Below are 112,678 nucleotides of genomic sequence, written 5' to 3'. Positions count from 1 at the left end.
TTTTTATTAGTATTTCTGATATAAATTACGAAAGCCTAGAAGGGTCAAATAAGAAAATTTAAAAAAAATTTAAAAAGTCGTAATAACGAGATAAAAAGTCGTTATTACGAGATAAAAAGTCGTAATTATGACTTAAGAAAGACGTAATAACGAGATAAAAAGTCGTTATTACGAGATAAAAAGTCGTAATAACGAGATAAAAAGTCGTTATTACGACTTAAGAAAGTCATAATAACGAGATAAAAAGTCGTAATAACGAGACAAAAAGTCGTAATTACGACTTAAGAAAGTCGTAATAACGAGATAAAAAGTCGTTATTACGACTTTCTTAAGTCGTAATAACGACTTTTTATCTCGTAATAACGACTTTTTATCTCGTAATTACGACTTTTTAATTTTTTTTTAATTTTCTTATTTGACTCTTCTAGGCTTTCGTAATAAATGCATATACCAACAAAATATTACCCAAGATCCTACAAAAAGTTTGCCCCCCTTTTTTTCTGACGTATATATAAGCCTTTAATATCCCCCCCCCCCCCCGTCAAAAAATCTATTGAATTGTTTGTCTGCAAGGAAATGTGGGAATTAGATGTTTTGTATTTAAGAGGGAATACTCTTTCCTTCTATTTATTCCTTCCTTGCCTTCACTGATTAAAAATTAATTTTTTTTGTAATTAAGGTTCATAAACCCTCTCACTCATATAAAATGTTTCTTTAACTCTTATGATTTTCCAAAAGAAATGTATTTTTAAGTAAAATACAAACAAATATAGCATAGCTTGCGGGGCAAAATTGGACAAAAAAGACACTTCAACTTGACGAGATTATATATATCATTAAGAGTTGTCTCTCTTATCAGAGTATCGATGAAACTTAATATTATTGTTATCTATTATAGGGTTTATTCAATTAAGCATGCCTATTAAATATATATTAAAGATAACAAAACAGGCAATATCATCTATGAGCAGTGGCAGTTGGCAGTAAGCCGTGAGCAGTTGGCTGTCGTATATGGAATTCCATAATTCTGAACTTTAAAAATTTATTGAAATATTGAAGGTTTTAAAATAAATGGTTGTAGAAGGGGTGAAAAAATAAGGAATAAATAAAAACAAATAATCGTTTTCTGGAGGATATAAAAAAGTTTTGAATATGGCCATTTTAGTCGGTCTGTTGGGAGAGGGCAAACATGACCCCCGCCACCTCCCGGTCTGACAATTTTTTTTAATAATTTTTGAATTAATGTACTAAAAAAATATTTTGCCACAGTGAAAGATATTTGCTATTCTCAATGACATCCAAACGATAAAGACGCAAGACTCAAGATTTCTGGTATGTATCGATTATAGTAACTTAGCATATTATAATTAATATCGGGCTCGATGTGCACTTTTGACCTTGAAGCGAAAGTAGCATGTTTCGCTGTTTGGTTACTGTGCATAGGTGCATCAAAAACAACGAAATATTGAAGTCTTCTTTAAAATCCTGTGTCTTATTTGTAAAAGGAACTAATAACGCCTGCACACATTCGGCAAGAACGGCAAGTTTTCATCGTGCTGGACTAAAAGCATTTGTAAGGGAACCTGTGCACTGACAGAGTTGTCTTGGTGTCTGTAGTATATATATTCTGTTTTGCATATTTTGTAGCTATATCTGTGTTCTGTGCCTACTCAAAAATGTTAGAAAGTTGATTTTTAGGCCAAAATTTAAATCAGAGAATCTGATTAGGGTTGGGTATGGTCAGCTTGAGGATATAATAGCCTTTATGGGCATTTTTTAGAGGGAAAAAATGAGAAAAAAGTGAGCTAAAAGTATTGTAAAACTATTGATAAACAAATTATTCTGTATTCCTAATGTTTAGAACAACATTGATCCAACAGAAGTACAAAGTTGGGATCAATCCCTCAAAACATCTTTGCAAACCAAAGGTTTCCGACCCACTCCTCTTCTCTCCAACCCAATTCTTGAAGAGGAGTGGATTGGAAACATTGGCTTTTTAAGATGTTTCACATACTGTATGGTTTTGGAAAAATTTAGTTGCCAAAAGTTTTTTCATTCCATGCATATTCATGCAATTAACTTAGGAAATATAACTACACTGAGCACTGATCCCCTTTCAGGTACATGTAGTAAATCCCAGATGTGTGCTATTATATCCCATTTGGGCAATTGATCCCATGTTTTTGGTCCATTTGTCTGTCCTCCCATCACTGCAAGCTTAAATACATCATTTTGTCAAGTTCAAAAAAGCAGTTATATGTGATTGTTATGCCCCCGCCATGAATATGGTTTGGGCATATAGTGTTTGCCATGTCCATCCTCTGTCCTCCATCCTTCTGCCACATTTTGTGTTTAGCTCAGTTTCAAAGAAACTGACATGATGTTTTTATCAAACTTTATATGCTGATACATATTGGTGAGGGCTTTTCCATTTCATCAACATTTTTTACTCTGATCTTTCCTTTGATGTTGACCGAAACTTTTCGAAATTATGTGTTTAGTTCAGTATTCAAGATGTTTTTATCAAACCTTATATGCTGATACAAATTGGTAATTAAAGCTATTCAACTTTGTCAACATTTTTTGACCTTGACATTTCCTATGACCTTGACCTCACTTAAATTTTGTTTTTAGTTCATTTTAAAAGAAACAAAGCAAGATATTTTTATCAAACTTTATATGCTGATGCATTTTAGTGAGTGCTATTGAATTGCATTTTTCAGCAAACTTCATACACTAATAGAAATTTTCATGTTGTATTACTAATGAATCCTGGATGGGGCATTCATGTCCTTTGGACATATTCCTAGTTTAAAATTTGGGGGGGGGGGGGGGTCCTAAAATTGGTGTATTTAAAAGATTCCAAGATGTTTTTGAAACTTTGAATATATGTACTTTGTTGTTTTATTTTATAATGTATATTTTCTTATTTCAGACAAATCATCAACATGTTCACATGGTGTACTTAAGTTACAAGTCTCCAAATCCATTTGCGCAACCTGAAGGAACTGGGTCTGATCCCTGTGACAGAGATTACAAGGATGGCGTTGACAGGGAATTCCGCTTGGTTTATGCTCTGGGCAATATTGATAAGGGATACATGTTTATTGCAGGCATTGCATTAGGCTTTCCTCTGCTATTTCTGTTAAAGATCAGCTATTTCTTTTACAAAGAACATAAAGAATTGGAGTATGCATCCAATGACCTGTGGGAGATATTTAATAATTGTGTGGAAATTTACAACCATCTTCCTGTATCATTTGAGTGGCTATATGTGACATGTCATATCACTTTATTTGGAGGACTCGTATATTTTCTTTTTGCAAAGAACACCATTGGTAGACTGTATTACAGTGCCAAACAGGATCGCTATATAGCAATCGTGTATAAGTATGGATTTAAGAGGAAGATAGAATTCAGTAGAAAAGACATTGAAAGAAAACCTGTTTTTTATGAAAAATACATAGATAAATTACGAGTAGACATTGGAAAGAAAAAAAAATACTATGTTTATGAAAATTGTTTTAGAGACACAAGTGACCGTAACAGGTTTTTCTCTGATATAGCTTCTCATGACTATATTGATGAATTAAATAAGTAAACATGTATTAGAATTTTTGAAAAATGTTGTGAAAATAAAATAGATATAGTATAAAAGTTATATGTGTCATATTTATCTGTATTGATAAGGTTAACTTTAAAATTAAGTTTGTTTGCCCTCTCCCGACTCAGGATGGGTTGGTAGGTACAATGTAGGTAGGAAATATTTCTTTCCAGAAAATTTCAACATCAATGCTGTAGTTTCAAAATCTATTTTCCAGAATGATTAAAGAAAAAATAATTGTTTCCTGGAGGTAAAAAGAAAAGATTTGATTCGCGCCATTTTTAACCAGTCAGTCGCAAGAGGACAAACAAACAATTTTTTTTTTCAAAGATGGCCTTATGGACCTTTTTTAGCTAACCTGAGCTGAAAGCTCAAGTGAGCTTTTCTGATCACATTTTGTCCATCGTCCGTCTGTCCGTCTGTCTGTCTGTCCGTCCGTCTGTAAACTTTTCACATTTTCGACTTCTTCTCCAGAACCACTGGGCCAATTTCAACCAAACTTGCCACAAAGCATCTTTGTGTGAAGGGGATTCAAGTTTGTTCAAATGAAGGGCCACGCCCTCTTTCAAGGGGAGATAATTAAGAATTAGTGAAAATTTGGTGGTATCTTTTAAAAATCTTCTTCTCAAGAACCACTGGGCTGAAAAAGTTGAAACTTATGTGAAAACTTCATTACATAGTGTAGATTCAATTTTGTTCAAATCATGACCCCCGGGGGTAGGGTGGGGCCACAATGGGGGATCAAATTTTTACATAGGAATATATAGGAAAAATCTTTGAAAGTCTACTTCTCAAGAACAACAAAGCCATAATTAGTCATATTGACGTAGAATCATCCTCAGGTAGTGTAGATTCAAATTTGTTCAAATCATGACCCCCAGGGGTAGGGTGGGGCCACAATTGGGGATCAAAGTTTTACATAGGAATATATAGTATAAAATCTTTAAAATCTTCTTTTCAAGAACAACAAAGCCACAATTAGTCATATTGATGTGGAATCATCCTCAGGTAGTGTAGATTCAATTTTGTTCAAATCATACCCCCCGGGTGTAGGGTGGGGCCACAATGGGGGATCAAAATTTTAAATTTTACATAGGAATATATAGGAAAAATCTTTAAAAATCTTCTTCTCAAGAACAATAAAGCCACAATTAGTCATATTGATGTGGAATCATCCTCAGGTAGTATAGATTCAAGTTTGTACAAATCATGACCCCCCTGGGGTAGGGTGGGGCAACAATGGGGGGTCAAATTTTTACATAGAAATATATAGAATAAAATCTTTAAAAATCTTCTTCTCAAGAACAACAAAGCCACAATTAGTCATATTGATAAGGAATCATCCTCAGGTAGTGTAGATTCGAATTTGTTCGAATCATGACCCAAGGGGGTAGGGTGGGGCTACAATGGGGGATCAAAGTTCTGCATAGGAATATATAGGAAAATCTAAAAAGATCTTTTTCTCAAAAACAACAAAGCCACAATTAGTCATATTGATAATGAATCATCCTCAGGTATTGTAGATTCAAGTTTGTACAAATCATGACCCCGGGGGGGGGGGGGGGGGGGCACAATGGGGGATCAAAGTTTAATATAGGAATATATAGAAAAAAATCTTGAAAAAAATCTTCTTCTCAAGAACAACAAAGCCATGGTTAGTCAAATTAATATGGAAGCATCCTCAGGTAGTGTAGATTCAAGTTTGTTCAAATCATGACTCCTGGAGATAGGGAGGGGCTACAATGGGGATCAAAGTTTACATAGGAATATATAGAAAAAAATCTTGAAAAATCTTCTTCTCAAGAACAACAAAGCCACAATTAGTCATATTGAAATGGAATCATCCTCAGGTAGTGTAGATTCAAGTTTGTTCAAGGCATCCTCCAGTAGTAGGGTGGGGCCATAATGGGGGAACAAAGTTTTACAAAAGAACATATACATGTATAGGAAATATCTTTAAAAATCTTATTCTCAAGAACAACAATGCCATGATTAGTCATATTGATATGGAAGCATCCTCAGGTAATGTAGATTCAAATTTGTTCAAAACACGACACCCCCCACCCCCACCCCTGGCTGGGTAGGGTGGCAGACATCTTTATAATTCCGTTTTCAAGAATAGCAAACTCATGCATGATTAGTTATATGAATGTAGAAGCATCCTCAGAAAATTTAGATTCAGTTTCATTCAAAACATGGCACCTGGGGGTAGGGTATGCCTAGAACAGGCAATCAAAGCTTAACATATGAATATATAGGAGAAGAAATCTGCTGTCGAAGAACAGCAGGGCCATATTGACTCAGGTGAGCATTGTGGCCCATGGGCCTCTTGTTTAAATAACTTTTCACTTTTTTGCAAATGAATGAATTTGTTTTATTTTGCTTAACATGATTCAGATGAAAGTGTGTCTTTATCTGTTTGTAAACTTATAAAAATTTGAGATTTGGATGCATTATTTTTGGAAGGACTAGATCTCTAACCCCCAAATCCCCCAAAATTATAGTCATCAGTTGGCAAACAAGGTGTTAAGAAATGGGGACAGCAGAGGTGTATTTTTGTCCACTTCTAAAGTGCCAAATGGGATACAAAAATTCTTGTCAGCTTTTGTGAATGCACATTTTGGAGCTTTCAGATTTACTAATAACTGGTTTTTAAATGCACTTTTTGCAAGCAGGATAAGGATATTTTTTCTTGTTCTTTTTCATTTGGCAGATATTTTGTATTTTTTAATTCATAATTATCAGTGAGGGTGGTTTGAGACAAATTATACATTCATATTATACTGGGATCAAAAAGGGGTTTGCATATTCATGATATGCTTCAAGATAGTCATGACTTGTTGGTAGGTTGTCCTTTGTCAGCTGCTACTATTTTAAGGAGGTAAAAAAGGTCAAAACTAATGTCATTTAGAAAACCTATCATCCAGTAACCCCCCCCCCCTCTTTCCCCCAATATGGTCTTCTCAGCAAGCTCAGTATAGAGTTAAACTTCCCATCAGGTGATTAAATATGTAGAAAACATTTCCATATCAATTTACTCTATGTAAAATAATTCCCAGGGGGGGTATTCTCTTCATAGAAAACATTCCTTTGGTTTGGAAATCTCAATACTTCATGGAAGAGTTTGTTTTAATATATTTTTCTCACTAATCCTGATTATTCTTCCTTAGTGATTTGTCATAGTTTAAGAGAAAGTATTCCTGTTTCACCCTAATTTCCAATTTTGCCCGAGAAGACAGTGGCATAGCTAGGAACGAATAGTTCTAAGTGCATGCTTGCTCAAAATGACAGGCAGACTGAGTTTGCCCTAAGGCCCACAGTGGGTCCAGGGCAAAGTTCTGGTTGGGGCCCAGGGGTCAAAACCCCCATAAGAGTCAACTGAAGAAATCAAAAATTCAGATAGTGATATCTTTAATTGAATTATTTTGGTCTCTTTATAAGTATTGATGCACCCATTAATTCCTCAACAAAGTTAAAAGAATACAACAAAGTTTCAAGATATCCTAATTGGATTTAAGTGATCAACAGGTGTTCTCCTTGTGCTCAGCTGATATGCTTTTCTGTGAAGTCGATATACCTATGGATTCAGGTCCCTAGCAACGGTTTCAAAAGGGGGGCAACTTCCCAAAAAATCTGACAAGCAAAAAAAAAAACTGACCAAAAGTGGGGGGGGGGGGGGTAACTTCCAAAAATTATCTGACAAGCAAAAAAAAGGTAATTTACTGTCCGAATCCTGAAATTTGCCAGTGCTCGACCTTAAAACATTAAAAGAGGGGGGGGGCAGTATTTAAAGGAAAATTTACGATAGCAAAATAGTAATACTCAGAAAAAAGTAGCCCCCCCCCCCGCGTTCTACGGGCCTGGGATTTATGAATTGACCGAATCAAAGGGTTACATTTGTTATATTATTTTCAACGGGAAAGAAAGAGACAAACAAATTCATTATATAGGAATTTGTATGTTTTAAAGAGTTTATAAACACATCTTTGGATTTTCCCTAAGTTATTTTTATTAACTCAAGTCAATATCGTAAAATATAATTTTGCACGTGCAATTTGTTATTATTTCAGTAATTGAATATAAAAACCTTCTAAGTCAATTAATATAAATAAATACAACTGTAGTAATTTTTTATTTTTTTTATTTGTCAGCACTAAAACTAATTTAACATGCAAAAAAATTTAAAACTTAGCAAAGTACATGAAATGGTATACTAAATTGAACAAGCACTACATTTTAAAACGTGAACATTGAATGATGTCAATAAATGCACTAACACTAGATTTTTTAACGTTTGAAAAAAAAAAAACACATCAAAGTTCAAAGTAAAAATTTGAACTTTGATGTGTTTTTTTTTTTTTCTTAAAAAGTACAATCATTCACGGTCATATTTCACAAACACGTCACTTAAAAAAACTTGTCCAGCATATTGTCTGTGCATTCTTGGATCGCTTCATCACAAGCAAATTTTCAAGTTGTAGAATGAGTTCTCCAGTCGTGGGCTTAAACATGTTAAACGTTAATATTTAGCGCTCCATATGTATACATATATTTCGCGCAAGGTACTATTTCTTATAGAAAGAAAGGCGAAATGGAAATGTAAAAAACGAAGGTCTTTCCTGTCATTGTACGCAACTTAAACATTTTTGTTATATTTAATACATGTACTGGAACTTGATATCACCCAAACCCATTTCATTAATTTGGCCCTCCTTGATCTTAGGAAAAATTAATCCTAATGATAATCAGACAAGTTCATTACTCCCTGTATACCCCCATACACATAGGGGCTTGTCTTCCGGATTGTTAATTGTAAAATAAATTAATAAAATTTTGAATCTTAAATACACTTAAAAGTTGTTAAAATAAAAGATTCTGACACCGACCTTTAGTCAAGAAAAACCACTTTTAAAAAAGACGTACCATAACTATACACACATACTCGAAAAGTGTCAGAATCTTTTATTTTAACAACTTTTTAAGTGTATTTAAAGTAGATTCAAAATTTCAAAATTTTATTAACTTATTTTACACACTGCCCACACACTAAAATAATGATGAAAAAATCCAGCAGCTACCCAATATATCTATGTTTCGATGTTGCATGCGGAAATGTGTATTTGATTGATATTCAAACGAAAACCACTTCTGTTTCACTCATATCGGTTTTACGGAACTTCCTATCGGGTTTTCTCTAGAACTTATTTTTAAAATTAGGTCTTAGAAACGTTTAACAGATATACGGGAATACACAACTGTTTTCATTAACAATGAAAAGGATTTTCCCCTGTTTTATATTTTCTTATCGAGACGATCATTCATAATATGAAATCATCTTTATTTTTTACCGTTTGCTCAACATCTTTATATTTGTGAGGACATATCAATCAGTATACAACATGGCTGATACCGATAGTAACTCACAATACGACGAATTTATCATAGATTCGTCTAAATTGCAACTGGTTCTTGAAATCCAAAATAAGATTGAGCAAATGTTCAGTGTCAGTGTTTATGTCGACGAATCCACAGATGTCAAATGTGAAAAGAGCTGGTTGAAACTCGAGGGACAAAATTGTGACAGGAAAAATGCCAGGGTAATGATAATTCATGAAAAAAAATCCCAATCACTAGTTTGTAAAGCACAGTAAGAAAGGAAGGACGTAAACAATTTCTTGACACTTATAAATTTTGAATTACTTGGAGGTAAATTGAAAATTTACAATATGATAACTCTCTTGTTGTAAATTTTGCATTTACGTAAATGTACTTCTGGTAAATTTAAAATTAATAACATGATTACTTGATAGCCAAATGCCCAGATACACACCTGTGTTTAAAACATGTTTATCACCAAGAACAGCTTACATTTTTTCACATTTATTTCATACCTGTTTCTCAGAAGTGAGCTTAGCTCACAAGCTAAGCCTACATGTAATCCAGGTCTAGAGTAGTTTTAAATGTTGATTTAATGTTCTTCTAACACTGGAGGACTGGATAGATTTGACAAAGAGGCTGGATCTTACTGGAAAAAGAAGAAGGATGACCCAACATTACTTGTGACAGATTAGATTTATTTTTATGTTGATCTTCCACTTCTTTAAAAATGATGATCTACTTATAATGGACAAGCTGAAGTGTGTTACATCATTGCTTATTGCCATTCCCAGGTGAAGATGAAAAATGATTTTCGTTGCCTCAGATTTGAAACTGCACACTGTTTTGCATGTAATTGCAAGGTGATGTGTGGTGGGGGAGGGGAGTCCAAACCCCACTAGGACTTTTAATTTCATTACACTTAAATTAGTAAAGTTATCAAAGAATGCTTTTGAATCCCTTCTCAGGAAACATAGACACCCATCACACCCTTCCCACCCCTCCCTTAAGTTGATAAGATTAAGTCATACATATAAATGTAAACTGAAAGTGAGTAAATAGGCATGACTGCTTTTTTAGCTCACCTGAGCTGAAAGCTCAAGTGAGCTTTTCTGATCACATTTTGTCCGTAGTCCGTCTGTCCGTCCGTCCGTCTGTAAACTTTTCACATTTTCGACTTCTTCTCCAGAACCACTGGGCCATTTTCAACCAAACTTGCCACAAAGCATCCTTGGGTGAAGGGGGTTCAAGTTTGTTCAAATGAAGGGCCATGCCCTCTTCCAAGGGGAGATAATTAAGAATAAGTGAAAATTTGTTGTCTTTTTAGCTCACCTGAGCCAAAGGCTCAAGTGAGCTTTTCTGATCAAAATTTGTCCGTTGTCTGTCGTCGGCGTTGGCGTCGTCGGCGTCGTTGTTGTCGTAAACTTTTTACATTTTCATCTTCTTCTCCAGAACTACTGGGCCAATTTCAATCAAACTTGGCACAAAGTATCCTTGGGTTAAGGGGATTCAAGTTTGTTCAAATGAAGGGCCACTCCCTCCTCAAAGGGGAGATAATTACGAAATAGCAAAAAATTAATGGCATTATTGAAAAATCTTCTTCTCAAGAACCAATGGGCCAGGAAAGATGAAACTCATGTGGAATTATTGTCAGGTAGTGTAGATTCAAGTTTGTTCAAATCATGACCCCCGGGGGTAGGGTGGGGCCACAATGGACGATCAAAGTTTTACATAGGAATATATAGGAAAAATCTTCAAAAATCTTCTTCTCAAGAACAGCAAAGCTATGATTGGTCATATTTATATGGAAGCATCCTCATGTGGTGTAGATTCAAGTTTGTTCAAATCATGACCCCCGGGGGTAGGGTGGGGCCACAATGGACGATCAAAGTTTTACATTGGAATATATAGGAAAAAATCTTCAAAAATCTTCTTCTCAAGAACAGCAAAGCTATGATTGGTCATATTTATATGGAAGCATCCTCAGGTGGTGTAGATTCAAGTTTGTTCAAATCATAACCCCCGGGGGTAGGGTGGGGCCTCAATGGACGATCAAAGTTTTACATAGGAATATATAGGAAAAATCTTCTTCTCAAGAACAGCAAAACTATGTTTGGTCATATTTATATGGAAGCATCCTCAGGTGGTGTAGATTCAAATTTTTTCAAATCATGACCCCCGGGGGTAGGGTGGGGTCTCAATGGACGATCAAAGTTTTACATAGGAATACATGTATATAGGAAAAATCTTCAAAAATCTTCTTCTCAAGAATAGCAAAGCAATGATTGGTAATATTTATTTGGAAGCATCCTCAGGTGGTGTGGATTCAAGTTTGTTCAAATCATGAACATCAGGGAGTAGGTTGGGGCCACAATGGATGACAATTAAAGTTTAACATAGGAGAATATAGGAAAAATCTTCAAAAATCTTCTTCTCAAGAAGAGCAAAGCCATGATTGGTCAAATTTATATGGAAGCATCTGCAGGTGGTGTAGATTCAAATTTGTTCCAATTGTGACCCCTGGGGGTAGGGTGGGACCACAATGGACAATCAAAGTTTTCATGGAGTATATAGGAAAAATCTTCAAAAATCTTCTTCTCAAGAACAGCAAAGCTATGATTTGTCATATTTATTTGGAAGCATCCTGAGGTGGTATTGATTCAAGTTTATTCAAGTCATGACCCCCAGGGGTAGGGTGGGGCCACAATGGACGATAAAAAGTTTTACATAGGAATATATAGGAAAAATCTTCTTGTCAAGAACAGCAAAGCAATGATTGGTCATATTTATATTGGAAGCATCCTCAGGTGGTGTAGATTCAAGTTTGTTCAAATCATGACCCCAAGGGTAAGGGTGTTGCCACAATGGACGGTCAAAGTTTAGCATAGGTGTACATAGGAAAAATCTTCAAAAATCTTCTTCTCAAGAACAGCAAAGCTTTGATTGGATATATTTTTTTGAAAGCATCCTCAGGTAGTGTAGATTCAAGTTTGTTCAAATCATGACCCCTGGCGGTAGGGTGGGGCCACAATGAACGTTCAAAGTTTTACATAGGAATATATAAGAAAAACCTTTAAAAATCTCAAGAACAGCAAAGCCACGGTTTGTAATATTTATATGGAAGCATCCTCAGATAGTGTAGATTCAAATTTGTTCAAATCATGACCTCCAGGGGTAGGGTGGGGCCACAATGAAAGTTCAAACTTGTAGAGAAAAAAGTCACAGTTAGTCAAAAAATTATGTAAGCAGTGTAGATTTAATTTTGGTTGATTTAATTAAGTCATACCCCCCCCCCCCACTCCCTTTTAGGGGTAGGTTGGGACCATTTATGCATTTAAGCTTTTCAATACTAAACTGATTTTTCCTTTTTTCCTAACCACAGTGCTCAGGTGAGCGATGTGGCCCCTGGGCCTCTTGTTTTAAAAATCTTCTCAAGAACCATTGGGCCAGAGAAGTTGAAACTTATGGGAAACCTTCATTACATAGTGTAAATTCAAGTTTGTTCAAATCATGACCCCCAGGGGTCGGGTGGGGCCACAATGGGGGATCAAAGTTTTACATAGGAATATATAGGAAAATTCTTTAAAAATCTTCTTCTCAAGAACAACAAAGCCACAATGAGTCATATTGATACGAAATCATTCTCAGGTAGTGTAGATTTAAGTTTGTTCAAATCATGACCCCCGGGGGTAGGGTGGGGCCACAATAGGGGATCAAAGTTTTACATAGGAGTATATAGGAAAATTCTTTAAAAATCTTCTTCTCAAGAACAACAAAGCCACAATTAGTCATATTGATATGGAATCATCCTCAGGTAGTGTAGATTCAAGTTTGTCCAAATCATGATGCCCGGGGGTAGGGTGGGGCCACAATGGGGGATCAAAGTTTTACATAGGAATATATAGGAAAATTCTTTAAAAATTTTCTTCTCAAGAACAACAAAGCCACAATTAGTCATATTGATATGGAATCATCCTCAGGTAGTGTAGATTTAATTTTGTTCAAATCAAGACCCCCGGGGGTAGGGTGGGGCCACAATGCGGGATCAAAGTTTTACATAGGAATATATAGGAAAATTCTTTAAAAATCTTCTTCTCAAGAACAACAAAGCCACAATTAGTCATATTGATATGGAATCATCCTCAGGTAGTGTAGATTCAAGTTTGTTCAAATCATGACCCCCGGGGGTAGGTTGGGGCCACAATAGGGGATCAAAGTTTTACATAGGAATATATAGGAAAATTCTTTAAAAATTTTCTTCTCAAGAACAACAAAGCCACAATTAGTCATTTTGATATGGAATCATCCTCAGGTAATGTAGATTCAAGTTTGTTCAAATCATGACCCCCGGGGGTAGGGTGGGGCCACAATGAGGGATCAAAGTTTTACATAGGAATACATAGGAAAATTCTTTAAAAATCTTCTTCTCAAGAACAGCAAAGCCACAATTAGTCATATTGATATGAAATCATCCTCAGGTAGTGTAGATTTAAGTTTGTTCAAATCATGACCCCCGGGGGTAGGGTCGGGCCACAATAGGGGATCAAAGTTTTACATAGGAATATATTGGAAAATTCTTTAAAAATCTTCTTCTCAAGAACAACAAAGCCACAATTAGTCATTTTGATATGGAATCATCCTCAGGTAATGTAGACTCAAGTTTGTTCAAATCATGACCCCCGGGGGTAGGATGGAGCCACAATGGGGGATCAAAGTTTTACATAGGAATACATAGGAAAATTCTTTAAAAATCTCCTTCTCAAGAACAACAAAGCCACAATTAGTCATATTGATATGAAATCATCCTCAGGTAGTGTAGATTTAAGTTTGTTCAAATCATGACCCCCGGGGGTAGGGTGGGGCCACAATAGGGGATCAAAGTTTTACATAGGAATATATAGGAAAATTCTTTAAAAATTTTCTTCTCAAGAACAACAAAGCCACAATTAGTCATATTGATATGGAATCATCCTTAGGTAGTGTAGATTCAAATTTGTCGAAATCAAGATCCCCGGGGGTAGGGTGGGTCCACAATGGGGGATCAAAGTTTTACATAGGAATAAATAGGAAAAATCTTTTAAAATCTTTTCAAGAACAGGAAAGCTGTGATTAGTCATTTTGATATTGAAGCATCCCCAAGTATTGTAGATTCAAGTTTGTTCAAGGCATCCTCCAGTAGTAGTGGTGGGGCCATAATCGGGGATCAAAGTTTAACAAAAGAATATATATAAGAAATATCTTAAAAAATCTTCTTCTCAAGAACAACAAAGCCATAATTAGTCATATTGATATGGAAGCATCCTTAGGTAGTGTATATTCAAGTTTGTTCAAATCTTGAACCCCCCCTCCCTTCCTACCCCCCAGGGTAGGATGGCAAACATCTTTAAAATTCCGTTTCAAGAACAGCAAAACCATGATTAGTTATATGAATATAGAAGCATCCTCAGAAAGTTTAGATTCAATTTCATTCAAAACATGGCAACTGGGGATAGGTTATGCCTAGAACAGTTGATCAAAGCTTTACGTATGAATATATAGAAGAAGAAATCTGCTGACAAAGAACAGCAGGGCCATATTGACTCAGGTGAGTGTTGTGGCCCATGGACCTCTTGTTTTTATTTCATTGGAAAAAAATGAATTAGAAGATATTTATTTTTTGAGTGGTATGTGTCCATCCCAAAAAATAAGAAACATTCCTGAATCTACCCTTTCATTGTGTGTTTTTCTATATTAGAAAACTTAATTATGCAGTAAGAAGAGTAGATCTTTGTCATATTGAATGAAGATGATGGTAATGGTGAGCACATTGCACTTACTCAAATATGAGGATGTTCCTAGTAAGACATTTCTGTGATGGAATGAAAGTTTTTCTGCAAAGACTCAAGTCAGATTTAAAACCAGTTTACTTGACTCCGGTTTAATCAATAAACCTAGCTTACCTAATACATAGGTGTGAATATGGGCAATAGAGTAGACAACAGTAAAGGGCCACATATGTCATTGATTTTTAGCTCACAGCTAAAAGCTCAAGAAAGCTTTTCTGATCAAATTTTTCCGTTGTCTGTCAGCGCTAGCATCATAAACTTTTTAGCTCACCTGAGCTGAAAGCTCAAGTGAGCTTTTCTGATCACCCGTTGTCCGTCTGTCTGTCTGTCCGTCTGTCCGTCCGTCTGTAAACTTTTCATATTTTCGACTTCTTCTCAAGAACCACTGGGCCAATTTTAACCAAACTTGGTACAAAGCAACCTTGGGTGAAGGGGAGTTTAAATTGTTAAAATGAAGGGCCAAGTCCCCTTCAAAGGGGAGATAATGAAGAAAATACAAAAATTGGGTGGGGTCATTAAAAAATCTTCTTCTCAAGAACCACAGGGCCAGAAAAGCTGAAACTTATCTGGAAGCATCCTGGGGTAGTGTAGATTCTAAATTGTTCAAATCATGACCCCCGGGGGTAGGGCGGGGCCACAATAGGGAATCCAAGTTTTACATTGAAATATGTAGTAAAAATCTTTAAAAATCTTCTCCTCAAGAACCACTGGGCCAGAAAAGCTGAAACTTATCTGGAAGCATCCTGGGGTAGTGTAGATTCTAAATTGTTCAAATCATGACCCCCGGGGGTAGGGCGGGGCCACAATAGGGAATCCAAGTTTTACATTGAAATATGTAGTAAAAATCTTTAAAAATCTTCTTCTCAAGAACCACTGGGCCAGAAAAGCTGAAACTTACTTGGAAGCATGCTGGGGAAGTGTAGATTCTAAATTGTTCAAATCATGACCCCCGGGGGTAGGGCGGGGCCACAATAGGGAATCCAAGTTTTACATTGAAATATGTAGTAAAAATCTTTAAAAATCTTCTTCTCAAGAACCACTGGGCCAGAAAAGCTGAAACTTACTTGGAAGCATGCTGGGGAAATGTAGATTCTAAATTGTTCAAATCATGACCCCCGGGGGTAGAGCGGGGCCACAATAGGGAATCCAAGTTTTACATTCAAATGTATAGGAAAAATCTTTAAAAATCTTCTCCTCAAGAACCACTGGGCCAGAAAAGCTGAAACTTATCTGGAAGCATCCTGGGGTAGTGTAGATTCTAAATTGTTCAAATCATGACCCCCGGGGGTAGGGCGGGGCCACAATAGGGAATCCAAGTTTTACATTGAAATATGTAGTAAAAATCTTTAAAAATCTTCTCCTCAAGAACCACTGGGCCAGACTCAAGTCAGATTTAAAACCAGTTTACTTGACTCCGGTTTAATCAATAAACCTAGCTTACCTAATACATAGGTGTGAATATGGGCAATAGAGTAGACAACAGTAAAGGGCCACATATGTCATTGATTTTTAGCTCACAGCTAAAAGCTCAAGAAAGCTTTTCTGATCAAATTTTTCCGTTGTCTGTCAGCGCTAGCATCATAAACTTTTTAGCTCACCTGAGCTGAAAGCTCAAGTGAGCTTTTCTGATCACCCGTTGTCCGTCTGTCTGTCTGTCCGTCTGTCCGTCCGTCTGTAAACTTTTCATATTTTCGACTTCTTCTCAAGAACCACTGGGCCAATTTTAACCAAACTTGGTACAAAGCAACCTTGGGTGAAGGGGAGTTTAAATTGTTAAAATGAAGGGCCAAGTCCCCTTCAAAGGGGAGATAATGAAGAAAATACAAAAATTGGGTGGGGTCATTAAAAAATCTTCTTCTCAAGAACCACAGGGCCAGAAAAGCTGAAACTTATCTGGAAGCATCCTGGGGTAGTGTAGATTCTAAATTGTTCAAATCATGACCCCCGGGGGTAGGGCGGGGCCACAATAGGGAATCCAAGTTTTACATTCAAATGTATAGGAAAAATCTTTAAAAATCTTCTTCTCAAGAACCACTGGACCTGAAAAGCTGAAACTTATGTGGAAGCATGCTGGGGTAGTGTAGATTCTAAATTGTTCAAATCATGACCCCCGGGGGTAGAGCGGGGCCACAATAGGAAATCCAAGTTTTACATTGAAATATATAGGAAAAATCTTTAAAAATCTTCTCCTCAAGAACCACTGGGCCAGAAAAGCTACAATAAGTACTACGGGGGAGGGGGGGGGGGGAGAAATCAGGTGAAAAACAGCAAGGCCAAAGTTACTCAGGTGAGCGCTGTGGCCCATGGGCCTCTTGTTTCAATTTCTTCTCCAGACCCACTAGGCCAATTTCAAACAAACTTGGCACAGAGTATCCTTGGATGAAGGGGATGGAGTTTGTTCAAATGAATGGCCATGTCATCTTTTAAGGGGGGATATGGAATTTGAATTTTTATCAATTATTCTCGAACGTGTGCTATTTTTTCTTTTTTATGCCACGCTGCTAAATGTATGTGATAATATTTATATATAGACCATAATTGAGCACCATTTTAAAATTCAAAGCAATGTACAATAATTTACGAGTGTCATCAGTATTTATAAATACTTTGACGTATACACAGGTTGCACAATCGGACAGTCCAGTCTGACGTTGCAGGTTGCACTAGATTTATAACATCAGGAATAGTGATATCGTATTTTCATCAATTAACAGTAGTTTTTCCTCTTCTTGTAGTGTCTCTCAAATTGTACACACCTTTTAAAAATCATATATACCAATTTCAAATCAATGTCAGAGCTAAAATCTTCAAATTAAAATATATTCCAGTAAGTCCCAGTTGTTTGAATGATTAATTTGTCTCTGATGTTGTTTCAACTATACGAAAACATAATTTTATGATTGGACATTGTTCCATCCGGATGGCTGACATTGCTTTTTCTGTTGATTTTTGAAACATATTTCTTGCAGTTTTTCCTTAATATTTTCCCTATCTGTCCAAAAGTATCTAGTATTTATTTAGAATAAAATTACAAAAGCCAACCCTGTCCATTGTTAGACACTACTGTTTTAGCTCTTCCTCAGAAACAGAATTGCGAGTTTTAGTATGGGCACTAAACGGACATTAACAAAAGGCAGAAAATATAACCCATCAGTGACATGAAAAATGTCTATATGAAGTAATTTTATATTAAAATGACAAGAAAAATGTCTGTATTATGTAATTTTATTTTAAAAGCTCAGAAGATTTTTTGGTTTCTCTGTTCTAATTTCTTTTGTTTTGTTTTCCCTAGGAATACATTTTGGCAGTCTGTCACCCAGAGTCTAAGCAAAAACTTCAGATTAAGGAAGCCAACAGTGATTTGTTTGATAAAGAAGTTCTTGAAGATATAGAAATGCAGACTTGTGCATTAATAACACTCCAGGATAACACTATTGAGATCTGTGGCACAGAGCTTGCAGTGATTTTAGCAATGACTACTTTAGAAAGTAAAGGTGCAGTAGGTATAGAAGATATGGAAGCTGATGGAGAGACAGATGGAAAAACAGACGTGTCTCAAAAACCACCAGCAAAAAACAGGTGGTCTCGCAAAATGGATTCACAATTAGAGAAACTCTTGTGTGACCCCAAAAACCGTTCAGAAAGCATGTCTATTAATGACTTTTCCAAAACTTCACCATCTATTAAGATGACTATTTTGAAATGTATGCAAGAAATGGATGATATAAGTGACAGTGATTTATTTCCCAGCTGTAGAGATGATGCAGGAACAGTGCCTTCCTATAGATTGCCAATTTACATTGATGATGAAAGTGAGGAAGAAAAAGTAGAAAAGGATTCTTTGGATGGAAAGAGTGTGAAACAGTTGACAGAAAAATTGACAACAGCTCAGATATCTCCCACCTCATCTCCTCGACCAGCAGCTAAACAAAAAGTGAGTGGATTTCCTGAAGAAGAATATTTCAGATCCTTTGGGAAAAGTGTAGGATACTCTGAGGCAGATGTGGAAGTTGGATTACAATTATGTGATGAAAAAACAACACCAGCAGATTTTCTAGGCATATTGAATCAGGTGCAAGAAAATAAAAAAGTGGGAAAAGACACAACTGAAAAAGCAAAAGCAGATGTTCCTCAAAAGAATAACTTCCCACCTCCTCCTGATGTGCCCTCTCCATCTTCCACCCCAGTTAATGGAAGAAGAAGTCTCCCTCAGGAATACAAGAAAAAGCTAGTGAAAGACTTTTCAGAAGAAACAGCTGACCTTAGTGTTGAAGAGCTGAAGAGGAGAAATGAAGAGAGACAGAAAGTGTTGAAGTCAGCCTTTGAGCAGGGACTCAGTAATGTGTCTGATCCAAAATCACCACAGAAAAAGAAAAGGAAAAAGAAAAAACGAAAGAAAGGCAGTGGTCCCGTGAAGTTTATAGGTGAAGGATCAAAGGAAAATCCAGCCATTGTTAGTGGCTCTGACGATGACGAAGAGCAGACTAAGGTAATGACTATTTGGAATGAGAATCCTGATGAAGATTCAGATAGTGATGACTGTATGATTGTAGATGAAACATTCCCAACAACTGCCCCTTCTAAAAATACTAACTCAAATCAACCAAAGGCTGAGGTCCAAAAACAGCCACAGAAACCTTCAGGAATTGACCAACCATCCAATTCTGCTTCTAGTTCAGATGCTTTTCAGAGTACAGACTCTAATCAGTCCACAGGGGAGCCATGGACAGTGGTTCAAAATCAAAAAGCAGGGCAGCAACGGTCAAGATTTGACCAACCACCCCCTCCCCTTTTCCCCACTAATCCAGGTGATTTTCAGTTCAATAGAGGGACATCAAATAACAGAGGTCCTTCCCGATGGGATGTACCTCCTCCAAACTTGGGACAAAATAATTTTTATCATGTGAATCAAATTCCACCTCCTGGTGTTGTTACTGCCCCAGTGCTGGGTGCTGGAGGACACCCTATTAACCAGCAGAAAAATTTACGCTATATCGTGATTGATGGCAGCAATGTGGCTATGTGGTGAGAAAATATCTTGACCAATAAGAATATTGAAAATTGTATTTGAAAGTAAAGATGAATGAAATTTATTTGAATGTTGAAGGATGACTTTCAGTAATGTGGTACATATATGATATTTTGCAGTCATGGATGTCATAAAGTATTTTCCTGTCGGGGCATTAAGATTGTAATAGACTACTTCCTTCAGCGGGGACATACCCAGGTCACAGCTTTTGTTCCAGAGTGGAGGCGATATCGTGAAACAAGTGACATCAAACAACAACAACTACTAAATGAAATGCAGGAAGAGGGACATGTAGTTTTCACTCCATCAAGGAGAATTAACAATAGGCTAATAGCGTCTTATGATGATAGGTAATAAAGAGCAGAAAATCCTTAAATACTAGGGTATATCATAACTAATACTTGAAAATTACCTATATTTAGCAACAATCACATTTTGAAGAATAAATAGCATTTCAATTATTATTGCATGAATTTGTGTTGAATTATGTTGAGTGTCTTTTGAAAGTAAGATTTCATTATAAGGAAAAACACAAAAGAGAGCAAATTTACTGAAAGGATATTTTGACTTTAGAGGAGTCAGAATTATTTCACTTTTCTTTCAACAGATTTATTCTGGAGTTGGCAGAGAGAGAGGATGGTATAATTGTATCCAATGATCAGTACAGAGACCTCATGCAGGAGAAGTACAGCTGGAGGAAAATTATTGAAGACAGGTAAGGGCTTAGCTTGAAGACAGGTAATGGTTGTCATGTTGAGTTCCTTGAAGACAGGTAATGGTTGTGTTGTTCAGTTCAATGAAGACTGGTAATGGTGTCTTAATTGTTGAATTCCATGAAGCCAGGTAAGGGATGTCTTGTTGAGTTGCTTGAAGCCAAGTGAAGGTTGTTGAAAATGCATCAAATGGTGGCAACAGGGGGAAAAGAGTTAAAGCCAAGTAAGGGTTGTCTTGTTGCGTTCCTTGAAGCCAAGTAAGGGTTGTCTTGTTGAGTTGCTTGAAGCCAAGTGAACTGAAGGTTGTCTTGTTGAGTTGCTTGAAGCCAAGTAAGGGTTGTCTTGTTGAGTCCCTTGAAGCCAAGTAAGGGTTGTCTTGTTGAGTTGCTTGAAGCCAAGTAAGGGTTGTCTTGTTGAGTTGCTTGAAGCCAAGTGAAGGTTGTCTTTTTGAGTTCCTTGAAGCCAAGTAAGGGTTGTCTTGTTGAGTTGCTTGAAGCCAAGTGAAGGTTGTCTTTTTGAGTTCCTTGAAGCCAAGTAAGGGTTGTCTTGTCGAGTTCCTTTAAGTCAGGTAAGGGTTGTCTTGTTGAGTTCCTTTAAGTCACGTAAGGATTGTCTTGTTGAGTTCCTTTAAGTCAGGTAAGGGTTGTCTTGTTGAGTTCCTTGAAGGCAGGCAAGGGTTGTCTTGTTGAGTTCCTTGAAGGCAGGCAAGGGTTGTCTTGTTGAGTTCATTGAAGGCAGGCAAGGGTTGTCTTTCTTAAACTCGCTCAGGAAGTCTAGGAGGAGCTATTGTTAATACCATCTTCTTTAGTAATATCAATGTATAGGTCCAGTTCTAACTTTCTAAGACCTGCTATCACCAAACTTTGCTTATGATTCATTAAGTATACATAGTTATGATTTGGATGTACATATTTCTGACATAATTATTTCAAAATTTTATTTAAAAATGAGGTCCATTTTCAAATTAAAGTAAGTCCAACTTGAACTGCAAGCTTTTGTGACTGCATCCTGCATGATCCAGCCAAAGTTAGTTTAAGTTTTTGGTCAATCAATTTTCAGATCATAGTATATCTGCAGTATGCATCTGAGGATGCATAACCTGGTCAAAGAGAAATCAATGAAAGGTTTTCAGCCAGGTTTAATTTTTCTTCAGAAAGTGAAAAAACCAGTTCAAAGTTTTTGGAGTATAAGCATATTTAAGTTGGTCTTGGCCTTCATTACAAGTGTATCATTGTAGTACAGGATAAAGTTTTCTTAAAATTCAATCATTAGCAAAACCATTTTGGATTGAAAAACATGCTAATAACAACCAATTTTGTCCCTTTAGTCAATATGACTTAAAAAAGACTCTCCTATTGATTTTGAGGTCAATAGGTCAGAAATTTATACATTGCATACATAGTTTTCAGGTGATAACTAAGTTTTCTGTAAGCATTTGGAATGAAACTTAAGGTCATGAATTTTTTTAACCTTAAAAAGACACTTTTGACTTTAAGACCAAAAGCTTAAAGCTCAAGGTTGATCTTTGTTTCTTTCTCAATCTGCATATTATTTTTTTTTTTCATTTTGTCCACCCTCTTCTTTTTTCCTTAAGTGGGGGGCACAAAGTCTGTGAATTAGCTTGTTTAATATTAGATTATCTCTGAAAAATCTAAGAACAATCATTTATTCTGTGTAGAATTATTATGCAAACATACTCATAAGGGAAGATTCAAATACTATAAACGGGTTTGCTGGCATGATGAGAGGTCATGATAAATGACCCAAAAAAAATTATGCCATGATTTCCTTGCATAAACCAGGCAATTCAGGTCAGCATTGTTGGTCTCTTGTAAGATTCATACTTTGTTTTTCATGTTTACATGTACAATAATTGTTTATTGCAGACTTCTCCTATTCTCATTTGTTGGGGATAACTTCATGCCACCCTTTGATCCCCTTGGAAGGAATGGGCCAAACTTAGATGAATTTTTAAGTAAACCACAGGGCAGGAAAAGGTATATAAACCATTCAGAGCCTTTTTTAAACCCCATGAAAATATGTGATTTTACAGTATATTACAACAGGGTACAGAATGCTGCATAGATGTACAGTCAAATCTTATCTAAAACTCGATGGGACCGAGAAAAAACTTTGAGATATCCGAAGATTCGAGATATCGAGGGTAAAATGCGTTTAGAATAAGTGGTTTGGACCTCCAGATCACTTCGACACATTCATGGTATTCGAGATATCAGTGTTCAAGATACCGAAGTTCAACTGCATTTTTTAATTTTGATGAAAAAAGTTGCAGTGGTTAATACAAGTAGAATAATGCAAGGAATTCATTCATAGTTAATTTAAACCCTGAGCCAAGAGTTAAAAAGTCAGTACCTGTATCACAGGGTTTAGCAGTGTAGAATTTCAATCTGTGCTATACTTTTAAATATAAGAGTAGTAGATAGAAGTTATGATGCACAAGGGTTGTTCTGTTACGTGAATATTCATTGTAAATAATAATTTTTTACCACCATATGCTTGATGTGTGTTTTATGAACACTGAAACGATATTTTTAATTTTTATAGACATACTGTTCCATATTATCAAGAAAGAAACCCACAAATTAATGCATGGAATGCTGGGAAGAGGCAGCGTGAAAACTTCAACCCAAGACCTGTGGGTCAACCATATCCAGGGGCCCCTCCAACACGTGCCTGGGTCAGACCACAGCATGCACAGCAAAGACAAAATAATCAAATGCAGCAAGGTGGTCAAGGAAGAGGTGGAGGGGGAAGGGGAGGGGCCGTTAATCCTCAGAGTCCTCAAAAACCTGCAGGACCCCTGAGGAATAAAGCCAAAACTAAAGAGATAGAAGATCAACTCAAAGCTATTTTTCCAGAAAATGGAGGAAAAATCAGTGAAATTCTGCAGAATCATCCTTATGAAACGGATGTGGAGAAACTGACAAATTATTTAATGAATGCAGTTTTTTCTTCATGAACAGTTCTTGCAATGTGCACCTTCATTTAACACAGGATTGAAGCTTGGCACTGTTTTCCAGTTCTGACTAGTCTTTTGATCGTCTGATGTAATCAGGTTGTCTCTATATTAAGAACCAATGTTTGGTTGGAAGCCACTTGGTTTAAAATAGTGCTTTGTGAAAGTGCTGTTCTCTCATTTTCATTTGCAGAATAAAACTTTTTCCATGTAAAGTAACATGTTCAGTAGATAACCAATGTGATAGGAACTATTGAAGAATCAAGAAAATTACTTTGTTTTATTTGCAAGAACAAGTTTAAGTTTTGAAAAAAAAAAAACGAAAACAACAGCATTAATCATGAAGGATTTAATCAAAAATATTAATGGAAATATTTTGATGTTTGCACATATAAATAAGGCAGCATATTGATGAAATGAATCCATATAAATGTAAAGAACACCAGGTAAAAGGAGGCCTCATTATTTACGTTATATATAGATGCACTGTTTACTTTTTTGTGCAATAATTGCCATTATTAGACTTGCTCTTTGAGAGATGTCAATTTATTTAAGAAATTTGTTTCAAGTTTAGTTTATGAAGGTATTATCTGATACATTTCCACCAGGCACACATATTTCCTCATGAACTTTGAAATACACCATACATTACCAATGCATTTACATGTACATTCCAAATATTTAATTATTTCATTTGAACACAAAGATGGCGACAGACTGTCTGGGTTTATTTTCTCATTTTAGATTAGAGCTGTCTCACTGCAGCGTTATTCCTGGTTGGAATGTGTAAGAATTTCTTTCAAAGGAATCTTTTTAATAAAAAGAAATCAAATCTTGATTACCTTGCATGAAGTGATTTCACCTTTGGATGGACATTGTCAGCCATCTTAACCAGACTAGATCATTATTATTGAACTGTGCAGCTTATCTAGAATGACTGGGTTTTTACTGAATTTATATTCAATCTGACTAAAAGTCATACATGTTACTTTGTAATTTGTATATGGGGAAGTGTTCAACTTTTTCCCTATAACCCAAGTACTTGGTCCCTTTTCTTGTAAGTATTTAGGGGCTGGGACACAGATTTGAAGCTCATATTTTCCAAAATTTTCTAAATAATGTTGCTATAGTTTTTCACACTGAAATATATTAAAAGCATGTTTAGAAACTTCTAATAAAACTACGAATTTCGGGACATGTTTGATTGACACATATCCTTGCACTTTCACAAAGTAAACTTTATCCATATGAAAAGTAGAAATTTTGTTGTGTATGAATGAAAGATATGAAAACTACTATCCAGAAAATTCAGAGTAGAAATGGGAGAAAGCAAAACCAACTCCCCAGTACATGTATTGTCAGTCTGTGCTCAGTGATGTGTACAGACTAAACAAATTGAACATACCCGGTAAAACATAAACACTAACAATAACCAAGTCTGTGCCCTGTTTACAGACACAGGTGTTTGACGTGATGTTATGAAGAATATCGTTGTCATTGAATTCTTAGAATATTCATGTAAGTTGAAATTAAACTAAAGTTATTTTTGAAAACCAGAAGTCTCTGATGAGACTGTAGCTCTACTGGTCTGTTTGTATAACAAAAGAAAAGTAGCACTTGGATTTGAAACATTGCAACATGCAACAATAAATAGAATTATGTATCTTAATGTAGTCTACTTTTGTGACAAGTTATATTGAAATCAAATGAAAACTAGGAGTAGTAGCATTTTGAAAGTATTTCACAGAAATTTCTATTTTTAGTAACCATGACAACACCATTCACCCAAATAAAAAAAAACAGAAATACATACTATGTATCGTAGTGTATTCTAACTGTGTGCCAAATTAGATTGAAATCAGACCAAAATTGTAGGAGGAGTAACGTTTTAAAGGAATTTCACAGAAATTTCTATTTTAAGTAACCATGGCAACACTGTTCATCGAATTTAAAAACCAATGCAATAAATTATGTATCTTAGTATAGTCTTCTTGTATGCCTGATTATATTAGAAGCAGACTAAAACTGTAGCAGGAGTAGTGTTTTAAAGGAATTTCACAGAATTTCTATTTTAAGTAACCATGGCAACACCGTCCATTGAATTCAAAAACCGATGCAATAAATTATGCATCTTAGTGTAGTCTACTTGTGTGCCAAGTTATATTGAAATCGGACCAAAACTGTAGGAGGAGTAGCGTTTTAAAGAAATTTCACAGAAATTTCTATTTTTAGTAACCATGGCAACACCGTCCATCGAAATCAAAAACCCATGCACTAAATTATGTATCTTAGTGTAGTTTACTTGTGTGCCAAGTTATATTGAAATCGGACCAAAACTGTAGGAGGAGTAGCGTTTTAAAGGAATTTCACAGAAATTTCTATTTTTAGTAACCATGGCAACACCGTTCATAGAAATCAAAAACCGATGCACTAAATAATGTATCTTAGTGTAGTCTACTTGTGTGCCAAGATATTGAAATCGGACCAAAACTGTAGGAGGAGTAGCGTTTTAAAGGAATTTCACAGAAATTTCTATTTTTAGTAACCATGGCAACACCGTTCATAGAAATCAAAAACCCATGCACTAAATTATGTATCTTAGTGTAGTCTACTTGTGTGCCAAGATATTGAAATCGGACCAAAACTGTAGGAGGAGTAGCGTTTTAAAGGAATTTCACAGAAATTTCTATTTTTAGTAACCATGGCAACACCGTCCATCGAAATCAAAAACCCATGCACTAAATTATGTATCTTAGTGTAGTCTACTTGTGTGCCAAGTTATATTGAAATCGGACCAAAACTGTAGGAGGAGAAGCATTTAAAGGAATTTCACAGAAATTTCTATTTTTAGTAACCATGGCAACACCGTCCATCGAAATCAAAAACCCATGCACTAAATTATGTATCTTAATGTAGTCTACTTCTGTGCCAAGTTATATTGAAATCGGACCAAAACTGTAGGAGGACTAGCGTTTTAAAGGAATTTCACAGAAATTTCTGTTTTTAGTAACCATGGCAACATCGTCCATCGAAATCAAAAACCCATGCACTAAATTATGTATCTTAGAGTAGTCTACTTGTGTGCCAAGTTATATTGAAATCAGACCATAACTGTAGGAGGAGTAGCGTTTTAAAGGAATTTCACAGAAATTTCTATTTTTAGTAACCATGGCAACACCGTCCATCGAAATCAAAAACCCATGCACTAAATTATGTATCTTAGTGTAGTCTACTTGTGTGCCAAGTTATATTGAAATCGGACCAAAACTGTAGGAGGAGTAGCGTTTTGAAAAATTGTTTACAGACAGACGGACAGACAGACAGACAGACAGACAGACAGACGGACGGACGACGGACACCTTACTATCGCATAAGCTCTTCTGGTCTCTGACCAGTAGAGCTAAAAATTAGACATTTAAAATTGTAAACTTTGCAAACTGTGTCCAGGCCCCTTTAAAGAAACATACTATTTTGTTACATATGAAAAATTCATGATTGATATGGACCAAGACTTTTTACAAAGGCATACTTGCTAGTAATTCTGTTAATGTGGAAAAACTAACATTAATCACTGTGATATTTAAAATCCACATGTAGTATAAATTGAAGTTTGTTCATAGGCCCTGCCTCAAGATCTAGGTGCCCTAAAGTACTAGAAATCACCCGGTCCATCCAACACAATAACTTAACTTTTCACCCCCGAGACTTTATTTTGACCTCAAAGATGGTAAGATTCCTACAGCTTAATTTTGGGGTCAGATGTCTTTCTGGGTCAGATGTCAAAGGTCAGGTTCAAAGTACAATCACCATTGTACATTTATATGTACAATGTAATGCTAACACTACTCTTTTTTTATACTAAAGACTTTTTTCTTTAGAAAGAGAAATACTTATGGGGTCATTTGATTAGATGTCAAGGTCAAAGTTTGACATTGATGTTCGTCATGGGCATTGTGATGCAATAAATTGAAGATTCTTGTAACTTTCACACTTCACATTTACTGTATAGGTGCAAAATGCGTTTGAAACAAGATAATTAATACAAGTACCATGCATGGCCCCGTATGATTTTTTCAGTGTCTGTACTATTTACAGGAAAAGTATACACCTATAAGTTAAATGCAAATGTCTTCATTTCCATTCTGTTAATCTGTGACTCCATTTCTAAGCAAAGAAAGCACAGATCACAATAAAACCCACTAGTTCTGATCATTCCTTATTCCATTATGTTTCACATCAAGATCTGTGGGGGTTTTTTTTGTTGTAATACACATAAAGTACTAGCATTCACATTCCAAATTTGCACAAAATCCATCGTACATTGCAAAATAGTTGTAAAAGGAAGGAAGTCTATGTATTTATATCAAGAGGATGTAAATCTTTCTTCACAGACTGGATACTGTTTTCACATCAACAAAACTAATGCTTCAGTTTCTTAAATCTTTATTGAAACATGAAAACAACTGTTGGTCAACCGAGAGACATATCACATTTTTAATTTAAATTCATTCTGACAACATCAGGATATAAGCTATTCATAATCAACCATTAACAAAATGTAAGCAAGTGCCTTGATTTGCACAAGTGTAATATATACATTTGCAATTAAATTTAAAAGTATTCATAACTTTTTTCCTTTAAGTGACAAAATTGATGCAAAGTTTTTTAAATGGTGTAAAAGGTAGCACATTGTACATACAAATTCAAATACAAATATATGTGCTTCCTAAAATAATGTCCATATGGCGTTCTTCAGCAACTGGCATTCATGCAAATGAAGAATAATTTTTAAACTACATTATTTATTTTTTAATGTAAGAAGTGAAAACATAGATATGTGCCTCGTAAATAAGGCATCAATGCACTAGCTTCAGCAATTACATTTGCTAAACACTCACAATTACACCAAGCAAATAAAAAAAAAAAAGTCCATTCCCAGATTTCATTTATCTCTTAACAATTACATGCATATGGAAATGTTTTCAACCTGAATTCAGAAAATAGCAAGTGTAAAAGAAAAATTCTAATAAAAATAAATGTTTACACTGCTACATAGAATTAAAAAGACACTTAAGAACACATACTTTGGATATGAAAATGCCATAAACAAAAAAACATTTTTCTTCAAGTATTATATATAAAAATTTTCCAAGCAAAAATTACCTGGTAACTGAAGATTAAATTTTATGAGGGAGAATGGTTTACAGGTTACTGAAATATTTGTATGTATGAAAAAATAGAAAGACTAGACAATGTGTAACAGTAGCAGATATAACATAAATCTTATATGATTTAATATAAATCAATTAACTTTGTAAGATATGCAAGGCTGTAAAAAGTGCACAGTCTGTAAGTGAATACAGCTGAGGCGCTGACATGTATTGTTGTTCACCAATAGTAACTTCAGTAGTAGAAGGGAGTAAGTAACCATAAATGTACACACAGGCTTTTCTCTAACCATGAAGTGCAGACACCAGATTCTTGATCAAGTGTCTGAAAAAAAAAACCAGATGTGAATTTTACAGCAATTGTGCAAAAAATCTAATGAGTCTAAAGTTCAGATGAAATATGAAAGACAACTGTACAAATATAGGATTTAGGGTGACATCCACATAAATCAATGCACCTTTTTTGGTTACCCTAACAGCAAAGTGAGAAATAAATAACAACACTCTTAAGGATCAGTTCTGCACCAATTTAGAATACAATGCTCACAGGCACAATTTTTTTTTCAGAAAGACTTTCAACGTTGAGTTTTGAGGGTTACGGGTTTATACACAGGGGCCTTTGAGCGAGGTAGAGGTGGATTTCCAATGATGATATCCGCTGCTTTTTCAGCAATCATAATTGTAGGTCCATTTAAGTTGCCACTAACAACACTAGGCATTATGGAGGCATCAACAACCCTCAATCCCTCTACACCATACACTCGTGTACTGGGATCTACGACAGCCATGGGATCCGTCTCTGATCCCATCTTACATGTACATGAAGGATGATAGGCACTGTCTGCCATATTTCGATTATATTCATCAATCTGTTTGTCAGTCTGGACACTGTCCCCTGGAGCTAATTCTGGACCTCTGAAGGAATCAAACGCCTTCTGTTGGAAGATCTCTCTTGTTAGCTTTATGCTGTCTCTCATTTCCCGTATATCCAACTCTGTTGTAAGGTAATTTGCAACCAAACGGGGATGCTCTTTGGGATCAGCAGATTTCAACTTAAGGTATCCTCTACTCGTTGGGCGCATTGGTCCTACATGAGCTTGGTAAGCATGTCTATCTCCTGGTTTCCTTCCATGGTCATTGACGGTAGAGGGAAGGAAATGGTACTGAATGTTGGGATGTTCGACTCCTGGCTCACTCCGGATAAATCCTCCAGCTTCCAGATGAGCTGTTGCTCCATCCCCTGTCTGCCTGAGAAACCATTCAAGACCAATCTTAATCATCACATGAGGAAACTTCCATTGGGCCTTGTAAAGTGTGATAGGCTTTTTACACTCTTGTTGAACATAGACTTCCAGATGATCCTGGAGGTTTTCACCAACCCCTGGTAGATGCTGAACAACTGGAATATCCAATTTTCGTAGATCATCTGCATTTCCAATTCCAGACAGCATTAGTAGCTGAGGAGAATTGATTGCCCCACCACTGAGTATGATTTCTTCTCCATAGACTGTCTGGATATCAGAATGCCTTTCATATTCTATTCCTACTGCCCGCTTGCCATTAAATATGATGCGTCTTGAAAGAGCACTGTTCAGTGTAGTCAGGTTGGCTCTTTCTTTTAAAATAGGATGTAGATATGCTGCAGCAGAACTGCATCTCTTGCCTTTACCAATTGTCATGTCCATCCATCCAAATCCCTCTTGTTGGAAGCCATTCATATCATCTGTGTATGGGTACCCTGCTTGAATTCCAGCTTCTATAAAAGCATTGAAGAGAGGGTTGTTCGTCTTTCCTCGGGATACCTGGAGTGGACCATCACCCCCTCTATAATCATTTGCTCCTAATTCATGGCACTGAGATTTACGGAAGTATGGTAGGCAGTCAGCATAGGACCAGCCCTTTGCTCCTTCTTTCTCCCACCTATCATAGTCCAGAGCATGACCTCGGATGTAGACCATTGCATTGAGGGCTGAGGAGCCTCCCCAGACTCGCCCTCTGGGCCAATACATGACACGGTTGTTCATGCCTTTTTCTGGCTCGGTATGGTAATACCAGTTGTACTTGTCATCACATAAATTATACATTAAAGCAGCAGGCATGTAAATCTTCCAGGAATCCCAAGCCCACAGGTCACGAGGTCCTGCCTCCAGAAGGAGGACACTTTTAGCTCGGTCAGCAGTCAAGCGATTTGCTAAAGTGCACCCAGCAGAGCCAGCCCCAACAATAATGTAGTCATATTTGTTCTCCTTAGAGGATATATGATCCATTCGCTGACTAGATGTGCTAAAATATCTACGAGGCTGATGTAAATGAGAAGCTCTCGATGATGATGATGGAAAGCTTGAAGCAAATAATTTCCTACCTGCTCTCTGAGCTTGCTGTTTTGTGTTTTCAGTATAATTTTCATTTTGAAGAATAATATCAGAAATCCCTTCTATGCTAGGAATGATACTGTCTGCATACAGCTTCAACTGTTCCTCTGAACCCACGCCTGATAAAACTCCGATTTTCTGCTTGACAAAAGCAGATTGTCCCATCTGTAGATCTCCAACAGAATCTCCCACTACAATAGTTTTAGATGGACTAACATGTAGTTCATCACAAATCAACAAAGTGTTATGTCCTGAGGGACGAGGCTGAGAAATTGGATCATCCCCACATATTAGCATATCCACATATTTAGTTAAACCCAAGTTCATCAAGTCTGAAATCACAAATTCTCTTGGTTCACCAGTATTAATGGCAATTTTCATTCCATTTTGCCTCAGTTCTCGGAACAATCCCTCAATATTGGAACACAGTGGTGATGGTTCAGCTTTCAGAATGACATCTGCTTCTCTCCATATCTGGTTGACAATCATGATGGCTTCCTGGTAGAATATCCCCTCCCTCCTCAGAGCCTCTACCAGGGCCCCTCTGACCTCTGATGGAGTGCCCTCTGATAGGACCCCATGCATCACTCGAGTAGCCTCTTTATTTAATCCAAGTAACCTACTGACTTTTTCTGACATGTCCAATCCAGTCATTTGCTTCAATCTAGAAAAAAATTAGAAATATTTCTTTTAAAAATTTATACAGTTTTAATAATTTCCAAGGTCAAAAAATGACCAGATAACAATTAGCAAAAAAATTAAAATTATAACTGAGATGCAAAACTCCTGAGAAAAATGAATAAAATTACTTCAGTATCAGGAGGTAACTCTCTTAAAATTTGACTTCATTAACAATGTAACTTACTACTAAACAATTATTTTACCTAGAACACAAAAATTCCACAAATTTGGGATATTTCCTATGTATACAGATGAGAGTTCCATGAAAATCAAATATCACCAAGTCTGCTGGGGCTTTCTTTGTGTTGGGTATAGGGGTATCCTGCTCAGTGGGTTCCACCAAAAACCTCTCATATTGTGAATAGGCGTAGCAACTCTTCAGGTCCTCTGAAGGTAAAATCAGGGGTAAAATATCCTCAATGTCATTGACTACATGGTCAGCATGAGGCAGCAAATCTCCTGTCTGCCCCACCCCACTTAGGACTCCCACACTCCACCCCAGCTTTGCTGACTTTCCTAGAAGCATGTCTGTTTTAGTATCTCCCACCATTACTGCATCAGATGGATCAATTCCCAGTTTCTCGCAGATCTTCAATGCATTGTACGGAGCAGGTTTTGGTTCCGTATCGGGATCATCTCCACAAATGACATGCTCAAAGTACTTTGTTAAGCCTAGTTCCTGTAGCAAGGCATCTGTACCTTTGCGGTTGTCAGATGTAATGAGAGCTATTTTGACTTTGTTTTTCTGTAGGATTTTGAAGAGAGTCTCTAGATCTCCAAGCTTTTTCATTTCCTCTGGGTTTGTGACATTGCCCTCGGACCACACCGAGTCTAGAATTTCTCGTACTTGTGATTCTTCCATTCCCTCTCCAACCAACATCTTTGTCATTTCATCCTGAAGTATAAACAATCTTGTATATTTTCTGTAGTATTACCAATTTTTGTTTTGGAAGTTGATATATAAATGATTTATTTACAAAAATAACCTTATTTATGACAACAAGATGTGTTGGTGAAACACTATGTCTCAGACATCAACAGATTTCATCCATTTTACATTTGACCTTGAAAGGGGGGAGGAATAAGGGTCAAGAGATTGAGATACACTGTAACTGTCATACCTTGATCTCGCCAGATGTGGCTTCTGCCAGAAGTCCTGGCATCACCCTTTGTTTCTTGGTGCAAAAACCAAGGACATCATAAATCTTGTCCTGGATCCCTTTACGACCAGTCGCTTCTTCAATACTGGAACAGAAATAACAATTTATTCATACTGGTACACTACAGAGTACCATAGTTCAAACAGAAAAAGGAAATCATGTTATTCTTTCGCTTTCTCAAATGGGACTTTTCCATAGCGTTTTAGTGTGACATCTGATTTTTTTTTTTTCTTTTTCTATACAAATACTCTTAATATTGTAATCTGTTAACCTTTTGCATCTAAGTTTTCTGAATTATGAAAAAAAGGCTAGCATTCAGAGACACTTTAAATTTACAAAAAAAAAATATATATATATATACCTTGTGACTAATTTTTTTGCCCAAGGTGTCCACATTGAGTGAAAACATATTAGAGTGCCATCTTTGTCAAAAATGACAAGCGATGCTTTCTTAACTTTGTCTGTACGGCGTTTGACATTATTGACTGTAACACTGCCTTGGAAACTGGCTGCTGACCAAGACACATTCCTGGATTTCAAAGGCTTTCCCTGTTTATCTGTTTAAAGAAAGACATCAAAAGTACAGTTTTGATCAATTATGACTAATTGCAATCTTCTGGATGTTGTTAATTAAAGCTTACATGATTTTCTTGAGATGCTGCATCCTACTGCAGTTGTATGAAGAGAACTGGACTGCACAAACCGCTGGGCTTGATAAGATCTCGTCAGTACACGACGCAACAAATGTGTTCCTGACATCATGAAGTATCTGTTATCAGTTACTTTCCATCAGAAAACCTATGTAAAAAAAAAGAAATTAACAAAGATGTCAATCTGATGAATGAGAAACCAGTCATCTTGTGGCAACTTCCACTCCTCATAACATTGAATCCTGAGTCTTCTATTCATATGTACATTCTGAGGTCTTATATGCCCCAGAACTGAAGGATTCTCATAATTGAACGATTTTAATGCACAGACCAGTTAAGGTAATACATTGTTAATCATCAATAATTTTGTTGATGAAACTATTCAAGCGTAACAGGAAAGGAGAAAATGTATGGCTGGATAGAGAATCGAACACAGGACCCCTGCATCACTAGTCAGGTGCTCTACCGACTGAGTTACCCAGGTCGATATCCACGGCCGAAACCATTACATTCGTCCCTCCTTAAATTGTTTTCGAAGACACAACCCAAGTTCTTATTTTCCCCTGGCAGGACTTTGACCTGCAATTCCAGTGGTGGTCACCGGCACCAAATCAGTAACAGGAAAGGAGAAAATGTGTGGCTGGACCTCAAATCGAACCCGGGACCCCTGCATCACTACTGAGGTGCTATACCGACTGAGCTACCCAAGCTGATATGCATGGCTCAAACCATTACACAAGTGTAATAGAAGATAATTAAGGTATCAATTTGGGTAAAACAGAATTATTGTTGGTGTAATGGTCTGGACTGTGGATATCAATCTTTGTTGCTCTGTTGGTACAGCACCTGACTAGTGATGCAGGAGTCACAGGATTAATTCCTGGTCCCAGCCTTACATTTTCTCCTTTCCTCAGTTACAAACATTTGGTGCCATTGACCACCCTAGGACTTTCAGGTGAAATTAAGTCTGCCAGGGACAATTAAGAATATGGGTGGTGTCTTCGAGGGCAAAGACAATTTAAGGAGGGATCGAGGAATGTAATGGTTTGGGCCATGGAGATCAGTCGGTAAAGCACCTGACAAATGATATGCAGGTGCCCTGGGTTTGATTACTGGTCCAGCCATAAATTTTCTCCTTTCCTGTTACATTGGTGAAGAGCAACATAATACAGACGGTCCCAGGTTCGACCCCCCAGATGGGTAACTGCCTATAAAATTTAAATATTAAGAATATTACGTTTACAATTGTATTACAATGTCCATTTTATAGGCCTAATTACAACATCACTTACATGTTTACAATGCTTATGCTTCACATCCACCACGTACAGTCAGTTTAACGTTAAATTCTTACTGAATGACCATGTCTGTCTGACCTTTCCTTTATCTATTCATGGTCATCACACAGGGTTACCGAGTTCTTGGTCTACACCAGCATCACGTTAGTCTATCCCCCCCCCCCCTTTCCAATAACCGGTCTTTTCAATAATCGTCAGATCTAGAACATTTGGATCAATTAATCCACTATATTGTCAATCACTGAGACATCGTACATAATGTACTGATGTCATTTATTTAAGGCCTACCTGTAAATTTCTGTCAAACGAGTGCGCCGGTTCATTTGTTGATACTGTAAACCGACAAGGCCTTGGAAAAAACACGGTAGTTTTCCAACATCGTGTGCTTTTCACGCTTCATTGATAAGATTCTAAATACTTAGTAAAGGCGGGCCAATCAGAGCTCATTTTACATTACAAATCATGAATAAACATATCGGAAATGAGAAAATACACGCGTGTTGAAAACATGCGGTTCTTTAAGTTTTTTTTTTTTAAAGGGGGGGGGGGGTCTTCATTATGATATTTAAGTTAATCTTTACAGTTCTTGGGGAAAAATCAAATTAAATTCGTTTAAGGACAGATGATAGAATAGAATATTTATTCAACCAATTTGGGCCCACAGTGGAGCATAAAGATGAACAATTAATGTCCGAAGTCATATATAGTCATAAATAACAATTAACAGAACAAAACAAACAATTGTATATTGAACAGCGAGTTAGCTGTCAACTTTTAGAATGCATAAAATGTATACAAATAGTATATGTATAATGACTGTAATATGCCTATGTATTGTACTATGTTGTTTTCTCATTTTAAAATTTTCATTTAAATGTTGGCATAATCAATAAAACAACAAACTCAGAATCTTCATTTGACATAATCCATGTAAACAAGTCCACATTATTAAGCAGTATTAAATTTAGAAAAGTTTTAAAGATTTTGTTTAAAAACTCTCCTCTAGAATCACTATACAGTAGACATTCTAGCAAAAAATGTATTTCATCCTCAGATGGACTTGAAGTACAGTAACGACAGACTCTTTCACTCCTGGGAAGAATTTCATTTTTACCACATTTATTAAGTACCCTTTCATATCCACCCGTCCCTACCCTTACGCAATGATTACTAATTCTGAATTTTGTGAGAATTACCCAATTGTCCCGGTTTTTCATATTCAAGTATTTTTTTTAGCTCACCTGAGCCGAAGGCTCAAGTGAGCTTTTCTGATCACTTTTTGTCCGTCGTCCGTCTGTCCGTCCGTCCGTCTGTAAACTTTTCACATTTTCGACTTCTTCTCAAGAACCACTGGGCCAAATTCAACCAAACTTGCCACAAAGTATTCTTGGGTGAAGGGGATTCAAGTTTGTTCAAATGAAGGGCCACGCCATCTTTCAAGGGGAGATAATTAGGAATTAGTGAAAAAATAATGGCATCATTTAAAAATCTTCTTCTCAAGAACCACTGGGCCAGGAAAGATGAAACTTATGTGGAAACATCCTCAGGTAGTGTAGATTCAAGTTTGTTCAAATCATGACCCCCGGGGGTAGGGAGGGGCCACAATGGGGGATCAAAGTTTTACATAGAAATATTTAGGAAAATATCTTTAAAAATCTTCTTCTTAAGAACAGCAAAGCCATGATTGGTCATAGTTATATGGAAGCATCCTCAGGTAGTGTAGATTCAAGTTTGTTCAAATCATGACCCCCGGGGGTAGGGTGGGGCCACAATGGGGGATCAAAGTTTTACATAGAAATATATAGGAAAATATCTTTAAAAATCTTCTTCTTAAGAACAGCAAAGCCATGATTGATCATATTTATATGGAAGCATCCTCTGGTAGTGTAGATTCAAATTTGTTCAAATCATGACCCCCGGGGGTAGGGTGGGGCCACAATGGGGGATCAAACTTTTACATAGAAATATACAGTAAAAAAATCTTTTCCTCAAGAACAGAAAAGCCATGATTAGTAAAATTGATATGGAGGCATCCTTGGGTATTGTGGAATGAAATTTGTTCAAATGAGGGACCCCGGGGGTAGGGTGGGGCCAATGGGGGATCAAATTTTTACAAATGAATATATGGGAAAAAATCTTCTGCTCAAGAACAGCAATGCCATTTGTTATATTGATATGAAAGCATCATCAGGTAGTTTAAAATTCAACCCCCCCCCCGTTAACTTTTCAATACTTAACTGATTTTTGCTTTTTTTCCCCTAGCCAATGTGCTCAGGTGAGCGATGTGGCCCATGGGCCTCTTGTTTCAAAATTGAATGACCTTTTATACTTAATCATGGAGGAGATTGTGTTAACACAGCATTAAATAGTTTCAACAAGCAAGGATTGATAAAGTGTTGTGATGCTTTAAGCATTTTATTTGAAATATTGTCTAATCCAGGTGTTTTTTTTTTAACTTAAGTTTAGAAAATGTTTCTTGTAATTCTGTGTTTGTAAATTTTTTTTTATCTATCATGGAAAAACTGCAATTATTATGTTCCATTACTTTTAGCTTTTCCTCAAAAGTATCTTTTTTTTTTTTTTTTTTTTTTTTTTTGCATATCATCTGAAATAGAAGTAAGATCTGAAAAATATTGGACCGAGTATCACCCTTGATGCAGTTTTGATCACCTCTTTTTTCATTCCGCAACTGGTTCACTAGGGACAAGTACTCTTTAGGATTATTAAACTCTAATTCATCAAGCTGGTTTAAAATGCTTTGTTTAAATTCTCAATTTGCAATCCATACATATCTCAAAGAAAAATCATGTAATCTAGACTCATTATTGATACATTCATTATGATGCTAAAACTTAAAAGAGAGTTTACAGTGGCAATCAGAAAAATTTGCTTTAAAATCTGATACACCCATATAAAGATCATGAAATAAACTTGGTGAGACAAGCACATAATTAACTTCACTACATCCATTAGACTTAAGACAGGTAAAATTGCCCGAACTATCACCAAAGCACTTTTCAATCAAAATACGTATTTGGTTACTTATGCAAAATTCTAATAAATCTTTGCCTCTAAGATCAACAACATTATCTTGGATAACTCTCTGTTCAATCGCAACATCAATATTGTAGTTATTATTGTTAAATGGAATGTGATGGGTACTGTCTCCTGCTATATAGTCTGCATCTGATCCTGTTCTGGCATTAAAATCACCAGTTAGAATGATATCTCCTAAATTCTTATATTTCTCTAAAATGTTATTTTCCAGTAATTCTGATAAGTTAGTATTACTTTTTGGTGCATAATATACAATGCATAGATATATATATCTCTTAAAATTAAAGTAATCCCTACACAATTTTATCCACTGGTATTCTGAAGTGCCATCATTAAGGATCTTAACTCCCTTTATAATGCTTTTACGTAAAGAAGGGATGCCTGGATTGGTATATATTTTGGGCCTATTTTATTGTAAATCATCAGTGATGTAAATAATAAATTCCTAAAATATTAAGAAATTTTAAACCTTCTATATGATGTTCAAAATTCTACCTTTCTGCAACCATCCTTATTAATCTATACAAATTTTGTCACTTCAAATCCCATTGTTGTGAAACTTTGAATGAAATATTAAAAACTATGCGGTTAAACTTGTTCATTTTACTTATATAAACAGGACTCAAGTTATTTTCAATTTTTTTGATAAAAGTTTGTTTTTATCATCTGTCCTTAAACGATTTCTAAAATTGTTATAACGAATTAAAAATTTGTTAAAACGAATTCTTTAATGTAATAGCGAATTAAATTCTTGTAGACGAATTCGAAATTCGTTATATCGTAAATATTTTCTATAGGCCTTAAATGTCGAATTCCATTCAATGACTTTAATTCGTTATTAAAAAAAAAAGAAAATGAAGAAATTGTTTAAACGAATTTAATCTGTTATAACAATTTTAAAAAATCGTTTTCACGAACTCAACAAATCTTTTATAACAAATCAAGTTTAATTCGTGATAACGTATTCAGAAAAAATGCTATAGCAAATTAAATTCGTTTTTAAAAATTCGAGAATTCGTTATATCGATTTCACAAATATTTTTTGGTATTTCCTAAATGGGCTTCTGTATGCATGAAAAAACAAGTTATTATATTTTAAGACTTCAATAATAAAAAGTAGATTTGTTTGTCCAAGAAATTTTAAAGAAAAATTTACATTCTGAGGTGCTGGTTTCAGAAAGGTAAATACAGACCTGCATTTGCCTTTTTTTTCCAGGTAATCGAATATTTACGTTATTCTAATATATCCAATGTATCTCATACACATTATCAGATGGAATGTTTGTTCACCTTTTTTCTGTACATGAATTTCTTCAAGAGTTCAACATCATGACATCAGATTCTTACAACTGCCTGATCATATGAGGTTTGCCGAATTATTATTTTTTTTTATGAAGAAGAAGGGGTGTTGGAAAGGGGGGAGGGTGGTATTATTTTCATGTATACTAAACCTCAAAAAAGAAGACCCAACAAAATCTAGTTGTGAACAAAATAAACGAACAATTATATAAGCAGATACACTGAGGATAAAAATTAATGAAGGGTAACATTATGGCTTATTATATAACTACAAGGCCAAATATTGAAAACCGGTCAGTGGAGTATCACTGATGTGTACAAAAACTTGTACCCAAAATTACTCAATGGAGTAATGTCTAACATTGTGTAAGACCTTGCAAAGAATCCTCTTAATATTGTAGATGAACTAGAATTTTGTACAGTTTCAATAATAATCTTGAAACAGAGTTTATGGTGAAAATATGGATCACGTATAGTGCTGATTTTTCAACAACCAACTGATTTCCGATTTATGGATTTCGACAGAATTCACTACTGCAAAAGATTTATTCTTTTATCACTTTGGTGATAACAAATAAGTTTGTTCACTTTCCATGTTTACAGAGCGAGAAAGGTGGGTGGGGGTGTCATCTCAATACATATATTCATTGCTTATATTTTACGGTAATGATTAAGAAATACGAAGAATATAATATTATAGACATACTGTCAGTCTCTTCATCAGCCCTCTGCCTTTAACATTAGTCTGTTGTTTTTCTAGCCTAGACTAGGAATGGCAAAGCAAACTCTCAAAAGGATCACAGCAGGTACCTAGATGCATGTATTTTTATTGGTTTTAAGAGCCAATCTGCCTGAAAACTGCAAAAAACAAAAAAATGACTTTTTTTTCAATTACATATACATATTAGGTGGTCTTCCTACCCACCAAATTTCATCAAGATATGGTAACCTTTGACTTGGACAGTATTGCATGATGATCTGGCAGATTGGCTCTTAAATGAGCTTTAAGCAATTGTCCAAGAATATTCATCTGAAAAGAGTGTACGCACTACTCCTCAAACAATTTAAGTCATTGAAATAGATGATGACAAATAATATAAACATTTTATTTATACAATATGATAAATGTTAAAATGGAGTTTAAATGTCTTATTATTAATCATAATTTTATACCAATATTTTTTCTTCACCAAAAGAGAACATTTCTAATTACTTATACATGTAAGTATCTCAAAAACTTAAAGATGAATTGGCGTCAATAAAATGAGTAATACATTTTATAAAATTTACAATAAAAAGAAAAGAAATTTTAAAAACTCAATGTAATTCAACTGAACATAGGAAAACATACACATTAAATGTGAACAATTTTAATAACTGTACTGCTTTATTTCCAAATTGGAAAAAAAATGTTCTTTAAAATGAGCAAAAATTGTACCAATAAAAGATGACCATCATCATTGTTTTTAAAATAATTCCAACATTTTACTGTTGCTCTTAAATTATAAAAGAATTCATTGTTCAATAAATTTCTTGATAAGACAATCTAACATTTTCAACAAGAGGCCCATGGGCCACATCGCTCACCTGAGTAACTTTGGCCATGCTGTTCTTTACCAGATTTCCCCCTTTGTAATACCTATTGTGGCCTGGCCCTACCCCCGGGGGTCATGATTTGAACAATTTAAAATCTACACTACCCCAGGATGCTTCCACATAAATTTCAGCTTTTCTGGCCCAGTGGTTCTTGAGAAGATTTTAAAAGATTTTTCCTATATATTTCAATGACTTGGATTCCCTATTGTGGCTCTGCCCTACCCCCAGGGGTCATGATTTGAACAATTTAGAATCTACACTACTTGAGGATGATTCCACATACCGGTAAATTTCAGATTTTCTAGCCCAGTTGTTCTTGAGAAGAAGATTTTAAAAGATTTTTCTTACATATTTCAATGTAAGACTTGGATTCCCTATTGTGGCCCCGCCCTACCCCTGGGGGTCATGATTTGAACAATTTAAAATCTACACTACCCGAGGATGATTCCACATAAGTTTTAGCTTTTCTGGACTAGTGGTTCTTGAGAAGAAGATTTTTCCTATATATTTCAATATAAAACTTGGGATTCCCTATTGTGGCCCCGCCCTACCCCGGGGGTCATGATTTGAACAATTTAGAATCTTTACTACCCCAGGATGCTTCCATATCAGTTTCAGCTTTTCTGGTCCAGTGTTCTTGAGAAGAAAATTTTTTAAGATTTTTCCTATATATTTCAATGTAAAACTTGGATTCCCCATTGTGGCCCCGCCCTACCCCCGGGGGTCATGATTTTAATAATTTAGAATCTACACTATCCAAGGATGCTTTCACATAAGTTTCAGCTTTTTTGGCCAAATGGTTCTTGAGAAGAAGAATTTTTAATGACCCCACCCTATTTTTGTCTTTTCTTGATTATCTCCCCTTGTAAGGGGACTTGGTCCTTTATTTTAACAATTTAAACTCCCCTTCACCCAAGGATACTTTGAACCAAGTTTGGATAAAATTGGCCCAGTGGTTCTTGGGAAGAAGTTGAAAATGTGAAAAGTTTACAGACGGACGCATGGACAACGGGTGACCAGAAAAGCTCACTTGAGCTTTCAGCTCAAGTGAGCTAAAAATTACATACTGTAGATGTACATACAGTGTATGTAATTGCAGCATTTTTTAAAGACACTTTGATAAAAAAAATTATACTGTCAGACCATGTAAGATTGATAAATCATAAAACTGATCTAGGTAAATAAATAACTATTGCCCAATTGGCCTTAAACATCACTTGAATATCATTTAACAATTTCATCCTTGTAAATTAAAAAGAAAATTACAGACTGAAGTGATAAAGGATGTAACTTTAATTGAATATTAAACTAATTTGGAAATTTTTAAATAAATACCAGAAAATTGCATTCATTTAATTAATGATAGAAGATTAATGCCACAATTTAGATATCACTACATTTCAGGCACACAGCATTGTTTTTGAAGGGGTTGAGGGGGGGGGGGGGGCAGCCAGAAAAATATTTGACAATGGGTTCCCAACTTTTTCCACAAACAAAGGACAAGCTGAATTTGGCCCCTTATTTGACATAAAAATCAAACACCTTAAAATTGTGATAGTTTGCAGTCAAGAATTTTAAATGATGCTTGTTAAAAAATCAGCACTAAGTTTGATTCAAAGCATACAAGGAGGCCACAAGAGGGAGCCAAAGTAAGAGATTTTACCAAATTTCCACACTCCTGGTGGAATTTTGTCAAATTTGAAAATTAATACTTTTCACTCCTGGAAACATAGAGCACATGCTTACCTATCTGAGATTTTTATACACAAGATGCATGTGATACTTGTGCATGAAATATTTAAATTTGGCAGATAGGCAAGCTTGTGCTCTGTATTTTCTGAGCATAATCTGCTTAAAAATTGATGAAAATTTGCTTAAAAATGAAAAAAATTTGGAAATTGGCCTAATTTGTGACCTTCCTATAACCTTTGTGTATCCCATAACTTAAAATCAATATTCACTTTGAATCAGAGATGACTACAGGTTTTTAATGATAAACTATTGCATTGTCCTTAGTGAAACCCCAAGCCAGGGGGCAAAAAGGGGTCTTAGCCTATCTTGTCCTTTATTAATGCATTACCATGGGACAATTTGACTTTACTGCCAAAAAAAGTGGGGGCCAACCTCCCTCTCAATGAAAATTTTCAACAGTATAAGGTTATATTTGGAAAAAAGTCATTGACAGCCCCCCTCCCCCAAAACTACGTGCCTGAAAATTTAATTTAAGATTTATTGGTGTGTAGTTTGGCCTGTCTGGGGTTTCATATCAATTCAAAGTAGATGTGAATAATCAAGTAGGATATTTCAGTTCAAGACTGCAATTTACACTTCTTTTTTTTGAAAAGGCTAAAGTACCGGGGTGGGGTGGGGTGGGATTACTGTTTAAAGAAAACTGTGTCTTTAATCTTCCATATAAAAAGTTATTGCACATAAATAATGTCATATGATAAGCTTGTCACACAAGAGTGAAATGTTCCACAGATAATTCTGTCAGATGTCTCAGAATAGAAATCACATGCTCTTCTGAATAAATCTGAAAAATAGAAATATGAAAACAATAAACAACAATAGCACTAATGGAGCTTTTCTGAAATTACAATAAAAGCAAGGAAGTATGCCTATTTCAGCAATTACAAACTGAAGTGATCTGTAGATCACAGAGTATTTACTGTAAATCCCTTTTTATTCACAAGAACTTCATTTTCAAGAAATTATGTGAGACAGTCTGCTCACCAAAATTATATTCTCACGTATATTTGTATTCTTAAAGATTATTTAGGGCAAAAACAAAAATTTGTGAATTTTTTGTTTAGTTAATAAAGAGTAAATGACTATCTTGCTAAAATAAGGTGTCACAAAAAATTTGTTGATTTACAGTACAGACTTGTCGAAATTTTGAAATCACTGTCAGACATTTGGTCTGACAAAGTCAAATGTTCTGTCTGACCGGACGAAGTTTTGTCAGACCAGATACTTGTACCTTATTTTGACGCTGAGAAAGGAAAATAAATAACAGCACCAAAATGCCCTTTATTATTTTCAACAGCCTTCAATCTCACAATCTGTCTAAAAACTAACCTTTCAATTTACTGGCTTAATAATTACATGCTTAAAAGAAATCAATTTTAATTTTACTCTTTGTTCTTGGCCAGGATGGTAATTAAACATGATCCAAAGAAATACACAGTGTTTATAAATAAACAAAGTTACATACCTTAAGTAAACCCTCTCTACCAATGTAACATAAGGAAGTACCAACACATGACAACTGCATTGCCTACAATGACCGACTAATCTATTAACCATAAGCAATATGAACAATTGGTGTTTCTTTTTACAATTAAACTTAAAATACATTATTAAAATTATGTCAAAATCAAGAACTTCATATAAAGAAGAAATCAAAATTATCAATTGATTCTCAGCACACACAGAGGTACAGAGGATGAAAACTACAGATAACATATTTTAGTCAAAATGGGATGATGACATGAACTGTTAATTTCAAAGGTACACAACTTTGAATAAACTAGGTAAACTTCCCAGTCAAGTCTTTGTTAGTATTTTTTTTATACTTGTACTTTGTACCAATATTATTACTTTTGGAAACAAGTATCCTCTCTGTCACATATATGTGTATAAATCAAATTTCTTTCCTATTTGTAGTAGTACATCACTACATGTAGTAGTAGTAGTACTAATAGTACATGCAAAAACAAATGTACTTTTTTCATTTACCCGGTATGAAAAGTTCTTGTCTCATCTCACAAGGACATCATTTTTTTGAAACACATTACAACAAACATATTACATCATAAATGGCTATTAAAATAAGTATTGTTTTAAAAAAGAATATCATTTAAAAACTCACATTTAGCTTTATTCTAAAAAGCGAATAAAAATGTTCCTCTAGACACGAAAGGAAAGTTGTCATCTCCTCTTCTGTGAACATATCTGATCTGTGATCATGAATGCTGGAAAATGTTAAAAACATCATTAATTATTGTACTGGGGTAAAATTATAAACTTAACTAACACTGTAGTTATACTGAAATATTTCATAGATAATAATACAAATAGAAAACTGAATTCTTGTTGGAACAGAAATATCAGAATTTGTTTAAATAATCACAAACATAAATGAAATAAAAATAAATAAACAGTATTCCTTCCATGTAAAAAAAAAAAAAAAAAATCTATTTTGATGATCAACTGCAGATGACGTTATCGTTGATAATTCCAAGTTTACATCAGTTATTTAATCAAATCGAAAGATTCAGACTTGAATTATTCATACAACCCTTATTTCTCAGATACATTCAGTCAAATGATTCAAATCAGTACCCCTGACATTACAAATACCTGTTCCAAACTTTAAGACAATCTTCTGCTTCTATGGTGTATGTGACTTTCTTGATTCCCTCACATTCACTAGGCACCTGATAGACAAGTTCTACAGGCTTCTTCTTACGACCTGAAATAATGGAAAAAATTAAAACTGATGCTCAGTTACTTTAATTCAAGAAGGAATAGTTCTCAAAATATAGGAATAACCTGCCTTTAAAACTTAGTTCATAAAAAGGGGGGAAAAATCCAATTAAAATCAGATCCTTTGATCTATTACATAAATCACTACAAAAGGCTCAAGTTCTCAGATCAAAGGATCTGATTTTTATCAAAAGGATTAATTTTGAAGTTGCATGCTTTTCAAAAGAATTGTTACCAATACAATGCATAACATCATGAGCTATCAATAAAAATTGTCCTAATCAGGGAAAAATAAAATAAATAGCACAAGTGCTCACAACCTTTACCATATTTATGTCTCCAAAAGAAATTGTACCTGTATTTTCAAATGCTTACTTGTATTTGCCAGAGCTCCACTCCACATACCAATCATCCAGGCAAGATGTACAGGAGGAAAAACCATTGGGGTAACTTTGCAGTCAAAATGCATCTGGAAATGAAAAGAATACCTTCAAAACTTGTAACTACTGTAAACCAATTATTATTCGCGACAACTTTTATTTTTGATTTATCAGTTTGAAACCCATGCTCGAGGATTAATGATCGTGACTGGAAATATATTCTACATAGATACTCAATTAAATTAATAGTTAGCGGTGAGAAATATTCACGAATAAAAGGTCATAAAACTCATGGATATATCTTGAACATGAATAGAAATTGGTTAACAGTATTCCCTCTGAGCATCTTACATCCAACTTTTTCCGTAGTGGGAAAATTTCATGACCTTTGTTTATGGATTAAGAAGTGGATACCAAAACACCTAAACAAATATAAAGCAGATATGCTTTATCTCTTGCTTTGACTACTCCCGTTGAAGTCCCAACCTTGCATATCATATTTGTTTAATGTTTGCAGGTATGCATTTGTCTTTGATGAAATGGTACTCAATAATATAATAGAAAACATGCTTATAAATGATATTGCAGCTTGCTTAAATACTGTAAAATGGAAACGTTCACATGCAGTCAAAAAATAAAATAACAAATTTTAGAATCTAGTCAATTGATTTAACAATATGATAGATATTTCTAAACTTGATATTTCTGATTTTAACTACAAGCTCTGACAGTTTACTGTGTGTGAAAAGAATGTTCTACCTGGAGCCAGGTGATAAGGACATCAGTGAGGGCTACAGTAGATTTCACAAGGAGTACAGGGTAGTATGTAAAATGGTCCTTCACATCTGGACCCAGCTGTTCCCCCTCCATCTCCACCCCACAGAGTGTGGCTGTCAGCAGGACGGTGTCTGTAGTACCTTCAACAGTGACCACCACCAGAAGTGTGTCAATATTTACTTAATATACAATAACCAGACAACTCTTATTCAAGAGGTAAAAAACACATCATGCAAAACTTATCAATAGAATGTTTTTAAAAGTAAACATGATAAAATGAAGCATATTTATGAAGAATTGCTCAAAAGGACCAAGGTTACACTATCTTCATAATGCTCAGTGTTCCAAACTAAGATTCAGAAAATAATTTATGACATCAAAGGAAATGAGAAAGTTTAATTTATAGAAAAATTTAAATATATAATTTCTGTTCAGAATAACATCTTTGTATTTACTGTAACCCATGTTAACTGATATGTCAGGTAGAGATTGCAAATTCCTTTTTCTTAAAAGAATCTAACATTTACTATTAACTTTACCACATATATGTAAATCTATTCCGAAAAAAAAAATCAATCCCATAAGTAACATGTTAAAGACAATGGTAAATAATAACTGGGAAAAAGGTGAAAAATCAATTCAAAAAATGAAGGAGGGTGTGACAAGCAAAGCACAGGAGTCTGAAGTTTTTATTGTTAAAAAAATTAATATTGGAAAAAAAATTCCATCCTTACCAAGTGGAGGGGTAGTAGAGTGTGAAAATTTTTTTACTGTATTTTTTTTTTAAATAAAAACTTCAGACTCCTGTGATCTGAGCAATATACAGCCCATAAAATACCAAACAGTAACAATCAGTTTGATTATGGTTACCTTTTCTTTTAATAAATGACTTCTTTTAAAATTATTGTGTTCTTTCAGTATTTACCTGCACTCCTCTTTCCTTTTATCAAAATTTGTACAGCATCAGGGTCATCTGTAAGAATTTTTTTTTTCTTTTTGGTAAGTATGGAAAATGTGCATTAAATGTAAAATCAAAATTCATTTCCTCATTTTGATAACAACCACATCACTCTCCAAATCTAAAAATATTGTACAATAATGTTTAATAACACAATGCAAAGTACATATAACTTGTTGAAATAAAGTTTTCAATCTAAAACCAAAATTCATACATTCACTCTTTTTCAGTCCGTCTTGGATACAGAACAGTGCCTTTCCAGAGATATTGTTCTCCACAAACATCCCCTTCTGACTGGCCTGAAAGTGAAGTAGATAGACTTCATCTAATATGTAACATACTGGAAATGCATTTCTACATGAACAAATGTGAAAGTTGCTTTGTTATAAGGTCAGCACAATTCATGTGTATACACTGTATCAACAGGGCTAATTAGCCTGTCAACAAGTCTGATAAACCAGAAAAACTTAAAGCATTGACTGTTGATCACATTGAGAAAACCATATCTACATGTATAAATAATAGACCATATGCATGTACAAAACATGGATACAATTCAGAGCTCCCACTGGAGCAAAAATATTTTTCGCCATTTTTCACGATGAAAAGAATTGCATTCTTACATCTCGTCTCGACAAGTGTATATAATGCTAAACACTCCACTAATAGCACTATTTCAATTTGTTTATATCACAGGAATTGTTTTAAAATTGTAAAATTTAAAGTTGTATCCACTTACAAAACTAATATAAGAATTATTTCTACATTTATACAATTAATTTGATATTGATATTAGCCAACTCTTGACAGTAGATGTCCTCTTATTCATAACATTTTTTTTAGCCTGGGGAGGGGGGTTACAGACTTAGTAAAAATATATGACATTTTTTTTAAAAATGAAAAAATAATATAATATAATAAGTGAAAAATTTAATCATATCAACAATTTATCGTGAAAAGAAGTAATCAAAATCAGGTTTAAATTTTGGCTTAATTTAACAACTTGGACTGTTGGACACTGGAAGTATGCATGTAAATTCACATAATTGAAAATAATTCAGCATAATTGTATTGTTTTGTTTCCAAGCCATTATCTCTTTCACTCTTTGTCAGTTTATGGTATAAATGAACACACTATTTTGACTTTAATCAGGTAAAATTAGCAGCCATGCTCTGCAATTTTCGTCATGTTTTCCTACTTTCGGTTTTAAAAAACGATCTATATAGATCCAGATTTTATTGATTAAAATTTTTCATTTACTAACTTCATCTTCCAAAAACACTTTGTCTTTCCTTGTTTAATCCATCTTATATTATTTCAAGTAATTTTGTTTCCCCTTACTGCTCCAGGCTGAAGTTACCTAGTCAGCTGTGTGCGTTCAAGCGAGACGTGATTTCCTACATGTACATTGTTTTGTACGTTTTATGGAGTTTTCACACCCTGAATTCACAGGTCTGCTTGCATTAAATAAACAAAGGGGCTAATCTGTACACATTGAATAAACAAAGGAAATAGCCAGGAGTACACACACTTTTGTTTGGTATACAGGTAAACTTCGTTATCTCGACATCGACGGGACCATCGGAAAATGTCGAGATAGTCGAGGTGTCGAGATATCAGAGTTGAGACTTGACGTCCAAGATTTCACTGCATAACCAAACACATACATGTGTATAAACTTATTTTACGTACATGACTTCAATATAGACTGTAGGTCAAATTATTTCAGCAATCCCTCTATTTTTATTAAAAATCTAAGAAGTTATTTTTAAAAATCTTATTTATAAAACCTGTTCTTTCTCTATATCGAAATCATCCAGCATTCGCGTGTTACTTGCTTTTTTTTTGTCAGAACAGGATACGAAATGCGCTCTATAAACTTCAAACCAAACCGTATAAACATGACAAAGTCGACATCCGAGATACGAAAACATATTTAATGCGTAATTATTTTTTTTTTCTTATTTCATTCAGGATGTGCATTAATATTAACTTTTTAAGAGATTTGTGTATCTAAACTAACGTAGTGATATTACAGATGCATGAATTACGGATGATTCGGTTATTCGTGTCGTTAATCGGATTATTTCCTGTTGAATGCATTTTAACTACAAAATATTATTAGAACATCGTTTAATTCTTTAGTTTGAATTTATTCAATATGTTTATTATTCTTTGTAATTTAGTAATCTTTTTCAATTTTAAAAGTTATGTTAGGTTTCGACATAAATAAACACCTGTAAATTTAAGCGGAATCGTGTAGATTTATCAGTGATATTACCCAAACTGAACATTAAACAATTAACGTCTCAAAGACGCCGAGGGGGCTTTGGATTCACCTACAAACACAGATCTATAGAATTAATTAAGCAGCGTGCAGTCATAACATGGGTGTGAAAGTTGTGAATTTTTGACGACGTCGAGATACCCGGAGCCGTCCGTGCGTGATGAACGACCCCATCTGACAAACAGTTAGGTTCAGTGGAGCAGAAAATTGCCGATGTCGACATATACCAGGTAAATTTTGCTCTGAATATACGTCGAGATAACCAGGGTTGTCGAGATTACCGAGGTCGACATATCAGAGTTTTTGCAAATCATTTATATAGTAAATACTGCCGGGACCGCGGACGGACGTCGACATATCCCAGGTTGTCGACATATCCGATGTCGAGATACCAAAGTTTACCTGTATCTAAAAAAAATTTCATTTTCGCCACTTTTGAATTTCTTTTCGCCACTTTTGGAAAAAATTCGCAATTGGCGCAAATGGCGAATCACAGCTCGAGCACTGATACAATTATAATGACTAGTAGACCCAATGATGTCATTAGATACATGTATGTAACTTGGTTGAGACTGATAAAACTAAACAAACGAATAGAAAGTAAAGAAGCTTCTCACCGCTTCTACACAGGAAGACAAAAGCTGGCCATATCGCTTAAGATCTTTTGAGGAGCTGCTGAACTTGTACAGGGGAGATAACTTGAACACTCTCCATGTTTTGTTGGTGAACCCTGTTAAGATTATTAGTACAGGTACTAAATAAGAAATCATTGTAATATATATTTTCAAATAGATGGCATAATATTATTATATATTGTATACAGTCAGGGGCATGACTTTTGAAATTACTTTTCTAATTAAATCATATTATTATGAATTATCTATCCTTGACTGTATTTTGCTCTACGAACTTGTTGTTAACCTACTGGTATCTGAACAGCTTTATACTGAACCATTCACAAAATTCTAGAAAATTATTCAGTCTTAGAAAAATTACAAGAATGTGTGTAATTGACCACTGAAATGTTCATAAAATACAAATAACACTCTATTCAAAGAATATCATCTTTACTGTTTAGGAAATGAAGTCTGTCATCTGAAATACATGCAACTCCCTTAAACTAATATCATCATGCCTCATATAGGATTAGTTTCAGCAGAAAATTTTAAATTTTGATGTTTTGATAAAGAAGAAGTTCTGGTTTTTAAGAATAACTCTTATGGATGATTTCTTTGCTTCTTCACAAATACATGTCAGTCAAATAACTTCAGTGAGTTAAAAATAACTTGCTTCCATTACCCCCCTGACTGACATATATTTGGAAATTTGGTGTTTCAAACCTTTGAACTCTCCCGATTCAGCAACACTCTCAGATTGGGTTTTTGATTTTGCTCTGACTGTTTTCCTTTTGCCTAGAACAAATTATTTCTACATTAAACATCTTTTCAAAGCAAAGTGTGCAGATATTTGCAAGTTTTTTGGCTCTGTTTTATTCATTCTATAAATATCTGCATTAATTACTCAATAATTGCTTAATATAATTGAAATGAAGAAAAATATATACTAGGTCAACTAGATATAATTAATGTAAAAAAATTAGCTCAAAATACTGAAATAAAACAGAATTCATGAGGACATGCAAAGGACACTGCTGATATTCTTTAACCTTGAGTGGATGGTAATACTGTTGCAATCCTCCGACTCTGTGGGGTTCTCCCGTAAGGGGTAAACCTCTTTGGAGTGAACCTCTGTGACAACCTTGACTTCAATGTATTGCCAAACTGTGGTGTGGTGTAGTTTTCTGATGAGCGCTTCTGTTGTGTAGCCATTATTTTACCTAAAGGTAAAAAAAAAAGAAAAAGAAAAAAAACTCTGTTTAGTTATCGGGTCTGTTCACATAGAATATTGGTACATGTTCAACTGGGAAATGCTTGCTCAGGGTCCCTTCGTTCCAGTATTGCATAGTGGTCCTACTAAACAGAGTACGATAGAGTACTTTAGAGTATGCTAGTAAAATTTAATAATTTAATGCAATTTAACTACTTTTTGTATGTTTTTCTACTTTAGTTAAACATAATGAATATATATATTTTAAATTAGATTTGTATGTTTTCCTTATTTTAGGAGTTATCAAATTTTCAAATTCTGATTTCAGGTGATGGTTTATCGTTTGATCCTGATCTAATTTAACTTGAACATGTTGAAATGTTTCATTGTTAATGTAAAAAATATTTATATAGGGCAATAAATTTAATTTTTGATAAAATTTAGTTGAAGTTACTAAGTCTGAAACAAAATATTAATCGAGATCAGAGTGTTAATAATCTTGAACAGTTTAATGCATTGAATCATGAATGTTATTTTCTTGTCAAAATAGCACTAAAAACAAATATTTTGAAATAAATATTGCAATATTAGTTTATAATAATGTTTAATCGAGTTATATTTACATAAATAAACAATTTAATTGCATTAAACTACACATTTTTTCTAGCCTACTCTAAAGTACTCTATCGTACTCTGTTTAGTAGTACCCATTGCATAGTATAACTGGGAAGCAAACATAATTAGATTAATTAGATTAGTAGTTCGAATTTTCTCAAATGTCTCCCAGGTGTCGCAGTGCGAGCAGCTCTGCGCTGCTCGCTTTTACATCACATTTGGGAGATTTGTCCCAACCTGATTAAAGGAGACCTAGGGGCATAGAGTCCATTTTCATCCATCAATACTTCTTACCTTGAATGGAACTTTGATATGAAGTTGATGTGAAATAATGAAGTTGAGGAATTTCAACAAATTGAGTTCAGAGAAAACATTCCCACCGAGGGCCGAAATTTCAAGTATAAAAAAGCTCTTTAAAGAAACTTTTTACTTACTCATAAAAGAATTTACTTACAATGAATAGCTGCTAACATACAATTTCATTGCTTTAGATGGATCGTTCTTCGAAACTACCGCCATAATGTATAAGCGGAAATGCTGATTGAAAGGCTATTAGAAAGAGCTTTCATGAACGACAACGTTTTTCCGGTGCTTTTACTAAACTGTTTCATCTTACTGTATAAATAAAAAGAATACTTCCTTTTAAAAAATGATAGTATCACATTGTACTATATGTGGACCGTCAAATTAACATTAAATTCAAAGAATTGGAGATATCTTTAACTATTGATAATATCATCCATTCAATATTATTTTACTGTTGCGCAACTTTTTGATGAATTTTATCACGGAAAAGTAGCAAATATCCAAATAAATGGGACAACGTGTCAAACTAAATGTATGCTTGTAAATAGACACATTTGAAATGCGAGTACTTTATTTCTTATCATTTGAGCTTTAGTTGGTTAATTAATTGATTATATGGATTATATGTACACTTTTAATTAATGATAAACATTCGTTGTAACGTTTCCCCTGCAAGTGAATAAATTCAGCCACGTTATCATCCCATACATAAAACAGTCATACAAGTACTGCATGTCTATTTACTTAAAAAATAAAATGAAAATAAAAATAAGAAAAGAAAAAAAAAATAAATTTTATGCGGCATGCTGATAATTTATATCTCTGAAGTAATGTGATTTTTAATTCAATTACATTCGTGTTCTGCAAGTTATTTCCACTCTCCTTCTGTTCTTCTCTTGTAATGGAAACTATTAAGAAGTTTTAACTGCCACTTGAAGGGGTGAATGGAGGTTTACAAATGTTGGAATCATAGAAAATGTGGTAATAAGATACATAAGCAAACATGACTGAAAAAGTTTGTTTTAAAAAATATTTAAGTTGCAACAAATTTTCTGTCGTAGAGTATCGGTTGCAGGGGTTTTTTAAGGTCTTAAAATCAAGGGACTGGGCCTTTCCATTTGGGAAAAAAAATAGCGTCATTTAGTTAAAATTGGGAAATATCATAATTCACATTTTTCGAGATAAATTCAAATAGGAGCCATTTTTTTGGATTTGCAAAGCATTTATTGACTAATTTACATTCAATAAATCTTTATTGAAAATCAGCTTCACTTAATTGTTTGCTGTTCTGAAGTTTTATTTAATTTAAGTTTAATTTTTTTTCTATTATATTTAGAATAACATTAATGTCATGTTTGGAATTGTCTTTTGGGAATTTTCTGCAATGAAATTGGGAAAAACACACACTTTTTACCATTGGGAATGGAGCCTATTACAGGCCCCCTACGACCCCTTAAAAAAACCCTGAACGGTTGGCAAGTGTAATGCGAAAGTTGAACTTAAGGAAGCTCTAAACACTAATATTCAAATGTTTTTTGGACTTTGAGACAAATATATCATAAAAAAGTGCTCATATTGAGTGTATCTAGTTCATTTTCACTAAAGATTATCTGCCTTATTTCTTCAGGAAAAATGTTGAAAGGCAATGAACGATTTGTAATCAGAAATCACTCACACTGGGAAAATTAATGAAAATAATGTATTCAATTACTAAATCTCCGTGTTATATAACGTTAAGAATACTTTAATTAATTACAAATTGTGTCATTAACTATAGATTCCCATTTATTCTATTTTTCTTCTAAGGGCAGATGTCACTCCATCTGAATAAAACTACCCTACAAACAGAACTCTTTGGTGTGCAGTGTTTATAGCTTCCTTAAATTCAAGTACATATACTAGTAGTTTGATCTGCCCTTTGATGTTAAGTGGAATAAACGAAAATTTTCATCTAATGACGTAACTTGAAATCGAGTAAAGTATTCGTAACACTATATAACAACAAAATTTAAGTAATTGAAAACATTATTTTCATGTATTTTCCAAATGTAAGTAAACGACAGTGATTTCTAAGTGTTATCTATCACTTCAATACTTTTGAACATTTCTCCTAGAGAAATATGGCAGGTAACCTATCTTGACATAAGGGCAACATGTACACCATTTTCTAGAAATCTTAAAAAAAAAAAAAAAAAAAAAATAGTGTTTATGGTAAGGTTAAATTATTTTTTCTTCTTCACAATACATGTATCAGTAGCACATTGCACAACCTTTGCATAATTTGATTTACAATCCCTTATAATAAAGTTAACAATTTATTGACACAATCTTTGACGGAGGGAAAGGCGGAATTAATTATTCCGTTTGGTGTCTGTTTCATTATTAAGTTGACCGGAACTTGTTTACTTAAATATTATTGTGCAAAATATATTCCTTATCTAAAATATATTTTGAAACTGATTACTTATTCTTTATGAAGTAGAAATAAAGTTAAAAAAACAAAAACAACATTTATACTTAACAGTAGGTTTAATTAAGTTCTTTATGTCCAGCGCCAAATACTGCTTTCGGAGCGATAACGTGTAAAAGGAACTTCCTCCAAGATGGATTCCAATGAGCGACGTGTAATGAGAGTCGTAATGATGCTGAGGTTGACAGTGTTTATCGCATTTGTTTTTCAAGTGAATGGACAAGGTGTAGGTGTTAGGAATGTTCCAACTGTCTCATATAAACAACAAGACATGAAATTACAAGACGGCAAGCTGGGACAACCTGCTGTTCATCATCAACAGGGACTCGACCCTGCAAAAGAGAATATGCAACAGAAGCATGGAGCAGGTGGAACAGGGAGACAGCCTGGTGCTGGGAAACCAGCAGCTTTCAGACTTTCAGAGAGCAGGGAATGTGCAGATGATATTGTTAAGCACTGTAACCCTAAAATATACAAAAATAATTTCGCCATTCTGGATTGCTTACAGAATGACATTAAGGTACCTGCATCTTTGCATTATCTAAATTTGTTTTAATATGTTGACGGTGCGACCGTTGGGGCGAGCGCATTGTTCACTTAATTTTAAGATCTGCCTCTTCAAACCGCACGAGACATTTGCAACGTCTAAACTGTGACGTCACATGACGTCGTATGTTAGCTGCATTTCCATAAACGAAGTTTGAAAAAGTGCTAAAATTTTAACAAAGAACATTTAATCTACTATCTGTTTGCAATATCCATTAAATTAAGGTGAGTTTATTTTTTGTGAATTTTTAGTTGTCGTTAGCGCGTGAACGAAGTTAGCAGCGAGAACAAGAAGCAATGCATTGTGGGTCCAGAATTACTGCGGAAAAAAATTCTATTGAATGAATGTGCAGTAGTCTAAATATTCTCTTCGCCGAGGTGTTGTCGTTAGAGCTCGCAGTGACGAGCTTTGTGCCGCTCGCTGCACTCGCTATGAGTATAGAAGACAGTAATAAACATATGTTGACAGTGCGACCGTTAGGGCGAGGGCAGATGATTTACATCATCTGTTCAAACTGCACGTGTCAATTTGGTACGTCTAGACTCTGAGGTCACATGACGTCGTATGTAAGTTGCAAAAACAAATCTTAGCCTGAACAGCGTTAGTTTATATGAAGAATGTTTAATGTACTGTTTTTTCTGCAATATCCATTTAATAAATCAATGTAATTTTATTTTTTGTTGAACTATTCAACTTTTGTTGCTACCGTGAGAACATAGTTTGCGGCGAGATGCAATTTGCAAAGCATTATGGGACCACAGGTTAATGCAGAAAAAAATTTGTTGAAATCAATGTGCACAGTTTGAACTTTCTCTTCGCCCAGGCATTGCTTTAAGAGCTTGCAGTGATGAGCGATGCTTTGCGCCACTTGCTGCGCTCGTTATAACGTAACAATAATAGCATATGGTGACTACAAGGATAAAAAATGTCAGTGTAAAATATAACTTTTTGGGGGTGGGGGGGGGGGGGGGCTACAATTCTTGGTGCAGGAATTAGTAACTCCCGCAAAGATCTTGGCTCAAATCATAATTTTGTGAATATACATGTATTTCATTTGCATTTCATACCTGAACTCAAAAAAATGTAGCCATGCAGACTATAATATATAAATTAATCCAAATCAACTGTCAACCATATTTACTGACCTGATTTATTTATTTTGGAATATCTGGTTAGAATTTGGGAAGGGATCTTTTAACTAGATATTGGAATCTCTTGTTTGTCAACTTTGCAACTTGAATATGTCCACCTTGTTTACTGACCTTCAGGCTTATTTTTTTTTTCTTTGGGACATCAAGATTAGAATTGGGGAACGGATCTTGTAACTGAAAATTAGAATCCATAATTTTAAGCATAAGCATTATTTTTGTATGAATTTTGTTTACTTTGAATGCATTGATTAAGTGATCCATACAAAAACAATTGTATATCTACACCAATATTTACTTTATCAAACCTAATCTTAATTTCAAGTAAGTCTCAGGAAATCAAGTGAGACATGTCATGCCAAGGACAAAAATAAACATGCTGCTGTATTTTAATCTGCGAATAGTGAATAGAGGGTTAGGTTGTTGATCATGAATATATTCTCTCTTATTTGAAGGAAGTTTAACTCAAGAGCAGTTTAATGTTTATTTTGCCAGAAGTCACCCTCAGTAAAACAAGAAATTTTGCACCATTATGGAGAGGTCTACATTATTGCAGCTATAAAATGTATTTATCTATAAATTGTGCAGTACCCTAGGTATGGTGTGCAGTATCCAGTAGTTCACACAGCAGACTTGTAATAGTGTAACATTGTTTTTATTAAATCAAGTGAACTTTTCCAGATGCATGTCAGACATGTCAAAAAGTTGAAGCCTGGCCATCTTACAAGTCACTTGGCCACTGATTGATCAAAATTAGAAAGTCCTGTCATCAGACTAAGCTTCAATGTTTCACAATTTTGAGAGATGGAAATGAGCATTTAATTACATGTCTAGGATGACAAAGTTCTCTGTAATTAATTGATGATTTTCTTGAGGAAATATTTTTTAATGCACTTAACTTATTTTCTTACTTGCATCAAAATTTTGCAAAATTACAGACCATATCATTTTAAGTTTGTTCAATTTGTGGGGTCAAAATAGGGGATCAATGTTGAAAAAACATTTCAAGAACAAACGTTCATAGTTAGTCATATTAGTATTATTATAAATATTCTCATGTAGTGTAGATTTAAATTTGTGAAAATTTTGGTCCCAGAGGTTTGGGTGAGGCTTAGTACAATTGAGGATCAAAGTTTATGTAGGTATATAAAGGAAACATCTTTAAAATTCTAATTTTTAAGATCTGAGCAGGGTCATAGTTAGTCATTTTAAATTGGCAGCATATGTCAATGTAGTGTAGATGCAGATATGTTTAATTTTTGGCCCCAGAGGGTTGGGCCACCATATGCGGTTTTATACAGAAAGTATATAATTTCTGCAAGAAGACCAAGGTTACAGTTTGAAACTTTACATCAAGCTTCAATAGACTGTAATTCTCAGATCTGACAAATTGCACGTTGTCCTTGAACCCAATCAATGTTTTTTGTATATATATTGTCACTCATTGTAGACAGTGAAAAAAAATAATAGTTTATAATTAAAATTAGACCTCCATTTTTTCAATGACAGTAATGTTTTTGCAAGAATGATGCTGCTATTTTATAGTCTTGTACACCTTACCCGAACTATGACATAGATCCTTGTGGTGATTCAGATTCTTTTTTTTTTTCAGATAATATGAGTCTTAACAAAATACTTGTATTGAATTGTACTGCTTTTGTAATAATTTCTGTGGCAAACTTTGATGATATCATCATGTTCTTGAGTGTAATGAAAACACCTAAATAATTTATTTTAGCAGCAGCTTTTGTGAAACTTTTACTGCTTTAAAGTAATAGTGAGTATTTCATCTTCATTTAGGATATGTAAACCATAGTACCTAGTACCCACCCCCTCCAAACTAAGAGTTTTGTAGTTTTTTTTTTATGGATAATTTCTTTGTGTAGTGAGGTAATGAATGAAGTTTTAAGGGTTGTATATAAAATTACTAAATTTTTATTACAAAGACTGCAAGAAAAGTAATTTTTTTTTGACAGAAGATCTACAGTAAAACACACTTATAATGAAGTGCCAGAAATGAACAATTTTGATAAATTATTAATGAAACTTAGCTTCTATCATGTATATGTTTCATTTTCATATATTTTCAGATAATGGAAGATTTATCAGAAGTGTGTCAGCATGTAAGTAATCTACACAGTTTAGATGAATACAGATATCTTTTGACATGTAGATAAACTTTCAGACTTGTCGAAATTCGTCGGCCCTGTTGGCAGGGCTGGTAAAAATTTGTCTGGACTGATAACTTTTAAGAAAATGTCAGTCCAAATGACCGTTTGAAAAAATCGAGCATGTCGCAAATTTTAAAAAGGTCGGGATTGGGATGCGCAACTGAAGGTCACAAACACAGAAAAGATGGTCGTGTGCGCGGCGTAGTGACAATGGTAATTTTAAATTGGTACAGGAAAGACATAAAATATGTTTGTCTCTTATTAAAGACACTCTATCCTAAGAAAGAAACTTGTGAGATAAGTGAAGGCTGTTGAAAATAATAAAGGGCATTTTGGTGGTGTTTTTCCTTTCTCAGCATCAAAATAAGGTACATGTATCTGATCTGACAAACCTTCGTCCGGTCCGACAGAACATTTGACTTTGTCAGACCAAATGTCTGACAGTGATTTCAAAATTTCGATAAGTCTGAACTTTGATTTTGAACATTAAAAAAATGTTTCAGTCTTTTCACTTTTCAGTTTATATGGAAATACAAACTAAATTTAACACGAGATGACAGGTTTGACTATGCAGCTGGAGAAGTGTGTAAGCAGGAACTGAGTCAGGTATACATCAATAAATGTGGGTATTTTAGTGAACATTACTGTTAAAGAATGATAGGTGCATAAATTATTGGAAATGTGAAAGAGAACTGAGAGAGTACAATGGGTATTGAGATCACTTGGTCTAATATTTATGAAAGCATATTACATAGCCCTATGCATTTAGCTTACAAATAGATTATGTTTCTAATACCATTATCAAATTTATTGCTAGGTGTACCATAGTGTACCATAGATAACATTGAATTGTAATGATTATTGGTAATTCTTGTCTCTGTTCAACAGAAATTTAGTATCTAATTAATTGACAGTGGTAGACAACAATCTTCTATAGACTTTCTCTTTGTTTTTAGCTCACCTGAGCTAAAAGCTCAAGTGAGCTTTTCTGATCACCTGTTGTCCGTCGTCCGTCCCTCTGTCCGTCTTTCTGTCCATCCGTCTGTAAACTTTTCACATTTTCAACTTCTTCTCAAGAACCACTGGGCCAATTTTAACCAAACTTGGTACAAAGTATCTGTGGGTGAAGGGGAGTGTAAATTGTTAAAATAAAGGGCCAAGTCCCCTTACAAGAAAAGACAAAAATATGATGAGTTCATTAAATAAAAAATCTTCTACTCAAGAACCACTGGGCCAGAAAAGCTGAAACTTATGTGGAAGCATCCTGGGGTAGTGTAGAATCTAAATTGTTCAAATCATGACCCCCAGGGGTAGGGCGGGGCCACAATAGGGAATCCAAGTTTTTCATTGAAATATACAAGAAAAATCTTTAAAAATCCTCTTCTCAAGAACCACAGGGCCAGAAAAGCTGAAACTTATTTGGAAGCATCCTGGGGTAGTGTAGATTCTAAATTGTTCAAATCATGACCCCCGAATGTAGAGCAGGGCCACAATAGGGAATCCAAGTTTTACATTGAAATATATAGGAAAAATCTTAAAAATCTTCTTCTCAAGAACCAGTGGGCCAGAAAAGCTGAAACTTATATTGAAGCATCCTGGGGTAGTGTAGATTCTAAATTGTTCAAATCATGACCCCTGGGGGTAGGGCATGGCCACAATAGGGAATCCAAGTTATACATTGAAATATGTAGGAAAAATCTTCAAAAATCTTCTTCTCAAGAACCACTGGGCCAGAAAAGCTGAAACTTATGTGGAAGCATCCTGGGGTAGAGTAAATTCTTAATTGTTCAAATCATGACCCCCGAGGGTAGGGGTCTCAATAGGGAATCCAATTTTTACATTGAAATATATAAGAAAAATCTTTAAAAATTTTCTTCTCAAGAACAACTGGGCCAGAAAAACTGAAACTTATGTGGAAGCATTCCGGGGTAGTGTAGGTTCTAAATTGTTCAAATCATGAGCCCTGGGGGTAGGGCGGGGCCACAATAGGGAATCCAAGTTTTACATTGAAATATATAAGAAAAATCTTTAAAAATCTTCTTTACAAGAACCACTGGACCAGAAAAGCTGAAACTTATTTGGAAGCATCCTGGGGTAGTGTAGAATCTAAATTGGTCAAATCATGACCCCCGGGGGTAGGGCGGGGCCACAATAGGTATTACAAGGGGGGAAATCTGGTAAAGAACAGCATGGCCAAAGTTACTCAGGTGAGCGATGTGGCCCATGGGCCTCTTGTTATAAAGCATATACATTATACAAAAACCAGAAGTTCTTTTATTTTAAACAAGATGAGAACAATAATTCCATTACATTTTAGAATGAAGAATGTTCACAGCTGGAGAAAGGCAAGGGACTGATTATACCTTGCCTGGTGGACAACATTGTAAACATCACAGGAAACTGTCGGACATACCTGGAGAAAATGGCCCGGATTGTGTTCAGTGACTATAGACTGATTTTCCATTTCGTTGACCAGTGTAATGCAGATATTCAGCAGTTTGGCTGTGGACGAGTCGCTCCATTGGATGAAAATGTAAGGAATGGACAGAGATGGTTATTTGTAGGATGATAAGGAAGTACTGATACTACCTTGATTTCAGAATTCTTTACATTGTATTTTGCCGATCTTCAGAAATTCACTTTTGCTTATATGTTGAATTAAAGGGTCTCTAATATAAACTACCAAAATTTTTGTTGGGTTCAAGGTATCAAAAAAAATTTTTTATTTATGATATGGGATTGAACTCAGGATGTGTTGCTATTTGTATATATCAATGGGACTGACAAAAAGTATTTCAAAACATCCAAGGGTTTGAATAACTTGTATCAAAGATGATATATGTATTCACAGTGTGGTTATTTGGCACTTTGGGATTTTACCGACCTACTGTATATATTTGAATGTTTATGTCCCTTAGACGAATAAAATCAAAATTTTTAAATCTTTGGGTTTTTTTTTTAAGGATGTTCATTCTCAAGGAAAAACACTAGAATGTTTAGCAGACAAGATTGGTGATTTACACGATGGCTGTCGGAAACAGTTGTTGAGAGTGGCAGAACTACAGGCGGATGACTACCACTTGGATCGCCAGTTGTACTACGCCTGTCGTGAGGATAGAGAACATCTGTGTGCAGATGTACCTGCAGGAGGAGGGAAAATATACGAATGTCTTTTTAAACACAAGTTCGATAACACAATGTCAGCAAAGGTATCCTTTTAAGTTTAAAATTTTTTTTTATACAATTTATCACTGGTAGTTACTTTTGTCTTCTGCTTACAACCCCCTTTAGTTCCAATGCACAAACTTCTGAATTTTTAGCTCACCTGAGCCGAAGGCTCAAGTGAGCTTTTCTGATCACATTTTGTCCGTCGTCCGTCTGTCCGTCCGTCCGTCTGTCTGTCTGTCCGTCTGTCCGTCTGTAAACTTTTCACATTTTCGACTTCTTCTCAAGAACCACTGGGCCAAATTCAACCAAACTTGCCACAAAGTATCCTTGGATGAAGAGGATTCAAGTTTGTTCAAATGAAGGGCCACACCCTCTTTCAAGGGGAGATAATTAGGAATTAGTGAAAAATTAATGGCATCATTTAAAAATCTTCTTCTCAAGAACCACTGGGCCAGGAAAGATGAAACTTATATGGAAACATCTGCAGGTAGTGTAGATTCAAATTTGTTCAAATCATGACCCCCGGGGGTAGGGTGGGGCCACAATGGGAGATCAAAAATTTACATAGAAATATATAGGAAAATATCTTTAAAAGTCTTCTTCTTAAGAACAGCAAAGCCATGATTGGTCATATTTATATGGAAGCATCCTCAGGTAGTGTAGATTCAAGTTTCTTCAAATCATGACCCCCAGGGATAGGATGGGGCCACAATGGGAGGTCAAAAATTTACATAGAAATATATAGGAAAATATCTTTAAAAATCTTCTTCTTAAGAACAGCAAAGCCATGATTGGTCATATTTATATGGAAGCATCCTCAGGTAGTGTAGATTCAAGTTTCTTCAAGTCAAGACACCCCCCCCCCCCCAGGGATAGGATGGGGCCACAATGGGGGATCAAAGTTTTTCATAAAAGTATATAGAAAAAAACTTGAAAAATCTTCTTCTCAAGATCAGCAAAGCCATGATTGGTCATATTTATATACCGTAAGTTTTGGGGTATATGTCGATGGGGTGTATAGGTCGAAAGGCTCATTTTCAGCCGTAATTTTTAAAGAATCCTTAGATAGGACGAATTTGGAAGATAGGACGAGGCTTTGTTTATCGATTTCTAGAGATTCTTACGTAGATACTACGTATCAGAACATGTAAACCTCTTTAACTTAACCCGTGATATTAACGTATTGAGAAAAAAACTAGTATTTTTATGAGTACAGTATTTTAATATTTTCTCCAACTTGCCTGTTCAATGCCGTCGTAGTTTGACTCTTTCGTTAAACACATAAATACGGTAGTATAAAACAGCTATAATTAGGGAAACACCCGAAATCAAACAATAATCATTTCCATTTTAGAACATCTTGGACACATTCTTTTATTCCGACATTATTTACCGGGGTAAAAAATTAACTTCGATGACCGCCATTTTTATATTTTGTTGTCCAGGGATTTGCTAAATCACGCAAATGACTATTACATGTGACAGTGCGCAAATGAAATTAATCATATTTTAAAACATGCTATAATTTTCCATGAGATATTGTTGTAAAAAATAAATTTAATTGAGAGTACATTCGCAATTTAACAGTCATCAAGAATTTCACAGTTTTGTTTGTTAAATGATGTATAGCACTAATACCCCTGTAACGGCACGTGGATCTGTTAATCATGCCCCGCAGGTGTTTTAACCAACACAGGTGTTAACACCTTTGTGTACACAGTGTATATCCCTTTATCTGTCAGACAATTAAAATTCTATTAGAAGCCAATCTCTGTATAATTCAGTGTACCCCTTGGGTACGAGGAAGCTTTCAATTCCATCATTTAAAAAAAATATTTATTTTCTAAAACAAAAAAAAAAAAAAAACCAAAACAAAAACAAAAACCAAAAAAGTGAATAAAAAATAACGTATCGTTAATAAATGAATTTATAACTTCCAAAAACGTGTAATAGTATATTCAAGACAAGTTCGTTTTATTATAATTAATTAAGATATAAAACAAAAGAGTTATTACTAGCGGTATGTTTGGTAAATAAATTTAGGAATTTACTGGCAACAATTTACTTCACGCATTTTACATTTAAATAAATATCACAAGACAATGAACAAATATTTAAGCATACTATTTCAATTAATCGTTACAAATAAATGGTAAAAAAAAAAAGATTACAATTGCGATTGTGAAAACTCTTCCGTATTTTAAATTTTGATACGGCTGCGGTTTTCTTTTTAGTAAACGATTGCGACTTCCAACTTCACAAGATGGACACAGCATGTTGTAAATATACTTTGAGACATTAATTACTAGATGATATACCGGTAATAAGTTTTTTTTTTGTACATCGACGGATATTTAATGGAACTTATTTTGTAAGAAATCAATCGAATAAATATTTAATTCTTTATTGTTTATTATATTTTTCTCGGTAAAATAATTTTTAAAAATACGAAAATGGCACAGATTTGCTTTAAAATTTACGTAAATTTTACTGATTTGGAGGCATTTTTCGTAAACTTGAGCCTTAGATAGGTCGATTCGTTAAATAGGACGACCCCAGCGGTTCTGAGAAAAAAAGTATCGTCTTATCTTCCAAAACTTACGGTAGAAGCATCCTCAGGTAGTTTAGATTCAAGTTTGTCAAGTCATGACCCCCCCCCCCCCCGGGATAGGATGGGGCCACAATGGGGGATCAAGATTTTTCATAAAAGTATATAGAAAAAACTTGAAAAATCTTCTTCTCAAGATCAGCAAAGCCGTGATTGGTCATATTTATATGGAAGCATCCTCAGGTAGTGTAGATTCAAGTTTCTTCAAATCATGACCCCTGGAGGTAGGGTGGGGCTACAATGGGTGATCAAAGTTAACAGAAGAATATTTACGAAAAACTCTTTTTCCCAAGAACAGAAAAGCCATGATTAGTCAAATTGATATGGAGGCATCCTTGGGTAGTGTAGAATGAAATTTGTTCAAATGAGGGCCCCTGGGGGTAGGGTGGGGCCACAATGGGGGATCAAATGAATATATGGGAACAAATCTTCTGCTCAAGAACAGCAAAGCCATTTGTTATATTGATATGAAAGCATCATCAGGTAGTTTAAAATTCAAACCACCCCCGTTAAACTTTTCAATACTGAACTGATTTTTGCTTTTTTTTTCCTAGCCAATTTGCTCAGGTGAGCGATGTGGCCCATGGGCCTCTTGTTTTATTTTTAATAATCTGAAGAATTGAAAGGACAGTATTTTTTCCAAGAAATTAAAAATCTCAAAATCAAATCTTGTAAATTAATTAAAAAATACCTTTGTGTATGATTGCTGATTGCAGTGTAAAGAGATGTTAACGGTGAGACAGCAACTCATTGCCCAGGACGTCAAAGTGGAAAAGACATTCTACAGTGCCTGTCGCCGTGACATGAAAGAGCACCATTGTTTTAAGAAAGACACAGAGGAAGGGGGTGACTTTCGCAGAGCCAATATTTTACTGTGTTTGGAAAATGCTATAAAAACAGGTATACATGTTTTTTTTTTGCAATATTATTATTTGAAAAAAATTCATCTTAAGTGGAAAACGTCATTACAAAGAGCATATGAAACAGTCATAGGATAACCAGAATATCCAAGAAGTCATTTGGTGTGCTCTACTGTTCTTTCCTCCTTGGCATTCTCGAAAAATTCCTGTTTTAAACTATAATATGTGCTCTTAGTATTTCCTGGTTTCATTTATTTAAAAATCATTAATATGTTTTGCAAAAGAATTAGACGTCGATTTACTTTGATATAGAGAAACAAATAAGTCCAGAATGCCAAGCAGAGATGGCTGAACTTCGACAGGAATTGATGGAGGATTACTCGATTAGTCCTGAGATTTTAACAGACTGTAAAACGGAGATAATGGAGTCGTGTGACAAAGGCCTAGAAAGGGGAGGCAAGACTATTCACTGCCTGATGGATCTGGCTAGGCCAGCCAGGGATCAACGATCACACAAACAGCAAAAAACAATGTCGGCAAAATGTCGCAGAGCGGTAGGTCTGATTTCTGTTTGTTCTTAAGGGTGCAACGATAAACCGTTTGATGGTATATTGCGGTATATTTTTCCACGGTTCAATTCCTGATACGCTAAACTGATATCACGGTTCAGTTCAATCGGTCCAGAATTATCCGTTTTGACCATTTTATTTCCTTCTTTACTATTTCAAAATGGCTTCTGTGCAAAACGTGAGGTCGCCGATAACGCATTTACGTCATTTAAACTTATCTCCAGCATCTTACAGACCTCAGATTTAACACGGAGAAGGACTTGATGTGATTATAAGTTAAAGATGTTAAGACAAATGATAAACCCTTTAGATCTAAACGTATTCTTTGGTAATACACAATATTCCATCGCGTGTGTATTTTGATGAAAATTTGATGAAAATTCGCTGTCTTGTTGACTAAAACGTATTAACACGAGAAATATGACAATTGGGTTTTTTACGTTAATTAAAGGAATAAAAGAATGAATGTCTTCCTTTTTCATTCCATTTTAAAATGGAGATTATTAGGGAGATTATTAGGAAAGGTCCCCGTAGTTCCCTGTAAATGTTCATCATTGGTTTAGAATGTTGTCACAACTCAAAAGATCTACATAACAATCCAATTCAAGTTAACAAAATGTTATTTTAATTATTATTATTAAAAAATACAAACATTTTGTATAAACCTGTCAAGTTTTAAAAAAAATATGATGACAAACTTGAAAGACTTTTTAACCTTGTCATGTATCGTGATACGTATTGTATCGTGAACTGAATACCATGATACGTATCGTATCGTGAGGTTAGTGTATCGTTGCACCCCTATTTGTTCTCCTTGAAGAATTTGTGTTATTTCCTTTGCAACAAATGTAATGTTTAGATGTGGAGTCAAATCTTGTTATCACAGACTCAATGGGACCAAAAAAATGCTGCTAAATATCAGAGGATTAATATGTTTATAGCGAAGTGTCAGGGACAAAAAGTTTGATTCGTTATAAATGTTATTTGTTATATCCATTAAGTTCAAAATGCATTTGAAACCTTGGGGAATGAAAATCAATTCACTGTAAGTTTGAAATTGTTATACATGTACTGCAAATCACTTTTAATTTTGAGAACTTTATGTTCGCTTTATTATGCGAGACTGAATGCTGCGTAAATTTTATTCTCACATATATTTTTATTATAATTAAAGATTATATACAACATGAAAATTTTGTCTCGCTTATAAACCCTAAATATACGCTCTTTCAAAAATAAGGTGTTGCAAAAATTTGGTGATTTACAGTAAACATTTTCGCAACTGTGTTTTCTGTACATACTTGTAGTACATGTAGAGGAAAAAGTAGTTGATACTTCCATCTCACTTCCACATAAATATTGATGTTTGAAATACTGAGGTTATTCTCAAATAACAAAACTGATTAAGTACATGTTATATCAAAATTTAGGTGCTCCACAATGAACAAAAATTGAGTACTTTCCAACATAATTTTTGAAATGGATGTATTTACCACATTGGTAGGGGATGGTTAAATGAACACATCTGTAAATTATGATGTTACTAAATTTTAGTTCAAAAATAAAATTATTAAAAAAGCAGGGTCCTGAGTTGTCAGTTTTTGATTATTTCTGTTCTGAATCAATATGTGAATGGACATAGAGGCTTCATTGGAGTCCTCAGAAATGTTGAAAAATATCACTGTAACAGTTGTGCATTTAAATGTTTAATATTCTTTGAAGTGAATCTGTATGATGAATAAACAAACAGCCGATTTTGTATGTATTTTCTTCAGCTGGAGGCATTAATTCAGGAGGCTGATCCCGCCAGTGATTATAGAATGGACAGGGTGTTACAAAAAGCGTGTGAACCTGTCGTACAAGTTGGGTGTAAACATGTTCAACCAGGAGATGCGAGGTTAGTATTTATATTTAATCCAGAAGACTCCAGAACTTTCAAATATCGATACAGTTGTACCATAGGTAAGTTACTGCAGCAAAGTTTAAATTAGCTCTTATTATAAGTTTGTGACTTTCATGCACTTGCAAGTACACTGTAAATTGTTATTCATTTATCAAAACCCAAAGTGTTACAGTTTTTTGTATTTTACCTACTTGCATGTATACAAGTACATGTACCTGGTTGTACTAATTTTGAACTATGAGAACTTTTTAAATTTTCAAATTATCTATAGGACTGGGACGATACAACTTTTTCTATATATCGATATGTTTCACAATATTTGAGGCACATTACGATATGTATCATGATATGTTGAATTGGTTATAAAAAATTTTTTTGTATTGAAATGAACGAAATATTTCTTCACAAATAAGAAAAATTTATTCAAAGAAGTTGTATATCTGTTGTAAAACAAAATAATCTTACCCAAGTGGTATTAATTATTATGTATTTCATATTTATATATTTAGCATATTTATTTTATATATTTAACCCAAAATGTTAAGTAAGCAAAGAAAAACATAAGTCAAAATTTTTTTGTGATATTTCAATATTTCTTCACATGTATCGATATGCGTATCATCCTCACATTGAATCGATATCTCAATATATCGTCCCAGCCCTAATTATCTACAGACACCACAATATCATTTTGTGAGTTCAGTGCTCACAGTACCTCTAGTTTTACAATGATGACGATTTCAGTTTGGCATGATGTTGACGATGTTTGGGCTTTACCTTGTAGAGTGATCAGCTGTTTGATGGACCACCTGGACTCGGAGATCATGAATGACGAGTGTGAGGAGAGACTGATGGAAATACAGTACTTTGTGGCCAGAGACTTTAGGTAAACTCACTGTTAGGTACATGTCGGGTTAAATTAAATGTTCAATATTGAAAGAAACTCAACTCCACATGAAGTTTAATTTTCTCATTAAAATAGGTCCCAGTTTCTAATTTTATTTTACTGATTGATTTAAAGTAAAATCTGAAAAAAAAAAATTTATTGAAACTTGATACAGATTAATAAAGGAGTTTGATTTTGAATGTTTTGTCAATCCTATTAATTTAATTTATCTAAATGTATATCTTATTAATGCTAACATAACCATTCTATCTAAAGTTTCATGTCCTTCACATAAGTACATGCACTTTAGAGAGTTTGTGATATAACCTTTTTTATAAGATGCATTATGGACAGATTTTTTGTTCTTTTTATTATTTGCAACAAAAATATCTAGTAACCAATTTCAGATATCAGCTGGTAAAGAAGTTAATTTCGATTAATGATAAGTGCACTATAAGTAAATTAAAAAAAGAAGAAATTCTTAATGTTTGAATATAATTGTGATCTTTATATGAGTTTTGTCAGCTCTTCAGCATCTCTATGTTTTTAACGTGGATAGTAGCCTTCCTCAGTTACATTACCTGTTAGCTTATTACATTACCAGCCATTGTAAGAGATTTATAGTTTTGTACGTGTATCATTGGTTCTGATCTCTCCATGTAGAATAGGAAAACTTTTGCTTGCTTCGATGATTTCACAGTTCACAATTCTTACTGCCTTCTTTAGACTAAAATCAGAGCTTTGTTTGAATATAATATTTTTTAAGTTTGATTTTTTTCTTCTGCTTTTTGTTTTTTGTTTTTTTACAAAGTCTAATTTTATTCTTTTTTTTTTGTTTAACTTCTAATATTCTAATTTCTATTTTATTTTCTTGCCCATAGTTAGCATATATTCACCCACTTGAAAAATTTCCACAGTAATAATATATGTAGTTTAACTTGTAGAAGAGGAATGCAAAGAAGCAACAACTTCTTTCCATTCTTCCTGAGCCACTGCATATACAAAACACTTAACCGCTATAATTTATAATCTTGTTCTGTTATCTCAAAAAATCATTCGTGTTATTCATTCTATATTCAGAATATTCTAACATCCTTTCTAAACAATGTAAGCATATGTGCTTTCAATGCTTCTAGAACATACCCAGTAACAATGTGTTGATACACAAGACAAAAAAACAACAACCTGTAGCTCTATTTTCTGCCATTGTACTCTCAATACATTTCTGAATAATGCAATCATAAGCCAGATGTAAGCCTATTGAATTAGGACATATTCACAATATTTTCATATGAACAAATGATCAATAACTGCAGCAAGTGTAATTGATATCTGATTTGAAGACTCGCAAGCTGTTCTGATCAATTTTGTTTGCCTCAGTGATTAGATTTCCAACGTAAGCACTGGGAATTGAAACAATTTGTTTCCCTAGAGTTGTTGCACGCCAAGACTAATACTGCCACAATTTAGTGAATTTCCACATCACTTTTGATGCAGGTTCATGATTTAATAATAATATATTTTTCTGCATGAGGAATATACATTGATTTCTTTTTCTCAATTTTTTTTGTTAAATTCGTGTGAAGTATTCATTGTTTTGAAAGTGTTCTGCTCACATTAATATTTACTCACATGAAATTCTATTATTCTACACAGATCATGTATTGATTTAGTTACTTAAACTTTTAACAAGAAGAAAGATTAAAAAAAACCCCACAAATCACAGAGGAAAGATAATGCACACACACACACACAAAAATAATAACAGTTCTAGCATTTTACTTCATTTCCAGAATATTTTGCTGATATTTTCATTGAGTACAATCTTTGCACTTTTATGCTTGAACAATTTTAAAATAAGTTCAGAAATAATGTACAAATTAAAGAGTGTTTTACAATACCAATTGTTGTGAACATCCCATGTAAATATTTGATAAAGTAGTAGAACTGGTATATCCGAGAAGTTTCAGCCAATTTACTAATCTCCAAGAAAAAGTTGTTGAAGTGATATGGTAATAATTAAATTCAGGAAATGATTGAATAGTTAAGATTGAAAAGTTATTTTTTAATGCCATGGATTAAATATCTCAGCCCGGCCATGTGTTTCCAGGCTTGACCCAGCTCTGTACAAGAAATGTCATAAGGATGCCCAGAAACTATGTTCTGCCCCCGAGGACTGGGCCAATCCGCAGTCAATGACCCCCGATATGGGACCCCTAGTATTGCCCTGTCTTTATCGCCACATGAAGCAACAAGATGAGGGGCCAAAGGTGAGGTGCCACCATGTAACAATTGTACAGTGTGCTGTGCAGTTCTGACATCAAAGCAATTCATAACTCTCTTTGAAAACATTGAAAAACATATGTTAAAAGCTGCATGATAGTTTTCAGAATGTATAGTATCGGAATGTGGATATGATATTGACTGATGAATTTAAAAAAAAAAAATTGAAAAAAAAATGTTTTAAATGGATTTCCAATCAGTGAGCTGAATTGTCATTGTAAACCAAATTTGGGAGGAAAAAAAAAACAAAACTAACAATACATGAATTTATGAAATTGCTTTGGTGTCATGCTGTTCAGATGTCACTGTACTAGAAACTGCATCTCTCTTTGCTGGATAGCAGGGTCTGATCCTATTTTTACTGTTGGGTATGTTGCTTTTACCAACCTGTGTCCTCTAACAGCAGTCGATGTTCTTTTCAACCATTACAAAGCTCTTTCATGCAAGTTACTACCGTCAAAATTGTTTAAGCTTAAATTTGACTTCTAAAACTCTTAATATTGACAGAATAAGAATCTTTTCAATATATGACCTCTTGTTTAACATTTAAAAGTCTATAAAAGAAAGTTTAAAAAAGTTATGCTGTTAGGAAAACCGGGGACTTTGTGTATTTTTATCCAGGCACAAAAAATGAGCTTAGTACTTCTATGCTTCTGGAAATAAATGAAATAAGATTCTTATGATATTTAAAATTTGGCTTTTTTGTTGTCTTTAAAAAATTTTTTTCTTTAAAATTGAGGACATTAGAATTACTTGATATTCCAGATAATTGTTATAAAAATAAATCTTTAACATTCTGGAGCTTTGAACCATTTAGAATATGTATCTACATGTGTATTAAACCTATTTGGTCTTTGAGTCTAGTGGAATTAAATGTACATGCATGATAGAAATTGCACCATTGTCTTGATCTCCTACCCTCTTTGCATATGCACTTTTGCTTTGATATATATTTGCTTCCTTAGCTGCTTGCATGCTTTTACTAACAAACGTAAACTGCAACATCACAAATTGTTCACCATGGAGACAGTGTTACAGAGGAAGTCATTTTCAAGGTCAGATAATGCAAATCTAGGATGTTTTACCCTTCAGATTGGACCAACAGTTATTCAAAAAATGTCGCCGCCCTGCCAGGGAGCTGTGTGGAATCAAGGGCGATTGGCTCGAGAGTCGACACAAAGATGACAAGAAACCAGCATATGTCGTCGCATGTTTGTTCAGAAATTTTAAGCAAGAAAAAGAAAAGAAAGGGAGAAAGGGGGATCCAGCTAATGCAGAGAAAGGGGTACAGGTCATTGTTTATTGTTCTCAACTTGTAGCTTCAGCGTGTTTTAGTTCTAATCCAAATCAAATCTCATTCTGAAGATCTAATTCTTAAACAGGGATCTGATAGTAATGCTTATTAATTCTTTTCTGAGGAGTGCCAACAAAATTGTGTGTGCTGTTTTAGAATTACATATGCATCACCTTGTGATTCTGAGTGAGGGAATTTCAGTGATAAGAGGCATACACTGTAGAATTTTTTGGACAGGTGTATATAACAGGTCTTCTAGTATGTGTTTGCAAAAGTTGAAAAAGAGGTTGAAATATACTCAGCACTAAGTATTAACTAAAGTTGAAAGAAAGCTTCAAAATGATCCTTCTAAAAAATGTTGATGCTTAATTAATCTGGCATTTCAGGCTGCTTCAAGTAAAAAAAATTATGTAATAAATGTGCTGTTTGTTCTATCTGCTAGTACTTGAGTAAAAGAAGCAGGTATTTATTGGAGATTTTGAACAAGCAAGGACATCTACACTGCTTCTAAATATGGTGTTTTTAATTGGTTTAGAGTAATTTTTTTTCCAGCTTAGTCTTACCTAACAAAATTGGTCTTTCTATCCCCTTATGTGATCGTCAAGGTTGTATTTTTTGTCGTTTATATTGCTGCATGGTGGGGGACAAGTTTGAAAGTGCATGCTTTGTTTAGATGTGGATTTATATTGCAGTTGAAATTGTTTTTAAAAGATGAATGTTGCACACAAACCTCAGCTTTTATATGTACATGTATGTGATGGTTGATAAAATTTGTTCATTATTCATTTTGTCAATGTTTTAATCATACTTAAACAAAGAATAAAGATGCTTTATTTGGTAGAAATTTTATCCTTTGTTTTGCTCCCCTGTTAACATGATCAAGCTTTAATCATCTAATCATTCAGCATGTGTAATTAAAAAAAAAAATCCTAATATTTTTCAAATTAATTTATAGAGAAAAATTTGTTTTTATTGCTGTCAGTATATTAATCTAATGAGATTTAGAGAACATTTATGAATTGTATAAAAAGTTCTAACTGTAAGATTGTGTAGAAACGCAGTTCTTATACTCATTATAAATTAATGACACAGGTATCCAAACAGTGCAAGAATGAGATCAAGAGAGTAATGAAACAGCGAGCCCAGCGAGTTCAACTGAAGCCTGAGATCGAGCAAGCTTGTCTCAGAGATCTCGGAATGCATTGCTCTGAATCTGATGATCCAGGAGCAAACCAGGTACAAATGTACTAAGAAAATCTAAAGTTGTTTTTTTTTGTGTGTGTGCTGTAATTGAGGAAATAGCCTAATTTGTTGGTTGTAAACTCTTGTGGATTGCTGATATGCCAGTTTCATTTCAAGGTAATTTAGTGGGTTCCTATTTGAAACAAGAACATTTTTTCTTTTGATTTATTCATCAACTGTTTACATGTTTCAGTAAGGGATATCCTTAAAATATGTGACATATAAATACCCACACAATTTTATCCCATTGTATTGTGGAAAGATTCACAACAATCTAGTGAATAGGCATATTTTAAGCAGATGTCTTTTTTGAATCATTTGTGTAAAAGAAAAAAAAAAGAATTTTCCTTATATAATCAACACATAAACAATTTAGACATTCATCTGAAGAAACACTTGAAATTCTGTGTATGAGATGTTTATATGTTTGTTGATTTATTCATTAGGAAATCTCGTGTTTACAAGAACATTATGACCAGTTAGACCCTGAATGTCAGGATGTCATAGGAAACTTCACAGAGGATGAAGATGAAATGCCAGAGCTGGATATCATTCTGATGAAAGCCTGTACCCCCATGATCAACAAATTCTGTGATGCGGTAGGTATACAATGTCATACTAATCAGACCTTATTTCTTTAAAATAAATATTTATTTTAAATGGGATGCATAAGGCCTGTATATACAGTCAAACCTCATTATCTCGAACTCAATGGGACCGAGAAAAAAACTGAGATATCCGAGGATTCAAGAAATCCAGGGTAAAATATTCAAAGAATAAGGGGTTGGGACTTCAAAATCACTACAATATAACTATGGTATTCTAGATATCTGCGTTTGAGATGCCTAAGTTCAGCTGTATATTGCAAAGATGTTTTTCTATTGAATTTTCAAATCTCCAGTTTTCATCTCTTCATTTAAGAAATTAACAGATAATGATTTTTTTTATAAAGAATATTTATGTATGCTGAAAGGTAAATGTTAAAAACTTTAAGATACTTTTTGAATATTTCAATTGCTTCATTTTAAAAGATGTGTAGTGTTTTGTAGATGTTAAATAAAGTTTGGTGATCCTGTATATCAAGTATTGATGGATGTACATCAAACTTTTCCAAAAAATTAGTTTAAAAATCGATCCAATAATACCTGGTGTTTGTTTTTATTCAACAGGATGAAGAAGTAGATGGAGATGACACAGATGATATCATGGAATGTCTGATAGAAAACAAAAACAGAAAAGATATGAATGAGAAATGTCGAGCGGGCATCGAGCATCACCAACTGGTCAGTCCTTTCTGCTCTTCTCTGTTCCTGTTGTATTTTGTTATAATGACTTCAGTAATATTCAATTTACATATAGTAATTGAAAACATATGGTTGAAATCATCAGTAGCAATTGAAAGAATTACTGAATTTTTAAAAATGTTACAAAATACTGGTATGTACTTGGAATCATCATTGTTGTTTGGGGACCAATGTTTGTGGATTTTGTGGGTCAGTCACCCTTACCCACAAATTTACATCCCCGCAAGCAATAACTGTCAATGTGTTGGTTCATTGAATTTCCATGAATTCACATCCTTACGAACTAGTAAAATTTTCATTACCTAAGAACATTGACCCCCCCCCCCCTCCCCCAATTAAAATGATTTTACAGTGCATTTGTAATAAATTTTGTTCCATAAATACATTTTACTCTTGTAAAATGATAAAGCTAGGTTTACCTCCTATGTAGCAGTGGTAGATTTCAATATGCTTATAATTTATAAATTTTACTGTTTTTTTCCCCAATTTAGATATCAATGAAGAATTTCAGATTTGATCACAAGTTCAAAGAAGCTTGCAAGCGCTCAGTTTCAAAGTTCTGCAAAAACAGGAAAACAAAGTAAGGCACAAGATTTTTTATTTCATTTATATATATGTTCATGTGTATTCAATTAAACAATGTCTTCAATGCAATATTGAAAGTAGTATTTTGCATGAAACAAAGTCCTGGATACGCACCTGTAAATAATATTTGTTTTCTCTCGTCAGAAATGAAGTGATTTCCTGTCTCAGTGAGCATGTTAGGAATGACACCTTGTTGGATGAGAAGCAGCGAATTGACAGAGTTTGCAGAAAACAGCTTCGTGTGGAAGTCTTAGAGAGGGTAAGAAATATCAAACTTACATATGCTTAATTTACATATGAACAATGTTATATTGATGCTTTTGTATGGTCACGAAACTGAAACCTAAATTCTTCTTAACAACAAAGGCTGTAATTTATTAAATAAAATTGTAAGCATCTTTATGAAGTGCTGATTAAATCAACTATTATGCAGATCAAGACTAAGACATTTGTGAAGGGAAGCTTTGCTTCAAATTTTTGTTATAAATTATGATCTACATATAATATGTACATGTAGGTAAAATCCTTTAAAGAGGAGCAACAAAGCTACACGCTACAGTTATATGTCATATTGGAATACAATTATGGTGAAGATGCTAATTAAATTTTTACTTAACTTGATGTGGGACCGTGGAGTTTTTTTCAGTAAGAGCAAGTTGTCGGATGAGAGATGTGGCCCATGGGCCTCTAGTGAAGCAGATACTTATTGCAGTTAGCACCACTCTTTGAATCTATGATATCTATGATAATGTGTATAAATGAGACTCTGTCTCTGTCTACAGGGTGAAGATATCCACTTGGATCGTAAACTCGAGGATGCCTGCCATGACGACATTAAGCAAAAATGTCAGGGTGTAGACTCGGGAAATGCAAAGGTACGTTTAGCTTTGTTTTCATAATTTATGATTTCAGTTAGTATTATTAAGGAAAAACATCTTTTATGGTTCAAGTTTTCAAATGAATAGAGACATCTTTATTCACTGAGGGAGGTTATGGCATTCACTCTAAGTTTCTTGGTATTAGGAAAATTGGAAAACATTTCAGAAGTACCTTTCTTTGAAAGTTGCATGCATATACATTTTGTACCACTCTAAGAACTACACATATTTTTAGAAAGTACATGTATGTGTATTTTTTAATGGTGATGGTGAGGTCACATGAAAGTACATGTAAAGGATAAGGGTAATTTCTAAAATAATTCTCATTAGTTCAGACTAGTTTTGAAATTCCTAAACTAACAAAAAAGGTTGTAAATCATTGTCATAGAAAGAAAAGAAATGCTTTGTGTAAATGTATATTATATATTAAATGTGTTGCTTGAACAATATGAAGACAAGATTAAATTATACCTTTTCTATTTAAAATTAGTTGTAAGCATCATGCTCTCTTTATATGAATTTTACTTTCAGGAAGATTCAAAAAACACTTGCTGCTTTTGTAATTTGCTACTCTGAAAAAAATTAAATCCTATAGAGTTATTTCAGATTATGAAAATATTTTTATTCCAGATGATAGAATGCCTTAAGAGTCATCAGAAATCACTGTCCCCTAAGTGTCATAAGGTTCTATTTAAGAGAGAGGTATGTATCATATCATTCACATAAAGTGTAAAAAATACTGATATTTTCTGTCAACAAAAATATGTGCATGACATTGTTCAGTTTTAAATAACAAAGCAATTTTATGAATTTTTAGAAAGAAGAAGCTGTACTTGGTGATTATAAAGTACATTCAGTGTGCAAGAGAATGATCAAGGTGAGAGGGTTTTGAGTATGTATATGTAAAACCTGTCAAATATAAGGCTTTAAATCTAATTAGAGAATTTTTTATTGTTTGGTAAATACTAAACCTTATGCATACCGGGATGTTACTTTTCCATTTCAACTCTGGCAGCTGTAGTTTTGATAAATAAGTCTGGTCTGCTTCTCTCTTTAATGTTTGGTAGATGAACTCTAGCTTAATGCTCTAAAAGCATGTGACAGATTTTGTTGGGGGCATACATGTATTTGTGAAATCAGTTTTTTTTAATAAGATGTACTTGTAGCTATAAGAACGCAAAACTAAGACATGCTGATGAATTTTCTGGTCATAGATACAAAAAGTGATAACAGTGTACAAGCAATCATATAGATTCAATAATTTGCTGATAGCTATAATCTAAATTACAGATGTTTTGTAATGAGGATGATATGGAGGAAGATGAAATTCTGCCCTGTCTAAAGAAGAACAAAGATAGGCCTGAATTCGATGAGAAGTGCCATCAGCTCATTGTGAAGCGAGAAATAGCAGAAAATAAGGGTTTGTTTCAAAATAATACCATTGCATCGAACAGAAATAAGTACTGGTTAAATACCTGAAAAAATCTACTGCTAACTGTATATATTAAAATCTTTATGTTCTTCAATTACAAGAGGGAGAGGGGGAGAGAAGCCAAATGAAATATTTGATAGATAAGAAACACAAATCCATTAAAATGTTGTTGTTTTTTTTTTCATAGATTATAGATTAAATCCAGAACTACAGAAGAAATGCCGTTTAGACATTCCTAAATTCTGTTCTGATATTCTCAAAGCTCAGAAGAATGATAATGAACTTCAGGGCAAGATTGTTACATGCCTGAGGAAAAAATTCGCGGTGAAGGTATGAGATATTATGTCACTGTAACGGAGAATAACATAGAGAATGAGGGAAAATATTTTGGGTTTCCAGAAACCAGTGTATTACATGATAGCTTCAAAGTTAATATTATTTGATATTTTAAAAATTTAACAGTGATGCAGATTCAGCATTTCAAATGTATTGATCTTTATGTTATAGAAGTGGACTTAAGATCTGAGAATGACAGTTATTGATTGATTGATTGATTGATTGATTGATTTGCAGAGACTGTCCAGAGAATGTAACTTGGTCATTAGAGACATTATCAAAGATTCAGCTCACAATTACATGGAAGATGCAGTCCTGGCTTCAGCATGTGAAGGAGAGGTAAACAAAATTAAACCGTAAGAAAGGAAATAAGTTCATTATTTCCAATTCCTAAGGTAGAAGGATTTCTGGATAGTTGAGTAATATGGTATATACTCGCCTACAAGTCAGTTGTATTTTTAAGCTTAAATAAGAGGGATTAAACCACTAAAATTCCAATCTATTTATAACTTGCATATAAGTCAGATAAAGAGTTTTGGACCAAAGTTTAACTCCCAAAAAACTGACTTATAGACAAGTACATGTATTTATGGTAATTACATAAAATCTCAAAATTCTTTGCTAAACGAGATGTGACAAAATTAATGAGGTACAGATTGCTGCATGGTGGCTTAGTTTATGGTGCATTCATATAAACGATTATTTGCATATCTCAGTAGACAGTGTTTTTCATTGGTGTGGGTCTTCTTTTACAGATCATTAAATATTGTGGGGATGAACATGAGATGGCAATGAAGGGAAGGAACTCTGAAAGCAGAAATAAAGTAGAAATGGTGCAAGTCCAGGACGGCAGTGGAAAAGTGGTGGAATGTCTGAAGCAAAAATTCCTTAATCGTATCATCACTAATACTGTTTGCAAACAGGTAAAGATTTACTTGTACTTGTATTTCTTTCAAGTTTCAATCAAGTTATTCAATGAATTTTTGGACTTCAATGAGAAATTGAGGGTAATACATGCAATGCTATAACAGGGTTGTTTATATTTGTGGAATTTTTTTAGGGAATTAGAGAAATATTCAAAAGATTTGATAAGTGTATTTGCAGTATTACAGAAAATTTCTTGGTTACACAGTTATGGATATGTACTGTAAATGGACTTCAATTTAGTGCAATCTTTCTTATTAACTGATTAGTATAATCTTAAATTGGCACTTCTATATGCATTTGTTTTAATCATATATTACTGTATAATTGCATTAGCGGACAAAAAGCAGTGCTAAAATGTGACTATCCCTAAATTAAGTACATTTTCAGTATCCCTAAGCAAGTTGAATAATTACAGGAAATTGAGAGAGTGATTCAGGAATCACAGATTGATATTAATGTGGACCCACTGCTTCACATGACTTGTCAGCGTGACCTTCAGAAGTTCTGTGGTGACCTTGAACCTGGCGAAGGACATCGTAAGTATAAGAATAAAACACTTAAGTACTGATAATGCATGACAGTTCAGAAACTGGTGGTTAACAGTGGTTTTTGTAGATTCTCCCAACCACAGTAGCATTTCAAACATGGTTGACATCCTTCTGAAAATTATTTTCTGAGCTAATTGTCATTTTTACTTCCAGGAATGGCATGCTTGCTAGCAGAGCTTGAGGATCATCCAAAACAAATTTCTGAGAAATGTTTAAAAGAATTGGAGAAGAGGAAACTGTTATGGGAGTTGGCAGCTCAGGTTTGTACTACTATGTATAACTGATACTGAAGGAAATGGATAAGGGTTTGGTTCATTAAGAATTTAAGTGTCATTAATCTACTAGTGGTGCTTACTGTGATTATTTTGAACAGTTTTTTTGTTGTCATTTGAAATTGACCTACCCAAAATATCATAGAGGTTCAAAGTCTGACACACTCTGATACAGTTAATCAATTCTAAACATTGTGAATGGATTAAAATTCTACTTCCCAGCCAAATTTTATCTCTTCAATTTATGGCCAACAGTAAAGGATATATTGATTTACCTTTCATAACAACATATTCCAATATGAATATAATTTGTACGTTATATTGTGGAAAGTGTTGATCATTTAAGATCGTCTATTATGTGACTGAATTTAGTCAATATGAAGAATGACTACCCGGTAGGCTAAAGTCCAGTAATAATTGGTTACTTTTCACTTGATTAAATGTGATGTCATTCAGCAGTAATTATTGGTCTTGCATTTCCATTTTGGTGCCAAGAAAGGTTTATTGACCCTCTGATAAGAGAAATAACTCCTGCTAGAAAAAATGACCATTATTCCTTTGTCAAATTGTCATGTTCAAGTCCTTTTCTGTCAAAATTTGCCTTGCAAGGTATTCTGAAAGTGTGAGCATTCTACAGTCAAACCTTGTTATTCTCGAACTAAGTGGGATCCAGAAAAAAAAACTATCTGATGGTTTGAGATATCAAAGTTAAAATATATAAAGAAAAAAGCAGTTGGGACTTTTCCATCACTTCAATATATCAATGGTTTTCGAGATATCGAAGTTCAAAACTGTAATTATAAATAAGATTAGCATATTTTATATGAGTGAACAGAGACTAATGAAACCTTTAATGATTAAATATGTACATTTATTTCTCAGGGTAAACCAATCGAGGGCTTTCATGATGTCTACCAACAGATTGTGGCCTCCCCTTCCAAGAACTATCTCCTGTTTGTCATATGTAGTATTATAGGTGTGTTTTTCCTTGTGGGTATTACCTGCGGGAGGGTCAGCAAGCGAGTAGCCAAACAGAACAAAATGAAATAAACAAACACATTCCACTACATGCAGCTTCCAGAGGGCAGAGACCAAGTCAGGCGATTTATGAAAATATAATAGAGGTTCATAAATTTTAACTTTTTGTTTGAATGAGTTCTCTACATTCAATTGCAGTCAATTTATACATACATGTAAGTACGTAAGCCATTATATGTTATGTAGTAATGTATCAAAGACAGATTCTAATATCTTCGGTCTTGTATTTAGGTCTTGTCTTATATTAGAAATGTTATTTTTTTTTTTAATATGCTCAAAAAAAAAGTCTCCTTATAAAAACAGAATGTATTTTTTGTTTAAATCAAATTTATACTTTTAAATTAAAATGATTTCTCTATTTTACTTTATGGTAGACTGTTTAGAAGTTGCTCATATCTGTGATTCATGTAACATTTTACATACAAATGTATTAAGACATTAATACGATTGTCCAGTGGATTCATAGAGATTATTTGCATTTCCAATTTATTGTAAATATTTTTTCGGTGTGAAAGATTTGATTATGTGTCATATATGATGTGATGATATGATTGTTGATGAATGTTAATACATGTAATGTGTTTCATAAAATGTATCCCCATGTATGTCTAAAGGTGGAGATTCGTCACTAACCTAAAAGTACCATGAAAATAGTTTTAACCAAAAATTTGTGTGGAATGTAGCAGAAAGTTTTGATTTACATGTATATGATCTTGGGGTTGTTTTTATTATTTTTGATGACTAAGGAAAAAAAATTATTTGAATTTGTGATTAGTCGCAGTTTATATTGCTTTAATATATATAAAGTAGAAATCAGATATAAAATGTATAATGCTCTTACATGCCAGTTAAAGAGTCAAATTTTAACATGGTTTTTTAATGTGCATAATCAGTGAAGCCTTGATGTAAATTAGTCCGCAAATGATGCAAGGCTCTGTTCACATGTTGTGAAATACTCAAGATTCTACAGAGAGAAAGAAATACACGAGACATATGGTATAAAATGAAAGTGTGTGCAAGCAAAGACCAGCTGTAGGGAGATAGTCATCTAGCATTAATGCATGTATGTGTCTTGTGAATACTTGTCATAAAATATTCTCCACAATCAGATAATCAGAAATGTCCAAACAATTGTTCATTTGTATTCTTAATTTTCTTTGCAATTTAAATCTTCATCAGGTGAATATTTTGGTTAATTATCCTGATTTGGACATTTTCTGTGTTTCTGTTTTTTGAAATACACCGGTAATGATGTGTATGAGTTACCTGCATGTTTGTATGCTAGATGCCTTATTTGAAAAGTATAATATTGTCTTTTTTTTGTTGAATTGGATCATTTGAAGTTGTAATTCTTTTCACAACCAAAAAATTCTTAGTAGAACTGAAAAACATGACAGTAAAGATATAAAATAAAACAAGAACTAAAGTATATTTCTTCTCATGCTGAATAAAAAATCTATAGTAAATTAGGCCTATAGTTTGCTGAAGTGTTAGGTATGTTGCCGTACCTTGTTTTTGTGGGTTTGTTTCCATTCCCGTAGCATGTGAACAAAATTGTCTTGGTGCTTTAACCTGTTTGCATCCGAATGATTGATGTCAATTTTTATGACTAAATCACACAGTGAACATAATCATATGTTGTACGTTAAGAACATGTAATATAAAAACTTATTTTTGTGCCCTTTCATCTAGCAGATCAGATAAATCTCTGCAGGGAAAACAATTTTTTTTTCCTTGTACGAGTTGGATTGATGGTGCATTATACATGTATGAACATTTCAAATGTTGCCCAAATAGACTGTGTTAAATGTATAATACAGTGAAAGTACTTGTTATTTATTTTGTATATTGTTGCTAGAGTACATTTTATATTTAAAAGTAGCTTTAATATTGTCTCTTATTACATTGCATCTTTTATTTTTCTATTGAATTTATACATACAGTGTATATTTCCCTTTGTTTGAAAGTTGAAAAATTGTAAGTTCAAGGTCAAGATTTTGGAATATTTGTATCAATCAGTGATTAAAAAAGACTTGTTTTAAAACATCATTAAGACATAGTTCGAAATAGCAATAAAGCTGTTGATTGTTGAAAAAGGCTGGTTTAAACAGAGAACTATAATTTTTGATGTACAAATCATGAGAAATTGAAATAACAAAGTGCAAATATATGAAATTCATTTCATTCTGTAGCGTTCCTAGTCATACAAGTGTGAAAATCATGTAGATGAATAGCCTTCCATGAAAATCATGTACAAGTAAACAATTAATTTCATAATAAATTCCAAATACTAGTACATGTGCTTGCTTTTAACCACTACTTCAAAACCATGAAGTGGCATTTCCTATTTAAACGACTGTGTTAACATATACATATTTTAAGGGTTTGTGGTTCCTGTTCAAGTTTTGTATTTCTGGTGTTTGTTCTTCTGTTTTGTTTATTACAAAGTATGCATTGATGATTTGTTTTATGGAAACAGAGAAGAGTTTTTAAGATCTTTTTTTTCCCTCTCTGTTAAACGGTACATACTTTATCAAATATTAATCATTAAAAATACTGGTTGAGGTTTCTACCTACACTTACACAGATTTCTATTTTTGTCGTGTCTGTATCATGTATTTCAAAAAGTTAAGTAAAAAAAAAAGAGAGAGAAAATTGAATGTTAATGTCCTACATCATGGCTTTATGTTTGTTTCATGTAAAATTAACTATTTCAGACATAGTTAATTGTTTTGATTGTGAATTATATTAAATATATATATACTGAATAAATTAATGATAAGTTTATCAGTATTATTTCTGTTGTGTTTCCCTCTACCATTGTGGATAAGAGCATGAAATGAAGGAACCTCTAAAAATAATAAAGGGGGGGATTTTACCTGTTTTTCAACAACATGATGATCTGACATCTCAAGGATATGTAAATCTGTAATTATAAAGTTCTTGTAATTTAATTTGGATAAAGATTGTCAGAGTAGTTTTTTTTGACAGTGATAGTTCATCATTTGTGTACTTTATTGATGTTATTGATTTCTCCAAAACCATTTGGCTTAATTTCAAATTTGCCCCGAAACCATTAGGCTTATTTCAAATTTACTCCAAAACCATTAGGTATATTTCAAATTTGCTGCAAAACCATTAGGCTTATTTCAAATTTGCTGCAAAACCATTAGGCATATTTCAAATTTGCTCCAAAACCATTAGGCTTATTTCAAATTTGCTCCAAAACCATTAGGCATATTTCAAACTCCAAAACCATTAGGCTTATTTCAAATTTGCTCCAAAATCATGAGGCGTATTTCAAATTTGCTCCAAAACCATTACCAGTAGGCTTATTTCAAACAAATTTTTCTTGGAGCATCATTTAACAAGGTGAATAATGGTTTATCAGAAAGTAATTTCTGGTGGGGGCAACTAAACAAAAAATTCTTGACAAGCAAATAAAGATCATCAGATATTATGATTGAGGGGGCACAAATGTAAACTGGCATAGGTTTTTTTTATATAGTATGTTTGCATTTTGGTTTGCACACAAGTGCCATTTCCTAGCCTTTACAGAAAGAAGGAAGGAAAAAAAGATGATGCTATGTGCTATTCCATTATTAAATTGCAGCAGAAATTATTTTCTGAGTAATAAGTTTCAGTATTTTTGAAATAATATGTGTAGTAAAAAGTCTAAAAGAAAGCATGAATTTAGCATAATTTAATTATTTATGGAAATTACCATGAAAAAGGGGGCATAACTCTGTAAATCCATCCAAATTTTTCCAGATATTTTTTCTTTCAAAATAGCGTGATTTGGTTAAAAATATTACACACAGATACCATCAAAATGAAACAAATGTTTTGAATTGAATTTTATATTTGTTTCATCATTTTTGGAAATGTTAATTAACTTACATGTATTAAAAATAATGGTCAGTGAAAACAGAGTTTAGGAAAGAAACAAAACATAATTTCTTTTGAATTATGCAAAAATAAATTCATTTAGTGTCTTACATGTATTAAAAATAATGGTCAGTGAAAACAGAGTTTAGGAAAGAAACAAAACATAAATTTCTTTTGAATAATGCAAAAATAAATTCATTTAGTGTCTTAACACTAAATGCAATGAAAAATAAAATGCATTAGGATTTTTTAAAGACCAAATTTGACATATATTATGATAATATTAAATAAAATAAAATTTTTATTATGAAAAAAAAACAAATACAGTCCAAAATCATTAAGAGGGTTGAAATACATGTAATAAACTGTTTGCTAGGCAAAACAATGTTCAATTACATCTAAAAATGCCATTCTATAGAGTTTACTTCACTTCTCTCCACATAGACAAGAAGTAATGACAAGAGTTATACCCCTTGTTTTATGGCACATCTGTATACAAAATTGATGTTTCTCAAAATAAAGCTTTCCATTCTTCAAATGTTGTTAGATTTTTTCCAAATAAATTTTGTGAGTACTGCAATTTATTTTTTGGGAAAAAATCTGTTGCAATATAGCTTTGATGTTAAAAACATGATATTACCTTGTACGCTTGATAAATTAGAGTTATCTTTCATAGTTTATATAGGTGGCGCACATAATGAGGCGGCGAAAATTAAAAGCGTAAACAATCAAGGATTTCAGAGGTAGTTCGATTTACATTTTTATTCTATATGTATATACAGAAATGATTAAATATTTTGAAATGAACATAAATGTTTAAAAATAGATAGCAGTTACGTAAATTAATAAGTCTAGCATATAGTAGTATGGTCAAGAATAATTTAAATTAACCCGAGTTTCCTCTGCTTTTTAAACGTAATCTTTTGTTCTGCTAAATTTAAAGAATATTCAAAAAATAAATTATTGAATACGATAAAGTATAATTTTAAAAGAAAGTTGCTTTTATTTTCGTAGACATTTAAAGAAACTTTTGTATTTTCTCTATAAATCGAGACAAAAGCTGAAAGACAAATGGATGAAACGTAATGGAATATACAGACGAAAATAAATTTTCATTAACCTCCATCAGGTATTTATTTTTCATACTTTTTTCCGAAAGTCATACATTTTAGTTCTTTATGAGGTCTATTACATTTAGCTACATAGCTTGAATTACCCACGTAGCTTTAATATGTTTACAGCTACTCAAAGTAGGTTATTTGATCAGCTTTTTCACAAGTTTGCTTTTTATTAAAATAGAAAAAAAATCTGCAAGTATGTCACTACTAATGTCTGTACTATGGACTTTGAAAAAAAAAGCAAACCAGAGCAAAGGTACTTTAAACATTGCTTAGGGTGAGAATAATGCACTGGTCCAGTGACAATTGGATCAGGACAAGTGGATGTCGTAATCGTCTTGTCCCTAGTGACCAGTAGAATTTTTCCGTGATAATTTAAATAAACCAAAACACTTACACAAATTCAATGTTATATTGTATTTCACCAAATTTAGACTGTTAGACAGCTAGTATGTTTGTTTGCTAAAAAGATCACGCTCGTTACATATACAAATTATCCAGTCTCTTCTGACTGTAAGTTGTTGTAAAAAGAACTTTTGGTTGCATGAACAAGACTATCAGTGGAAATCAATAATAAGTAAAATGCAAACTTAATCCGAAATAAAGCAGACAGTCTTAACACTAAGTTGAAAGAATTTTCCACTTAAATTTCTTTATTTTAGTTTGTTGCATTGTTTATTGCAACAATTTATTTTTGAATGTGCTTGATAATTCCATGGAAAAACACATGGATGCATTTATCATTCCAGGAAAAGTTTGGGGTTTTTTTGGGTTTAATTTCAACAAAATGAAACAAACTGCTTTCAAACTTGATATGAGACCCAGACTCTTTATAATAACATATGAATATCATATGTACACCGGACATAATATGAATGATAAAGATATCTGAAATGTGCTTTGATCTTTTAAATTAGAATGACTTGGCTTATATAAAATCATCATGGAGACGAGTGGTTATGATTTCATACTTGCCACCTGGGACGAGTGGACACTGAAATTTCTTTCTCATCCTGAAATTGCTGCTTTTAAACATTTTGAAGCGAAAGATGAATTTACATTGTTTGAGTAACTGTGCACCACCTTGTGTGCAGTGAACCATGGATTATAAGTATAAATATTATTACTTCACATTGTGTTGAAATATTATAAACTATTATCAATTATCAAGTTTACCAGAATTGATGGTCTTTCTTATTTTATTCAAAAAGTGACTGTTTGGTCACAGATCAACTGTTGTATATATAACCCCAAAACTTAAAGAACTTTGATTGCGATTTCTCTGAAGTAGACACATCTTAGAAAGCAATTTTTTCATGCATTGTTTTCAGAACAGTTGAAGGTTGAATATTATCACTGCACCAAAGTGCAATTTTTTACATGCTGAAAAAAATCCCATTTAAGAAATAAATGTCATTTAGTAGCTAAAGCTATTTAAAGTAGCTGCATAAAGATATATAGGTAATTCAAGCTACATAGGTAAATGTAGTGTTTGTACAGGACCTGTTTATTGCTAGTATTAAAACATGCAATCTTGTTTCTTTCTCAGAATTCTTGTTTGTTTTAAAAATGAATCATAAACTTGTGTCTCGCATAATTGTGGTTCTTAAAAGTTTAGAAATTGAAATTTCATTTTACTTTGAATGTGCAACTTTAGGTATTTCTAGCTAATAGTTGACATATTAAACTTACACTTAAAATCTATTGTCTTTTCTTGACTTAAGTTAGTGATTTGTCAATTCATAATTGCTAACAGTTTACAGAATTAAATAACAAAAACATTTTAAACTTCTGTTAATAAAAAAAATCCGTAACACAGTGGAACCCACAATATAATGAGAAATGAGTATACTAAGCCTAGCTAGTATGCTGGCAGGAAAAATATATCATTGTGAAAAAAAAAAACATGTTTATCAAATTCTGATTATAGAAAAGATGGTTCAGAGCGCAAACATCATAGAAAATCTCACAGAAGATCTTCCTCAGTAAGTAAACAGATTTTGATGCTCCACACATTGGTGGCTTGATGTGTAGTACATGTACATACAAAGTTTATACATGGATTATCACTACACTTCTTTATAATTGTAATAATGAATGACTTAAGAAATTTTTAAGGAATCAGAATTGAAAATGATAAATTTTGAATTGCAGATCCTAAAGATTCCACAGTCAAAGCTGCCCTTGTCAGATCTTGATCCAAATCAGCAGGTATATTATTCTTCTTGCTTAGATTGAGTTGATTGTAAAACTTGGTGCATCCATAATTTTTACAAAGTTTTATATGTTCTGTGCTCCATTTCAGAAATCAGATATCAAGCTGTACATTTTTTAGCTCACCTCAACTAAGTTGGGGGAGCCTATGTAATACCCTCAGCTTCGGCGTCGGTGTCGGCGTCCCAGGTTAAGGTTTTTAGAGCAGTTTTCTTTTCAAGTACTTCTATGGCCTATATTAGTCAGAGATGCATGGAGGATGCTTCTAGTGTGTTTCATTGTACCAGTCAAGGTTTCAGATGCTGCAGTTTCAGCTAAAGAATGACCAGGTTAATGGTTTTGGAGCAGGTTAAAGTTTTTGGAGCAGGTCTCATTTCCAAGTAACTATAAGCCCTATATTGACCATACTTGCATGGATGATACATTTAAGGATGTGCACTACTGGAATCGCTTCGGATGCTGGATCTGACCTACATTTTCCGGATGATTGACTAGGTAAAAGTTTTTGGAGTAGATCTCATTTCCAAGTAACTATAAGCCCTATATTGACCAAACTTGCATGGATGATACATCTAAGGATGCACACTACTGGAATCGCTTCGGATGCTGGATTTGATCTATATTTTCCGGATGAGTGACCAGGTTAAAGTTTTTGGAGCAGATCTCATTTCCAAGTAACTATAAGCCCTATATTGACCAAACTTGCATGGATGATACATCTAAGGATGCACACTACTGGACTTGCTTCGGATGCTGGATCTGACCTAGATTTTCCGGATGAGTGACCAGGTTAAAGTTTTTGGAGCAGATGTCATTTCCAAGTAACTGTAAGCCCTATACTGACTAAACTTGCATGGATGATACATCTAAGGATGCACACTACTGGAATCGCTTCGGATGCTGGATCTGACTTAAATTTTCCGGATGAGTGACCAGGTTAAAGTTTTTGGAGCAGATGTCATTTCCAAGTAACTATAAACCTTATATTGACCAAACTTGCATGGATGATACATCTAAGGATTCACACTACTGGACTTACTTCGGATGCTGGATCTGACCCACATTTTCTGGATGAGTAACCAGGTTAAAGTTTTTGGAGCAGATCTCATTTCCAAGTAACTATAAGGCCTATCTGAACCAAACTTGCATGGATGATGCATCAAGGGATAAACAATCTCAAATTTGCTTCGGATGCTGGATTTGACTTACATTTTCTGGATGAGTGACTAGTTTTAAGTTTTCAGATAAGTCTATTCCCAAGTAACTGCAAGCCCTATCAGACCAAAATTGCATAAATGTTGCATCTAGGGATGCACACTCCTAGATTATTAGTTCAGTGTGGGACTTTGCCTTACTTAAAGACAACATTCGTTGAGGTGAGCTCTGTAATCTCTGATTACCTATGTTTATACATGAGTATTTACTACACTGTATTTTTTACCTGTTTGTATGTTTGTCTCTGATTTTCAATATTTTTTCAGTGCAAAGGTCAATGCATCATATTTCATGGAAGTTACCCTATTTAGAATTCATTATAATTATAAGGTTAAATATGATTTTGTCACCACATTTTATTTTATTTGCCATTGTGTACATCATGTTTGAGGACAATAATTTTCCATGTACATGTAAATCTGGTGTGGTCACTTGCCCACGTGGCTCAAAACTTGATTTTTTATTAATTTGATTTTCGATTTTACACTGATTAAATTTCTAGGATGGCTGTAAATTTCCTCCCGCCAAGAAAGCCAGGAGATCAGAGAACAGAAGAGTTAGTTTTGCGGATACTTGTCAAATCAAGTGAGCATCATTTACACATTACTTTCAAATCTATTTTGTCAATGCCTTCGAAAATCCTGGCAATTTAATTTGCAATGTCTTGGTAAAGATAAGAAATCGGCATTACTTCCAAATGACATAAGTTGACTGAAGTTGTGTTAACTTGTGCATGCTGATTTTCTAAATTGCAGAGAATTTCCAAAGGACTCTCCAGGGGCTTGGCATAATGAAAATTCAAGTGCAGGCAAGTTTAATTCATTTTAATTTTGCAATTCCCCATGTTTGTACATAAATATGGACAAGGGACATTTTAGATTTAAAAAATAAAAGCTTTAAATAAAGTTTTTCTACAATACATGTAAGAATATTTTTTTTATCTGGTACTGTACAAAATAGATGAATACCAGTATGTATAAAATGTTAACACTAATAAACATATAGAATTTACTGCTACATCATTGACAGAATTTTCTAAATTATTGTTTTGGCTGTTAATTAAATAATGTGTCCTTTTCATATTTTAGAGAATTCTCCAGATTTAGAAAAGTATGTATTCTTCTTGTGTGTGTGCATGTGTTTTCTTTGATTTTGTTGAAACCTAAAGTAATATTAATTTTCAAAGTTTAGTTTAAAGATACACCTTCACTCATACAGTACATTGTAGGATACCATGGATAAAAGGTTAAAAACATTATCAATATTAAAATCTATGACCAAAAAAAATCAAAACACTAAATTTGATTTATAATTTTCAGCACCATAGAACAGGAAAAACCAGAGATTTCAGGTATTTAACATTCATAAACAAACCTCTTATATTAACAAGTTAAAAATTAAATGCTGTCAGTGATGATGCGAATGTATGTAAATATAAAATTTATATAGACGCACAGTGTTATTACATTTCATTGATCAGTTAAACTATTAAGTTTATTTTACTGAGACATAGAAATATGAATGGGATAACCAGATACGTACATGTGAAGGTGGCAATAATTTAAATCTGTTCTCTCATGCAGTAGAGATACATGTACGTATGCCTATTCTTGTTTAAAAAAATGCACTAAATTTTTGGTTATATTTCCTTTTTATTTTCAACACACTTTCTATTTTACAGGCCTAGACAAACTTCTTACAGGTTCAATACGGCATCCAGGTTTCACTAATACAGATGAGGTAAAACTTCATGTTTTTTAGTTAGTGTATCAAGTGTTTGTTTTTTTTCTTTTTCATTTTGAATAAAAGATACTGTACATGTATTTATTGTATTTACATTTATTAATACCAGTAAAAAAAAAAAACAATTATACATGTATTAACATGTCATATTTAAAAATAATGTATACATGAAAGGAATATAAATATATACATGTACATGCATTTAATTTGATATGCTGATTTCCTTCCTAAAATGACATGAATTGTAATTTTTTTTTTCTTATCATGTTGAATGTTAGTACAAAGCATTTCTCCTCTTTGATATATTGACTTAAAATACATGTATTAGCTGACATCACTTGCAGACATTCATGAAACAAATCTCTATCTTGTTAGTTTGTATATTTGTACAATGAATTTTTTTTTATTAATCGTCATGATCATATGCATCATTCATGCAATTAAAGTATATTGTTATGTACTTCCATTGAGTTGAAGTATCGGGTTTTTATATTCTTAGGATGTACAGGAAATCCCCTTTGAGGAGGACCAGCCCCTTGGAGTCCCTGTAGATCCCATCAACCACACTCTGATCACGAACGATGAGATGGAGCTGACTGGATTAGTCGGATTATCCAATGAACCTCCGGATGACTTTGAGGAACTGAAAAGCAAGAGCAGAGTGGATCACAAATTTCTCCAAAGTCTGATTTCATCTGAAAAGAGGACAAAAAGGTAATGCTGACTGCTTCTAAAACATATTTAGGGCCAATTAATTTTTTTGTTTAGTACCTTCTGCCCATGTTCCAAGATGAAAATCAATCATTAAAGATGTCAGCATTTGTGGTTGTAAACTACAAATTTATTATGACTGCGAATGAAAAAGCTGAAGATAACTATTACATGTACTTCTAACCAAACAGTGTGGAGACCAGTATTGGTCACTGAAGAAATTAGGATAATTACATGTATGTAAATGTAAAAGATGACAAATATAATATTTAACTTTTAGTAAATCAATTTTTTAAACCAAAAATTCAAGTTTCTCACATTATGCATTTACATCTTTGCAAAACATCAGAGTTTGATGAAAGATTTTTAATAATATTCATTAAGAGATAAATCATGCACTTTCAAGAGGGAGGGAGACAATTTCCAATGAAAGCAAATTTTGAATGTTCAAACATGTATATCTTGTTATGTGAATTTCCTTTCAGCACCAGTTTACAAATAGAGACACCAGAAAAGTTGTTTCATGCCAAAGCACAGGAGGACCCTGATACATACGTTTACACAACTATGAATCGTTACAGCTGCTCTATGCAATCCACAACTCTGTCAAGTCAACTGAGTGTAGCCAAGAGAGCACCTCTAACATTGGTGCCATCCTCTCAGAAACCAGAGCTTCTTAACTCAGGAACTGCTGAAAATATGACAGCAGATTTAGCAAGTGAACTTGATGTCCTTTCTAATTTAGAGAAACCCAAAGCTACAGGATTTCTTCAGTCACTCCTAAAAAATCAGAATAAAGATAAAATTGAAAATTTACAGTCAGCTTATTCTACCTCAACTGAGTTTGAAAGAACCCAGGTCTTCACTTCTGGAGATGGCATGGATGAAACAGCAGTTCTGGACAGCACTATATGGACTGTGGAAAAAAGGGATCTGCACAGGTTAGACACATTACAGAAAAGTCATGATGTAGTGGAAAAAATTCGTGTTGAAAGCAACTCTGAAGTGACACAAGTCTTTCACGGAGGCGATGCTATGGAGGAAACAAAATTAATTTCAGGGGGAATTTGGATGGAGGAGGAGATTTACAAGCAAGGAAGAGAGAAAACTCAAATATTCAGTACAGATGGAAACATGGAAGAAACGAAAGTGCTCAAGGGAGAAATTTTGACTGGCTCAGATAGAGATGTTGAGGTGACAGTCAATAGTCAAGCAGTTGAAAAACACTTCCAGCAAGGATGGGAGGAAACAAAGATATCTGTAAAAGATGATAACATGGAAGAAACTAAAGCTCTGACTGGAGGAATTTGGACTGGCATTGAAAGAAGTGTTGGGATTACAGGTGGAAAGAGCTCATTAGAGAGTCAATTTAAGCAAGGTGGGGAGGAAACAAGAATATTTGGAAAGGGGGACAATATGGAGGAAACCAAAGCTCTGACTGGAGGAATTTGGACAGACCTTGAAAGAAGTTTTGGGAAGACAAACAGGGAAAACTCATTAGTGAGTGGTTTGAGAAAAGGGGAGGAAACAAAGATATTTGGAAAGGAGGATAGCATGGAAGAAACTAAAGCTCTGCTTGGAGAAATTTGGACTGGCTCTGAAAGTGTTGGGGTGATAGGAAGCGGAAATCCAGTTGAGAAGTGCTTTATGCAAGGTGGGGAGGAATCACAGATTTTTGGAAAGGATGACAATATGGAAGAAACTAAAGCTCTTACTGGGGGAATTTTTACTGACCCTGAAGCAATTGGTGGCAAGGCAGGCAAGGATGATTCAATCATGAATTCCTTCAAGCAAGGTGGGGAGGAAACAAAAAAAGTAGCAAAGGAGAACAACATGGAAGAAACTAAAGCTCTGACAGGAGGAATTTCCACTGCCGAGTCACAGTCCATTGAGCGGACAAAGACTGTCAACTTGATGGAAGAAACAAAAGCTCTGACAGGAAGAATTTGGACTGCCGAGTCACAGTCAATTGAGAAGACAAAGACTGTCAACTTGATGGAAGAAACAAAAGCTCTAACAGGAGGAATTTGGACTGCTGAGTCACAGTCCATTGAGAGGACAAAGACTGTGAACTTGATGGAAGAAACAAAAGCTCTGACAGGAGTAATTGAGGTCAAGGGTTCAACACAAGTGGGTAGGAAAAGAGTAAGTAGAATGGGAGAGCAGACTGAGAAGTCTGAAAAACATGTTCAAGAAGGGGAACAGCATGATGTAGCTTCCTTATGTAAGAAAGAGCATGAAAGCAAGATGTCTGAAATGGAAGAGGCTGATTCTGATAATGATTCAGAAATCAGCTTTAATTTCAAGAAAACTGAAACAGAAAATACAACAACTCTGCAAGCTCATGATGTGTTTGAAGCAAAGAGAACAGAACCTTTGGTTGAATCCTCTGTCACAGAGAAAGAATCAGAAAGATGTGACAAGGAGGTTGTCTGTGACAAAGCTGATGGAAACACTAGAACTTTGGCAGATCTGAAGAATCTCCTCAAGGACCATACTACTAAATTTGACAACATATTGATGAACCCAGTGGAGAGCTCAACAATAGCCAAGGAAAACATTAAAGCAAGCCAGAATGAGAACTTAGAGACATGTGGAGAAAATAAAACACTGATGTTCAGCAATAAAAGTGATTGGCTGGAAGAAACAAAGATGGTGACTGCCAATATCGAGATGGGGTCCAAGCAGAACAGCATATCCAAGAATAATAATTTTGACTGGCCCAGAGTTGCAGAAAACAAAACAGTTTTATTTGCTGATAAAAGTGCAGCTATGGATGAAACAAAACCAGTCACTGCTAACTTGATAAGCGACAATGAACCATTGGCCTCTGTTCCAGGGGTTGGTGCCGAAAACAAAATGGTTTCTGAGACCGTTGAAAAATTGCCAACTTTGACTGGTAGTAACAAAACACTTACATTTGATAACAACAGTGGAGCTATGGAAGAAACCAAAATAACAACAATATCGCTTTCATCCATGCAAAATAGATTAGAAGGAAAAGATAACTCAACTGTCGCTGAATTACCCAAATTAGCTGACAGTGTCATGGCAGACGGGAAATCCAATATCAATTTAACTGGGACTCAAAAGACAGATGATAAACAATTAAGTATGTAATATTTTTTTCATACCTCTGCAGTCATTTTCCTTTTACTTAGAAAATGTGTTGATTATATTTTTGGAAAGGAAAAAAAAATAGAAAACTCATGTAGATATATATTCATATACACCTGTATATAAATTTATAATGTAAGTACCAGTAGTGTTTATAAGAGTAAAACAATGGTTTTCTTGAAAGCAATTCCTATTTTCTTTTATCCTGATAATCACACAGTGACATACATGTATTTGATCATGCTTAGACTTGAAGATTTTTGTACTTTGTAGGTCTTATGATTGAAGGTAATATGGTGGGACTTCTTGAGCAGGCACCACCTGAGAATTTGTTTACAGATGCCACATTGAATTCCACTGTGACATCCTTTAGACCTGAAAGTACCTCAACCTTAGGTAAAATATTTTGAATTTATGAATTAAAATGGGACTGAAATTAAATTCATTTGTCTCTTTAAATCATCATCATGATCTAGGTAAGAAAATTATTCTATCACAGAATGATATTGCAAGCATCCTCATAAAATTTAGATTCAAAACTGTTCCACTCAAAGTTGGCCAACAATAAGGTTCAAATTGTCTCATAAAAGCACAAAGGAAAAAACGGCTACAGTATTCAAGTATCCTTATTAGGGTCGATTTAAGTTTGTTTAAGTCATGGTTAGTGGTTTGCATAATAGGTTATTTAAAAAAAAAAGTAATTGTGGCTATTACTTTACAGCTTCACCCATAGACTCCACTCAGGCTCTTCTTAATAAAGACTGTGACAACATCACCATGCCCCCTGACAATATAACAGCTGTAGAAGAGTCCCTCATTTCCCAATTATCCATCAACAAGACTGCAGTGGAATGTGACATCACTCAGGTATGACATAAATATCTTGAAAAAGGTTAATTTCAAAGCAGTATTTTTTCCACACGTTTTCCCTGTTTCCCAAGCATAACCAAAAGAAAATAAAAACCAAGTAACTTCATCTCTTTCTTGGGTACTTAAACATTATTTCAAATTCAAACGTGGGTTTGTATGAGAAATAAAACTGTGCCTTTATTATTTATGACACAGGATGATATCTGGATGGGCCCAACGACAGCCTTGTCTCTATGTAATTATCTCCAGGTCGTCAAGCCGTCTTGTCTCAAAGCTTCCAAACTTTATGAACTACGCAGAACTAGATGCAGCTTAGTTCAGGAGGAGGTAACTCTGTTCAGCGTTTATGCATTTATTGCATGCATTTATTGCCTATGAGCTTGCAGCTTTTGAACAAAATCCTTTTTTGAACGTATATTTTCTGAAGTTCTTGTTGCATATTTAATCATGCTTCTTTTTTCTCATCAGGAAATACCTTGTGATGACCTCAAGAGTAAAGTTTTGGCTGATTTAACAGTGAAGTCCCATATTGAAGCTCAGATGGAGATGAATGCTCAGATGATGGCAGAAGTTGACAAGTATGAAATATTAAATTACGGAGAGTGAATTTTTTATGAAAATTTTCTTTTAGTAGCAGTGAAACATACATGTACATGTATGTGTTTTTGTGTTAGAGTGCAAGCATGGTATTTTCATAAAGGTAGCAATTGTTTGACAATCTTTCATACAGCACTCTTTTGTATCTTGTTTAATACTGTAAAACACTTTTTATTTGCAAGAATTTTATTTTCCCATAATTGAGCAAGACTCTCTTAAATTTGTATTATTGAACATTTTATACAACAAAAACTAAGTTTTATAAGGGCCCCGCTCTGCGGGCACCCTATAGTAATCAGTCTGTCCATCCGTCTAGCTGTCCTTCCATCCATCTGTCTGTGCGAGATCTCTTGTCCGGAGCATATCTTCTCTCTCCTTGGCCCAGTCTGGCTCATACTTCACCCACAGAGTGTGTTTGGTAAAGGGTGTGCAGTGACCTTGAACCATGTTTCTAGGTCTAAGGTTAAGGTCATAGCAGAATTATATGAAAAATCCTTGTCCGGAGCATATCTTCTCTCCCCTTGGTCCAATGTGGCTCATACTCACAGAGTGCCACTGGTCAATGGATGTGCAGTGACCTTGAACGAAGTTTCTAGGTCAAGGGTCAAGGTCAAAAATAGTCTCTATGTTTAAATTTTTGTCTGGAGCATATTTTCTCTCTCCTTGGCCCAATCTGGCTCATACTTCACCCACAGAATGCCTTTGGGTAAAGGGTTTGCAGTGACCTTGAACCATGTTTCTAGGTCTGAGGTGAATGTCATAGCAGAATTATATGAAAAATCCTTGTCTGGAGCATATCTTCTCTCCCCTTGGTCCAGTGTGGCTCATACTTCACTCACAGAATGCCACTGCTCAATGGATGTGCAGTGACCTTGAATGAAGTTGCTAGGTCAAAGGTCAAGGTCAAAAATAGCCTCTCTGTTTAAGTTCTTGTCTGGAGCATGTTTTCTCTCTCTCCTTGGCCCAATCTGGCTCATACTTCAGCCACAGAGTGCCTTTGGGTAAAGGGTGTGCAGTGACCTTGAACCATGTTTCTAGGTCTAAGGTTAAGGTCATAGCAGAATTATATGAAAAATCCTTGTCTGGAGCATATCTTCTCTCCTCTTGATCCAATGTGGCTCATGCTTCACTCACAGATTGTCACTGATCAAAGGATGTGCAGTGACCTTGTACGAAGTTTCTAGGTCAAGTTCAAAAATAGGCTACCTTACATTTTCATGTTCATTGCTGAAAGCGGGGCTCTTTGAGATGGCCACCATCTCAATGATATCTAGTTAAAATTTCTTCTCGCTTTTAAATACTAAATAACTATCTTGTGAAAATAAGGTATCGCAAAAAAATGGTGGTCTACAGTAAGTAACAATTTGCATGTCATATATACACATTGTAGGAATACTAAACCTCACTTATTATCAGAATAACTTATTATAGTATGTCCCCAAGTTTTTAAAAAAAAAAAAAATTGCATTGGTCGACAATTGTTATTATGGATAATTGAGGAAAGAAATTTCATTTGAACATGAATGTACAATAAATGTCATGTTGGTATGGAAACTTTTATTATACCCCCGCTCTGAAGGAGAGGGGGGTATACTGTTTTACCCTTGTGTGTCTGTCTGTCTGTCTGTCCGTGTGTCCGTGAGTCTGTCCGTAACATTTTCGTCGCAGTTTTCTCAGCAACTACTAATCACAGATGCTTGAAATTTTAGCACAATCTTTGTTTAGGCATGCCATATGGTCGGATTAATTTTTGTTCAAATCTGATGTCAACTTCCTGTTAATCCGTGTGTCTGTCCGTACCATACATAACAAATTTTGGTCACAGTTTTCTCAGCAACTACTCAGTGCAAATGCTTGAAATTTTAGCACAATCTTTGTTGAGGCACGCCATATGGTCGGATGCATTTTTGTTTGAATCCGATGTCAACTTCCTGTTTATCAGTGTGTCTGTCCGTACCAAATTTCCTTTGCATATTTCTCAGCAACTACTCATCACAGATGCTTGAAATTTTAGCACAATCTTTGTTTAGGCTTGCTAAATGGTGGGATTTATTTTTATATGAATTAGGTATCAACTTCCTGTTTATCCGTGCATCTGTCCATAACAAATTTTTCGTCGCAGTTTTCTTAGCAACTACTGATCACAGATGCTTGAAGTTTTAGCACATTCTTTGTTTAGGCATGCCATATGGTGGGATTCATTTTTAGCTCACCTGAGCTGAAAGCTCAAGTGAGCTTTTCTGATCACATTTTGTCTGTAGTCCGTCTGTCTGTAAACTTTTCAAATTTTCGACTTCTTCTCCAGAACCACTGGGCCAATTTCAACCAAACTTGCCACAAAGCATCCTTGGGTGAAGGGGATTTAAGTTTGTTCAAATGAAGGGCCATGCCCTCTTTCAAGGGGAGATAATTAAGAATTAGTGAAAAATGAATAGCATCTTTAAAAAATCTTCTTCTCAAGAACCACAGGGCCAGGAAAGATGAAACTCATACGGAAGCATCCCCAGGTAGTGTAGATTCAAGTTTGTTCAAATCATGACCCCAGGGGGTAGGGCGGGGCCACAATGGAGGATCGAAAGTTTTACATAAGAACATATAGAAAAAAATTTCTTCTGAAAAACAGAAAAGCTATGTTAGTCTTACTGATATGGAAGCATCCTCAGGTAATGTAGATTCAAGCTTGTTCAAATGATAACCCCTGAGATAGGGAGGAGCTACAATGGGGGATCAAATTTTTACAAAGAAATAAATGGGAAAATTCTTTTAAAATCTTCTCAAGTACAACAAATTTATTTGTTATATTGACATGGAAGCATCATCAGGTAGTTTAAAATTCAAGCCCCCCCCCCCCCCCCCCCCCCCCCCCCATTCATTACTGAACTGATTTGTGCCTTAGTCTAGCCAATGTGCTCAGGTGAGCGATATGGCCCATGGGCCTCTTGTTGTTTAAATCTGACGTCACTTTCCTGTTTATCCGTGCATCTGTCTGTACCAAATTTCCGTCACAGTTTTCTCAGCAACTACTCAGCAAGATGCTTGAAATTTTAGCACAATCTTTGTTTAGGCATGCCAAATGGTGGGATTCATTTTTGTATGAATTTGATGTCAACATGAGAGGGTAACTGTATATTCACATCAGAGCAGGGGTATTACTAGTGAGCTTTAGCTCACAGACTTCTTGTTTAAGATTGATTTTTGTTGAGAACTTGAGGATAGAAATGCTGAATGTGTAAAATACATGTAATAACCTTACAGGAAGAAAGTAGAAATTGAGAAGTTGGAGGAGAAATGGTTGACAGAACCACCAGAGATATTTCACTATGCTCAGACCTGCAGTCCAGCTCAGGTATATATGTACAAAATCAGTGTATTGTAAATGTGGGAGAGATATATATGTGTACTTACTTGCTGTCCTAAGACATATGTGTATTAAACTATTGATTCAAGTACATATATACAAGATTTTGTTGCATTTTCTGATTTGTGTAAGATTTGATGTATCCAAGAAAAGGTAGGTAAGAAACCCTTTATGGCCTCCCTTTTGGGATGACTCTCAGAATAAAAAAAATATTCATAATCAAACACCTTTTATTTTGCATGCATTAAATTATAAGTCAAATGAATTTATACACAAATTTACTGGAATCGTACATTTTCTTCATTCATTTAATTTCAGTATTGTAGTATTTTCAAAGAGCAAGCTGGCCAATTGGCCAGTCTTATGTACTGCATGCACTAGTGATGAAAACATCTCATGTTTGAAAATAAAAGCTAGGCTCACTTGAGCTATTTTTTTTCCAAATCTGATCTCAAATCTTATGAAAAGTGGAGATTTTATAAAAAATGCTCCAATTCTTTTGACATCTTTGATTGTTTTAAATCAATATCAATGCTAGTTTTGATGGAGGTGTCATTTTATTGCTTAAAAAAACAGCTGAAACTGATTTGATTTTTATTTGAAATTAGGGACCAAATTTTGCCCTTACCTTACCAAGTTCTTTGTTTTGGATCTGCTTAATATTTGTTGTTCTTGTACTGAAAATTGTGCTAATATCATTTCACAGAAAGTAGAATTAAGGGAGAAAATGGTAGCAATGAGTAATGTGTGTACCAGGCTTGGAAAAATTGAATGGAAAAAGGCATCAGTACAAGCAGCTGCTTTAGAGTTACAGAAAATTCAGGTCAGTGTGCTACAGTAGATTATTCAATGGATCATATGTGAAGAATTACTGAAAAATGGAACATCTGTGAATTAGAAGCAAGAATTCCGCGTGGGATTGATTTCTGTGATAGCCAAATTATATAAATTTTGAAAACTGAATAAAATGTGTTTAAAGGTGTTGATATGTCGGGGGATATTTATGAGAAAGCATTCTTATTGTGCATTTAGCGTAAATTACCCCCACACTTAAATTTCCATGTCTACAGTAATCTACAGTAATTTTTAGTAAAGTTTACTCTGCTCAATTTAGGAAATATCAAAATATATTCAAACCATATGACTGATATTTTCATACATTTATATCAAAAGTTAAAAGTGAAATGACACTATTTTCTCCTCTTTCTTCCAAACAGGAAGGCAACAGAAAGCTTAATTTAGAAGTGGGAGAAATCCTTCAGATGGCCACAGATGCTATGCAAAACATAGAACTTGTAAATCAAGGTAAAAGAAAACAAGAGAAGGAGACTACATATTGATTTATAAATTTTTGCAAAGAAATTCCAATGCACAGTCTACCTATCCATCTATAATTCTTCAACATGTGTAGCTATGTACTGTAGGTGAATATGTTTGCTTGAAGACATGGAATAAATGAGTACTGTGTATAGAAAGAGGTTTAATTTTGTTACGTCATGGATCTTTGTTTTGAGTAAGGCTAAATTAAGAGTTTTAAAGATTGCCATAGTACAAATAGAAAGGGATGCAGGTTCTTGTACCTTTTGCACTACATAAAACTACACTGTAATTTACATTTACATGGCTTATATTGCTAGCTACAGGTACATTTTAATGATTTATAGATGACACATGTACATTTTTGCAAAAGTTTGTCTTCCATTTCTTTTTATATTATTGCAGAGTTGGAAAAGATGGATGAAGAAATATTAGAAATGAAGCAAACTCCTGTACCATCAGAGCAGGAAATCCAGGAGTATTTGGCAAAAAAGGCCTATATAGAGAAGAAACAAGCAGGTAAGTTTCCTAGTGCATGGTGCTTCCAATTGGCATACATGTACAACTTACAATGTCTCAGATCTTTAAGAAGTTAATGAAGGTATGGAAATTTTTAAGTCAGTGGTGATTCCAAGGTTTAACTGCTTTAAGATTTTTAAAAAGTGAAAACTGAAATTCTTGAAAATGTTCTTTGTAGAAAAAATGGTAATAAAAAGTATATGTAGTAGTTGATGGAATGCTGATTGTGTAAACAAATGAATACAATTTTATTTTTGATGTGCACTTTGGCTTTAACCATATTATTGGCCATAAGGCCAGATAATAAATGTATGTACTGTATATACAGTGTATCTGTATGTACACTGTATATGGTATGTACCGTATATTATATCAGATGGGTAGGTGTACATGTTTGAACCGCTTTTGTGTTCTGTTTACAGAGTGTTTGATTTAATTAAGTTTTGGTAACTTTTCTTTTGACAGATTTAACAAACATGAAAAATGAAGATATAAGTATGGCTGAGTAAGTTTATATAATAAGCTCTGCTAATTCAGACTTGTACATGTGTGTGTTTGAGTGTGTGAGATTTCTGGACTATTATTCTTGAAGTGCTGAAATTATTAATTGATCTGTGAGATTTTAATCAATCACTACCTTTTTTCTTTAGGGTGATGTAACAGTTTCAGCTGATGTAAAAATATCTCTTAAGTTTAAGGCCCTTAGAAAATTCTGAAAAATCCCCCAAAAATATGACATGAGAGAACACACAATATTATTGTTTTACATGTAATTTCCAAACTTTATAAATATTTCTGTATGTTGAAACTTTCTTTTAATGTATTTGACCAGTAGATATAGCAGGGTGCCAGTTTTGATCAACTTAGGGCTGATTTTCAGTGGTTCATGTATTTTGGTCAGATAGCCTTTGGGTAGTTCTATTCTAGAAAATATGGTAGTACCTTTGGAAAGGTTTATAAAGAACAGATTATTTTAGCAAAGTTTGGGCTTACAGCAGGCTTACCCTGGGATGTGGGAGAAAAAAACCCTGATTAACTTTTTAAAATTTTATAGCCAAGCATTACATATACCGTAGCTTCCATTGTGAGAGATTTATGGAAAACATTTCACACCCGCTATACAAATTTATGCATGTTTTATCAGAGAATCCATTTTTCCCCAGGACTAATAGAAGGCTGTCTGAGGAACATGCAGCTCTGGCTGAGAAGTTGTCATCAGATGTCAGACAGGAGTCACAGAAAGACAACATGCAGGAACTTCAAAACCAAACACAGAAAATACGCAATGAAATTCAGCTTTTATATGGGTCTGTTTTCAAAATAGAAATTCTTTATTTCAGTTTTTTAAGGGAATTTATTAAAGGAATTTGTGAATATAAACGCAAAGGACTATATTCTGTGATGACCAATATTTGCCCCCAAAATCAAACTTTGATGAAAAAATGTATACCCCCGGTAATTAATAATGTTATAAACCAGGGGGATATTGGCAGACGTCAAAGCATTACCTTTTTCCATCAGTCATGACGTCATATGTTAGATATGAAGTCAAGAAGACAATGTAAATTCAAAATTTTAATGATTTTAAGAGGAAAATTGTAATTTACTTCGATATTCTGATTAAAAGTCAATGAGCCTAGGTCTACTACAGCTCGATCTTTTGATACATTGTATATTGTGTAGAATGATATATGTAATACCAATGAAATTAGTGAATATCATACTGGAGCAGACTTGCACTCTTGAAATTTTATGGTCAAACTAGAACAAATTTTGTCCTTTTTCTTAATAGAAAATCCAAACAGTTTGTGATGTTAAAGAAACAAGAATTTCTGATAATCTACTTTTAATCTAAAATATTTTTTGTTAATTCAGATTGTTTATACAGTTTTGTACATTTTCTAGAGATTTTCAACATTTGACTTTTATGGGAGCAAAGAATATGCTTTTACCATATAAATTTCTTCAACAGGTTTACATGCATTTAATGTACACTTTTTCTTATGGGCTTTAAAGGATTTACTGTGTCATTTCATCTGGTTTGTGTCATAAGAATATATTTAAAACTTAAAAAAAAAAACAACAAAAAATTTTATTTTGATGTATTGATATTGCAGAATGAGTGGATGGTATTTTGAAGAGTCTAGTTTCAGAACTGGTCATAAAACTTTTATGTTCAGCAGAAGGAAATTAAGACTAGAAATAAATCATGAAGAGGAAAGGATATCATCCATAGAAATGATGGCTTGTGACAAAGGTATAGGAAGCAGATATGAATTAAAAAATTAAGGGAATTCTCATGGAAATCATGATATTTGTTGCTATTATACATGCACATGAATTTCTTCTAATGAAATGCTGTTTATTGCTGTTACAGTAAAACTTGTCTAAACTGGACACCACTGGTTCCAAAAAACAAACAGATTAGACAAGTTTTACTGTATTTGAAGGAAAAGTGGGTATCGTTAAACGAATGTTGTGATACTTGTATTGTTTTTCGCAGGGTTATATTTTTATGAGGTTTGTACCGCTTCTTTCAATGTTACACCTAATATTTGTTTACCATCACATATTGTTTGCAGATGTTCAGTGTAGGAGAGAACAATTTTGTTTACGTTTAGCTGAAGAGGCTGTAAATGGGGTGTACTTAAAACAAAAGTACTCTAAACTAAATGGTCTTCCTCAGGTATGTTTTCAAACGAATTTCATACCATTTTCTCAAATGTAATTCAGTCTTACAGTCATTTTTCAGAATTAATATACAATTTCATAAAATGAATTTAACGGAAATTAAAGATTCCATGTGTTAATTTCTTTTGTTTGAAACAAAATATTCTATGAATTTAAAACACTTTTTTTTAATTTATGGGGTTTCTGTAACAGTATGAAACAGTGTTCTATAAAAAAAAATGTTTTTTTTTTTAACAGATATTGCATGAGGTTGGAACTTTGGTATTACAAATGAATGCCCTGCATAATGATTTAATGTTCTTGGAAATGGACCACTACATAGCATACAAATATCCCAGGTAATCAATTTTCCCATACAGTCCAGCAATGGACACAAATACCTTAGGTAACTCACCTCATCTCCCTTCCTCACAGACCTGCAAATAATCTTTCCATGTTTTTCTATGTCTTTACATGTACAGGACAATTCAAACATAAAAATTATGAAGACAATTTGTAGAAAAAATTGTTTTCAATGAAAATGGTTACACTGAAAACCTCTTTGTAATGAAAAATGACAGTGAAGTTTATTCAAAGTGAGATATTTGACTGTGAACCAAAATGAAATATTTATATTACACAATAGTTTTCCCTGGAAACTCTCCTCTAACTACATGTATTTCACATTTCATGTGTAAATGAGACTAGATATGGTGTAGGTGATAAATGTTATGAGAAAAATAAATTATGAAGTGGTAAAAAATACATGGAGATACTCTATGTGATTTTTGGCATTTCATGGTACCATAAATTGCAGTTTTTCAGAATGTGCCACCACACAATGTTCAGTTTGTAAGCATGTGTGTGTGATTCATGTCATTGTGAGATGGGGAGAATTAAAATTATTCAAGTCATGCATTTAACTAAGAAAGAATTTTTTGCTATGATTGTTTTTGTTTGTAGGTCAATCAGTTCAATACTTTTTGCTTTCAGTAATTTAAAATTCTTAATTCCTCCTTACATTTTGTTGATACATGTACAGAATTTTCTGTATAGAAGTCTAAACTTTTTAAAAGTACTACCAGGTATATGTACACTTTGTGTTACAGAATACACTTAGAAGTTTGGTCTCCCAGGAAGAGATGTGTGAGTGTCTCGTTCCACTTCCAGTTTGTAGAGAGCTCTCTGATTTGGAGCATTGAACCCTCGTTGGATGTTGAGTTTGGAATTGTTAGGTAAATGTGTTTATATTTACTGGGAAGTACACGTATACTGACATGGGTCTTCTGGAAGAATTCCTGGATCCACCCATGTGTGCATGTATCAAGAGGTACTTGTCAATGCAACATGTGAAAAAAAATGAAACAATTATAAATCCTCCATACTGACATGCTGTGCTACATAGAAATTTTTGCCTTTTAGGCTATCTAAAAAAGGTTTTGTCCTTCAAATAGGCTTCGTAAAAATGCATCCCATATCAAGTCAAATAAAAAGTGAAATCAAATGAAAATGCAAACCAAATTGACACTATTTCTGCTGAATAGAAATATTTTTATACCCCTGCTCCGAAGGAAAGTGGGGGGTATACTGTTTTACCCTTGTGTGTCTGTCTGTCCAGCTGTCTAGTTGTCTGTCTGTCCGTCTGTGTGTCTGTCCATAACAAATTTTGGTCACAGTTTTCTCAGCAACTACTCATCGCAGATGCTTGAAATTTTACCACACTCTTTGTTTAGGCATGCCATATGTTGGGATTCATTTTCGTACGAATCCGATGTCAACTTCCTGTTTATCCGTGAGTCTGTCCGTTCCATACATAACAAATTTTGGTCGCAGTTTTCTCAGCAACTTCTCATCACAGATGCTTGAAATTTTAGCACACTCTTTGTTAAGGCATGCCATATGTTGGGATTCATTTTTGTACGACTCCGATGTTAACTTCCTGTTTATTCGTGCGTCTGTCCGTACCAAACATAACAAATTTTGGTTGCAGTTTTCTCAGCAACTACTCATCGCAGATGCTTGAAATTTTAGCAAACTCTTTGTTTAGGCATGCCATATGGTCGGATTCATTTTTGTATGAATCCGATGTCAACTTCCTGTTTATCCGTGGGTCTGTCTGTACCATACATAACAAAATTTGGTCGCAGTTTTCTCAGCAACTACTCATCGCAGTTGCTTGAAACTTTAGCACACTCCTTGTTTAGGCATGCCATATGTTGGGATTCATTTTTGTACGAATCTGATGTCAACTTCCTGTTTATCCGTGTGTCTGTCCGTACCATACATAACAAATTTTGATCGCAGTTTTCTCAGCAACTTCTCATCACAGATGCTTGAAATTTTAGCACACCCTTTGTTTAAGCATGCTATATGTTGGGATTCATTTTTGTATGAGTCCAATGTCCACTTCCTGATTATCACTGTGTCTGTCCATAACTGAACTTTATATTCACATCAGAGCGGGGGTATTATTAGTGAGCATTGGCTCACAGACTTCTTGTTAAAAATCTTAATATTGTGAAGCTTGAATCATGATTTTTCGGTTTTGTACACACAAGTAGGGAATCTTGTTTTTTTTTTCTAATTAATTTTTTTTTTCAGGAATGATGCAGCGTTATCACAGATCAAACAAGTGGAACCAGGAGACTCCTACCTCAACAGAATGTGTGCTGCCATTGATCTCGACTCTCTTCCTGAGGACACTAGCAATAAATGCCCAGTGTGTGGTTTACATATGCTTCAGTGTTAACATCCATTAACTGAGTGACAGTTTTTAGATGTTGCAGATTTTTAGTAGTGTATTTATTTGAACCATGAGCCATATTTTCAGATTTGTGGACTGTCATCTTTTACATGGCAGAGAACTGGTCTGATATATTCTTAGAAGAATGAAAAGTCTATAAACTTAGATTTTCAATGACTCATCTCAATTTTTGTGATTTGCATGATTAAGACAGCTTTTTATTTTATTTTTAGCTCACCTGATGCAAAAGCTGAAGTGAGCTATCAATAGTATTGACTTGTGACTGCAGATTCATAAACCAAGGTTAATTGAATACTCTTTTTATTCAAGTACACTATATTGCATCTGAGAAAAATAAAACATAATTTTATACCATTTTTTGTATTTTACCTACATGTACATGGTTTTATTACAGGAAAAATTATATTTACAAAATAGAGAGAGAGAGAGAGCACTTGCTTAAATATAAATGAAATTATACATACTTTGGGAAAAAAAATCTATTACTTGTAATAAAAATCATTTATCATTAAATGCCTAGCAGAGTTAGCTTCATGAAAGGTACTTCACTCATGGGACATAAGTATTAGAAGTAATTCAAACCAAAATCTGATTCTCATATGTACTGTGGAATCATTAGAAATCATGGTGGCTCAATATTCATGGAAAATTCGTGGATATCCCTCATCCATGAATTAACATCTACCACAAATTAAGAAACTTGGGCTTCAGAGTCATCTTTCCTTTTGTACAAACGTGTGAACACACGGAATTATGTCCACATGGACCTGAAGACTATGCAATCCATAAATAAATAGATTTTTCCAAAATTGGCCACCATAAATTTTATTGATTCCACACTGTGTGTGTATATATACAGTTGAACTTCGGTATCTTGAACATGGATATATACCATAGATATGTCGAAGTGATTGAGAAGTCCTAACCATGTATTTCTTAAGTATTATATATATATATATATATATATATATATATATATATATATATATATATATATATATATATATATATATATATATATATATATATATATATATATATAACCGGGTATATATATGAAATCAGAAATTCCATGTCTTTTCTAAACCCTCAGTTTAAACATGTACAGTTGAACTTCAGTATCTCAAACACTTATATCTCGAATACCATGGATATGTCGAAGCGATTTGGAAGTCCAAACTACTCATTTTTTAAGTATTTTACTCCCAATATCTCAAATCCTCGGATATTTCAAAGTTTTTTCTCGGTCCCATTGAGTTCGAGGTAGCGAGGTTTGACTGTACATGTATTTACTGGCTGTTTTAGGAAATGCATTTTACACTTTTTAGCTCACCTGAGCTGAAAGCTCAAGTGAGCTTTTCTGATCACATTTTGTCTGTAGTCCGTCTGTCTGTCCATCTGTCTGTAAACTTTTCGCATTTTCGACTTCTTCTCCAGAACCATCTTCACTAGCCAAGGGTTTCTGATCCGCTACTCTCCTCATAATCCATAGGCCTATGGTGCTGTCAAAAGTTGGACCTTTTTTCTCGAGTTGTGATTGGAGTTGATATAGATCGACCAATCAGCAACTGTTTTTTGTAAATGACGATATCTGCGTTTGGGATATATCTTGACTCTTTAGTCTTGGAAATGAAAAACAAACTAAACAAGGATCCGTAAGATAACATATCATTCTATAAATAGTTATGGTGTCATCCAATCTTAAGTTGAAGTGCAAATAATGTGACCTGGAACCTATATTACATATGTAGATTTGCACCCTAAATAACAAGTAAACATCACATCACCTTCTTAATAATTCTCTAAAAACTATCATGTTAAAATTTGCTTTTTATTTCTATCGATAACGCAATCTGTGCGTGTGTGGTAAGATTCGAGATCATGTGAGGTAAACATCCCGTCTTTTGACAGCACCATATGCCAAGGGTTTGTGAGGAGAGTAGCAGATCAGAAACCCTTGGCTAGCGAAGATGCTCCAGAACCACTGGGCCAATTTCAACCAAACTTGCCACAAAGCATCCTTGGGTGAAGGGGATTTAGATTTGTTCAAATGAAGGACCACACCCTCTTTCAAGGGGAGATAATTCAGAAATAGTGAAAATTTGGTGGCATGTTTTAAAAATCTTCTCAAGAACATCTTCGCTAGCCAAGGGTTTTCGGTCCACTCCACTCCCCATAATGGGGAGCGGAGTGAACCGAAACCCTTGGCTAGCTAAGATGTCTCAAGAACAACTGGGCCAAAAAAGTTGAAACTTATTGGAAACCTTCTTTACATAGGATAGTTTCAAGTTTGTTCAAATCATGACCCCCGGGGGTAGGTTGGGGCCACAATGGGGGGGGGGGGTTTAAATAGGAATATTTAGGGAAAAAATCTTTCAAAATCTTCTCAAGAAAAGCAAAGCCATGATTAGCCATATTGATGTGGAAGCATCCTCAGGTAGTGTAGATTCAGATTTGTTCAAATCATGGCCTCTGAGGGGTAGGGTGGGGCCACAATGGAGGATCAAAGTTTTTCATAGGAATATATTGGAAAAAAATCTTTCAAAATCTTCTCAAGAACAGCAAAGCCTTGGTTAGTCATATTGATATGGAAGCATTCTCAAGTAATGTAGATTCAATTTTGTTCAAATAAAGACCACCGGGGGTAGGGTGTGCCACAATGGGGGATCAACGTTTTACATAGATTTATATTAAAGAAAAATCTTTCAAAATCTTCTCAAGAAAGCAAAGCCCTGTCTAGTCATATTGATATGGAAGCATCCTCAGGTAGTGTAAAATTCAAGCCCCCCCCCCCCCTCCTCTGTAAACTTTTCAATGCTGAAGTGATTTGTGTTTTCCTAGCCAATGTGCTCAGGTGAGTGATGTGGCCCATGGGCCTCTTGTCTACTTGACTATTACCCTTATGAAAAGCAAGATGACTAAATATATGATTAAAATATTAGTGTATAAATATGTATGCTTTTAAAACAACACATTTTACTTTACTACTAAGCTGACATTTGTCATACACTGATTTCCGATTCGTGGCATGACTTGTTGCAATGTCTGTTTAAAATTCGATTTTTTAAAATTTTTTTCTTTATTTTTTTTTTTTTTTTGCAATTGAAGTTTGTCAGACTTATCATTTTAATACCAAGTGTAGAGCTCTTTGGTGTAAAACCTCCTCCTCATCAACCATTTTAAATGGAAACTGAGTCTGTTCAAAACAATGGATGTACAAATTATCAAACAGTACTCACTGAGTATAAGTGGGTAAGGTAAACATTGGATTTACTGTACACCATATTTTATGATTCATAGTTAAAATTATCTCACCAAAAACGCAGTCAGTAAATATGTGTAAAAAGGATTGAAAAATTCAGTAAATACATTCTAACTGATATTAATATACCTATTTCCAAAGCAGAATAGAAATTTCATATACAGTAAACTTCGGTATCTCGACCACTTATACCTCGAATACCATGGATTTGTCGAAGTGATTTGGAAGTCTCAACCCCTTTTTCTTCAAGTATTTTACCCTGGATATCTTGAATCCTTGGATATCTCGAAGTTTTTTCTCAGTCCTTTGAGTTCGAGATAACGAGGTTTGACTGTAATTCAGGAAATACATGAAATTCATGTTTACACATATTTACTGTAACATATATCATTACAGCTGTATGTATCATGATTTAGTTTTACCTATGTACCCAGATTTCTTGAAAACGAACAAAAAATGGAGGAGTAGTGTTTCTGAAAAAAAAGTAACTTTATCATGTCTACATCTGAATGAAGTTTTATTGAAATTCGACCGAAACTGTAGGAGGAATAGCATTTTGAGAAATCATTTATGACAAAACATAATAATAGACAGACACCTTATAAAAGCAAAATCACTTTCATCTGTGACCAGTACAATTGAGGAAAAAACTGTATTGTAAAACATAAAATCACTGAGACTTTTTTTTTTATGGAAAACTCTGTTAATTAAAGAGGCTGGGGGGTTGTGGCCATTTTTAGACTATATTGATCTCCTTTAGAAGAAGAGCTCCATATGAAGATATAGAAAATGATCAAATTTTAAAACTAAAATTTTTGAAATTTTTCTTTGCCAAATGATAGTGGACAGCTTAAGATATCATATCTAAAAAATTAAGTTAAATCTGGTGGTTAATTTGTGGTTAATTTGTTGACTCCCCAGCCTCCTTAATATGTTATTTTTTTTGTCTTTTATTATTGTTTAAAAATCAAACCAATACTGATTACATTACAGAAAACACCTTTAAAGGTGATTCTTGATTCATTGCTGGTGGTATGATTTTTTTACTGACGTAAAATTATATCACTCCATATACACGAATATTTTTCCATTTATTTTTGTCATTTTATCAAGGCTAAAGAATTATAAAACGGCATAATCAATTATATTATACTTTCATGTAAATTAGTTGAATCTGATTCGACGAGAAACATTTGTTAAAAAACACTAATACCCGCTGAATAATGAAGCCACGCCCTCCAGCATAGCAACAGTCAACATTGCTTGACGACGGGTGTTATTCCAAAAAAATATTGACTGAGCAGAATTTATGCGCGCGGTTCAATGTAATATGTATTTGTATAAAACATTCAGTATAATATAATAAATACTGCATGTAGTTGAGTGTAACATTGAAAATTTTCACACCTCGAAAACTATTGTCAACCTCGGCTGCGCCTCGGTTGACAATGGTTTTCTTGGGGTGAAAATTTTCAATGTTACACTCAACTACATGCAGTATTTATATAATAGATGTACTCTAGTACATACAAATGTATTTCTAGTTATTCACTAATATTATACATTTATTGCATGATAGTGAGGGAAATATGAAGATTTATTCAGCCAAGAAATATCATATTCCCCGAGGGCTTCGCCCGAGGGGAATATGATATTTCTTGGCTGAATAAATCTTCATGTTTCCCGAACATTCATGCAATGAATTGTTTATTATACCGAAACAAGCAAAAACTTTGAAATAAACATAAACTTTCAAATTCTGCACCGCTCTCAAATTCACTTTCATTTTTAACGTAAAGTTACTGAAACCCTTTGACACATCACTAATCATCAATTTTGTGACGTAAACCAGGCTATTGTGACGTCTACTACTCTCGGGAGTTTTCTTTCAACGAACGATAACTATTGCGGGAAAATGCACTAGGTATCCGAGGGGGAATATGATGAAAAGCATGCCGACGACCGTGAAATATGAAGTTTTATGGCCCGGTCACGTGATAATCTAGAACCAATCAGATAACGCGTTGTGTAGAATAATTATAATGAGGTATATAGAGGATATTCAATGTTTTGTAGATGAATATGGAATTTATTTCACGAGTGGGACAGGATTTTTTGATATTTTCACGAGTGCGAAGCACGAGTGAAAATATCAAAAAATCCTGTCTCATGAGTGAAATAAATTCCATATTCATCTACAAAACATTGAATTTTCTGTTTATTACATTTTCTTTGATTTTCCCTTTGCCTCTGTCTTTTCTTAACACAGTGGTTATAGGCTTGACGTCATAGTTGAGCGGTTGAAACGTCATAGCTTAGAAGTTGTGTGATTGAAAACATTACATAGCATGGATTTTAGCAATATATTTGGGAAGAAATTTGCAGTTTTAGCTCTATCAAGA

The 112,678-nt window shown here is 34.1% G+C and overlaps 6 protein-coding genes across 7 annotated transcripts; 4 read left to right on the top strand and 2 right to left on the bottom strand.

The window, feature by feature from the left end:
* The first annotated feature begins 1,392 nt into the window (after window positions 1-1,392).
* On the top strand, window positions 1,393-3,601 carry LOC133197081 (uncharacterized). Its single transcript, XM_061332920.1, has 2 exons — window positions 1,393-1,573; window positions 2,936-3,601. The coding sequence occupies exons 1-2, from the start codon at window positions 1,415-1,417 to the stop codon at window positions 3,599-3,601; spliced, it is 825 nt and encodes a 274-aa protein (XP_061188904.1). The 5' UTR covers window positions 1,393-1,414.
* Window positions 3,602-8,968: 5,367 nt separating this feature from the next.
* Window positions 8,969-24,239, top strand: LOC133197788 (NEDD4-binding protein 1-like). The gene is made up of 6 exons (XM_061333995.1): window positions 8,969-9,201; window positions 18,098-19,830; window positions 19,954-20,184; window positions 20,442-20,549; window positions 22,434-22,544; window positions 23,113-24,239. Exons 1-6 carry the CDS (start codon window positions 9,004-9,006, stop codon window positions 23,525-23,527), a joined length of 2,796 nt encoding a protein of 931 aa, XP_061189979.1. The 5' UTR covers window positions 8,969-9,003; the 3' UTR covers window positions 23,528-24,239.
* Window positions 24,240-28,815: 4,576 nt separating this feature from the next.
* LOC133197787 (uncharacterized) lies at window positions 28,816-33,699 on the bottom strand. The gene is made up of 5 exons (XM_061333994.1): window positions 33,547-33,699; window positions 33,267-33,462; window positions 32,867-32,990; window positions 31,949-32,640; window positions 28,816-31,728 (listed from the first exon to the last, which is right to left on the bottom strand). The coding sequence occupies exons 1-5, from the start codon at window positions 33,665-33,667 to the stop codon at window positions 29,268-29,270; spliced, it is 3,594 nt and encodes a 1,197-aa protein (XP_061189978.1). The 5' UTR covers window positions 33,668-33,699; the 3' UTR covers window positions 28,816-29,267.
* A 9,522-nt stretch (window positions 33,700-43,221) lies between these two features.
* On the bottom strand, window positions 43,222-52,491 carry LOC133196780 (centromere protein L-like). Its single transcript, XM_061332639.1, has 12 exons — window positions 52,433-52,491; window positions 51,363-51,533; window positions 51,037-51,108; window positions 50,314-50,426; window positions 47,623-47,707; window positions 47,376-47,423; window positions 46,433-46,590; window positions 45,669-45,762; window positions 45,168-45,279; window positions 44,677-44,779; window positions 44,020-44,082; window positions 43,222-43,338 (listed from the first exon to the last, which is right to left on the bottom strand). The coding sequence occupies exons 2-12, from the start codon at window positions 51,523-51,525 to the stop codon at window positions 43,261-43,263; spliced, it is 1,089 nt and encodes a 362-aa protein (XP_061188623.1). The 5' UTR covers window positions 51,526-51,533; window positions 52,433-52,491; the 3' UTR covers window positions 43,222-43,260.
* Window positions 52,492-55,047: 2,556 nt separating this feature from the next.
* LOC133197786 (Golgi apparatus protein 1-like) lies at window positions 55,048-83,700 on the top strand. Of its 2 annotated transcripts, none has more exons than XM_061333992.1 (25): window positions 55,048-55,434; window positions 58,700-58,732; window positions 59,300-59,386; window positions 61,098-61,313; window positions 61,744-61,989; window positions 65,273-65,456; window positions 65,729-65,970; window positions 67,761-67,882; window positions 68,673-68,774; window positions 72,150-72,342; window positions 73,444-73,587; window positions 74,040-74,192; window positions 74,763-74,876; window positions 75,389-75,477; window positions 75,627-75,741; window positions 76,265-76,357; window positions 76,991-77,062; window positions 77,178-77,237; window positions 77,651-77,780; window positions 77,980-78,122; window positions 78,366-78,467; window positions 78,884-79,051; window positions 79,471-79,591; window positions 79,757-79,863; window positions 80,758-83,700. In XM_061333992.1, the coding sequence occupies exons 1-25, from the start codon at window positions 55,048-55,050 to the stop codon at window positions 80,923-80,925; spliced, it is 3,591 nt and encodes a 1,196-aa protein (XP_061189976.1). In that variant the 3' UTR covers window positions 80,926-83,700. The 2 variants fall into 2 exon arrangements, with proteins under 2 accessions (XP_061189976.1, XP_061189977.1); XM_061333993.1 differs by lacking the exon at window positions 72,150-72,342 and adding an exon at window positions 70,885-71,044.
* A 2,151-nt stretch (window positions 83,701-85,851) lies between these two features.
* Window positions 85,852-107,197, top strand: LOC133197079 (uncharacterized). The gene is made up of 25 exons (XM_061332919.1): window positions 85,852-85,930; window positions 87,850-87,904; window positions 88,074-88,130; window positions 89,851-89,933; window positions 90,104-90,156; window positions 90,437-90,458; window positions 90,668-90,699; window positions 91,030-91,088; window positions 91,600-91,805; window positions 92,288-94,914; window positions 95,193-95,315; window positions 95,641-95,786; window positions 95,985-96,116; window positions 96,258-96,367; window positions 99,642-99,732; window positions 100,451-100,567; window positions 100,962-101,049; window positions 101,467-101,580; window positions 102,046-102,085; window positions 102,744-102,887; window positions 103,698-103,837; window positions 104,163-104,266; window positions 104,509-104,609; window positions 105,360-105,485; window positions 106,852-107,197. The coding sequence occupies exons 1-25, from the start codon at window positions 85,887-85,889 to the stop codon at window positions 106,997-106,999; spliced, it is 4,962 nt and encodes a 1,653-aa protein (XP_061188903.1). The 5' UTR covers window positions 85,852-85,886; the 3' UTR covers window positions 107,000-107,197.
* Window positions 107,198-112,678: the final 5,481 nt, after the last annotated feature.

Source organism: Saccostrea echinata, unplaced genomic scaffold (assembly GCF_033153115.1).
Source record: "Saccostrea echinata isolate AGI-Se365-2 ecotype Australia unplaced genomic scaffold, CSIRO_AGI_Sech_v1 ptg000030l, whole genome shotgun sequence".
Classification (NCBI taxonomy): Eukaryota; Metazoa; Mollusca; class Bivalvia; order Ostreida; family Ostreidae; genus Saccostrea; species Saccostrea echinata.
Note: the sequence above shows the minus strand (reverse complement) of the source record. Positions and strands in the feature narration are given on the sequence as shown.

Bases quoted from the DNA above. Each gene is read 5' to 3' on its own strand.
- LOC133197788 (XM_061333995.1), top strand. From the start codon at position 9,004: ATGGCTGATACCGATAGTAACTCACAATACGACGAATTTATCATAGAT. The intron at 9,202-18,097 runs GTAATGATAATT...TGTTTTCCCTAG, and splicing joins GTGACAGGAAAAATGCCAGG to GAATACATTTTGGCAGTCTG. The intron at 20,185-20,441 runs GTAATAAAGAGC...TTCTTTCAACAG, and splicing joins ATAGCGTCTTATGATGATAG to ATTTATTCTGGAGTTGGCAG.
- LOC133197079 (XM_061332919.1), top strand. From the start codon at position 85,887: ATGGAATATACAGACGAAAATAAATTTTCATTAACCTCCATCAG. The intron at 102,086-102,743 runs GTAAGTTTATAT...ATTTTTCCCCAG, and splicing joins GAAGATATAAGTATGGCTGA to GACTAATAGAAGGCTGTCTG. The intron at 105,486-106,851 runs GTAAATGTGTTT...TTTTTTTTTCAG, and splicing joins GTTGAGTTTGGAATTGTTAG to GAATGATGCAGCGTTATCAC.
- LOC133197786 (XM_061333992.1), top strand. From the start codon at position 55,048: ATGGATTCCAATGAGCGACGTGTAATGAGAGTCGTAATGATGCTGAGG. The intron at 78,468-78,883 runs GTAAACAAAATT...CTTCTTTTACAG, and splicing joins CTTCAGCATGTGAAGGAGAG to ATCATTAAATATTGTGGGGA. The intron at 79,864-80,757 runs GTTTGTACTACT...TTTATTTCTCAG, and splicing joins TATGGGAGTTGGCAGCTCAG to GGTAAACCAATCGAGGGCTT.
- LOC133196780 (XM_061332639.1), bottom strand. From the start codon at position 51,525: ATGGCTACACAACAGAAGCGCTCATCAGAAAACTACACCACACCACAG. The intron at 45,280-45,668 runs GTAAGCATTTGA...CCATTATTTCAG, and splicing joins TGGAGCTCTGGCAAATACAA to GTCGTAAGAAGAAGCCTGTA. The intron at 44,780-45,167 runs GTATTTGTAATG...AACATTTTCCAG, and splicing joins TGTCTTAAAGTTTGGAACAG to CATTCATGATCACAGATCAG.
- LOC133197081 (XM_061332920.1), top strand. From the start codon at position 1,415: ATGTTTCGCTGTTTGGTTACTGTGCATAGGTGCATCAAAAACAACGAA. The intron at 1,574-2,935 runs GTAAGGGAACCT...TTCTTATTTCAG, and splicing joins GTGCTGGACTAAAAGCATTT to ACAAATCATCAACATGTTCA.
- LOC133197787 (XM_061333994.1), bottom strand. From the start codon at position 33,667: ATGATGTCAGGAACACATTTGTTGCGTCGTGTACTGACGAGATCTTAT. The intron at 32,991-33,266 runs GTATATATATAT...TTTCTGTTCCAG, and splicing joins GCAAAAAAATTAGTCACAAG to TATTGAAGAAGCGACTGGTC. The intron at 32,641-32,866 runs GTATGACAGTTA...TTTATACTTCAG, and splicing joins CCACATCTGGCGAGATCAAG to GATGAAATGACAAAGATGTT.